The following is a 144,179-nucleotide window of genomic DNA, read 5'->3' on the forward strand; positions in this document are numbered from 1 at the left end:
TGCATTTTCCCTGCCCTCCCAATGCTGACCACACCGCGGTGCTTTTCTCCATCCTACATTGCCACTCACTGCCTATCCTAATTCAGACCCTCCAATTTACACCACCCCGTGATGTTTTTCTCACTCCTACTAGTGAATGTAATGTAACACACACCCATACAATGCGCACCACCCCGCGATGTTTTTCTCACTCCTACTAGTGAATGTAATGTAACACACACCCATACAATGCGCACCATCCCGCGATGTTTTTCAGAAACCTATCCTACATTGCCACTGCATGTTCCGTGACCTCCCCATGTTGACCACCCCGCGGTGCTTTTCTCTATCCTACATTGCAACTCACTGCCTATCCTAATTCAGACCCTCCGATTCACACCACCCCGTGGTGTTTTTCTCACTGCTAATAGTGAATGTAATGTAACACACACCCATACAATGCGCACCACCCCGTGATGTTTTTCTCATTCCTACTAGTGAATGTAATGTAACACACACCCATAAAATGCGCACCACCCTGCGATGATTTTCTCACTCCTACTAGTGAATGTAATGTTACACACCCGTACAATGTGCACCACACTGCGATGTTTTTCAGAAACCCATCCTACATTGCCACTGCATGTTCCCTGACCTCCCCATGCTGACCACCCAGTGGTGCTTTTCTCCATCCTACATTTCCACTCACTGCCTATCCTAATTCAGACCCACCGATTCACACCACCCCGTGATGTTTTTCTCACTCCTACTAGTGAATGTAATGTAACACACACCCATACAATGCGCACCACCCCGCGATGTTTTTCTCACTCCTACTAGTGAATGTAATGTAACACACACCCATACAATGCGCACCAACCAGCGATCTTTTTCACAAACCTATCCTACATTGCCACTGCATGTTCCCTGACCTCCCCATGCTGACCACCCGGCGGTGCTTTTCTCCATCCTACATTGCCACTCACTGCCTATCCTAGTTCAGACCCTCCGATTCACACCACACCGTGATGTTTTTCTCACTCCTACTAGTGAATGTAATGTAACATACACCCATTCAATGCGCACCACCCCGCGACGTTTTTCTCACTCCTACTAGTGAATGTAATGTTACACACCCATATAACGCGCACCACCCCGCGATGTTTTTCAGAAACCTATCCTACATTGCCACTGCATGTTCCCTGACCTCCCCATGCTGACCACCCCGTGGTGCTTTTCTCCATCCTACATTGCCACTCACGGCCTATACTAATTCAGACCCTCCGATTCACACCACCCCGTGATGTTTTTCTCACTCCTACTAGTGAAAGTAATGTAAAACATACCCATACAATGCGCACCACCCCGTGATGTTTTTCTCACTCCTACTATTGAATGTAATGTAACACACACCCATACAATGCGCACCACCCCGTGATGTTTTTCAGAAATCTATCCTACATTGCCACTGCATGTTCCCTGACCTCCCCATGCTGACCACACTGCGGTGCTTTTCTCCATCCTACATTGCCACTCACTGCCTATCCTAATTCAGACCCTCCGATTCACACCACCCCGTGATGTTTTTCTCACTCCTACTAGTGAAAGTAATTTAAAACACACCCATACAATGCGCACCACCCCGCGATGTTTTTCAGAAACCTATCCTACATTACCACCGCATGTTGCCTGCCCTCCACATGCTGACCATCCCGCGGTGCTTTTCTCCATCCTACATTGCCACTCACAGCCTATCCTAATTCAGACCCTCGGATTCACACCACCCCGTGATGTTTTTCTCACTCCTACTAGTGAATGTAATGTAACACACACCCATATAATGCGCACCACCCTGTGATGATTTTCTCACTCCTACTAGTGAATATAATGTAACACACACCCATACAATGCGCACCACCCCGTGATGTTTTTCTCACTCCTACTAGTGAACGTAATGTAACACACACCCATACAATGCGCACCACCCCGTGATGTTTTTCTCACTCCTACTAGTGAATGTAATGTAACACACACCCATACAATGCGCACCACCCCGTGATGTTTTTCTCACTCCTATTAGTGAATGTAATGTAACACACACCCATACAATGTGCACCACCCCGTGATGTTGTTCTCACTCCTACTAGTGAATCTAATGAAACACACACCCATAAAATGCGCACCACCCCGCGATGTTTTTCAGAAACCTCTCCTAAATTGCCACTGCATGTTCCCAGACCTCTCCATGCTGACCATCCGGCGGTGCTTTTCTCCATGCTACATTGCCACTCACTGCCTATCCTAATTCAGACCCTCCGATTCAAACCACCCCGTGATGTTTTCCTCACTCCTACTAGTGAATGTAATGTAACACACACCCATACAATGCGCACCACCCCGTAATATTTTTCTCAATCCTACTAGTGAATGTAATGTAACACACACCCATACAATGCGCACCACCCCGTGATGTTTTTCTCACTCCTACTAGTGAATGTAATGTAACACACACCCATACAATGCGCACCACCCCGTGATGTTTTTCTCACTCCGACTAGTGAATGTAATGTAACACACACCCATACAATGTGCACCACCCCGTGATGTTTTTCTCACTCCTACTAGTGAATGTAATGTAACACACACCCATACAATGCGCACCACCCCGTGATGTTTTTCTCACTCCTACTAGTGAATGTAATGTAACACACACCCATACAATGCACACCACCCCGTTATGTTTTTCTCACTCCTACTAGTGAATGTAATGTAACACACACCCATACAATGCGCACCACCCCGTGATGTTTTTCTCACTCCTACTAGTGAATGTAATGTAACACACACCCATAAAATGCGCACCACCCCGTGATGTTTTTCTCACTCCTACTAGTGAATGTAATGTAACACACACCCATACAATGCGCACCACCCCGTGATGTTTTTCTCACTCCTACTAGTGAATGTAATGTAACACAAACCCATACAACGCGCACCAACCCGTGATGATTTCTCACTCCTACTAGTGAGTGTAATGTAACACACACCAATACAATACGCACCACCCCGTGATGTTTTTCTCACTCCTACTAGTGAATCTAATGTAACACACACCTATACAATGCGCACCACCCCGTGATGTTTTTCTCACTCCTACTAGTGAATGTAATGTAACACACACCCATACAATGCGCACCACCCCGTGATGTTTTTCTCACTCCTACTAGTGAATGTAATGTAACACACACCCATACAATGCGCACCACCCCGTGATGTTTTTCTCACTCCTACTAGTGAATGTAATGTAACACACACCCATACAATGCGCACCACCCCGTGATGTTTTTCTCACTCCTACTAGTGAATCTAATGTAACACAGACCCATACAATGCGCACCACCCCGCGATGTTTTTCAGAAACCTATCCTACATTGCCACTGCATGTTCCCTTACCTCCCCATGCTGACCACCCCGCGGTGCTTTTCTCCATGCTGCATTGCCGCTCACTGCCTATCCTAATTCAGACCCTCCGATTCACACCACCCCGTGATGTTTTTCTCACTCCTACTAGTGAATGTAATGTAACACACACCCATACAATGCGCACCACCCCGTGATATTTTTCTCACTCTTTCTAGTGAATCTAATGTAACACACACCCATACAATGCGCACCACCCCGTGATGTTTTTCTCACTCCTACTAGTGAATGTAATGTAACACACACCGATACAATGCGCACCACCCCGTGATGTTTTTCTCACTCCTACTAGTGAATGTAATGTAACACACACCCATACAATGCGCACCACCCCATGATGTTTTTCAGAAACCTATCCAACATTGCCACTGCATGTTCCCTGACCTCCCCATGCTGACCACCCCGCAGTGCTTTTCTTCATCCTACATTGCCACTCGCTGCCTATCCTAATTCAGACCCTCCGATTCACACCACCCCGTGATGTTTTTCTCACTCCTACTAGTGAATGTAATGTAACACACACCCATACAATGCGCACCACCCCGTGATGTTTTTCTCACTCCTACTAGTGAATGTAATGTAACACACACAGAAACAATGCGCACCACCCCATGATGTTTTTCTCACTGCTACTAGTGAATGTAATGTAACACACACCAATACAATGCGCACCACCACGTGATGTTTTTCTCACTCCTACTAGTGAATGTAATGTAACACACACCCATACAATGCGCACCACCCCGTGATGTTTTTCTCACTCCTACTAGTGAATATAATGTAACACACACCCATAAAATGCGCAACACCCCGTGATGTTTTTCTCACTCCTACTAGTGAATGTAATGTAACACACACACATACAATGCGCACCACCCCGCGTTGTTTTTCAGAAACCTATCCTACATTGCCACTGCATGTTCCCTGACCTCCCCATGCTGACCACCCCGCGGTGCTTTTCTCCATGCTGCATTGCCACTTACTGCGTATCCTAATTGAGACCCTCCGATTCACACCACCCCGTGATGTTTTCCTCACTCCTACTAGTGAATGTAATGTAACACACACCCATACAATGCGCACAACCCCGTAATGTTTTTCTCACTCCTACTAGTGAATCTAATGTAACACACAACCATACAATGCGCACCACCCCGTGATGTTTTTCTCACTCTTACTAGTGAATCTAATGTAACACACACCCATACAATGCGCACCACCCCATGATGTTTTTCTCACTCCTACTAGTGAATGTAATGTAACACACACCCATACAATGCGCACCACCCAGTTATGTTTTTCTCACTCCTACTAGTGAATCTAATGTAACACACACCCATACAATGCGCACCACCCCGTGATGTTTTTCTCACTCCTACTAGTGAATGTAATGTAACACACACCCATACAATGCGCACCACCCCGTGATGTTTTTCTCACTCCTATTAGTGAATGTAATGTAACACACACCCATACAATGTGCACCACCCCGTGATGTTGTTCTCACTCCTACTAGTGAATCTAATGAAACACACACCCATAAAATGCGCACCACCCCGCGATGTTTTTCAGAAACCTCTCCTAAATTGCCACTGCATGTTCCCAGACCTCTCCATGCTGACCATCCGGCGGTGCTTTTCTCCATGCTACATTGCCACTCACTGCCTATCCTAATTCAGACCCTCCGATTCAAACCACCCCGTGATGTTTTCCTCACTCCTACTAGTGAATGTAATGTAACACACACCCATACAATGCGCACCACCCCGTAATATTTTTCTCAATCCTACTAGTGAATGTAATGTAACACACACCCATACAATGCGCACCACCCCGTGATGTTTTTCTCACTCCTACTAGTGAATGTAATGTAACACACACCCATACAATGCGCACCACCCCGTGATGTTTTTCTCACTCCGACTAGTGAATGTAATGTAACACACACCCATACAATGTGCACCACCCCGTGATGTTTTTCTCACTCCTACTAGTGAATGTAATGTAACACACACCCATACAATGCGCACCACCCCGTGATGTTTTTCTCACTCCTACTAGTGAATGTAATGTAACACACACCCATACAATGCACACCACCCCGTTATGTTTTTCTCACTCCTACTAGTGAATGTAATGTAACACACACCCATACAATGCGCACCACCCCGTGATGTTTTTCTCACTCCTACTAGTGAATGTAATGTAACACACACCCATAAAATGCGCACCACCCCGTGATGTTTTTCTCACTCCTACTAGTGAATGTAATGTAACACACACCCATACAATGCGCACCACCCCGTGATGTTTTTCTCACTCCTACTAGTGAATGTAATGTAACACAAACCCATACAACGCGCACCAACCCGTGATGATTTCTCACTCCTACTAGTGAGTGTAATGTAACACACACCAATACAATACGCACCACCCCGTGATGTTTTTCTCACTCCTACTAGTGAATCTAATGTAACACACACCTATACAATGCGCACCACCCCGTGATGTTTTTCTCACTCCTACTAGTGAATGTAATGTAACACACACCCATACAATGCGCACCACCCCGTGATGTTTTTCTCACTCCTACTAGTGAATGTAATGTAACACACACCCATACAATGCGCACCACCCCGTGATGTTTTTCTCACTCCTACTAGTGAATGTAATGTAACACACACCCATACAATGCGCACCACCCCGTGATGTTTTTCTCACTCCTACTAGTGAATCTAATGTAACACAGACCCATACAATGCGCACCACCCCGCGATGTTTTTCAGAAACCTATCCTACATTGCCACTGCATGTTCCCTTACCTCCCCATGCTGACCACCCCGCGGTGCTTTTCTCCATGCTGCATTGCCGCTCACTGCCTATCCTAATTCAGACCCTCCGATTCACACCACCCCGTGATGTTTTTCTCACTCCTACTAGTGAATGTAATGTAACACACACCCATACAATGCGCACCACCCCGTGATATTTTTCTCACTCTTTCTAGTGAATCTAATGTAACACACACCCATACAATGCGCACCACCCCGTGATGTTTTTCTCACTCCTACTAGTGAATGTAATGTAACACACACCGATACAATGCGCACCACCCCGTGATGTTTTTCTCACTCCTACTAGTGAATGTAATGTAACACACACCCATACAATGCGCACCACCCCATGATGTTTTTCAGAAACCTATCCAACATTGCCACTGCATGTTCCCTGACCTCCCCATGCTGACCACCCCGCAGTGCTTTTCTTCATCCTACATTGCCACTCGCTGCCTATCCTAATTCAGACCCTCCGATTCACACCACCCCGTGATGTTTTTCTCACTCCTACTAGTGAATGTAATGTAACACACACCCATACAATGCGCACCACCCCGTGATGTTTTTCTCACTCCTACTAGTGAATGTAATGTAACACACACAGAAACAATGCGCACCACCCCATGATGTTTTTCTCACTGCTACTAGTGAATGTAATGTAACACACACCAATACAATGCGCACCACCACGTGATGTTTTTCTCACTCCTACTAGTGAATGTAATGTAACACACACCCATACAATGCGCACCACCCCGTGATGTTTTTCTCACTCCTACTAGTGAATATAATGTAACACACACCCATAAAATGCGCAACACCCCGTGATGTTTTTCTCACTCCTACTAGTGAATGTAATGTAACACACACACATACAATGCGCACCACCCCGCGTTGTTTTTCAGAAACCTATCCTACATTGCCACTGCATGTTCCCTGACCTCCCCATGCTGACCACCCCGCGGTGCTTTTCTCCATGCTGCATTGCCACTTACTGCGTATCCTAATTGAGACCCTCCGATTCACACCACCCCGTGATGTTTTCCTCACTCCTACTAGTGAATGTAATGTAACACACACCCATACAATGCGCACAACCCCGTAATGTTTTTCTCACTCCTACTAGTGAATCTAATGTAACACACAACCATACAATGCGCACCACCCCGTGATGTTTTTCTCACTCTTACTAGTGAATCTAATGTAACACACACCCATACAATGCGCACCACCCCGTGATGTTTTTCTCACTCCTACTAGTGAATGTAATGTAACACACACCCATACAATGCGCACCACCCAGTTATGTTTTTCTCACTCCTACTAGTGAATCTAATGTAACACACACCCATACAATGCGCACCACCCCGTGATGTTTTTCTCACTCCTACTAGTGAATGTAATGTAACACACACCCATACAATGCGCACCACCCCGTGATGTTTTTCTCACTCCTACTAGTGAATCTAATGTAACACACACCCATACAATGCGCACCACCCCGTGATGTTTTTCTCACTCCTACTAGTGAATGTAATGTAACACACACCCATACAATGCGCACCACCCCGTGATGTTTTTCTCACTCCTACTAGTGAATCTAATGTAACACACACCCATACAATGCGCACCACCCCGTGATGTTTTTCTCACTCCTACTAGTGAATGTAATGTAACACACACCCATACAATGCGCACCACCCCGTGATGTTTTTCTCACTCCTACTAGTGAATCTAATGTAACACACACCCATACAATGCGCACCACCCCGTGATGTTTTTCTCACTCCTACTAGGGAATGTAATGTAACACACACCCATAAAATGCGCACCACCCCGTGATGTTTTTCAGAAACCTATCCTACATTGCCACTGCATGTTCCCTGGCCTCCCCATGCGGACCACCCCGCGGTGCTTTACTCCATCCTACATTGCCACTCACTGCCTATCCTAACTCAGACCCTGGGATTCACACCACCCCGTGATGTTTTTCTCACTCCTACTAGAGAATGTAATGTAACACACCCGTACAATGCGCACCACCTCGCGATGTTTTTCAGAAACCTATACTACATTGCCACTGCATGTTCACTGACCTCCCTAAGTCGACCTCCCCGCGGTGCTTTTCTCCATCCTACATTGCCACTCACTGCCTATCCTAATTCAGACCCTCCGATTCACACCACCCCGTGATGGTTTTCTCACTCCTACTAGTGAATGTAATTTAACACACACCCTTAGAATGCGCACCACCCCGCGATGTTTTTCTCACTCCTACTAGTGAATATAATGTAACAAACACCCACACAATGCGCACCACCCAGCGATGTTTTTCAGAAACCTATCCTACATTGCCACTGCATGTTCCCTGACCTCCCCATGCTGACCACCCTGCGGTGCTTTTCTCCATCCTACATTGCCACTCACTGCCTATCCTAATTCAGACCCTCCAATTCACACATCCCCGTCATGTTTTTGTCACTCCTACTAGTGAATGTAATGTAACACACACCCATACAATGCGCACCACCCCGTGATGTTTTTCTCACTCCTACTAGTGAATGTAATGTAACACACACCCATACAATGCGCACCACCCCGTGATGTTTTTCTCACTCCTACTAGTGAATGTAATGTAACACACACCCATACAATGCGCACCACCCCGTGATGTTTTTCTCACTCCTACTAGTGAATGTAATGTAACACACACCCATACAATTCACACCACACCGTGATGTTTTTCTCACACCTACTAGTGAATGTAATGTAACATACACCCATACAATGCGCACCACCCCGCGACGTTTTTCTCACTCCTACTAGTGAATGTAATGTTACACACCCATATAACGCGCACCACCCCGCGATGTTTTTCAGAAACCTATCCTACATTGCCACTGCATGTTCCCTGACCTCCCCATGCTGACCACCCCGTGGTGCTTTTCTCCATCCTACATTGCCACTCACGGCCTATACTAATTCAGACCCTCCGATTCACACCACCCCGTGATGTTTTTCTCACTCCTACTAGTGAAAGTAATGTAAAACATACCCATACAATGCGCACCACCCCGTGATGTTTTTCTCACTCCTACTATTGAATGTAATGTAACACACACCCATACAATGCGCACCACCCCGTGATGTTTTTCAGAAATCTATCCTACATTGCCACTGCATGTTCCCTGACCTCCCCATGCTGACCACACTGCGGTGCTTTTCTCCATCCTACATTGCCACTCACTGCCTATCCTAATTCAGACCCTCCGATTCACACCATCCCGTGATGTTTTTCTCACTCCTACTAGTGAAAGTAATGTAAAACCCACCCATACAATGCGCACCACCCCGCGATGTTTTTCAGAAACCTATCCTACATTACCACTGCGTGTTGCCTGCCCTCCCCATGCTGACCACCCCGCGGTGCTTTTCTCCATCCTACATTGCCACTCACAGCCTATCCTAAATCAGACCCTCGGATTCACACCACCCCGTGATGTTTTTCTCACTCCTACTAGTGAATGTAATGTAACACACACCCATACAATGCGCACCACCCCGTGATGTTTTTCTCACTCCCACTAGTGAATATAATGTAACACACACCCATACAATGCGCACCTCCCCGTGATGTTTTTCTCACTAATCCTAGTGAATGTAATGTAAGAGACAACCATACAATGTGCACCACCCCGTGATGTTTTTCTCACTCCTACTAGTGAATGTAATGTAACACACACCCATACAATGCGCACCACCCCGCGATATTTTTCTCATTCCTACTCGTGAATGTAATGTTACACACCCATACAATGCGCACCACCCCGCGATGTTTTTCAGAAACCTATCGTACCTTGCCACTGCATGATCCCAGACTTCCCCATGCTGACCACCCCGCGGTGCTTTTCTTTATCCTACATTGCCACTCACTGCCTATCGTAATTCAGACCATCCGATTCACACGACCCCGTGATGTTTTTCTCATTCCTACTAGTGAATGTAATGTAACACACACACATACAATGCGCACCACCCCGCGATGTTTTTCAGAAACCTATCCTGCATTGCCACTGCATCTTCCCGGACCTCCCCATGCTGACCACCCCGCGGTGCTTTTCTCCATCCTACATTGCCACTCACTGCCTATCCTAATTCAGACCCTCCGATTCACACCACCCCATGATATTTTTTTCTCACTCCTACTAGTGAATGTAATTTAACACTCACCCATACAATGCGCACCACCCCGCGATGTATTTCAGAAACCTATCCTACATTGCCATTGCATGTTCCCTACCCTCAGAATGCTGACCACCCCGCAGTGCTTTTCTCCATGCTACATTGCCACTCACTGCCTATCCTAATTCAGAGCCTCCGATTCACACATCCCCGTGATGTGTTTCTCACTCCTACTAGTGAATGTAATGTAACACACACCCATACAATGGGCACCACCCCAATGTGTTTCAGAAATCTACCCTACATTGCCACTGCATGTTCCCTGCCCTCCCAATGCTGACCACCCCGCGGTGCTTTTCTCCATCCTACATTGCCACTCACTGCCTATCCTAATTCAGACCCTCCAATTCACACCACCCCGTGATGTTTTTCTCACTCCTACTAGTGAATGTAATGTAACACACACCCATACAATGCGCACCACCCCGCGATATTTTTCTCACTCCTACTAGTGAATGTAATGTAACACACACCCATACAATGGGCACCATCCCGCGATGTTTTTCAGAAACCTATCCTACATTGCCACTGCATGTTCCCTGACCTCCCCATGCTGACCACTCCGCGGTGCTTTTCTCCATCCTACATTGCCACTCACTGCCTATCCAAGTTCAGACCCTCGGATTCACACCACCCCGTGGTGTTTTTCTCACTGCTGATAGTGAATGTAATGTAACACACACCCATACATTGCGCACCACACCGTGATGTTTTTCTCACTCCTACTAGTGAATGTAATGTAACACACACCCATAAAATGCGCACCACCCTGCGATGATTTTCTCACTCCTACTAGTGAATGTAATGTTACACACCCGTACAATGCGCACCACCCTGCGATGTTTTTCAGAAACCCATCCTACATTGCCACTGCATGTTCCCTGACCTTCCCAAGCTGACCAAACAGTGGTGCTTTTCTCCATCCTACATTTCCACTCACTGCCTATCCTAATTCAGACCCACCGATTCACACCACACCGTGATGTTTTTCTCACTCTTACTAGTGAATGTAGTGTAACTCAAACCCATACAATGCGCACCACACCGTGATGTTTTTCTCACTCCTACTAGTGAATGTAATGTAACACACACCCATAAAATGGGCACCACCCCGCGATGTTTCTCTCAATCCTACTAGTGAATGTAATGTTACACACCCGTACAATGCGCACCACCCCGCGATGTTTTTCAGAAACCTATCCTACATTGCCACTGCATGTTCCCTGACCTCCCCATGCTGACCACCCCGCGGTGCTTTTCTCCATCCTACATTGCCACTCACGGCCTATACTAATTCATACCCTCTGATTCACACCACCCCGTGATGTTTTTCTCACTCCTACTAGTGAATGTAATGTAACACACACCCATACAATGCGCACCACCCCGCGATATTTTTCTCATCCTACTAGTGAATGTAATGTAACACACACCCATACAATGCGCACCACCCAGCGATCTTTTTCAGAAACCTATCCTACATTGCCACTGCATGTTCCCTGACCTCCCCTTGCTGACCACCCCGCGGTGCTTTTCTCCATCCTACATTGCCACTCACTGCCTATCCTAATTCAGACCCTCCGATTCACACCACACCGTGATGTTTTTCTCACTCCTACTAGTGAATGTAATGTAACATACACCCATACAATGCGCACCACCCCGCGATGTTTTTCAGAAACCCATCCTACATTGATACTGCATGTTCCCTGACCTCCGCATGCTGACCACCCTGCGGTGCTTTTCTCCATCCTACATTGCCACTCACTGCCTATCTTAATTCAGACCCTCCGATTCACACCACCCCGTGATGTTTTTCTCACTCCTACTAGTGAATGTAATGTTACACACGCATACAATGCGCACCACCCCGCGATGTTTTTCTCACTCCTACTAGTGAATATAATGTTACACACCCATATAACGCGCATCACCCCGCGATGTTTTTCAGAAACCTATCCTACACAGCCACTGCATGTTCCCTGACCTCCCCATTCTGACCACCCCGCGGTGCTTTTCTCCATCCTACATTGACACTCACTGCGTATCCTAATTCAGACCCTCCGATTCACACCACCCCGTGACGTTTTTCTCACTACTACTAGTGAATGTAATGTAACACACACCCATACAATGCGCACCACCCCTTGATGTTTTGCTCACTCCTACTAGTGAATGTAATGTAACACACACCCATACAATGCGCCCCACCCTGTGATGTTTTTCTCACTCCTACTAGGGAATGTAATGTAACACACACCCATACAATGCGCACCACCCCTCAATGTTTTTCAGAAACCTATCCTACATTGCCACTGCATGTTCCCTGCCCTCCACATGCTGACCACCCTGTGGTGCTTTTCTCTATCTTACATTGCCACACACTGCCTATCCTAATTCAGACGCTCCGATTCACACCACCCCGTGATGTTTTTCTCACTCCTACTAGTGAATGTAATGTAACACACAACCATAAAATGCGCACCACCCCGCGATGTTTTTCAGAAACCTATCCTACATTGCCACTGCATGTTCCCTGGCCTCCTCATGCTGACCATCCTGCGGTGCTTTTCTCCATCCTACATTGCCACTCACTGCCTATCCTAATTCAGACCCTCCGATTCACACCTCCCCGTGATGTTTTTCTCACTCCTACTAGTGAATGTAATGTAACACACACCCATACAATGCGCACCACCCCGCGATGTTTTTCTCACTCCTACTAGTGAATGTAATGAAACACACACCCATACAATGCGCACCACCCCGTGATGTTTTTCAGAAACCTATCCTACATTGTCACTGCATGTTCCCTGACCTCCCCATGCTGACCACCCTGCGGTGCTTTTCTCCATCCTACATTGCCACTCACTGCCTATCCTAATTCAGACCCTCCGATTCACACCACCCCGTGATGTTTTTCTCACTCCTACTAGTGAAAGTAATTTAAAACACACCCATACAATGCGCACCACCCCGCGATGTTTTTCAGAAACCTATCCTACATTACCACCGCATGTTGCCTGCCCTCCACATGCTGACCATCCCGCGGTGCTTTTCTCCATCCTACATTGCCACTCACAGCCTATCCTAATTCAGACCCTCGGATTCACACCACCCCGTGATGTTTTTCTCACTCCTACTAGTGAATGTAATGTAACACACACCCATATAATGCGCACCACCCCGTGATGATTTTCTCACTCCTACTAGTGAATATAATGTAACACACACCCATACCATGCGCACCACCCCGTGATGTTTTTCTCACTCCTACTAGTGAACGTAATGTAACACACACCCATACAATGCGCACCTCCCCGTGATATTTTTCTCACTCCTCCTAGTGAATGTAATGTAACAGACACCCATACAATGCGCACCTCCCCGTGATGTTTTTCTCACTCCTACTAGTGAATGTAATGTAACACACACGTACAATGCGCACCACCCCGCGATGTTTTTCAGAAACCTATCCTGCATTACCACTGCATGTTTCCAGAAATCCCCATGCTGACCACCCCGCGGTGCTTTTCTCCATCCTACATGGCCACTCACTGCCTATCCTAATTCAGACCTTCTGATTCACACCACCCCATGATATTTTTTTCTCACTCCTACTAGTGAATGTAATGTAACACTCACCCGTACAATGCGCACCACCCCGCGATGTTTTTCAGAAACCTATCCTACATTGCTACTGCATGTTCCCTGCGCTCACCATGCTGACCACCCCGCGGTGCTTTTCTCCATCCTAAATTGCCACTCACTGCCTATCCTAATTCCGACCCTCCGATTCACACCTCCCCGTGATGTTTTTCTCACTCCTACTAGTGAATGTAATGTAACACACACCCATACAATGCGCACCACTCCGCGATGTTTTTCTAACTCCTACTAGTGAATGTAATGTAACACACACCCATACAATGCGCACCACCCCGTGATGTTTTTCTCACTCCTACTAGTGAATGTAATGTAACACACACCCATGCAATGCGCACCACCCCAGGATGTTTTTCAGAAACCTATTCCTACATTGCCACTGCATGTTCCCTGACTTCCCTATGCTGACCACCCCGCGGTGCTTTACTCCATCCTACATTGCCACTCACTGCCTATCCTAACTCAGACCCTGGGATTCACACCACCCCGTGATGTTTTTCTCACTCCTACTAGTGAATGTAATGTAACACACACCCATGCAATGCGCACCACCCCAGGATGTTTTTCAGAAACCTATTCCTACATTGCCACTGCATGTTCCCTGACTTCCCTATGCTGACCACCCCGCGGTGCTTTACTCCATCCTACATTGCGACTCACTACCTATCCTAATTCCGACCCTCCGATTCACACCTCCCCGTGATGTTTTTCTCACTCCTACTAGTGAATGTAATGTAACACACACCCATACAATTCGCACCACCCCGCGATGTTTTTCCGAAACCTATCCTACATTGCCATTGCATGTTCCCTGCCCTCCCCATGCTGACAGCCCCGCGGTGCTTTTCTCCATCCTACATGGCCACTCACTGCCTATCCTAATTCAGACCCTCCGATTCACACCACCCCGTGATGTTTTTCTCACTACTACTAGGGAATGTAATGTAACACACACCCATACAATGCGCACCACCCCGTGATGTTTTTCTCACTCCTACTATTGAATTTAATGTAACACACACCCATCCAATGAGCACCACCCCGTGATGTTTTTCTCACTCCTACTAGTGAATGTAACGTAACACACACATACACAATGCGCACCACCCCGTGATGTTTTTCTTACTCCTCCTAGTGAATGTAATGTAACACACACCCATACAATGCGCACCACCCCGTGATGTTTATCTCACTCCTACTAGTGAATGTAATGTAACACACACCCATACAATGCGCACCACCCCGCGATGTTTTTCTCACTCCTACTCGTGAATGTAATGTTACACACCCTTACAATGCGCACCACCCCGCGATGTTTTTCAGAAACCTATCGTACATTGCCACTGCATGTTCCCTGACCTTCCCATGCTGACCACTCCGCGGTGCTTTTTTCGATACTACATTGCCACTCACTGCCTATCCTAATTCAGACCTTCCGAGTCACACAATCCCGTGATGTTTTTCTCACTCCTACTAGTGAATGTAATGTAACACACACACATACAATGCGGACCACCCCGCGATGTTTTTCAGAAACCTATCCTACATTGCCACTGCATTTTCCCTGACCTCCCCATGCTGACCACCCCGCGGTGCTTTTCTCCATCCTACATTGCCACTCACTGCCTATCCTAATTCAGACCCTCCGATTCACACCACCCCGTGTTGTTTTTCTCTCTCCTACTAGTGAATGTAATGCAACACACACCCATACAATGCGCACCACCCCGCGATATTTTTCTCACTCCTACTAGTGAATGTAATGTAACACACACCCATACAATGCGCAACACCCCGCGATGTTTTTCAGAAACCTATCGTACATTGCCACTGCATGTTCCCTGACCTTCCCATGCTGACCACTCCGCGGTGCTTTTCTCGATCCTACATTGCCACTCACTGCCTATCCTAATTCAGACCTTCCGATTCACACAATCCCGTGATGTTTTTCTCACTCCTACTAGTGAATGTAATGTAACACACACCCATACAATGCGCACCACCCCGCGATGTTTTTCTCAGTCCTACTAGTGAATGTAATGTAACACACACCCATACAATGCGCACCACCCCGCGAAGTTTTTCAGAAACCTATCCTACATTGCCACTGCCTATTCCCTGACCTCCTCATGCTGAACACCCCGCGGTGCTTTTCTCCATCCTACATTGCCACTCACGGCCTAGACTAATTCAGATCCTCCGATTCACACCACCCCGTGATGTATTTCTCACTCCTACTAGTGAATGTAATGTATCACACACCCATACAATGCGCACCACCCCGCGATGTTTATCTCACTCCTACTAGTGAATGTAATGTAACACACACCCATACAATGGGGACCACCCAGCGATCTATTTCAGAAACCTATCCTACATTGCCACTGCATGTTCCCTGACCTCCCCATGCTGACCACCCCGCGGTGCTTTTCTCCATCCTACATTGCCACTCACTGCCTATCCTAATTCAGACCCTCCGATTCACACATACCGTGATGGTTTTCTCACTCCTACTAGTGAATGTAATGTAACACACACCCATACAATGCGCACCACCCCGCGATGTTGTTCTCACTCCTACTAGTGAATGTAATGTAACACACACCCATACACTGCGCACCACCCCGTGATGTTTTTCAGAAACCTATCCTACATTGCCACTGCATGTTCCCTGACCTCCCCATGCTGACCACACTGCGGTGCTTTTCTCCATCCTACATTGCCACTCACTGCCTATCCTAATTCAGACCCTCCGATTCACACCAGCCCGTGAAGTTTTTCTCACTCCTACTAGTGAAAGTAATTTAAAACACACCCATACAATGCGCACCACCCCGCGATGTTTTTCAGAAACGTATCCTACATTACCACCGCATGTTGCCTGCCCTCCACATGCTTACCATCCCGCGGTGCTTTTCTCCATCCTACATTGCAACTCACAGCCTATCCTAATTCAGACCCTCGGCTTCACACCACCCCGTGATGTTTTTCTCACTCCTACTAGTGAATGTAATGTAACACACACCCATATAATGCGCACCACCCCGTGATGATTTTCTCACTCCTACTAGTGAATATAATGTAACACACACCCATACCATGCGCACCACCCCGTGATGTTTTTCTCACTCCTACTAGTGAATGTAATGTAACACACAACCATACAATGCGCACCTCCCCGTGATGTTTTTCTCACTCCTCCTAGTGAATGTAATGTAACAGACAACCATACAATGCGCACCTCCCCGTGATGTTTTTCTCACTCCTACTAGTGAATGTAATGTAACACACACACATACAATGCGCACCACCCCGCGATGTTTTTCAGAAACCTATCCTGCATTACCACTGCATGTTTCCAGACCTCCCCATGCTGACCACCCCGCGGTGCTTTTCTCCATCCTACATTGCCACTCACTGCCTATCCTAATTCAGACCCTCCGATTCACACCACCCCATGATATTTTTTTCTCACTCCTACTAGTGAATGTAATGTAACACTCACCCATACAATGCGCACCACCCCGCGATGTTTTTCAGAAACCTATCCTACATTGCCACTGCATGTTCCCTGCGCTCACCATGCTGACCACCCCGCGGTGCTTTTCTCCATCCTAAATTGCCACTCACTGCCTATCCTAATTCCGACCCTCCGATTCACACCTCCCCGTGATGTTTTTCTCACTCCTACTAGTGAATGTAATGTAACACACACCCATACAATGCGCACCACTCCGCGATGTTTTTCTAACTCCTACTAGTGAATGTAATGTAACACACACCCATACAATGCGCACCACCCAGCGATCTTTTTCAGAAACCTATCCTACATTGCCACCGCATGTTCCCTGACCTCCCCATGCTGACCACCCCGCGGTGCTTTTCTCCATCCTACATGGCCACTCACGGCCTATACTAATTCAGACCCTAGGATTCACACCACCCCGTGATGTTTTTCTCACTCCTACTAGTGAATGTAATGTAACACACACCCATACAATGCGCACCACCCCGCGATGTTTTTCCGAAACCTATCCTACATTGCCACTGCATGTTCCCTGCCCTCCCCATGCTGACCACCCCGCGATGCTTTTCTCCATCCTACATGGCCACTCACTGCCTATCCTAATTCAGACCCTCCGATTCACACCACCCCGTGATGTTTTTCTCACTCCTACTAGGGAATGTAATGTAACACACACCCATACAATGCGCACCACCCCGTGATGTTTTTCTCACTCCTACTAGTGAATGTAATGTAACACACACCCATCCAATGAGCACCACCCCGTGATGTTTTTCTCACTCCTACTAGTGAATGTAATGTAACACACACATATACAATGCGCACCACCCCGTGATGTTTTTCTCACTCCTCCTAGTGAATGTAATGTAACACACACCCATACAATGCGCACCACCCCGCGATGTTTTTCTCACTCCTACTCGTGAATGTAATGTTACACACCCTTAAAATGCGCACCACCCCGCGATGTTTTTCAGAAACCTATCGTAAATTGCCACTGCATGATCCCTGACCTCCCCATGCTGACTACCCCGCGGTGCTATTCTCCATCCTACATTGCCAGTCACTGCCTATCCTAATTCAGACCCTCCGATTCACACCACCCCGTGATGTTTTCCTCACTCCTACTAGTGAATGTAATGTAACACACACACATACAATGCGGACCACCCCGCGATGTTTTTCAGAAACCTATCCTACATTGCCTCTGCATTTTCCCTGACCTCCCCATGCTGACCACCCCGCGGTGCTTTTCTCCATCCTACATTGCCACTCACTGCCTATCCTAATTCAGACCCTCCGATTCACACCACCCCGTGATGTTTTTCTCACTCCTACTAGTGAATGTAATGCAACACACACCCATACAATGCGCACTACCCCGCGATGTTTTTCTCACTCCTACTAGTGAATGTAATGTAACACACACCCATACAATGCGCACCACCCCGCGATGTTTTTCAGAAACCTATCGTACATTCCCACTGCATGTTCCTTGACCTTCCCATGCTGACCACTCCGCGGTGCTTTTCTGGATCCTACATTGCCACTCACTGCCTATCCTAATTCAGTCCTTCCGATTCACACAATCCCGTGATGTTTTTCTCACTCCTACTAGTGAATGTAATGTAACACACACCCATACAATGCGCACCACCCCGGGATGTTTTTCTCACTCCTACTAGTGAATGCAATGTAACACACACCTATACAATGCGCACCACCCCGCGAAGTTTTTCAGAAACCTATCCTACATTGCCACTGCATATTCCCTGACCTCCTCATGCTGAACACCCGGCGGTGCTTTTCTCCATCCTACATTGCCACTCACGGCATAGACTAATTCAGATCCTCCGATTCACACCACCCCGTGATGTATTTCTCACTCCTACTAGTGAATGTAATATATCACACACCCATACAATGCGCACCACCCCGCGATGTTTTTCTCACTCCTACTAGTGAATGTAATGTAACACACACCCATACAATGCACACCACCCCGTGATGTTTTGCTCACTCCTACTAGTGAATGTAATGTAACACACACCCAAACAATGCGCCCCACCCCGTGATGTTTTTCAGAAACCTATCCTACATTGCCACTGCATGTTCCCTGACCTCCCCATGCTGACCACCTCCCGGTGCTTTTCTCCATCCTATATTGCCACTCACGGCCTATACTAATTCAGACCCTCCGATTCACACCACCCCGTGATGTATTTCTAACTCCTTCTAGTGAATGTAATGTAACACACACCCATACAATGTGCCCCACCCCGCGATGTTTTTCTCACTGCTACTAGTGAATGTAATGTAACACACACCCATACAATGCGCACCAACCCGTGATGTTTTGCTCACTCCTACTAGTGAATGTAATGTAAAACATACCCATACAATGCGCACCAACCCGCGATGTTTTTCAGAAACCTATCCTGCATTAACTCTGCATGTTGCCTGCCCTCCCCATGCTGACCACCACGCGGTGCTTATCTCCATCCTACATTGCCACTCACAGCCTATCCTAATTCTGACCCTCCGATTCACACCACCCCGTGATGTTTTTCTCACTGCTACTAGTGAATGTAATGTAACACACACCCATACAATGCGCACCACCCTGTGACGTTTTTCTCACTCCTACTAGTGAATATAATGTAATACACACCCATACAATGCGCACCACGCCGTGACGTTTTTCTCACTCCTACTAGTGAATGTAATGTAACACACACCCATACAATGCGCAACAACCCGCGATGTTTTTCTTATTAGTACTAGTGAATGTAATGTAACACAACCCATACAATGCGCACCACCCCGCGATATTTTGCAGAAACCTATCCTACATTGCCACTGCATGTTCCCTGACCTCTCCATGCTGACCAACCGGCGGTGCTTTTCTCCATACTATATTGCCACTCACTGCCTATCCTAATTCAGACCCTCCGATTCACACCACCCCGTGATGACTTTCTCACTCCTAATAGTGAATGTAATGTAACACACACCCATACATTGCGCACCACCCCGCGATGTTTTTCAGAAACCTATCCTACATTGCCACTGCATGTTCCCTGACCTCCCAATGCTGACCAACCGGCGGTGCTTTTCTCCATACTATATTGCCACTCACTGCCTATATTAATTCAGACCCTCCGATTCACACCACCCCGTGATGTTTTTCTCACTCCTACTAGTGAATGTAATGTAACACACACCCATACAATGTGCACCACCCCGCGAAGTTTTTCTCTCTCCTACTAGTGAATGTAATGTAACACACACCCATACAATGCGCACCACCCCGCGATATTTTTCAGAAACCTATCCTACATTGCCACTGCATGTTCCCTGACATCCCCATGCTGACCACCACGCGGTGCTTTTCTCGATCCTACATTGCTACTCACTGCCTATCCTAATTCAGACCCTCCGATTCACACCACCCTGCGATGTTTTTCTCACTCCTACTAGTGAATGTAATGTAACACACACCCATACAATGTGCACCACCCCGCGATGTTTTTCAGAAACCTATCCTACTTTGCCACTGCATGTTCCCTGACCTCCCCATGCTGACCACCCCGCGGTGCTTTTCTCCATCCTACATTGCCACTCACTGCCTATCCTAATTCAGACCCTCTGATTCACACCACCCCTTGATGTTTTTCTCACTCCTACTAGTGAATGTAATGTAACACATACCCATACAATGAGCACCAACCCGCGATGTTTTTCTCACTCCTACTAGTGAATGTAATGTAACACACAACCATACAATGCGCACCACCCCGGATATTTTTCAAAAATTATCCTCCATTGCCACTGCATGTTCCCTGACCTCCCCAGGCTGACCAACCCGCGGTGCTTTTCTCCATCCTATATTGGCACTCACTGCCTATCCTAATTCAGAACCTCCGATTCACACCACCCCGTGATGTCTTTCTCACTCCTACTAGTGAATGTAATGTAACACACACCCATACATTGCGCACCACCCCGCGAAGTTTCTCAGAAACCTATCCTACATTGCCACTGCATGTTCCCTAACCTCCCCATGCTAACCAACCCGCGGGGCTTTTCTCGATCCTACATTGCCACTCACTGCCTATCCTAATTCAGACCCTTTGATTCACACGACCCCGTGATGTTTTTCTCACTCCTACTAGTGAATGTAATGTAACACACACCCATACAATGCGCACCATCCCGCGATGTTTTTCAGAAACCTATCCTACATTGCCACTGCATGTTCCCAGAGCTCCCCATGCTGACCACCCCGCGGTCCTTTTCTCCATCCTACATTGCCACTCACTGCCTATCCTAATTCAGACCCTCTGATTCACACCACCCCGTGATGGTTTACTCACTCCTACTAGTGAATGTAATGTAACACACACCCATACAATGCTCACCACCCCGTGATGTTTTTCTCACTCCTACTAGTGAATGTAATGTAACACACACCCATACAATGCGCACCACCCCGCGATGTTTTTCAGAAACCTATCCTACATTGCCCCTGCATGTTCCCGGACCTCCCCATGCTGACCACCCTGCGGTGCTTTTCTCCATCCTACATTGCCACTCACTGCCTATCCTAATTCAGAACCTCCGATTCACACCACCCAGTGATGTTTTTCTCACTCCTATTAGTGAATGTAATGTAACACACACCCATACAATGCGCACCACCCCCGATGTTTTTCTCACTCCTACTAGTGAATGTAATGTAACACACACCCATACAATGCGCACCACCCCGCGATGTTTTTCTGAAACCTATCCTACATTGCCACCGCGTGTTCCGTGATCTCCCCATGTTGACCAACCCGCGGTGCTTTTCTTCATTCTACATTGCCACTCACTGCGTAACCTAATTCACACCCTCCGATTCACACCACCCCGTGACATTTTTCTCACTAGTACTAGTGAATGTAATGTAAAACACACCCATACAATGCGCACCAGCCCGTGATGTTTTTCTCACTCCTACTAGTGAATGTAATGTAACACACACCCATACAATGCGCACCACCCCGTGATATTTTTCTCACTCCTACTAGTGAATGTAATGTAACACACACCCATACAATGCGCGCCACCCCGTGATGTTTTCCTCACTCCTACTAGGGAATGTAATGTAACACACACCCATACAATGCACACCACCCCTTGATGTTTTTCAGAAACCTATCCTACATTGCCACTGCATGTTCCCTTACCTCGCCATGCTGACTACCCTGCGGTGCTTTTCTCCTTCCTACATTGCCACTCACTGCCTATCCTAATTCAGCCCCTCCGATTCACACCACCCCGTGATGTTTTTCTCACTCCTATTAGTGAATGTAATGTAACACACACCCATACAATGCGCACCACCCCCGATGTTTTTCTCACTCCTACTAGTGAATGTAATGTAACACACACATATACAATGCGCACCACCCCGCGATGTTTTTCAGAAACCTATCCTACATTGCCCCCGCATGTTCCGTGACCTGCCCATGTTGACCAACCCGCGGTGCTTTTCTTCATTCTACATTGCCACTCACTGCGTAACCTAATTCACACCCTCCGATTCACACCACCCCGTGACATTTTTCTCACTAGTACTAGTGAATGCAATGTAACACACACCTATACAATGCGCACCACCCCGTGATGTTTTTCTCACTCCTACTAGTGAATGTAATGTAACACACACCCATACAATGCGCACCACCCCGTGATGTTTTTCTCACTCCTCCTAGTGAATGTAATGTAACAGACACCCATACAATGTGCACCACCCCGCGATGTTTTTCAGAAACCTATCCTACATTGCCACTGCATGTTCCCTGACCTCCCCATGCTGACCAACCCGCGGTGCTTTTCTCGATCCTACATTGCCACTCACTGCCTATCCTAATTCAGACCCTCCGATTCACACCACCCCGTGATGACTTTCTCACTCCTAATAGTGAATGTAATGTAACACACACCCATACATTGCGCACCACCCCGCGATGTTTTTCAGAAACCTATCCTACATTGCCACTGCATGTTCCCTGACCTCCCCATGCTGACCAACCCGCGGTGCTTTTCTAGATTCTACATTGCCACTCACTGCCTATCCTAATTCAGACCCTCCATTCACACCACCCCGTGATGTTTTTCGCACTCCTACTAGTGAATGTAATGTAACACACACCCATACAATGCGCACCACCCCGCGAAGTTTTTCTCTCTCCTACTAGTGAATGTAATGTAACACACAGCCATACAATGCGCACCACCCCGCGATGTTTTTCAGAAACCTATCCTACATTGCCACTGAATGTTCCCTGACCTCCCCATGCTGACCACCACGCGGTGCTTTTCTCGATCCTACATTGCTACTCACTGCCTATCCTAATTCAGACACTCCGATTCACACATCCCCGTGATGTTTTTCTCACTCTTACTAGTGAATGTAATGTAACACACACCCATTCAATGCGCACCACCCCGCGATGTTTTACAGAAACCTATCCTACATTGCCCCTGAAGGTTCCCTGACCTCCCCATGCTGACCACCCTGCGGTGCTTTTCTCCATCTTACATTGCCACTCACTGCCTATCCTAATTCAGACCCTTGGATTCACACCACCCTGCGATGTTTTTCTCACTCCTACTAGTGAATGTAATGTAACAACACCCATACAATGTGCACCACCCCGCGATGTTTTTCAGAAACCTATCCTACTTTGCCACTGCATGTTCCCTGACCTCCCCATGCTGACCACCCCGCGGTGCTTTTCTCCATACTACATTGCCACTCACTGCCTATCCTAATACAGACCCTCCGATTCACACCACCCCTTGATGTTTTTCTCACTCCTACTAGTGAATGTAATGTAACACATACCCATACAATGAGCACCAACCCGCGATGTTTTTCTCACTCCTACTAGTGAATGTAATGTAACACACAACCATACAATGCGCACCACCCCGGATATTTTTCAGAAACCTATCCTATATTGCCACTGCATGTTCCCTGACCTCCCCATGCTGACCAACCCGCGGTGCTTTTCTCCATCCTATATTGGCACTCACTGCCTATCCTAATTCAGACCCTCCGATTCACCCCACCCCGTGATGTCTTTCTCACTCCTACTAGTGAATGTAATGTTACACACACCCATACATTGCGCACCACCCCGCGATGTTTTTCAGAAACCTATCCTACATTGCCACTGTTGTTCCCTAACCTCCCCATGCTAACCAACCCGCGGGGCTTTTCTCGATCCTACATTGGCACTCACTGCCTATACTAATTCAGACCCTCCGATTCACACGACCCCGTGATGTTTTTCTCACTCCTACTAGAGAATGTAATGTAACACACACCCATACAATGCGCACCACCCCGCGATGTTTTTCAGAAACCTATCCTACATTGCCACTGCATGTTCCCAGAGCTCCCCATGCTGACCACCCCGCGGTCCTTTTCTCCATCCTACATTGCCACTCAATGCCTATCCTAATTCAGACCCTCTGATTCACACCACCTCGTGATGTTTTTCTCACTCCTACTAGTGAATGTAATGTAACACACACACATACAATGCTCACCACCCCGTGATGTTTTTCTCACTCCTACTAGTGAATGTAATGTAACACACACCCATACAATGCGCACCACCCCGCGATGTTTTTCTCACTCGTACTAGTGAATATAATGTTACACACCCATACAATGCTCAGCACCCCACGATGTTTTTCAGAAACCTATCCTACATTGCCACTGCATGTTCCCTGACCTCCCCATGCTGACCACCCTGCGGTGGTTTTCTTCATTCTACATTGCCACTCACTGCGTAACCTAATTCACACCCTCCGATTCATACCACCCCGTGACATTTTTCTCACTTGTACTAGTGAATGTAATGTAACACACACCCATACAATGCGCACCACCCCGTGATGTTTTTCTCACTCCTACTAGTGAATGTAATGTAACACACACCCATACAATGCGCCCCACCCCATGATGTTTTCCTCACTCCTACCAGGGAATGTAATGTAACACACACCCATACAATTCACACCACCCCTCGATGTTTTTCAGAAACCTATCCTACATTGCCACTGCATGTTCCCTGACCTCCCCATGCTGACTACACTGCGGTGCTTTTCTCCTTCCTATATTGCCACTCACTGCCTATCCTAATTCGACCCTCCGATTCACACCACCCCGTGATGTTTTTCTCACTCCTACTAGTGAATGTAATATAACACACACCCATACAATGTGCACCACCCCGCGATGTTTTTCAGAAACCTATCCTACATTGCCACTGCATGTTCCCTGACCTCCCCATGCTGACCACCCTGCGGTGCTTTTCTCCATCCTACATTGCCACTCACTGCCTAGCATAATTCAGACCCTCCGATTCACACCTCCCCGTGATGTTTTTCTCACTCCTACTAGTGAATGTAATGTAACACTCACCCATACAATGCGCACCCCTCCGTGATGTTTTTCTCACTCCTAATAGTGAATGTAATGTAACACACACCCATACAATGCGCACCACCCCGCGATGTTTTTCTCACTCCTACTAGTGAATGTAATGTAACACACACCCATACAATGCGCACCACCCCGCGATCTTTTTCAGAAACCTATCCTACATTGCCACTGCATGTTCCCTGACCTCCCCATGCTGACCACCCCGCGGTGCTTTTCTCCATCCTACATTGCCACTCACGGCCGATTCTAATTCATACCCTCCGATTCACACCACCCCGTGATGTTTTTCTCACTCCTACTAGTGAATGTAATGAAACACACACCCATACAATGCGCACCACCCCGTGATGTTTTTCTCACTCCTACTAGTGAATGTAATGTAACACACACCCATACAATGCGCAACACGCAGCGATCTTTTTCAGAAACCTATCCTACATTGCCACTGCATATTCCCTGACCTCCCCATGCTGACCAACCAGCGGTGCTTTTCTCCATCCTACATTCCCACTCACTGCCTATCCTAATTCAGACCCTCCGATTCACACCACACCGTGATGTTTTGCTCACTCCTATTGTGAATGTAATGTAACATACACCTATACAATGCGCACCACCCCGCGATGTTTTTCAGAAACCCATCCTACATTGATACTACATGTTCCCTGACCTCCCCATGCTGACCACCCTGCGGTGCTTTTCTTCATCCTACATTGCCACTCACTGCCTATCCTAATTCAGACCCTCCGATCCACACCACCCGGTGATGTTTTTCTCACTCCTACTAGTGAATGTAATGTGACACACGCATACAATGCGCACCACCCCGCGACGTTTTTCTCACTCCTACTAGTGAATGTAATGTTACACACCCGTATAACGCGCACCACCCCGCGATGTTTTTCAGAAACCTATCCTACACTGCCACTGCATGTTCCCTGAGCTCCCCATGCTGACCACCCCGCGGTGCTTTTCTCCATCCTACATTGCCACTCACTGCGTATCCTAATTCAGACCCTCCGATTCACACCACCCCGTGACGTTTTTCTCACTACTACTAGTGAATGTAATGTAACACACACCCATACAATGCGCACCACCCCGTGATGTTTTGCTCACTCCTACTAGTGAATGTAATGTAACACACACCCATACAATGCGACCCACCCCGTGATGTTTTTCTCACTCCTACTAGGGAATGTAATGAAACACACACCCATACAATGAGCACCACCCAGCGATCTTTTTCAGAAACCTATCCTACATTGCCACTGCATGTTCCCTGACCTCCCCATGCTGACCACCCTGCGGTGCTTTTCTGCATCCTACATTGCCACACACTGCCTATCCTAATTCAGACCCTCCGATTCACACCGCCCCGTGATGTTTTTCTCATTCCTACTAGTGAATGTAATGTAACACACACCCATATAATGCGCACCACCCCGCGATGTTTTTCAGAAACCTATCCTACATTGCCACTGCATGTTCCCTGACCTCCCCATGCTGACCACCCCGCGGTGCTTTTCTCCATCCTATATTGCCACTCACGGCCTATACTAATTCAGACCCTCCGATTCACACCACCCCGTGATGTTTTTCTCACTCCTACTAGTGAATGTAATGTAACACACACCCACACAATGCGCACCACCCGCGATGTTTTTCTCACTCCTACTAGTGAATGTAATGTAACACACACCCATACAATGCGCACCTCCCCGTGATGTTTTTCTCACTCCTCCTAGTGAATGTAATGTAACAGACTCCCATACAATGTGCACCACCCCGTGATGTTTTTCTCACTACTACTAGTGAATGTAATGTAACACACACCCATACAATGCGCATCACCCCGCGATATTTTTCTCATTCCTACTCGTGAATGTAATGTTACACACCCATACAATGCGCACCACCCCGCGATGTTTTTCAGAAACCTATCGTACATTGCCACTGCATGATCCCTGACCTCCACATGCTGACCACCCCGCGGTGCTTATCTCCATCCTACATTGCCACTCACTGCCTATCGTAATTCACACCCTCCAATTCACACCACCCCGTGATGTTTTTCTCACTCCTACTAGTGAATGTAATGTAACACACACACATACATTGCGCACCACCCCGTGGTGTTTTGCTCACTCCTACTAGTGAATGTAATGTAACACACACCCATACAATGCGCACCACCCCGTGATGTTTTTCTCACTCCTACTAGTGAATGTAATGTAACACACACCCATACAATGCGCACCACCCCGCGATGTTTTTCAGAAACCCATCCTACATTGATACTGCATGTTCCCTGACCTCTCCTTGCTGACCACCCTGCCCTGTTTTTCTCCATCCTACATTGCCACTCACTGCCTATCCTAATTCAGACCATCCGATTCACACCACCCCGTGATGTTTTTCTCACTCCTACTAGTGAATGTAATGTTACACACGCATACAATGCGCACCATCCCGCGACATTTTTCTCACTCCTACTAGTGAATGTAATGTTACACACCCATATAACGCGCACCACCCCGCGATGTTTTTCAGAAACCTATCCTACACTGCCACTGCATGTTCCCTGACCTCCCCATGCTGACCACCCTGCGGTGCTTTTCTCCATCCTACATTGCCACACACTTCCTATCCTATTTCAGACCCTCCGATTCACACCACCCCGTGATGTTTTTCTCACTCCTACTAGTGAATGTGATGTAACACACACCCATACAATGCGCACCACCCCGCGATGTTTTTCTCACTCCTACTAGTGAATGTAATGTTACACACCCATATAACGCGCACCACCCCGTGATGTTTTTCAGAAACCTATCCTACATTGCCACTGCATGTTCCCTGACCTCCCCATGCTGACCACCCCGCGGTGCTTTTCTCCATCCTACATTGCCACTCACGGCCTATACTAATTCAGACCCTCCGATTCACACCACACCGTGATGTTTTTCTCACTCCTACTAGTGAATGTAATGTAACACACACCCATACAATGCGCACCATCCCGCGATGTTTTTCTCACTCCTACTAGTGAATGTAATGTAACACACACCCATACAATGCGCACCACCCCGTGATGTTTTTCAGAAACCTATCCTACATTGCCACTGCATGTTCCCTGACCTCCCCATGCTGACCACCCTGCGGTGCTTTTCTCCATCCTACATTGGCACTCACTGCCTATCCTAATTCAGACCCTCCGATTCAAACCACCCCGTGATGTTTTTCTCACTCCTACTAGTGAAAATAATGTAAAACACACCCATACAATGCGCACCACCACGCGATGTTTTTCAGAAACCTATCCTACATTACCACTGCATGTTGCCTGCCCTCCCCATGCTGACCACCCCGCGGATCTTTTCTCCATCCTACATTGCCACTCACAGCTTATCCTAATTCAGACCCTCGGATTCACACCACCTCGTGATGTTTTTCTCACTCCTACTAGTGAATGTAATGTAACACACACCCATACCATGCGCACCACCCCGTGATGTTTTTCTCACTCCTACTAGTGAATGTAATGTAACACACACCCATACAATGCGCATCTCACCGTGATGTTTTTCTCACTCCTACTAGTGAATGTAATGTAACACACACCCATACAATGCCCACCACCCAGCGATCTTTTTCAGAAACCTATCCTACATTGCCACTGCATTTTCCCTGACCTCCCCATGCTGACCAACCCACGGTGCTTTTCTCCATCCTACATTGCCACTCACTGCCTATCCTAATTCAGACCCTCCGATTCACACCACACCGTGATGTTTTGCTCACTCCTACTAGTGAATGTAATGTAACATACACCCATACAATGCGCACAAACCCGTTGTGTTTTGCTCACTCCTACTAGTGAATGTAATGTAACACACACCCATAAAATGCGCACCACCCCGCGATGTTTTTAAGAAACCTATCCTACATTGCCACTGCATGTTCCCTGGCCTCCCCATGCTGACCACCCTGCGGTGCTTTTCTCCATCCGACATTGCCACTCACTGCCTATCCTAATTCAGACCCTCCGATTCACACCTCCCCGTGATGTGTTTCTCACTCCTACTAGTGAATGTAATGTAACACTCACCCATACAATGCGCACCACAATGTGATATTTTTCTCACTCCTACTAGTGAATGTAATGTAACACACACCCATACAATGCGCACCACCCCGCGATATTTTTCTCACTCCTACTAGTGAATGTAATGTAACACACACCCATACAATGCGCACCTCCCCGTGATGTTTTTCTCACTCCTACTAGTGAATGTAATGTAACACACACCCATACAATGTGCACCACCCAGCGATCTTTTTTAGAAACCTATCCTACATTGCCAATGCATGTTCCCTGACCTCCCCATGCTGACCACCCCGCGGTGCTTTTCTCCATCCTACATTGCCACTCACTGCCTATCCTAATTCAGACCCTCCGATTCACACCACACCGTGATGTTTTGCTCACTCCTACTAGTGAATGTAATGTAACATACACCCATACAATGCGCACCACCCCGTGGTGTTTTGCTCACTCCTACTAGTGAATGTAATGTAACACACACCCATACAATGCGCACCACCCCGTGATGATTTTCAGAAACCTATCCTACATTGCCACTGCATGTTCCCTCACCTCCCCATGCTGACCACCCTGCGGTGCTTTTCTCCATCCTACATTGGCACTCACTGCCTATCCTAATTCAGACCCTCCGATTCACACCACCCCGTGATGTTTTTCTCACTCCTACTAGTGAAAATAATGTAAAACACACCCATACAATGCGCACCACCACGCGATGTTTTTCAGAAACCTATCCTACATTACCACTGCATGTTGCCTGCCCTCCCCATGCTGACCACCACGCGGTTCTTTTCTCCATCCTACATTGCCACTCACAGCTTATCCTAATTCAGACCCTCGGATTCACACCACCTCGTGATGTTTTTCTCACTCCTACTAGTGAATGTAATGTAACACACACCTATACCATGCGCACCACCCCGTGATGTTTTTCTCACTCCTACTAGTGAATGTAATGTAACACACACCCATACAATGCGCATCTCACCGTGATGTTTTTCTCACTCCTACTAGTGAATGTAATGTAACACACACCCATACAATGCCCACCACCCAGCGATCTTTTTCAGAAACCTATCCTACATTGCCACTGCATTTTCCCTGACCTCCCCATGCTGACCAACCCACGGTGCTTTTCTCCATCCTACATTGCCACTCACTGCCTATCCTAATTCAGACCCTCCGATTCACACCACACCGTGATGTTTTGCTCACTCCTACTAGTGAATGTAATGTAACATACACCCATACAATGCGCACCAACCCATTGTGTTTTGCTCACTCCTACTAGTGAATGTAATGTAACACACACCCATAAAATGCGCACCACCCCGCAATGTTTTTAAGAAACCTATCCTACATTGCCACTGCATGTTCCCTGGCCTCCCCATGCTGACCACCCTGCGGTGCTTTTCTCCATCCAACCTTGCCACTCACTGCCTATCCTAATTCAGACCCTCCGATTCACACCTCCCCGTGATGTGTTTCTCACTCCTACTAGTGAATGTAATGTAACACTCACCCATACAATGCGCACCACAATGTGATGTTTTTCTCACTCCTACTAGTGAATGTAATGTAACACACCCCCATACAATGCGCACCACCCCGCGATATTTTTCTCACTCCTACTAGTGAATGTAATGTAACACACACCCATACAATGCGCACCTCCCCGTGATGTTTTTCTCACTCCTACTAGTGAATGTAATGTAACACACACCCATACAATGTGCACCACCCAGCGATCTTTTTCAGAAACCTATCCTACATTGCCAATGCATGTGCCCTTACCTCGCCATGCTGACTACCCTGCGGTGCTTTTTTCCTTCCTACATTGCCACTCACTGCCTATCCTAATTCAGACCCTCCGATTCACACCACCCCGTGATGTTTTTCTCACTCCTATTAGTGAATGTAATGTAACACACACCCATACAATGCGCACCACCCCGCGATGTTTTTCTCACTCCTACTAGTGAATGTAATGTAACACACACCCATAAAATGCGCACCACCCCGCGATGTTTTTCAGAAACCTATCCTACATTGCCACTGCATGTTCCCTGGCCTCCCCATGCTGACCACCCTGCGGTGCTTTTCTCCATCCTACATTGCCACTCACTGCCTATCCTAATTCAGACCCTCCGATTCACACCTCCCCGTGATGTGTTTCTCACTCCTACTAGTGAATGTAATGTAACACTCACCCATATAATGCGCACCACACTGATGTTTTTCTCACTCCTACTAGTGAATGTAATGTAACACACACCCATACAATGCGCACCACCCCGCGATGTTTTTCTCACTCCTACTAGTGAATGTAATGTAACACACACCCATACAATGCGCACCACACCGTGATGTTTTTCAGAAACCTATCCTACATTGCCACTTCATGTTCCCTGACCTCCCCATGCTGACCACCCTGCGGTGCTTTTCTCCATCCTACATTGGCACTCACTGCCTATCCTATTTCAGACCCTCTGATTCACACCACCCCGTGATGTTTTTCTCACTCCTACTAGTGAAAATAATGTAAAACACACCCATACAATGCGCACCACCCCGCGATGTTTTTCAGAAAGCTATCCTACATTACCACTGCATGTTGCCTGCCCTCCCCATGCTGACCACCCCGCGGTTCTTTTCTCCATCCTAGATTGCCACTCACAGCTTATCCTAATTCAGACCCTCGGATTCACACCACCTCGTGATGTTTTTCTCACTCCTACTAGTGAATGTAATGTAACACACATCCATACCATGCGCACCACCCTGTGATGTTTTTCTCACTCCTACTAGTGAATGTAATGTAACACACACCCATACAATGCCCACCACCCCGTGATGTTTTTCTCACTCCTACTAGTGAATGTAATGTAACACACACCCATACCATGCGCACCACCCCGCGATGTTTTTCTCACTCCTACTAGTGAATGTAATGTAACACACACCCATACAATGCGCACCACCCCGTGATGTTTTTCAGAAACCTATCCTACATTGCCACTGCATGTTCCCTGACCTCCCCATGCTGACCACCCTGTGGTGCTTTTCTCCATCCTACGTTGCCACTCACGGCCTATACTAATTCAGACCCTCCGATTCACACCACCCCGTGATGTTTTTCTCACTCCTACTAGTGAATGTAATGTAACACACACCCATACAATGCGCACCACCCCGCGATGTTTTTCTCACTCCTACTAGTGAATGTAATGTAACACACACCCATACAATGCGCACCACCCCGTGATGTTTTTCTCACTCCTACTAGTGAATGTAATGTAACACACACCCATACAATGCGCATCTCACCGTGATGTTTTTCTCACTCCTACTAGTGAATGTAATGTAACACACACCCATACAATGCCCACCACCCAGCGATCTTTTTCAGAAACCTATCCTACATTGCCACTGCATTTTCCCTGACCTCCCCATGCTGACCAACCCACGGTGCTTTTCTCCATCCTACATTGCCACTCACTGCCTATCCTAATTCAGACCCTCCGATTCACACCACACCGTGATGTTTTGCTCACTCCTACTAGTGAATGTAATGTAACATACACCCATACAATGCGCACAAACCCGTTGTGTTTTGCTCACTCCTACTAGTGAATGTAATGTAACACACACCCATAAAATGCGCACCACCCCGCGATGTTTTTAAGAAACCTATCCTACATTGCCACTGCATGTTCCCTGGCCTCCCCATGCTGACCACCCTGCGGTGCTTTTCTCCATCCGACATTGCCACTCACTGCCTATCCTAATTCAGACCCTCCGATTCACACCTCCCCGTGATGTGTTTCTCACTCCTACTAGTGAATGTAATGTAACACTCACCCATACAATGCGCACCACAATGTGATATTTTTCTCACTCCTACTAGTGAATGTAATGTAACACACACCCATACAATGCGCACCACCCCGCGATATTTTTCTCACTCCTACTAGTGAATGTAATGTAACACACACCCATACAATGCGCACCTCCCCGTGATGTTTTTCTCACTCCTACTAGTGAATGTAATGTAACACACACCCATACAATGTGCACCACCCAGCGATCTTTTTTAGAAACCTATCCTACATTGCCAATGCATGTTCCCTGACCTCCCCATGCTGACCACCCCGCGGTGCTTTTCTCCATCCTACATTGCCACTCACTGCCTATCCTAATTCAGACCCTCCGATTCACACCACACCGTGATGTTTTGCTCACTCCTACTAGTGAATGTAATGTAACATACACCCATACAATGCGCACCACCCCGTGGTGTTTTGCTCACTCCTACTAGTGAATGTAATGTAACACACACCCATACAATGCGCACCACCCCGTGATGATTTTCAGAAACCTATCCTACATTGCCACTGCATGTTCCCTCACCTCCCCATGCTGACCACCCTGCGGTGCTTTTCTCCATCCTACATTGGCACTCACTGCCTATCCTAATTCAGACCCTCCGATTCACACCACCCCGTGATGTTTTTCTCACTCCTACTAGTGAAAATAATGTAAAACACACCCATACAATGCGCACCACCACGCGATGTTTTTCAGAAACCTATCCTACATTACCACTGCATGTTGCCTGCCCTCCCCATGCTGACCACCACGCGGTTCTTTTCTCCATCCTACATTGCCACTCACAGCTTATCCTAATTCAGACCCTCGGATTCACACCACCTCGTGATGTTTTTCTCACTCCTACTAGTGAATGTAATGTAACACACACCTATACCATGCGCACCACCCCGTGATGTTTTTCTCACTCCTACTAGTGAATGTAATGTAACACACACCCATACAATGCGCATCTCACCGTGATGTTTTTCTCACTCCTACTAGTGAATGTAATGTAACACACACCCATACAATGCCCACCACCCAGCGATCTTTTTCAGAAACCTATCCTACATTGCCACTGCATTTTCCCTGACCTCCCCATGCTGACCAACCCACGGTGCTTTTCTCCATCCTACATTGCCACTCACTGCCTATCCTAATTCAGACCCTCCGATTCACACCACACCGTGATGTTTTGCTCACTCCTACTAGTGAATGTAATGTAACATACACCCATACAATGCGCACCAACCCATTGTGTTTTGCTCACTCCTACTAGTGAATGTAATGTAACACACACCCATAAAATGCGCACCACCCCGCAATGTTTTTAAGAAACCTATCCTACATTGCCACTGCATGTTCCCTGGCCTCCCCATGCTGACCACCCTGCGGTGCTTTTCTCCATCCAACCTTGCCACTCACTGCCTATCCTAATTCAGACCCTCCGATTCACACCTCCCCGTGATGTGTTTCTCACTCCTACTAGTGAATGTAATGTAACACTCACCCATACAATGCGCACCACAATGTGATGTTTTTCTCACTCCTACTAGTGAATGTAATGTAACACACACCCATACAATGCGCACCACCCCGTGATATTTTTCTCACTCCTACTAGTGAATGTAATGTAACACACACCCATACAATGCGCACCTCCCCGTGATGTTTTTCTCACTCCTACTAGTGAATGTAATGTAACACACACCCATACAATGTGCACCACCCAGCGATCTTTTTCAGAAACCTATCCTACATTGCCAATGCATGTGCCCTTACCTCGCCATGCTGACTACCCTGCGGTGCTTTTTTCCTTCCTACATTGCCACTCACTGCCTATCCTAATTCAGACCCTCCGATTCACACCACCCCGTGATGTTTTTCTCACTCCTATTAGTGAATGTAATGTAACACACACCCATACAATGCGCACCACCCCGCGATGTTTTTCTCACTCCTACTAGTGAATGTAATGTAACACACACCCATAAAATGCGCACCACCCCGCGATGTTTTTCAGAAACCTATCCTACATTGCCACTGCATGTTCCCTGGCCTCCCCATGCTGACCACCCTGCGGTGCTTTTCTCCATCCTACATTGCCACTCACTGCCTATCCTAATTCAGACCCTCCGATTCACACCTCCCCGTGATGTGTTTCTCACTCCTACTAGTGAATGTAATGTAACACTCACCCATATAATGCGCACCACACTGATGTTTTTCTCACTCCTACTAGTGAATGTAATGTAACACACACCCATACAATGCGCACCACCCCGCGATGTTTTTCTCACTCCTACTAGTGAATGTAATGTAACACACACCCATACAATGCGCACCACACCGTGATGTTTTTCAGAAACCTATCCTACATTGCCACTTCATGTTCCCTGACCTCCCCATGCTGACCACCCTGCGGTGCTTTTCTCCATCCTACATTGGCACTCACTGCCTATCCTATTTCAGACCCTCTGATTCACACCACCCCGTGATGTTTTTCTCACTCCTACTAGTGAAAATAATGTAAAACACACCCATACAATGCGCACCACCCCGCGATGTTTTTCAGAAAGCTATCCTACATTACCACTGCATGTTGCCTGCCCTCCCCATGCTGACCACCCCGCGGTTCTTTTCTCCATCCTAGATTGCCACTCACAGCTTATCCTAATTCAGACCCTCGGATTCACACCACCTCGTGATGTTTTTCTCACTCCTACTAGTGAATGTAATGTAACACACATCCATACCATGCGCACCACCCTGTGATGTTTTTCTCACTCCTACTAGTGAATGTAATGTAACACACACCCATACAATGCCCACCACCCCGTGATGTTTTTCTCACTCCTACTAGTGAATGTAATGTAACACACACCCATACCATGCGCACCACCCCGCGATGTTTTTCTCACTCCTACTAGTGAATGTAATGTAACACACACCCATACAATGCGCACCACCCCGTGATGTTTTTCAGAAACCTATCCTACATTGCCACTGCATGTTCCCTGACCTCCCCATGCTGACCACCCTGTGGTGCTTTTCTCCATCCTACGTTGCCACTCACGGCCTATACTAATTCAGACCCTCCGATTCACACCACCCCGTGATGTTTTTCTCACTCCTACTAGTGAATGCAATGTAACACACACCCATACAATGCGCACCACCCCGCGAAGTTTTTCTCACTCCTACTAGTGAATGTAATGTAACACACACCCATACAATGCGCACCACCCCGTGATGTTTTTCTCACTCCTACTAGTGAATGTAATGTAACACACACCCATACAATGCGCATCTCACCGTGATGTTTTTCTCACTCCTACTAGTGAATGTAATGTAACACACACCCATACAATGTGCACCACCCAGCGATCTTTTTCAGAAACCTATCCTACATTGCCACTGCATTTTCCCTGACCTCCCCATGTTGACCACCCCGCCGTGCTTTTCTCCATCCTACATTGCCACTCACTGCCTATCCTAATTCAGACCCTCCGATTCACACCACACCGTGATGTTTTGCTCACTCCTACTAGTGAATGTAATGTAACATACACCCATACAATGCGCACCACCCCGTGGTGTTTTGCTCACTCCTACTAGTGAATGTAATGTAACACACACCCATACAATGCGCACCACCCCGTGATGTTTTTCTCACTCCTACTAGTGAATGTAATGTAACACACAACCATACAATGTGCACCACCAAGCGATCTTTTTCAGAAACCTATCCTACATTGCCACTGCATGTTCCCTGACCTCCCCATGCTGACCACCCCGCGGTGCTTTTCTCCATCCTACATTGCCACTCACTGCCTATCCTAATTCAGACCCTGCGATTCACACCACACCGTGATGTTTTGCTCACTCCTACTAGTGAATGTAATGTAACATACACCCATACAATGCGCACCATCCCGCGATGTTTTTCTGAAACCCATCCTACATTGATACTGCATGTTCCCTGACCTCCCCATGCTGACCACCCTGCGGTTCTTTTCTCCATCCTACATTGCCACTCACTGCCTATCCTAATTCAGACCATCCGATTCACACCACCCTGTGATGTTTTTCTCACTCCTACTAGTGAATGTAATGTTACATACGCATACAATGCGCACCACCCCGCGACGTTTTTCTCACTCCTACTAGTGAATGTAATGTTACACACCCATATAACACGCACCACCCCGCGATGTTTTTCAGAAACCTATCCTACATTGCCACTGCATTTTCCCTGACCTCCCCATGCTGACCAACCCACGGTGCTTTTCTCCATCCTACATTGCCACTCACTGCCTATCCTAATTCAGACCCTCCGATTCACACCACACCGTGATGTTTTGCTCACTCCTACTAGTGAATGTAATATAACATACACTCATACAATGCGCACCACCCCGCGATGTTTTTCAGAAACCCATCCTACATTGATACTGCATGTTCCCTGACCTCCCCATTCTGACCACCCTCCGGTGCTTTTCTCCATCCTACATTGCCACTCACTGCCTATCCTAATTCAGACCCTCCGATTCATACCAAATCTTGATGTTTTTCTCACTCCTACTAGTGAATGTAATGTTACACACGCATACAATGCGCACCACCCCGCGACGTTTTTCTCACTCCTACTAGTGAAGGTAATGTTACACACCCATATAACGCGCACCACCCCGCGATGTTTTTCAGAAACCTATCCTACACTGCCACTGCATGTTCCCTGACCTCCCCATGCTGACCACCCCGCGGTGCTTTTCTCCATCCTACATTGCCACTCACTGCCTATCCTAATTCAGACCCTCCGATTCACACCACCCAGTGACGTTTTTCTCACTCCTACTAGTGAATGTAATGTAACACACTCCCATAAAATTCGCACCACCCCGCGATGTTTTTCTGAAACCCATCCTACATTGACACTGCATGTTCCCTGACCTCCCCATGCTGACCACCCTGCGGTGCTTTTCTCCATCCTACATTGCCACTCACTGCGTATCCTAATTCAAACCTCCGATTCACACCACCCCGTGACGGTTTTCTCACTACTACTAGTGAATGTAATGTAACACACACCCATACAATGCGCACCACCCCGTGGTGTTTTGCTCACTGCTACTAGTGAATGTAATGTAACACACACCCATACAATGCGCCCCACCCCGTGATGTTTTTCTCACTCCTACTAGTGAATGTAATGTAACACACACCCATACAATGCGCACCACCCAGCGATCTTTTTCAGAAACCTATCCTACATTGCCACTGCATGTTCCCTGACCTCCCCATGCTGACCACCCCGCGGTGCTTTTCTCCATCCTACATTGCCACTCACTGCCTATCCTAATTCAGACCCTCCGATTCACACCACACCGTGATGTTTTGCTCACTCCTACTAGTGAATGTAATATAACATACACTCATACAATGCGCACCACCCCGCGATGTTTTTCAGAAACCCATCCTACATTGATACTGCATGTTCCCTGACATCCCCATGCTGACCACCCTCCGGTGCTTTTCTCCATCCTACATTGCCACTCACTGCCTATCCTAATTCTGACCCTCCGATTCATACCAAACCTTGATGTTTTTCTCACTCCTACTAGTGAATGTAATGTTACACACGCATACAATGCGCACCACCCCGCGACGTTTTTCTCACTCCTACTAGTGAATGTAATGTTACACACCCATATAACGCGCACCACCCCGCGATGTTTTTCAGAAACCTATCCTACACTGCCACTGCATGTTCCCTGACCTCCCCATGCTGACCACCCCGCGGTGCTTTTCTCCATCCTACATTGCCACTCACTGCCTATCCTAATTCAGACTCTCCGATTCACACCACCCAGTGACGTTTTTGTCACTACTACTAGTGAATGTAATGTAACACACACCCATACAATGCGCACCACCCCGTGATGTTTTGCTCACTCCTACTAGTGAATGTAATGTAACACACACCCATACAATGCGCCCCACCACGTGATGTTTTTCTCACTCCTACTAGGGAATGTAATGAAACACACACCCATACAATGCGCACCACCCCTCGATGTTTTTCAGAAACCTATCCTACATTGCCACTGCATGTTCCCTGACCTCCCCATGCTGACCACCCTGCGGTGATTTTCTTCATCCTACATTGCCACACACTGCCAATCCTAATTCAGACCCTCCGATTCACACCACCCCGTGATGTTTTTCTCACTCCTACTAGTGAATGTAATGTAACACACACCCATAAAATGCGCACCACCCCGCGATGTTTTTCAGAAACCTATCCTACATTGCCACTGCCTGTTCCCTGGCCTCCCCATGCTGACCACCCTGCGGTGCTTTTCTCCATCCTACATTGCCACTCACTGCCTATCCTAATTCAGACCCTCCGATTCACACCTCCCTGTGATGTTTTTCTCACTCCTACTAGTGAATGTAATGTAACACTCACCCATACAATGCGCACCACCCTGTGATGTTTTTCTCACTCCTACTAGTGAATGTAATGTAACACACACCCATACAATGCGCACCAGCCCGCGATGTTTTTCTCACTCCTACTAGTGAATGTAATGTAACACACACCCATACAATGCGCAACACCCCGTGATGTTTTTCAGAAACCTATCCTACATTGCCACTGCATGTTCTCTGACCTCCCCATGCTGACCACCACGCGGTGCTTTTCTCCATCCTACATTGCCACTCACGGCCTATACTAATTCAGACCCTCCGATTCACACCACGCCGTGATGTGTTTCTCACTCCTACTAGTGAATGTAATGTAACACACACCCATACAATGCGCACCACCCCGCGATGTTTTTCTCACTCCTACTAGTGAATGTAATGTAACACACACCCATACAATGCGCACCACCCCGTGATGTTTTTCAGAAACCTATCCTACATTGCCACTGCATGTTCCCTGACCTCCCCATGCTGACCACCCTGCGGTGCTTTTCTCCATCCTACATTGCCACTCACAGCCTATCCTAATTCAGACACTCGGATTCACACCACCTCGTGATGTTTTTCTCACTCCTACTAGTGAATGTAATGTAACACACACCCATACCATGCGTACCACCCCGTGATGTTTTTCTCACTCCTCCTAGTGAATGTAATGTAACAGACACCCATACAATGTGCACCACCCCGCGATGTTTTTCTCACTCCTACTAGTGAATGTAATGTAACACACACCCATACAATGCGCACCACCCTGTGATGTTTTTCTCACTCCTACTAGTGAATGTAATGTAACACTCACCCATACAATGCGCACCACCCTGTGATGTTTTTCTCACTCCTACTAGTGAATGTAATGTATCACACACCCATACAATGCGCACCACCCCGCGATGTTTTTCTCACTCCTACTAGTGAATGTAATGTAACACACACCCATACAATGCGCACCACCCCGTGATGTTTTTCAGAAACCTATCCTACATTGCCACTGCATGTTCCCTGACCTCCCCATGCTGACCACCACGCGGTGCTTTTCTCCATCCTACATTGCCACTCACGGCCTATACTAATTCAGACCCTCCGATTCACACCACGCTGTGATGTTTTTCTCACTCCTACTAGTGAATGTAATGTAACACACACCCATACAATGCGCACCACCCCGCGATGTTTTTCTCACTCCTACTAGTGAATGTAATGTAACACACACCCATACAATGCGCACCACCCCGCGATATTTTTCTCATTCCTACTCGTGAATGTAATGTTACACACCCATACAATGCGCACCACCCCGCGATGTTTTTCAGAAACCTATCGTACATTGCCACTGCATGATCCCTGACCTCCCCATGCTGACCACCCTGCGGTGCTTTTCTCCATCCTACTTTGCCACTCACTGCCTATCGTAATTCAGACCATCCGATTCAGACGACCCCGTGATGTTTTTCTCACTCCTACTAGTGAATGTATTGTAACACACACACATACAATGCGCACCACCCCGCGATGTTTTTCAGAAACCTATCCTGCATGGCCACTGCATGTTCCCGGACCTCCCCATGCTGACCACCCCGCGGTGCTTTTCTCCATCCTACGTTGCCACTCACTGCCTATCCTAATTCAGACCCTCCGATTCACACCACGCCATGATATTTTTTTCTCACTCCTACTAGTGAATGTAATGTAACACTCACCCATACAATGTGCACCACCCCGCGATGTTTTTCAGAAACCTATCCTACATTGCCACAGCATGTTCCCTGACCTCCCCATGCTGACCACCTCGCGGTGCTTTTCTCCATCCTATATTGCCAAGCACTGCCTATCCTAATTCAGACCCTCGGATTCACACCACCCCGTGATGTTTTTCTCACTCCTTTTAGTGAATGTAATGTAACACACAGCCATGCAATGCGCACCACCCCAGGATGTTTTTCAGAAACCTATTCCTACATTGCCACTGCATGTTCCCTGACCTCCCCATGCTGACCACCCCGCGGTCCTTTACTCCATTCTACATTGCCACTCACGGTCTATACTAATTCAGACCCTCCGATTCACACCACCCCGTGATGTTTTTATCACTCCTACTAGTGAATGTAATATAACACACACCCATACAATGCGCACCACCCCGCGATGTTTTTCTCACTCCTACTAGTGAATGTAATGTAACACACACCCATACAATGCGCACAACCCCGTGATGTTTTTCAGAAACCTATCCTACATTGCCACTGCATGTTCCCTCACCTCCCCATGCTGACCACCCTGCGGTGCTTTTCTCCATCCTACATTGCCACGCACTGCCTATCCTAATTCAGACCCTCCGATTCACACCATCCCGTGATGTTTTTCTCACTCCTACTAGTGAAAGTAATGTAAAACACACCCATACAATGCGCACCACCCCGCGATGTTTTTCAGAAACCTATCCAACATTACCACTGCATGTTGCCTGCCCTCCCCATGCTGACCACCCCGCGGTGCTTTTCTCCATCCTACATTGCCACTCACAGCCTATCCTAATTCAGACCCTCGGATTCACACCACCTCGTGATGTTTTTCTCACTCCTACTAGTGAATGTAATGTAACACACACCCATACCATGTGCACCACCCCGTGATGTTTTTCTCACTCCTACTAGTGAATGTAATGTAACACACACCCATACAATGCGCACCTCCCCGTGATGTTTTTCTCACTCCTCCTAGTGAATGTAATGTAACAGACACCCATACAATGTGCACCACCCTGTGATGTTTTTCTCACTCCTACTAGTGAATGTAATGTAACACACACCCATACAATGCCCACCACCCCGCGATATTTTTCTCATTCCTACTCGTGAATGTAATGTTACGCACCCATATAATGCGCACCACCCCGCGATGTTTTTCAGAAACCTATCGTACATTGCCACTGCATGATCCCTGACCTCCCCATGCTGACCACCCCGCGGTGCTTTTCTCCATCCTACATTGCCACTCACTGCCTATCGTAATTCAGACCATCTGATTCACACGACCCCGTGATGTTTTTCTCACTCCTACTAGTGAATGTAATGTAACACACACACATACAATGCGCACAACCCCGCGATGTTTTTTAGAAACCTATCCTGCATTGCCATTGCATGTTCCCGGACCTCCCCATGCTGACCACCCCGCGGTGCTTTTCTCCATCCTACATTGCCACTCACTGCCTATCCTAACTCAGACCCTCCGATTCACACCACCCCGTGATGTTTTTCTCACTCCTACTAGAAAATGTAATGTAACACACACCCGTACAATGTGCACCACCTCGCGATGTTTTTCAGAAACCTATACTACATTGCCACTGCATGTTCTCTTACCTCCCTAATCTGACCACCCTGCGGGGCTTTTCTCCATCCTACATTTCCACTCACTGCCTATCCTAATTCAGACCCTCCGATTCACACCACCCCGTGATGGTTTTCTCACCCCTACTAGTGATGTAATGTAACACACACCCACACAATGCGCACCACCCAGCGATGTTTTTCAGAAACGTATCCTACATTGCCACTGCATGTTCCCTGACCTCCCCATGCTGACCACCCCACAGTGCTTTTCTCCAACCTATATTGCCACTCAATGCCTATCCTAATTAAGACCCTCCGATTCACACCACCCCGTGTTGGTTTCTCACTCCTACTAGTGAATGTAATTTAACACACACCCATACAATGCGCACCACCCCGTGATGTTTTTCTCACTCCTACTAGTGAATATAATGTAACACACACCAATACCATGCGCACCACCCCGTGATGTTTTTCTCACTCCTACTAGTGAATGTAATGTAACACACACCCATACAATGCGCACCTCCCCGTGATGTTTTTCTCACTCCTCTTAGTGAATGTAATGTAACAGACACCCATACAATGTGCACCACCCCGTGATGTTTTTCTCACTCCTACCAGTGAATGTAATGTAACACACACCCATACAATGCACACCACCCCGCGATATTTTTCTCATTCCTACTCGTGAATGTAATGTTACACACCCATACAATGCGCACCACCCCGCGATGTTTTTCCGAAACCTATCGTACATTGCCACTGAATGATCCCTGACCTCCCCATGCTGACCACCCCGCAGTGCTTTTCTCCATCCTACATTGCCACTCACTGCCTATCATAATTCAGACCATCCGATTCACACGACCCCGTGATGTTTTTCTCACTCTTACTAGTGAATGTAATGTAACACACACACATACAATGCGCACCACCCCGCGATGTTTTTCAGAAACCTATCCTGCATTGCCTCTGCATGTTCCTGGACCTCCCCATGCTGACCACCCCACGGTGCTTTTCTCCATCCTACATTGCCACTCACTGCCTATCCTAATTCAGGCCCTCCGATTCACACCACCCCATGATATTTTTTTCTCACTCCTACTAGTGAATGTAATGTAACACTCACCCATACAATGCGCACCACCCCGCGATATTTTTCAGAAACCTAACCTACATTGCCACTGCATGTTCCCTGACCTCCCCATGCTGACCATCCTGCGGTCCTTTTCTCCATCCTACATTGCCACTCACTTCCTATCCTAATTCAGACCCTCCGATTCACACCACCCAGTGATGTTTTTCTCACTCCTACTATTGAAAGTAATGTAAAACACACCCATACAATGTGCACCACCACGCGATGTTTTTCAGAAACCTATCCTACATTACCACTGCATGTTGCCTGCCCTCCCCATGCTGACCACCCCGCGGTGCTTTTCTCCATCCTACATTGCCACTCACAGCCTATCCTAATACAGACCCTCGGATTCACACCACCCCGTGATGTTTTTTTCACTCCTACTAGTGAATGTAATGTAACACACACCCATACAATGCGCACCACCCCGTGATGATTTTCTCACTCCTACTAGTGAATATAATGTAACACACACCCATACCATGCGCACCACCCCGTGATGTTTTTCTCACTCCTACTAGTGAATGTAATGTAACACACACTCATACAATGCGCACCTCACCGTGATGGTTTTCTCACTCCTCCTAGTGAATGTAATGTAACAGACACCCATACAATGTGCACCAGCCCGTGATGTTTTTCTCACTCCTACTAGTGAATGTAATGTAACACACACCCATACAATGCGCACCACCCTGCGATGTTTTTCAGAAACCTATCCTACATTGCCACTGCATGTTCCCGGACCTCCCCATGCTGACCACCCCGCGGTGCTTTTCTCCATCCTACATTGCCCTCACTGCCTATCCTAATTCAGACCCTCCGATTCATACCACCCCATGATATTTTTTTCTCACTCCTACTAGTGAATGTAATGTAACACTCACCCATAAAATGCGCACCACCCCGCAATGTTTTTCAGAAACCTATCCTACATTGCCACTGCATGTTCCCTGACCTCCCCATGCTGACCACCCCGCGGTGCTTTTCTCCATCCTACATTGCCAAGCACTGCCTATCCTAATTTAGACCCTCGGATTCACACCACCCCGTGATGTTTTTCTCACTCCTATTAGTGAATGTAATGCAACACACAGCCATGCAATACGCACCACCCCAGGATGTTTTTCAGAAATCTATTCCTACATTGCCACTGCATGTTCCCTGACCTCCCCATGCTGAACACCCCGCGGTCCTTTACTCCATCCTACATTGCCACTCACTGCCTATCCTAACTCAGACCGTCCGATTCACACCACCCCGTGATGTTTTTCTCACTCCTACTAGAGAATGTAATGTAACACACACCCGTACAATGCGCACCACCTCGCGATGTTTTTCAGAAACCTATACTACATTGCCACTGCATGTTCTCTGACCTCCCTATGCTGACCACCCCGCGGTGCTTTTCTCCATCCTACATTGCCACTCACTGCCTATCCTAATTCAGACCCTCCGATTCACACCACCCTGTGATGGTTTTCTCACTCCTACTAGTGAATGTAATTTAACACACACCCATAGAATGCGCACCAACCCGCGATCTTTTTCTCACTCCTTCTAGTGAATATAATGTAACACACACCCACACAATGCGCACCACCCAGCTATGTTTTTCAGAAACGTATCCTACATTGACACTGCATGTTCCCTTACCTCCCCATGCTGACCACCCCACAGTGCTTTTCTCCAACCTACATTGCCACTCAATGCCTATCCTAATTCAGACCCTCCGATTCACACCACCCCGTGATGTTTTTATCACTCCTACTAGTGAATGTAATGTAACACACACCCATACAATGCACACCACCCCGCGATGTTTTTCAGAAACCTATCCTACATTGCCACTGAATGTTCCCTGACCTCCCCGTGCTGTCAACCCACGGTGCTTTTCTCCATCCTACAATGCCACTCACTGCCTATCCTAATTCAGACCCTCCGATTCACACCAGCCCGTGACGTTTTTCTCACTCCTACTAGTGAATGTAATGTAAAACACACCCATACAATGCGCACCACCCCGCGAAGTTTTTCTCACTCCTACTAGTGAATGTAATGTAACACACACCAATACAATGCGCACCACCCCGCGATGTGTTTCAGAAACGTATCCAGCATTGCCACTGCATGTTCCCTGACCTCCCCATGCTGACCACACTGCGGTGCTTTTCTCCATCCTACAAGCCACTGACTGCCTATCCTAATTCAGACCCTCCGATTCACACCACCCCGTGGTGTTTTTCTCACTGCTAATAGTGAACGTAATGTAACACACACCCATAAAATGCACACCACCCCGTGATGTTTTTCTCACTCCTACTAGTGAATGTAATGTAACACACACCCATAAAATGCGCACCACCCTGCAATGATTTTCTCACTCCTACTAGTGAATGTAATGTTACACACCCGTACAATGCGCACCACCCTGCGATGTTTTTCAGAAACCCATCCTACATTGCCACTGCATATTCCCTGACCTCCCCATCCTGACCACCCAGTGGTGCTTTTCTCCATCCTACATTTCCACTCACTGCCTATCCTAATTCAGACCCACCGATTCACACCACCCCGTGATGTTTTTCTCACTCCTACTAGTGAATGTAGTGTAACACAAACCCATACAATGCGCACCACAACGTGATGTTTTTCTCACTCCTACTAGTGAATGTAATGTAACACACACCCATAAAATGCGCACCACCCCGCGATGTTTTTCTCAATCCTACTAGTGAATGTAATGTTACACACCCGTACAATGCGCACCACCCGGCGATGTTTTTCAGAAACCTATCCTACATTGCCACTGCAGGTTCCCTGACCTCCCCATGCTGACCACCCCGCGGTGCTTTTCTCCATCCTACATTGCCACTCACGGCCTATACTAATTCATACCCTCCGATTCACACCACCCCGTGATGTTTTTCTCACTCCTACTAGTGAATGTAATGTAACACACACCCATACAATGCGCACCACCCCGCGATGTTTTTCTCACTCCTACTAGTGAATGTAATGTAACACACACCCATACAATGCGCACCACCCAGCGATCTTTTTCAGAAACCTATCCTACATTGCCACTGCATGTTCCCTGACCTCCCCATGCTGACCACCCCGCCGTGCTTTTCTCCATCCTACATTGCAACTCACAGCGTATCCTAATTCAGACCCTCCGATTCACACCACCCCGTGACGTTTTTCTCACTACTACTAGTGAATGTAATGTAACACACACCCATACAATGCGCACCACCCCGTGGTGTTTTGCTCACTCCTACTAGTGAATGTAATGTAACACACACCCATACAATGCGCCCCACCCCGTGATGTTTTCCTCACTCCTACTAGGGAATGTAATGTAACACACACCCATACAATGCGCACCACCCCGAGATGTTTTTCAGAAACCTATCGTACATTGCCACTTCATGTTCCCTGACCTCCCCATGCTGACGACCCTGCGGTGCTTTTCTCCATCCTACATTGCCACACACTACCTATCCTAATTCAGACCCTCCGATTCACACCACCCCGTGATGTTTTTCTCACTCCTACTAGTGAATGTACTGTAACACACACCCATAAAATGCACACCACCCCGCTATGTTTTTCAGAAACCTATCCTACATTGCCACTGCATGTTCCCTGGCCTCCCCATGCTGACCACCCTGCGGTGCTTTTCTCCATCCTACATTGCCACTCACTGCCTATCCTAATTCAGACCCTCCGATTCACACCTCCCCGTGATGTTTTTCTCACTCCTACTAGTGAATGTAATGTAACACTCACCCATACAATGCGCACCACCCTGTGATGTTTTTCTCACTCCTACTAGTGAATGTAATGTAACAGACACCCATACAATGTGCATCACCCCGTGATGTTTTTCTCACTCCTACTAGTGAATGTAATGTAACACACACCCATACAATGCGCACCACCCCGCGATATTTTTCTCATTCCTACTCGTGAATGTAATGTTACACACCCATACAGTGCGCACCACCCCGCGATGTTTTTCAGACACCTATCGTACATTGCCACTGCATGATCCCTCACCTCCCCATGCTGACCACCCCGCGGTGCTTTTCTCCATCCTACATTGTCACTCACTGCCTATCCTAATTCAGACCATCCGATTCACACGACCCCGTGATGTCTTTCTCACTCCTACTAGTGAATGTAATGTAACACACACACATACAATGCACACCACCCCGCGATGTTTTTCAGAAACGTATCCTGCATTGCCACTGCATGTTCCCGGACCTCCCCATGCTGACCACCCCGCGGTGCTTTTCTCCATCCTACATTGCCACTCACTGCCTATCCTAATTCAGACCCTCCGATTCACACCACCCCATGATATTTTTTTCTCACTCCTACTAGTGAATGTAATGTAACACTCACCCATACAATACGCACCACCCCGCGATATTTCGCAGAAACCTATCTTACATTGCCACTGCATGTTCCCTGACCTCCTCATGCTGACCACCCCGTGGTGCTTTTCTCCATCCAACATTGCCAAGCACTGCCTATCCTAATTCAGACCCTCGGATTCACACCACCCCGTGATGTTTTTCTCACTCCTATTAGTGAATGAAATGTAACACACACCCATGCAATGCGCAACACCCCAGGATGTTTTTCAGAAACCTATTCCTACATTGCCACTGCATGTTCCCTGATCTCCCCATGCTGACCACCCCGCGGTGCTTTACTCCATCCTACATTGCCACTCACTGCCTATCCTAACTCAGACCCTCCGATTCACACCACCCTGTGATGTTTTTCTCACTCCTACTAGAGAATGTAATGTAACACACACCCGTACAATGCGCACCACTTCGCGATGTTTTTCAGAAACCTATACTACATTGCCACTGCATGTTCACTGACCTCCCTATGCTGACCACCCCGCGGTGCTTTTCTCCATCCTACATTGCCACTCACTGCCTATCCTAATTCAGACCCTCCGATTCACACCACGCCGTGATGGTTTTCTCACTCCTACTATTGAATGTAATTTAACACACACCCATAGAATGCGCACCACCAAGCGAAGTTTTTCTCACTCCTACTAGTGAATGTAATGTAACACTCACCCACACAATGCGCACCACCCAGAGATGTTTTTCAGAAACGTATCCTACATTGCCACAGCATATTCCCTGACCTCCCCATGCTGACCACCCCACAGTGCTTTTCTCCAACCTACATTGCCACTCAATGCCTATCCTAATTCAGACCCTCCGATTCACACCACCCCGTGATGTTTTTCTCACTCCTACTAGTGAATGTAATGTAACACACACCCATACAATGCGCACCACCCCGTGATGTTTTCCTCACTCCTACTAGTGAATGTAATGTAACACACACCCATAAAATGCGCACCACCCTGCGATGATTTTCTCACTCCTACTAGTGAATGTAATGTTACACACCCGTACAATGCGCACCACCCTGCGATGTTTTTCAGAAACGCATCCTACATTGCCACTGCATGTTCCCTGACCTCCCCATGCTGACCACCCAGTGGTGCTTTTCTCCATCCTACATTGCCACTCACTGTCTATCCTAATTCAGACCCACCGATTCACACCACCCCGTGATGTTTTTCTCACTCCTATTAGTGAATGTAGTGTAACACAAACCCATACAATGCGCACCACACCGTGATGTTTTTCTCACTCCTACTAGTGAATGTAATGTAACACACACCCATAAAATGCGCACCACCCCGCGATGTTTTTCTCAATCCTACTAGTGAATGTAATGTTACACACCCGTACAATTCGCACCACCCCGCAATGTTTTTCAGAAACCTATCCTACATTGCCACTGCATGTTCCCTGACATCCCCATGCTGACCACGCCGCGGTGCTTTTCTCCATCCTACATTGCCACTCACTGCCTATCCTAATTCAAACCCTCCGATTCACACCTCCCCGTGATGTTTTTCTCACTCCTACTAGTGAATGTAAAGTAACACACAACCATATAATGCGCACCAACCCGCGATGTTTTTCTCACTCCTACTAGAGAATGTAATGTAGCACACACCCATACCATGCGCACCACCCCGCGATGTTTTTCAGAAACCTATCCTACATTGCCACTGCATGTTCCCTGACCTCCCCATGCTGACCACCCCGCGGTGCTTTTCTCCATCCTACATTGCCAATCACTGCCTATCCTAATTCAGACCCTCTGATTCACACATCCCCGCGATGTTTTTCTCACTCCTACTAGTGAATGTAATGTAACACACACCCATACAATGCGCACCACCCCGTGATGTTTTTCTCACTCCTACTAGTGAATGTAATGTAACACACACCCATACAATGCGCACCACCCGTGATGTTTTTCTCACTCCTACTAGTGAATGTAATGTGGCACACCGGTACAATGCGCACCACCCCGCGATCTTTTTCAGAAACCTATCCTACATTGCCACTGCATGTTCCCTGACATCCCCATGATGACCACCCCGCGGTGCTTTTCTCCATCCTACATTGCCACTCACAGCCTATCCTAATTAAGACAGTCTGATTCACACCACACCGTGATGTTTTTCTCACTCCTACTAGTGAATGTAATGTAACACACACCCATACAATGCCCACCAACACGTGATGTTTTTCTCACTCCTACTAGTGAATGTAATGTAACACACACCCATACAATGCGCACCACCCCGCGATGTTTTTCTCACTCGTACTAGTGAATATAATGTTACACACCCATACAATGCTCAGCACCCCACGATGTTTTTCAGAAACCTATCCTACATTGCCACTGCATGTTCCCTGACCTCACGATGCTGACCACCCCGCTGTGCTTTTCTCCATCCTACATTGCCACTCACTGCCTATCCTAATTCAGACCCTCCAATTCACACCACCCTGCGATGTTTTTCTCACTCCTACTAGTGAATGTAATGTAACACACACCCATACAATGTGCACCACCCCGCGATGTTTTTCAGAATCCTATACCTCATTGCCACTGCATGTTCACTGACCTCCCTATGCTGACCACCCCGCGGTGCTTTTCTCCATCCTACATTGCCACGCACTGCCTATCCTAATTCAGACCCTCCGATTCACACCACCCCGTGATGGTTTTCTCACTCCTACTAGTGAATGTAATTTAACACACACCCATAGAATGCGCACCACCCCGAGATGTTTTTCTCACTCCTACTAGTGAATGTAATGTAACACACACCCACACAATGCGCACTACCCAGCGATCTTTTTCAGAAACGTATCCTACATTGCCACTGCATGTTCCCTGACCTCCCCATGCTGACCACCCCACAGTGCTTTTCTCCAACCTACATTGCCACTCAATGCCTATCCTAATTCAGACCCTCAGATTCACACCACCCCGTGATGTTTTTCTCACTCCTACTAGTGAATGTAATGTTACATACGCATACAATGCGCACCACCCCGCGACGTTTTTCTCACTCCTACTAGTGAATGTAATGTTACACACCCATATAACGCGCACCACCCCGCGATGTTTTTCAGAAACCTATCCTACACTGCCACTGCATGTTCCCTGACATCCCCATGCCGACCACCCCGCGGTGCTTTTCTCCATCCTACATTGCCACTCACTGCGTATCCTAATTCAGACCCTCCGATTCACACCACCCCGTGACGTTTTTCTCACTACTACTAGTGAATGTAATGTAACACACACCCATACAATGCGCACCACCCTGCGATGATTTTCTCACTCCTACTAGTGAATGTAGTGTTACACACCCGTACAATGCGCACCACCCTGCGATGTTTTTCAGAAACGCATCCTACATTGCCACTGCATTTTCCCTGACCTCCCCATGCTGACCACCTAGTGGTGCTTTTCTCCATCCTACATTTCCACTCACTGCCTATCCTAATTCAGACCCACCGATTCACACCACCCCGTGATGTTTTTCTCACTCCTATTAGTGAATGTAGTGTAAAACAAACCCATACAATGCGCATCACACCGTGATGTTTTTCTCACTCCTACTAGTGAATGTAATGTAACACACACCCATAAAATGCGCACCACCCCGCGATGTTTTTCTCAATCCTACTAGTGAATGTAATGTTACACACCCGTACAATGCGCACTACCCCGCGATGTTTTTCAGAAACCTATCCTACATTGCCACTGCATGTTCCCTGACTTCCCCATGCTGACCACCCCGCGGTGCTTTTCTCCATCCTACATTGCCACTCACTGCCTATCCTAATTCAAACCCTCCGATTCACACCACCCCGTGATGTTTTTCTCTCTCCTACTAGTGAATGTAAAGTAACACACACCCATATAATGCGCACCAACCCGCGATGTTTTTCTCACTCCTACTAGAGAATGTAATGTAGCACACACCCATACCATGCGCACCACCCCGCGATGTTTTTCAGAAACCTATCCTACATTGCCACTGCATGTTCCCTGACCTCCCCATGCTGACCACCCCGCGGTGCTTTTCTCCATCCTACATTGCCACTCACTGCCTATCCTAATTCAGACCCTCTGATTCACACATCCCCGCGATGTTTTTCTCACTCCTACTAGTGAATGTAATGTAACACACACCCATACAATGCGCACCACCCCGTGATGTTTTTCTCACTCCTACTAGTGAATGTAATGTAACACACACCCATACAATGCGCACCACAAGTGATGTTTTTCTCACTCCTACTAGTGAATGTAATGTGGCACACCGGTACAATGCGCACCTACCCGCGATCTTTTTCAGAAACCTATCCTACATTGCCACTGCATGTTCCCTGACATCCCCATGATGACCACCCCGCAGTGCTTTTCTCCATCCTACATTGCCACTCACAGCCTATCCTAATTCAGACCCTCTGATTCACACCACACCGTGATGTTTTTCTCACTCCTACTAGTGAATGTAATGTAACACACACCCAAACAATGCCCACCAACACGTGATGTTTTTCTCACTCCTACTAGTGATTGTAATGTAACACACACCCATACAATGCGCACCACCCCGCGATGTTTTTCTCACTCGTACTAGTGAATGTAATGTTACACACCCATACAATGCTCAGCACCCAGCGATGTTTTTCAGAAACCTATCCTACATTGCCACTGCATGTTCCCTGACCTCACGATGCTGACCACCCCGCTGTGCTTTTCTCCATCCTACATTGCCACTCACTGCCTATCCTAATTCAGACCCTCCGATTCACACCACCCCGTGATGGTTTTCTCACTCCTACTAGTGAATGTAATTTAACACACACCCATAGAATGCGCACCACCCCGAGATGTTTTTCTCACCCCTACTAGTGAATGTAATGTAACACACACCCACACAATGTGCACTACCCAGCGATGTTTTTCAGAAACTTATCCTACATTGCCACTGCATGTTCCCTGACCTCCCCATGCTGACCACCCCACAGTGCTTTTCTCCAACCTACATTGCCACTCAATGCCTATCCTAATTCAGACCCTCCGATTCACACCACCCCGTGATGTTTTTCTCACTCTTACTAGTGAATGTAATGTTATACACGCATACAATGCGCACCACCCCGCGACGTTTTTCTCACTCCTACTAGTGAATGTAATGTTACACACCCATATAACGCGCACCACCCCGCGATGTTTTTCAGAAACCTATCCTACACTGCCACTGCATGTTCCCTGACATCCCCATGCCGACCACCCCGCGGTGCTTTTCTCCATCCTACATTGCCACTCACTGCGTATCCTAATTCAACCCCTCCGATTCACACCACCCCGTGACGTTTTTCTCACTACTACTAGTGAATGTAATGTAACACACACCCATACAATGCGCACCACCCCGCGATGTTTTTCAGAAACCTATCCTACATTGCCACTGCATGTTACCTGACCTCCCCATGCTGACCACCCCGCGGTGCTTTTCTCCATCCTACATTGCCACTCACTGCCTATCCTAATTCAGACCCTCCGATTCACACCACCCCGTGGTGTTTTTCTCACTGCTAATAGTGAATGTAATGTAACACACACCCATACAATGCGCACCACCCCGTGATGTTTTTCTCACTCTTACTAGTGAATGTAATGTAACACACACACATAAAATGCGCACCACCCTGCAATGATTTTCTCACTCCTACTAGTGAATGTAAAGTTACACACCCTTACAATGCGCACCACCCTGCGATGTTTTTCAGAAACGCATCCTACATTGCCATTGCATTTTCCCTGACCTCCCCATGCTGACCACCCAGTGGTGCTTTTCTGCATCCTACATTTCCACTCACTGCCTCTCCTAATTCAGACCCACCGATTCACACCACCCCGTGATGTTTTTCTCACTCCTATTAGTGAATGTAGTGTAACACAAACCCATACAATGCGCACCACACCGTGATGTTTTTCTCACTCCTACTAGTGAATGTAATGTAACACACACCCATAAAATGCGCACCACCCCGCGATGTTTTTCTCAATCCTACTAGTGAATGTAATGTTACACACCCGTACAATGCGCACTACCCCGCGATGTTTTTCAGAAACCTATCCTACATTGCCACTGCATGTTCCCTGACTTCCCCATGCTGACCACCCCGCGGTGCTTTTCTCCATCCTACATTGCCACTCACGGCCTATCCTAATTCAAGCCCTCCGATTCACACCACCCCGTGATGTTTTTCTCACTCCTACTAGTGAATGTAAAGTAACACACACCCATATAATGCGCACCAACCCGCGATGTTTTTCTCACTCCTACTAGAGAATGTAATTTAGCACACACCCATACCATGCGCACCACCCCGCGATGTTTTTCAGAAACCTATCCTACATTGCCACTGCATGTTCCCTGACCTCCCCATGCTGACCACCCCGCGATGCTTTTCTCCATCCTACATTGCCACTCACTGCCTATCCTAATTCAGACCCTCTGATTCACACCACACCGTGATATTTTTCTCACTCCTACTAGTGAATGTAATGTAACACACACCCATACAATGCGCACCACCCCGTAATGTTTTTCTCACTCCTACTAGTGAATGTAATGTAACACACACCCATACAATGCGCACCACCCCGTGATGTTTTTCTCACTCCTACTAGTGAATGTAATGTAACACACACCCATACAATGCGCACCACCCGTGATGTTTTTCTCACTCCTACTAGTGAATGTAATGTGGCACACCGGTACAATGCGCACCACCCCGCGATCTTTTTCAGAAACCTATCCTACATTGCCACTGCATGTTCCCTGACATCCCCATGCTGACCACCCCGCGGTGCTTTTCTCCATCCTACATTGCCACTCACAGCCTATCCTAATTCAGACCCTCTGATTCACACCACACCGTGATATTTTTCTCACTCCTACTAGTGAATGTAATGTAACACACACCCATACAATGCCCACCAACACGTGATGTTTTTCTCACTCCTACTAGTGAATGTAATGTAACACACACCCATACAATGCGCACCACCCCGCGATGTTTTTCTCACTCGTACTAGTGAATGTAATGTTACACACCCATACAATGCTCAGCACCCCTCGACGTTTTTCAGAAACCTATCCTACATTGCCACTGCATGTTCCCTGACCTCACGATGCTGACCACCCCGCGGTGCTTTTCTCCATCCTACATTGCCACTCACTGCCTATCCTAATTCAGACCCTCCAATTCACACCACCACGTGATGTTTTTCTCACTCCTACAAGTGAATGTAATGTAACACACACCCATACAATGCGCACCACCCCGCGATGTTTTTCTCACTCCTACTTGTGAAGGTAATGTAACACACACCCATTAAATGTGCACCACCCCGCGATGTTTTTCTCACTCCTACTAGTGAATGCAATGTTACACACCCGTACAATGCGCACCACACCGCGATGTTTTTCAGAAACCTATCCTACATTTCCACTGCATGTTCCCTGACCTCCCGATGCAGACCACCCCGCGGTGCTTTTCTCCATCCTACATTGCCACTCACTGGCTATCCTAATTCAGACCCCCCGATTCACACCACCCCGTGATGTTTTTCTCATCCTACTAGTGAATGTAATGTAACACACACCCATAAAATGCGCACCACCCCGCGATGATTTTCTCACTCCCACTAGTGAATGTAATGTTACACACCCATACAATGCGCATCACCCCGCGATGTTTTTCATATACCTATCCTACATTGCCACTGCATGTTCCCTGACCTCCCCGTGCTGACCACCCCGCGGTGCTTGTTTGCATCCTACATTGCCACTCACTGCCTATCCTAATTCAGACCCTCCGATTCACACCACCCCGTGATGTTTTTCTCACTCCTACTAGTGAATGTAATGTAACACACATCCATACAATGCACACCACCCTGTGATGTTTTTCAGAAACCTATCCTACATTGCCACTGCATGTTCCCTGACCTCCCCATGCTGACCACCCCGCGGTTCTTTTCTCCATCCTAAATTGCCACTCACTGCCTATCCTAATTCAGTCCCTCCGATTCACACTACCCCGTGATGGTTTTCTCACTCCTACTAGTGAATGTAATGTAACACACACTCATAAAATGCGGACCACCCCGCGATGTTTTTCTCACTCCAACTAGTGAATGTAATGTTACACACCTGTACAATGCGCACCACCCCGCGATGTTTTTCAGAAACCTATCCTACATTGCCACTGAATGTTCCCTGACCTCCCCATGCTGACCACATCGCGGTGCTTTTCTCCATCATACATTGCCACTCACTGCCTATCCTAATTCAGACCCTCGGATTCACACCACCCCGTGATGTTTTTCTCACTCCTACTAGTGAATGTAATGTAACACACACCCATACAATGCGCACCACCCCGCGATGCTTTTCTCACTCCTACTAGTGAATGTAATGTATCACACACCCATACAATGCGCACCACCCCGCGATGTTTTTCAGAAACCTATCCTACATTGCCACTTCATGTTCCCTGACCTCCCCATTCTGACCACACCGTGGTGCTTTTCTCCATCCTACATTACCACTCACTGCCTATCCTAATTCAGACCCTCCGATTCACACCACCCCGTGATGTTTTTCTCACTCCTACTAGTGAATGTAATGTAACACACACCCATACAATGCGCACGACCCGTGATGTTTTTCTCACTCCTACTAGTGAATGTAATGTGGCACACCGGTACAATGCGCACCACCCCGCGATCTTTTTCAGAAACCTATCCTACTTTGCCACTGCATGTTCCCTGACATCCCCATGCTGACCACCCCGCGGTGCTTTTCTCCATCCTACATTGCCACTCACAGCCTATCCTAATTCAGACCCTCTGATTCACACCACACCGTGATATTTTTCTCACTCCTACTAGTGAATGTAATGTAACACACACCCATACAATGCCCACCAACACGTGATGTTTTTCTCACTCCTACTAGTGAATGTAATGTAACACACACCCATACAATGCGCACCACCCCGCGATGTTTTTCTCACTCGTACTAGTGAATGTAATGTTACACACCTGTACAATGCGCACCACCCCGCGATGTTTTTCAGAAACCTATCCTACATTGCCACTGAATGTTCCCTGACCTCCCCATGCTGACCACATCGCGGTGCTTTTCTCCATCCTACATTGCCACTCACTGCCTATCCTAATTCAGACCCTCGGATTCACACCACCCCGTGATGTTTTTCTCACTCCTACTAGTGAATGTAATGTAACACACACCCATACAATGCGCACCACCCCGCGATGCTTTTCTCACTCCTACTAGTGAATGTAATGTATCACACACCCATACAATGCGCACCAACCCGCGATGTTTTTCAGAAACCTATCCTACATTGCCACTGCATGTTCCCTGACCTCCACTGCTGACCACCCGGCGGTGCTTTTCTCCATGCTACATTGCCACTCACTGCCTATCATAATTCAGACCCTCCGATTCACAACACCCAGTCATGTTTTTCTCACTCCTACTAGTGAATGTAATGTTACACACCCGTACAATGCGCACCACCCCGCGATGTTTTTCAGAAACCTATCCTACCTTGCCACTGCACGTTCCCAGACCTGCCCATGCTGACCACCCCGCGGTGCTTTTCTCCATCCTACATTGCCACTCACTGCCTATCCTAATTCAGACCTTCCGATTCACACATCCCCGTGATGTTTTTCTCACTCCTACAAGTGAATGTAATGTAACACACCCCCATACAATGCGCACCACCCCGCGATGTTTTTCTCACTCCTACTAGTGAATGTAATGTAACACACACCCATACAATGCACATCACCCCGCGATGTTTTTCAAAAACCTATCCTACATTGCCACTGCATGTTCCCTGACCTCCCCATGCTGACCACACCGCGGTGCTTTTCTCCATTCTACATTGCCACTCACTGTCTATCCTAATTCAGACCCTCTGATTCACACCACCCCGTGCTGTTTTTCTCTCTCCTACTAGTGAATGTAATGTAACTCACACCTATACAATGCGCACCGCCCCGCGATATTTTTCATAAACCTATCCTACATTGCCACTGGATGTTCCCTGACCTCCCCATCTGGACCACCCCGCGGTGCTTTTCTCCATCCTACATTGCCACTCACTGCCTATCCTAATTCAGACCCTCCAATTCACACCACCACGTGATGTTTTTCTCACTCCTACAAGTGAATGTAATGTAACACACACCCATACAATGCGCACCACCCCGCGATGTTTTTCTCACTCCTACTTGTGAAGGTAATGTAACACACATCCATTAAATGTGCACCACCCCGCGATGTTTTTCTCACTCCTACTAGTGAATGCAATGTTACACACCCGTACAATGCGCACCACACCGCGATGTTTTTCAGAAACCTATCCTACATTTCCACTGCATGTTCCCTGACCTCCCGATGCAGACCACCCCGCGGTGCTTTTCTCCATCCTACATTGCCACTCACTGGCTATCCTAATTCAGACCCCCCGATTCACACCACCCCGTGATGTTTTTCTCATCCTACTAGTGAATGTAATGTAACACACACCCATAAAATGCGCACCACCCCGCGATGATTTTCTCACTCCCACTAGTGAATGTAATGTTACACACCCATACAATGCGCATCACCCCGCGATGTTTTTCATATACCTATCCTACATTGCCACTGCATGTTCCCTGACCTCCCCGTGCTGACCACCCCGCGGTGCTTGTTTGCATCCTACATTGCCACTCACTGCCTATCCTAATTCAGACCCTCCGATTCACACCACCCCGTGATGTTTTTCTCACTCCTACTAGTGAATGTAATGTAACACACACCCATACAATGCGCACCACCCTGTGATGTTTTTCAGAAACCTATCCTACATTGCCACTGCATGTTCCCTGACCTCCCCATGCTGACCACCCCGCGGTTCTTTTCTCCATCCTAAATTGCCACTCACTGCCTATCCTAATTCAGTCCCTCCGATTCACACTACCCCGTGATGGTTTTCTCACTCCTACTAGTGAATGTAATGTAACACACACCCATAAAATGCGGACCACCCCGCGATGTTTTTCTCACTCCAGCTAGTGAATGTAATGTTACACACCTGTACAATGCGCACCACCCCGCGATGTTTTTCAGAAACCTATCCTACATTGCCACTGAATGTTCCCTGACCTCCCCATGCTGACCACATCGCGGTGCTTTTCTCCATCATACATTGCCACTCACTGCCTATCCTAATTCAGACCCTCGGATTCACACCACCCCGTGATGTTTTTCTCACTCCTACTAGTGAATGTAATGTAACACACACCCATACAATGCGCACCACCCCGCGATGCTTTTCTCACTCCTACTAGTGAATGTAATGTATCACACACCCATACAATGCGCACCACCCCGCGATGTTTTTCAGAAACCTATCCTACATTGCCACTTCATGTTCCCTGACCTCCCCATTCTGACCACACCGTGGTGCTTTTCTCCATCCTACATTACCACTCACTGCCTATCCTAATTCAGACCCTCCGATTCACACCACCCCGAGATGTTTTTCTCACTCCTACTAGTGAATGTAATGTAACACACACCCATACAATGCGCACCACCCGTGATGTTTTTCTCACTCCTACTAGTGAATGTAATGTGGCACACCGGTACAATGCGCACCACCCCGCGATCTTTTTCAGAAACCTATCCTACATTGCCACTGCATGTTCCCTGACATCCCCATGCTGACCACCCCGCGGTGCTTTTCTCCATCCTACATTGCCACTCACAGCCTATCCTAATTTAGACCCTCTGATTCACACCACACCGTGATATTTTTCTCACTCCTACTAGTGAATGTAATGTAACACACACCCATACAATGCCCACCAACACGTGATGTTTTTCTCACTCCTACTAGTGAATGTAATGTAACACACACCCATACAATGCGCACCACCCCGCGATGTTTTTCTCACTCGTACTAGTGAATGTAATGTTACACACCCATACAATGCTCAGCACCCCGCGACGTTTTTCAGAAACCTATCCTACATTGCCACTGCATGTTCCCTGACCTCACGATGCTGACCACCCCGCTGTGCTTTTCTCCATCCTACATTGCCACTCACTGCCTATCCTAATTCAGACCCTCCAATTCACACCACCCTGCGATGTTTTTCTCACTCCTACTAGTGAATGTAATGTAACACACACCCATACAATGTGCACCACCCCGCGATGTATTTCAGAATCCTATACCTCATTGCCACTGCATGTTCACTGACCTCCCTATGCTGACCACCCCGCGGTGCTTTTCTCCATTCTACATTGCCACGCACTGCCTATCCTAATTCAGACCCTCCGATTCACACCACCCCGTGATGGTTTTCTCACTCCTACTAGTGAATGTAATTGAACACACCCCCATAGAATGCGCACCACCCCGCGATGTTTTTCTCACTCCTACTAGTGAATGTAATGTAACACACACCCACACAATGCGCACCACCCAGCGATGTTTTTCAGAAACGTATCCTACATTGCCACTGCATGTTCCCTGACCTCCCCATGCTGACCACCCCACAGTGCTTTTCTCCAACCTACATTGCCACTCAATGCCTATCCTAATTCAGACCCTCCGATTCACACAACCCCGTGATGTTTTTCTCACTCCTACTAGTGAATGTAATGTAACACACACCCATAAAATGCACTACACCCCGCGATGTTTTTCAGAACCCTATCCTACATTGCCACTGCATGTTCCCTGACCTCCCCGTGCTGTCAACCCACGGTGCTTTTCTCCATCCTACATTGCCACTCACTGTCTATCCTAATTCAGACCCTCCGATTCACACCACCCCGTGACGTTTTTCTCACTCCTACTAGTGAATGTAATGTAACACACACCCATAAAATGCGCACCACCCCGCGAAATTTTTCTCACTCCTACTAGTGAATTTAATGTAACACACACCAATAGCATGCGCACCACCCCGCGATGTTTTTCAGAAACGTATCCTACATTGCCACTGCATGTTCCCTGACCTCCCCATGCTGACCACCCCGCGGTGCTTTTCTCCATCCTACATTGCCACTCACTGCCTATCCTAATTCAGACCCTCCGATTCACACATCCCCGTGATGTTTTTCTCACTCCTACTAGTGAATGTAATGTAACACACACCCATACAATGCGCACCACCCCCGATGTGTTTCAGACACCTACCCTACATTGCCACTGCATGTTCCCTGCCATCCCAATGCTGACCACCCTGCGGTGCTTTTCTCCATCCTACATTGCCACTCACTGCCTATCCTAATTCAGACCCTCCAATTCACACCACCCCGTGATGTTTTTCTCACTCCTACTAGTGAATGTAATGTAACACACACCCATACAATGCGCACCACCCCGCGAAGTTTTTCTCACTCCTACTAGTGAATGTAATGTAACACACACCCATACAATGCGCACCATCCCGCGATGATTTTCAGAAACCTATCGTACATTACCACTGCATGTTCCCTGACCTCCCCATGCTGACCACCCCGCGGTGCTTTTCTCCATCCTACATTGCCACTCACTGCCTATCCTAATTCAGACACTCCGATTCACACCACCCCGTGATGTTTTTCTCACTCCTACTCGTAAATGTAATGTAACACACACCCATACCATGCGCACCACACCGCGATGTTTTTTAGAAACCTATCCTACATTGCCACTGCATGTTCCCTGACCTCTACATGCTGACCACCCGGCGGTGCTTTTCTCCCTCCTACATTGCCACTCACTGCCTATCATAATTCAGACCCTCCGATTCACACAACCCCGTGATGTTTTTCTCACTCCTACTAGTGAATGTAATGTAACACACACCCATACAATGCGCACCACCCTGCGATGTTTTTCAGAAACCTATCCTACATTGCCACTGCATGTTCCCTGACCTCCCCATGCTGACCACCCCGCGGTTCTTTTCTCCATCCTAAATTGCCACTCACTGCCTATCCTAATTCAGTCCCTCCGATTCACACTACCCCGTGATGGTTTTCTCACTCCTACTAGTGAATGTAATGTAACACACACCCATAAAATGTGGACCACCCCGCGATGTTTTTCTCACTCCAACTAGTGAATGTAATGTTACACACCTGTACAATGCGCACCACCCCGCGGTGTTTTTCAGAAACCTATCCTACATTGCCACTGAATGTTCCCTGACCTCCCCATGCTGACCACATCGCGGTGCTTTTCTCCATCCTACATTGCCACTCACTGCCTATCCTAATTCAGACCCTCGGATTCACACCACCCCGTGATGTTTTTCTCACTCCTACTAGTGAATGTAATGTAACACACACCCATACAATGCGCACCACCCCGCGATGCTTTTCTCACTCCTACTAGTGAATGTAATGTATCACACACCCATACAATGCGCACCACCCCGCGATGTTTTTCAGAAACCTATCCTACATTGCCACTGCATGTTCCCTGACCTCCACTGCTGACCACCCGGCGGTGCTTTTCTCCATCCTACATTGCCACTCACTGCCTATCATAATTCAGACCCTCCGATTCACAACACCCAGTGATGTTTTTCTCACTCCTACTAGTGAATGTAATGTTACACACCCGTACAATGCGCACCACCCCGCGATGTTTTTCAGAAACCTATCCTACCTTGCCACTGCACGTTCCCAGACCTGCCCATGCTGACCACCCCGCGGTGCTTTTCTCCGTCCTACATTGCCACTCACTGCCTATCCTAATTCAGACCTTCCGATTCACACATCCCCGTGATGTTTTTCTCACTCCTACAAGTGAATGTAATGTAACACACCCATAATACAATGCGCACCACCCCGCGATGTTTTTCTCACTCCTACTAGTGAAAGTAATGTAACACACACCCATACAATGCGCATCACCCCGCGATGTTTTTCAGAAACCTATCCTACATTGCCACTGCATGTTCCCTGACCTCCCCATGCTGACCACACCGCGGTGCTTTTCTCCATTCTACATTGCCACTCACTGCCTATCCTAATTCAGACCCTCTGATTCACACCACCCCGTGCTGTTTTTCTCTCTTCTACTAGTGAATGTAATGTAACTCACACCTATACAATGCGCACCGCCCCGCGATATTTTTCAGAAACCTATCCTACATTGCCACTGGATGTTCCCTGACCTCCCCATGCTGACCACCCCGCGGTGCTTTTCTCCATCCTACATTGCCACTCACTGCCTATCCTAATTCAGACCCTCCAATTCACACCACCACGTGATGTTTTTCTCACTCCTACAAGTGAATGTAATGTAACACACACCCATACAATGCGCACCACCCCGCGATGTTTTTCTCACTCCTACTTGTGAAGGTAATGTAACACACACCCATTAAATGTGCACCACCCCGCGATGTTTTTCTCACTCCTACTAGTGAATGCAATGTTACACACCCGTACAATGCGCACCACACCGCGATGTTTTTCAGAAACCTATCCTACATTTCCACTGCATGTTCCCTGACCTCCCGATGCAGACCACCCCGCGGTGCTTTTCTCCATCCTACATTGCCACTCACTGGCTATCCTAATTCAGACCCCCCGATTCACACCACCCCGTGATGTTTTTCTCATCCTACTAGTGAATGTAATGTAACACACACCCATAAAATGCGCACCACCCCGCGATGATTTTCTCACTCCCACTAGTGAATGTAATGTTACACACCCATACAATGCGCATCACCCCGCGATGTTTTTCATATACCTATCCTACATTGCCACTGCATGTTCCCTGACCTCCCCGTGCTGACCAACCCGCGGTGCTTGTTTGCATCCTACATTGCCACTCACTGCCTATCCTAATTCAGACCCTCCGATTCACACCACCCCGTGATGTTTTTCTCACTCCTACTAGTGAATGTAATGTAACACACAACCATACAATGCGCACCACCCTGTGATGTTTTTCAGAAACCTATCCTACATTGCCACTGCATGTTCCCTGACCTCCCCATGCTGACCACCCCGCGGTTCTTTTCTCCATCCTAAATTGCCACTCACTGCGTATCCTAATTCAGTCCCTCCGATTCACACTACCCCGTGATGGTTTTCTCACTCCTACTAGTGAATGTAATGTAACACACATCCATAAAATGCGGACCACCCCGCGATGTTTTTCTCACTCCAACTAGTGAATGTAATGTTACACACCTGTACAATGCGCACCACCCCGCGATGTTTTTCAGAAACCTATCCTACATTGCCACTGAATGTTCCCTGACCTCCCCATGCTGACCACATCGCGGTGCTTTTCTCCATCATACATTGCCACTCACTGCCTATCCTAATTCAGACCCTCGGATTCACACCACCCCGTGATGTTTTTCTCACTCCTACTAGTGAATGTAATGTAACACACACCCATACAATGCGCACCACCCCGCGATGCTTTTCTCACTCCTACTAGTGAATGTAATGTATCACACACCCATACAATGCGCACCACCCCGCGATGTTTTTCAGAAACCTATCCTACATTGCCACTTCATGTTCCCTGACCTCCCCATTCTGACCACACCGTGGTGCTTTTCTCCATCCTACGTTACCACTCACTGCCTATCCTAATTCAGACCCTCCGATTCACACCACCCCGTGATGTTTTTCTCACTCCTACTAGTGAATGTAATGTAACACACACCCATACAATGCGCACCACCCCGCGATGTTTTTCAGAAACCTATCCTACATTGCCACTGCATGTTCCCTGACCTCCACTGCTGACCACCCGGCGGTGCTTTTCTCCCTCCTACATTGCCACTCACTGCCTATCATAATTCAGACCCTCCGATTCACAACACCCAGAGATGTTTTTCTCACTCCTACTAGTGAATGTAATGTTACACACCCGTACAATGCGCACCACCCCGCGATGTTTTTCAGAAACCTATCCTACCTTGCCACTGCACGTTCCCAGACCTCCCCATGCTGACCACCCCGCGGTGCTTTTCTCCATCCTACATTGCCACTCACTGCCTATCCTAATTCAGACCTTCCGATTCACACATCCCCGTGATGTTTTTCTCACTCCTACAAGTGAATGTAATGTAACACACCCCCATACAATGCGCACCACCCCGCGATGTTTTTCTCACTCCTACTAGTGAATGTAATGTAACACACACCCATACAATGCGCATCACCCCGCGATGTTTTTCAGAAACCTATCCTACATTGCCACTGCATGTTCCCTGACCTCCCCATGCTGACCACACCGCGGTGCTTTTCTCCATTGTACATTGCCACTCACTGCCTATCCTAATTCAGACCCTCTGATTCACACCACCCCGTGCTGTTTTTCTCTCTCCTACTAGTGAATGTAATGTAACTCACAGCTATACAATGCGCACTGCCCCGCGATATTTTTCAGAAACCTATCCTACATTGCCACAGGATGTTCCCTGACCTCCCCATGCTGACCACCCCGCGGTGCTTTTCTCCATCCTACATTGCCACTCACTGCCTATCCTAATTCAGACCCTCCAATTCACACCACCACGTGATGTTTTTCTCACTCCTACAAGTGAATGTAATGTAACACACACCCATACAATGCGCACCACCCCGCGATGTTTTTCTCACTCCTACTTGTGAAGGTAATGTAACACACACCCATTAAATGCGCACCACCCCGCGATGTTTTTCTCACTCCTACTAGTGAATGTAATGTTACACACCCGTACAATGCGCACCACACCGCGATGTTTTTCACAAACCTATCCTACATTTCCACTGCATGTTCCCTGACCTCCCTATGCTGACCACCCCGTGGGGATATTCTCCATCCTACATTGCCACTCACTGGCTATCCTAATTCAGACCCTCCGATTCACACCACCCCGTGATGTTTTTCTCACTCCTACTAGTGAATGTAATGTAACACACACCCACACAATGCGCACCACCCCGCGATGTTTTTCAGAAACCTATCCTACATTGCCACTGCATGTTCCCTGACCTCCCTATGCTGACCACTCCGCGGGGATTTTCTCCATCCTACATTGCCACTCATTGCCTATCCTAATTCAGACCCGCCGATTCACACCACCCCTTGATGTTTTTCTCACTCCTACTAGTGAATGTAATGTAACACACACCCATACAATGCGCACCACCCCGCGATGTTTTTCATATGCCTATCCTACATTGCCACTGCATGTTCCCTGACCTCCCCGTGCTGACCACCCCGCGGTGCTTGTTTGCATCCTACAATGCCACTCACTGCCTATCCTAATTCAGACCCTCCGATTCACACCACCCCGTGATGTTTTTCTCACTCCTACTAGTGAATGTAATGTAACACACACCCATACAATGCGCACCACCCCGCGAAGTTTTTCTCACTCCTACTAGTGAATGTAATGTAACACACACCCATACAATGCGCACCATCCCGCGATGATTTTCAGAAACCTATCGTACATTACCACTGCATGTTCCCTGACCTCCCCATGCTGACCACCCCGCGGTGCTTTTCTCCATCCTACATTGCCACTCACTGCCTATCCTAATTCAGACACTCCGATTCACACCACCCCGTGATGTTTTTCTCACTCCTACTCGTAAATGTAATGTAACACACACCCATACCATGCGCACCACACCGCGATGTTTTTTAGAAACCTATCCTACATTGCCACTGCATGTTCCCTGACCTCTACATGCTGACCACCCGGCGGTGCTTTTCTCCCTCCTACATTGCCACTCACTGCCTATCATAATTCAGACCCTCCGATTCACACAACCCCGTGATGTTTTTCTCACTCCTACTAGTGAATGTAATGTAACACACACCCATACAATGCGCACCACCCTGCGATGTTTTTCAGAAACCTATCCTACATTGCCACTGCATGTTCCCTGACCTCCCCATGCTGACCACCCCGCGGTTCTTTTCTCCATCCTAAATTGCCACTCACTGCCTATCCTAATTCAGTCCCTCCGATTCACACTACCCCGTGATGGTTTTCTCACTCCTACTAGTGAATGTAATGTAACACACACCCATAAAATGCGGACCACCCCGCGATGTTTTTCTGACTCCAACTAGTGAATGTAATGTTACACACCTGTACAATGCGCACCACCCCGCGGTGTTTTTCAGAAACCTATCCTACATTGCCACTGAATGTTCCCTGACCTCCCCATGCTGACCACATCGCGGTGCTTTTCTCCATCCTACATTGCCACTCACTGCCTATCCTAATTCAGACCCTCGGATTCACACCACCCCGTGATGTTTTTCTCACTCCTACTAGTGAATGTAATGTAACACACACCCATACAATGCGCACCACCCCGCGATGCTTTTCTCACTCCTACTAGTGAATGTAATGTATCACACACCCATACAATGCGCACCACCCCGCGATGTTTTTCAGAAACCTATCCTACATTGCCACTGCATGTTCCCTGACCTCCACTGCTGACCACCCGGCGGTGCTTTTCTCCATCCTACATTGCCACTCACTGCCTATCATAATTCAGACCCTCCGATTCACAACACCCAGTGATGTTTTTCTCACTCCTACTAGTGAATGTAATGTTACACACCCGTACAATGCGCACCACCCCGCGATGTTTTTCAGAAACCTATCCTACCTTGCCACTGCACGTTCCCAGACCTGCCCATGCTGACCACCCCGCGGTGCTTTTCTCCGTCCTACATTGCCACTCACTGCCTATCCTAATTCAGACCTTCCGATTCACACATCCCCGTGATGTTTTTCTCACTCCTACAAGTGAATGTAATGTAACACACCCATAATACATTGCGCACCACCCCGCGATGTTTTTCTCACTCCTACTAGTGAAAGTAATGTAACACACACCCATACAATGCGCATCACCCCGCGATGTTTTTCAGAAACCTATCCTACATTGCCACTGCATGTTCCCTGACCTCCCCATGCTGACCACACCGCGGTGCTTTTCTCCATTCTACATTGCCACTCACTGCCTATCCTAATTCAGACCCTCTGATTCACACCACCCCGTGCTGTTTTTCTCTCTTCTACTAGTGAATGTAATGTAACTCACACCTATACAATGCGCACCGCCCCGCGATATTTTTCAGAAACCTATCCTACATTGCCACTGGATGTTCCCTGACCTCCCCATGCTGACCACCCCGCGGTGCTTTTCTCCATCCTACATTGCCACTCACTGCCTATCCTAATTCAGACCCTCCAATTCACACCACCACGTGATGTTTTTCTCACTCCTACAAGTGAATGTAATGTAACACACACCCATACAATGCGCACCACCCCGCGATGTTTTTCTCACTCCTACTTGTGAAGGTAATGTAACACACACCCATTAAATGTGCACCACCCCGCGATGTTTTTCTCACTCCTACTAGTGAATGCAATGTTACACACCCGTACAATGCGCACCACACCGCGATGTTTTTCAGAAACCTATCCTACATTTCCACTGCATGTTCCCTGACCTCCCGATGCAGACCACCCCGCGGTGCTTTTCTCCATCCTACATTGCCACTCACTGGCTATCCTAATTCAGACCCCCCGATTCACACCACCCCGTGATGTTTTTCTCATCCTACTAGTGAATGTAATGTAACACACACCCATAAAATGCGCACCACCCCGCGATGATTTTCTCACTCCCACTAGTGAATGTAATGTTACACACCCATACAATGCGCATCACCCCGCGATGTTTTTCATATACCTATCCTACATTGGCACTGCATGTTCCCTGACCTCCCCGTGCTGACCACCCCGCGGTGCTTGTTTGCATCCTACATTGCCACTCACTGCCTATCCTAATTCAGACCCTCCGATTCACACCACCCCGTGATGTTTTTCTCACTCCTACTAGTGAATGTAATGTAACACACAACCATACAATGCGCACCACCCTGTGATGTTTTTCAGAAACCTATCCTACATTGCCACTGCATGTTCCCTGACCTCCCCATGCTGACCACCCCGCGGTTCTTTTCTCCATCCTAAATTGCCACTCACTGCGTATCCTAATTCAGTCCCTCCGATTCACACTACCCCGTGATGGTTTTCTCACTCCTACTAGTGAATGTAATGTAACACACACCCATAAAATGCGGACCACCCCGCGATGTTTTTCTCACTCCAACTAGTGAATGTAATGTTACACACCTGTACAATGCGCACCACCCCGCGATGTTTTTCAGAAACCTATCCTACATTGCCACTGAATGTTCACTGACCTCCCCATGCTGACCACATCGCGGTGCTTTTCTCCATCATACATTGCCACTCACTGCCTATCCTAATTCAGACCCTCGGATTCACACCACCCCGTGATGTTTTTCTCACTCCTACTAGTGAATGTAATGTAACACACACCCATACAATGCGCACCACCCCGCGATGCTTTTCTCACTCCTACTAGTGAATGTAATGTATCACACACCCATACAATGCGCACCACCCCGCGATGTTTTTCAGAAACCTATCCTACATTGCCACTTCATGTTCCCTGACCTCCCCATTCTGACCACACCGTGGTGCTTTTCTCCATCCTACGTTACCACTCACTGCCTATCCTAATTCAGACCCTCCGATTCACACCACCCCGTGATGTTTTTCTCACTCCTACTAGTGAATGTAATGTAACACACACCCATACAATGCGCACCACCCCGCGATGTTTTTCAGAAACCTATCCTACATTGCCACTGCATGTTCCCTGACCTCCACTGCTGACCACCCGGCGGTGCTTTTCTCCCTCCTACATTGCCACTCACTGCCTATCATAATTCAGACCCTCCGATTCACAACACCCAGTGATGTTTTTCTCACTCCTACTAGTGAATGTAATGTTACACACCCGTACAATGCGCACCACCCCGCGATGTTTTTCAGAAACCTATCCTACCTTGCCACTGCACGTTCCCAGACCTCCCCATGCTGACCACCCCGCGGTGCTTTTCTCCATCCTACATTGCCACTCACTGCCTATCCTAATTCAGACCTTCCGATTCACACATCCCCGTGATGTTTTTCTCACTCCTACAAGTGAATGTAATGTAACACACCCCCATACAATGCGCACCACCCCGCGATGTTTTTCTCACTCCTACTAGTGAATGTAATGTAACACACACCCATACAATGCGCATCACCCCGCGATGTTTTTCAGAAACCTATCCTACATTGCCACTGCATGTTCCCTGACCTCCCCATGCTGACCACAGCGCGGTGCTTTTCTCCATTGTACATTGCCACTCACTGCCTATCCTAATTCAGACCCTCTGATTCACACCACCCCGTTCTGTTTTTCTCTCTCCTACTAGTGAATGTAATGTAACTCACAGCTATACAATGCGCACTGCCCCGCGATATTTTTCAGAAACCTATCCTACATTGCCACAGGATGTTCCCTGACCTCCCCATGCTGACCACCCCGCGGTGCTTTTCTCCATCCTACATTGCCACTCACTGCCTATCCTAATTCAGACCCTCCAATTCACACCACCACGTGATGTTTTTCTCACTCCTACAAGTGAATGTAATGTAACACACACCCATACAATGCGCACCACCCCGCGATGTTTTTCTCACTCCTACTTGTGAAGGTAATGTAACACACACCCATTAAATGCGCACCACCCCGCGATGTTTTTCTCACTCCTACTAGTGAATGTAATGTTACACACCCGTACAATGCGCACCACACCGCGATGTTTTTCAGAAACCTATCCTACATTTCCACTGCATGTTCCCTGACCTCCCTATGCTGACCACCCCGTGGGGATATTCTCCATCCTACATTGCCACTCACTGGCTATCCTAATTCAGACCCTCCGATTCACACCACCCCGTGATGTTTTTCTCACTCCTACTAGTGAATGTAATGTAACACACACCCACACAATGCGCACCACCCCGCGATGTTTTTCAGAAACCTATCCTACATTGCCACTGCATGTTCCCTGACCTCCCTATGCTGACCACTCCGCGGGGATTTTCTCCATCCTACATTGCCACTCATTGCCTATCCTAATTCAGACCCTCCGATTCACACCACCCCTTGATGTTTTTCTCACTCCTACTAGTGAATGTAATGTAACACACACCCATACAATGCGCACCACCCCGCGATGTTTTTCATATGCCTATCCTACATTGCCACTGCATGTTCCCTGACCTCCCCGTGCTGACCACCCCGCGGTGCTTGTTTGCATCCTACAATGCCACTCACTGCCTATCCTAATTCAGACCCTCCAATTCACACCACCCCGTGATGTTTTTCTCACTCCTACTAGTGAATGTAATGTAACACACACCCATACAATGCGCACCACCCCGCGATGTTTTTCTCACTCCTACTAGTGAATGTAATGTAACACACACCCATGCAATGCGCATCACCCCGCGATGTTTTTCAGAAACCTTTCCTACATTGCCACTGCATGTTCCCTGACCTCCCCATGCTGACCCCCCGCGATGCTTTTCTTGATCCTACATTGCCACTCACTGCCTATCCTAATACAGACCCTCCGATTCACACATCCCCGTGATGTTTTTCTCACTCCTACTAGTGAATGTAATGTAACACACACCCATACAATGCGCACCATCCAGCGATGTTTTTCAGAAACCTATCCTACATTGCCACTGCATGTTCCCTGACCTCCCCATGCTGACCACCCCGCGGTGCTTTTCTCCATCCTACATTGCCACTCACTGTCTATCCTAATTCAGACCCTCCGATTCACACCACCCCGTGATGTTTTTCTCACTCCTACTAGTGAATGTAATGTAACTCACACCCATACAATGCGCACCACGCCGCGATGTTTTTCTGAAACCTATCCTACATTGCCACTGCATGTTCCCTGACCTCCCGATGCTGACCACCCCGCGGTGCTTTTCTCCATCCTACATTGCCACTCACTGTCTATCCTAATTCAGACCCTCCGATTCACACCACCCAGTGATGTTTTTCTCACTCCTACTAGTGAATGTAATGTAAAACACACCCTTACAGTGCGCACCACCCCGCAATGTTTTTCCACTCCTACTAGTGAATGTAATGTAACACACACCCACACAATGCGAACCACCCCGAGATATTTTTCAGAAACCTATCCTACATTGCCAGTGCATGTTCGCTGACCTCCCCATGCTGACCACCCCGCGGTGCTTTTCTCCATCCTACATTGCCACTCACTGCCTATTCTAATTCAGACCCTCGGATTCACACCACCCCGTGATGGTTTTCTCACTCCTACTAGTGAATGTAATGTAACACACACCCATACAATGCGCACCACCCCATGATGATTTTCTCACTCCTACTAGTGAATGTAATGTTACACACCCGTACAATGCGCACCACCCCGCGATATTTTTCAGAAACCCATCCTACATTGACACTACATGTTCCCTGACCTCCCCATGCTGACATCCCAGCGGTGCTTTTCTCCATCCTACATTTCCACTCACTGCCTATCCTAATTCAGACCCTCCGATTCACACCACCCCGTGATGTTTTTCTAACTCCTACTAGTGAATATGGTGTAACACAGACCCATACAATGCGCACCACCCCGCGATGTTTTTCAGAAACCTATCCTACATTGCCACTTCATGTTCCCTGACCTCCCCATTCTGACCACACCGTGGTGCTTTTCTCCATCCTACATTACCACTCACTGCCTATCCTAATTCAGACCCTCCGATTCACACCATCCCGTGATGTTTTTCTCACTCAAACTAGTGAATGTAAAGTAACACACACCCATACAATGCGCACCACCCCGCGATGTTTTTCAGAAACCTATCCTACATTGCCACTGCATGTTCCCTGACCTCCAATGCTGACCACCCGGCGTTGCTTTTCTCCCTCCTACATTGCCACTCACTGCCTATCATAATTCAGACCCTCCGATTCACAACACCCAGTGATGTTTTTCTCACTCCTACTAGTGAATGTAATGTTACACACCCGTACAATGCGCACCACACCGCGATGTTTTTCAGAAACCTATCCTACCTTGCCACTGCACGTTCCCAGACCTCCCCATGCTGACCACCCCGCGGTGCTTTTCTCCATCCTACATTGCCACTCACTGCCTATCCTAATTCAGACCTTCCGATTCACACATCCCCGTGATGTTTTTCTCACTCCTACAAGTGAATGTAATGTAACACACCCCCATACAATGCGCACCACCCCGCGATGTTTTTCTCACTCCTACTAGTGAATGTAATGTAACACACACCCATACAATGCGCATCACCCCGCGATGTTTTTCAGAAACCTATCCTACATTGCCACTGCATGTTCCCTTACCTCCCCATGCTGACCACACCGCGGTGCTTTTGTCCATTCTACATTGCCACTCACTGCCTATCCTAATTCAGACCCTCTGATTCACACCACCCCGTGCTGTGTTTCTCTCTCCTACTAGTGAATGTAATGTAACTCACACCTATACAATGCGCACCGCCCCGCGATATTTTTCAGAAACCTATCCTACATTGCCACTGGATGTTCCCTGACCTCCCCATGCTGACCACCCCGCGGTGCTTTTCTCCATCCTACATTGCCACTCACTGCCTATCCTAATTCAGACCTTCCGATTCACACATCCCCGTGATGTTTTTCTCACTCCTACAAGTGAATGTAATGTAACACACCCCCATACAATGCGCACCACCCCGCGATGTTTTTCTCACTCCTACTAGTGAATGTAATGTAACACACACCCATACAATGCGCACCACCCCGCGATGTTTTTCTCACTCCTACTTGTGAAGGTAATGTAACACACACCCATTAAATGCGCACCACCCCGCGATGTTTTTCTCACTTCTACTAGTGAATGTAATGTTACACACCCTTACAATGCGCACCACACCGCGATGTTTTTCAGAAACCTATCCTACATTTCCACTACATGTTCCCTGACCTCCCGATGCTGACCACCCCGCGGTGCTTTTCTCCATCCTACATTGCCACTCACTGGCTATCCTAATTCAGACCCTCCGATTCACACCACCCCGTGATGTTTTTCTCATCCTACTAGTGAATGTAATGTAACACACACCCATAAAATGCACACCACCCCGCGATGATTTTCTCACTCCCACTAGTGAATGTAATGTTACCCACCCATACAATGCGCATCACCCCGCGATGTTTTTCAGAAACCTATCCTAAATTGCCACTGCATGTTCCCTGACCTCCCTATGCTGACCACCCCGTGGGGATTTTCTCCATCCTACATTGCCACTCACTGGCTATCCTAATTCAGACCCTCCGATTCACACCACCCCGTGATGTTTTTCTCACTCCTACTAGTGAATGTAATGTAACACACACCCACACAATGCGCACCACCCCGCGATGTTTTTCAGAAACCTATCCTACATTGCCACTGCATGTTCCCTGACCTCCCTATGCTGACCACTCCGCGGGGATTTTCTCCATCCTACATTGCCACTCATTGCCTATCCTAATTCAGACCCTCCGATTCACACCACCCCTTGATGGTTTTCTCACTCCTACTAGTGAATGTAATGTAACACACACCCATACAATGCGCACCACCCCGCGATGTTTTTCAGAAACCTATCCTACATTGCCACTGCTTGTTCCCTGACCTCCACTGCGGACCACCCCGGGGTGCTTTTCTCCATCCTACATTGCCACTCACTGCCTATCCTAATTCAGACCTTCGGATTCACACATCCCCGTGATGTTTTTCTCACTCCTACAAGTGAATGTAATGTAACACACCCCCATACAATGCGCACCACCCCGCGATGTTTTTCTCACTCCTACTAGTGAATGTAATGTAACAAACACCCATACAATGCGCACCACCCCGCGATGTTTTTCAGAAACCTATCCTACCTTGCCACTGCACGTTCCCAGACCTCCCCATGCTGACCACCCCGAAGTGCTTTTCTCCATCCTACATTGCCACTCACTGCCTATCCTAATTCAGACCTTCGGATTCACACATCCCCGTGATGTTTTTCTCACTCCTACAAGTGAATGTAATGTAACACACCCCCATACAATGCGCACCACCCCGCGATGTTTTTCTCACTCCTACTAGTGAATGTAATGTAACACACACCCATACAATGCACATCACCCCGCGATGTTTTTCAGAAACCTATCCTACATTGCCACTGCATGTTCCCTGACCTCCCCATGCTGACCACACCGCGGTGCTTTTCTCCATTCTACATTGCCACTCACTGCCTATCCTAATTCAGACCCTCTGATTCACACCACCCCGTGCTGTTTTTCTCTCTCCTACTAGTGTATGTAATGTAACTCACACCTATACAATGCGCACCGCCCCGCGATATTTTTCAGAAACCTATCCTACATTGCCACTGGATGTTCCCTGACCTCCCCATGCTGACCACCCCGCGGTGCTTTTCTCCATCCTACATTGCCACTCACTGCCTATCCTAATTCAGACCCTCCAATTCACACCACCACGTGATGTTTTTCTCACTCCTACAAGTGAATGTAATGTAACACACACCCATACAATGCGCACCACCCCGCGATGTTTTTCTCACTCCTACTTGTGAAGGTAATGTAACACACACCCATTAAATGCGCACCACCCCGCGATGTTTTTCTCACTCCTACTAGTGAATGTAATGTTACACACCCGTACAATGCGCACCACACCGCGATGTTTTTCAGAAACCTATCCTACATTTCCACTGCATGTTCCCTGACCTCCCGATGCTGACCACCCCGCGGTGCTTTTCTCCATCCTACATTGCCACTCACTGGCTATCCTAATTCAGACCCTCCGATTCACACCACCCCGTGATGTTTTTCTCATCCTACTAGTGAATGTAATGTAACACACACCCATAAAATGCGCACCACCCCGCGATGATTTTCTCACTCCCACTACTGAATGTAATGTTACACACCCATACAATGCGCATCACCCCGCGATGTTTTTTAGAAACCTATCCTAAATTGCCACTGCATGTTCCCTGACCTCCCTATGCTGACCACCCCGTGGGGATATTCTCCATCCTACATTGCCACTCAGTGGCTATCCTAATTCAGACCCTCCGATTCACACCACCCCGTGATGTTTTTCTCACTCCTACTAGTGAATGTAATGTAACACACACCCACACAATGCGCACCACCCCGCGATGTTTTTCAGAAACCTATCCTACATTGCCACTGCATGTTCCCTGACCTCCCTATGCTGACCACTCCGCGGGGATTTTCTCCATCCTACATTGCCACTCATTGCCTATCCTAATTCAGACCCTCCGATTCACACCACCCCTTGATGTTTTTCTCACTCCTACTAGTGAATGTAATGTAACACACACCCATACAATGCGCACCACCCCGCGATGTTTTTCATATGCCTATCCTACATTGCCACTGCATGTATCCTGACCTCCCCGTGCTGACCACCCCGCGGTGCTTGTTTGCATCCTACATTGCCACTCACTGCCTATCCTAATTCAGACCCTCCGATTCACACCACCCCGTGATGTTTTTCTCACTCCTACTAGTGAATGTAATGTAACACACACCCATACAATGCGCACCACCCCGCGATGTTTTAATCACTCCTACTAGTGAATGTAATGTAACACACACCCATGCAATGCGCATCACCCCGCGATGTTTTTCAGAAACCTTTCCTACATTGCCACTGCATGTTCCCTGACCTCCCCATGCTGACCCCCCGCGATGCTTTTCTTGATCCTACATTGCCACTCACTGCCTATCCTAATACAGACCCTCCGATTCACACATCCCCGTGATGTTTTTCTCACTCCTACTAGTGAATGTAATGTAACACACACCCATACAATGCGCACCATCCAGCGATGTTTTTCAGAAACCTATCCTACATTGCCACTGCATGTTCCCTGACCTCCCCATGCTGACCACCCCGCGGTGCTTTTCTCCATCCTACATTGCCACTCACTGTCTATCCTAATTCAGACCCTCCGATTCACACCACCCCGTGATGTTTTTCTCACTCCTACTAGTGAATGTAATGTAACTCACACCCATACAATGCGCACCACGCCGCGATGTTTTTCTGAAACCTATCCTACATTGCCACTGCATGTTCCCTGACCTCCCGATGCTGACCACCCCGCGGTGCTTTTCTCCATCCTACGTTGCAACTCACTGCCTTTCCTAATTCAGACCCTCCGATTCACACCACCCCGTGATGTTTTTCTCACTCCTACTAGTGAATGTAATGTAACACACACCCATAAAATGCGGACCACCACGCGCTGTTTTTCTAACTCAAGCAGTCAATGTAATGTTACACACCCATACAATGCGCAACACCCCGTGATGTTTTTCAGAAACCTATCCTACATTGCCACTGAATGTTTCCTGACCTCCCCAAGCTGCCCAGCCCGTGGTGCTTTTCTCCATCCTACATTGCCACTCACTGCCTATCCTAATTTAGACCCTAAGATTCACACCACCCCGTGATGTTTTTCTCACTCCTACTAGTGAATGTAATGTTACACACGCATACATTGCGCACCACCCCGCGATGTTTTTCTCACTCCTACTAGTGAATGTAATGTTACACACCCATACAATGCACACCAACCCGCAATGTGTTTCAGAAACCTATACTACATTGCGACTGCATGTTTCCTGACATCCCCATGCTGACAAACCCGTGGTGCTTTTATCCATCCTACATTGCCACTCACTGCCTATCCTAATTCAGACCCTCCGATTCACACCACAGGGTGATGTTTTTCTCACTCCTACTAATGAATGTAATGTTACACACCCATACAATGCGCACCACCCCGCAATGTTTTTCTCAACCCTACTAGTCAATGTAATGTTACACACCCATACAATGCTCAGCACCCCGGGATGTTTTTCAGAAACCTATCCGACATTGCCACTGCATGTTCCCTGACCTCACCATGCTGAGCACCCCGCGGTGCTTTTCTCCATCCTACATTGCCACTCACTGCCTATTTCCGACCCTCCGATTCACACCACCCTGCGATGTTTTTCTCACTCCTACTAGTGAATGTAATGTAACACACACCCATACAATGTGCACCACCCCGCGATGTTTTTCAGAAACCTATCCTACATTGCCACTGCATGTTCCCTGACCTCCCCATGCTGACCACCCCGCGGTGCTTTTCTCCATCCTACATTGCCACTCACTGCCTATCCTAATTCAGACCCTCCGATTCACACCACTCCGTGATGTTATTCTCACTCCTAATAGTGAATGTAATGTAACACACACCCATACAATGCGCACCACCCCGCGATGTTTTTCTCACTCCTACTATTGAATGTAATGTTACACACCCGTACAATGCGCACCACCCCGCGATGTTTTTCAGAAACCTATCCTACATTGCCACTGCATGTTCCCTGACCTCCACTTGCTGACCACCCGGCGGTGCTTTTCTCCCTCCTACATTGCCACTCACTCCCTATCATAATTCAGACCCTCCGATTCACACCACCCCGTGATGTTTTTCTCACTCCTACTAGTGAATGTAGTGTTACACACCCGTACAATGCGCACCACCCCGCGATGTTTTTCAGAAACCTACCCTACATTGCCACTGCATCTTCCCTGACCTCCCCATGCTGACCACCCCGTGGTGATTTTCTCCATCCTACATTGCCACTCACTGCCTATCCTAATTCAGACCCTCGAATTCAAACCACCCCGTGATGTTTTTCTCACTCCTACTATTGAATGTAATGTAACACACACCCATACAATGCGCACCACCCCGCCATGTTTTTCTCACTCCTACTAGTGAATATAATGTAACACACACCCATACAATGCGCACCACCCCGCGATGTATTTTAGAAACCTATCCTACATTGACACTGCATGTTCCCTGACCTCCCCATTCTGACCACCCCACGGTGCTTTTCTCCATCCTACGTTGCTACTCACTGCGTTTCCTAATTCAGACCCTCCGATTCACAATACTCCGTGATGTTTTTCTCACTCCTACTAGTGAATGTAATGTAACACACACCCATACGATGCGCACCACACCACGATGATTTTCAGAAACCTATCCTACATTGCCACTGCATGTTCCCTGACCTCCACATGCTAACCACCCGGCGGTGCTTTTCTCCCTCCTACATTGCCACTCACTGCCTATCATAATTCAGACCCTCCGATTCACAGCACCCCGTGATGTTTTTCTCACTCCTACTAGTGAATGTAATGTTACACACCCGTACAATGCGCACCACCGCGCGATGTTTTTCAGAAACCTATCCTACATTTTCACTGCATGTTTCCAGACCTCCCCATGCTGACCACCCCGCGGGGCTTTTCTCCCTCCTACATTGCCACTCACTGCCTATCATAATTCAGACCCTCCGATTCACAGCACCCCGTGATGTTTTTCTCACTCCTACTAGTGAATGTAATGTTACACACCCGTACAATGCGCACCACCCCGCGATGTTTTTCAGAAACCTATCCTACATTTCCACTGCATGTTTCCAACCTCCCCATGCTGACCACCCCGCGGGGCTTTTCTCCATCCTACATTGCCACTCACTGCCTATCCTAATTCAGACCCTCCGATTCACACCACCCCGTGATGTTTTTCTCACTCCTACTAGTGAAAGTAATGTAACTCACACCCATACAATGCGCACCACCCCGCGATGTTTTTCAGAAACCTATCCTACATTGCCACTGCATGTTCCCTGACCTGCCCATGCTGACCACCCTGCGGTGCTTTTCTCCATCCTACATTGCCATTCACTGCCTATCCTAATTCAGACCCTCCGATTCACACCACCCCGTGATGTTTTTCTCACTACTACTAGTGAATGTAATGTAACACACTCCCATACAATGCGCACCACCCCGTGATGTTTTTCTCACTCCTAATAGTGAATGTAATGTAACACACACCCATAAAATGCGCACCACCCCGCGATGATTTTCTCACTCCTACTAGTGAATGTAATGTTACACACCCGTACAATGCACACCACCCCGCGATGTTTTTCAGAAACCTATCCTACATTGCTACTGCATGTTCCCTGACCTCCCTATGGTGACCACCCCGCGGGGCTTTTCTCCATCCTACATTGCCACTCACTGCCTATCATAATTCAGACCCTCCGATTCACACCACCCCGTGATGTTTTTCTCACTCCTCCTGGTGAATGTAATGTAACACACACCCATACAATGCGCACCACCCAGCGATGTTTTTCAGAAACCTATCCTACATTGCCACTGCATGTTCTCTGACCTCCACATGCTGACCACCCCGCGGTGCTTTTCTCCATCCTACATTGCCACTCACTGCCTATCCTAATTCAGACCCTCCGATTAACACCACCCCGTGATGTTTTTCTCACTCCTACTAGTGAATGGAATGTAACACACACCCATACAATGCGCACCACCCCGCGATGTTTTTCTCACTCCTACTAGTGAATGTAATGTAACACACACCCATAAAATGCGGACCACCCCGCGATGTTTTTCTCACTCCTACTAGTGAATGTAATGTTACACACCCGTACAATGCGCACCACCCCGCGATGTTTTTCAGAAACCTATCCTACATTGCCTCTGCATGTTCCCTGACCTCCCCATGCTGACCACCACGCGGTGCTTTTCTCCATTCTACATTGCAACTCACTGCCTATCCTAATTCGGACCCTCCGATTCACAGCACCCCGTGATGTTTTTCTCACTCCTCCTAGTGAATGCAATGTAACACACACACCCATACAATGCGCAACACCCCGCGATGTTTTTCAGAAACCTATCCTACATTGCCACTGCATGTTCCCTGACCTCCACATGCTGACCACCCAGCGGTGCTTTTCTCCATCCTACATTGCCACCCACTGCCTATCCTAATTCAGACCCTAAGATTCACACCACCCCGTGATGTTTTTCTCACACCTACTAATGAATGTAATGTAACACACACCCATAAAATGAGCACCACCCCGCGATGTTTTTCTCACTCCTACTAGTGAATGTAATGTAACACAACCCCATACAATGCGCACCACCCCGCGATGTTTTTCAGAAACCTATCGTACATTGCCACTGCATGTTCCCTGACCTCCCCATGCTGACCACACCGCGGTGCTTTTCTCCTTCCTACATTTCCACTCACTGCCTATCCTAATTCAGACCCTCCGATTCACACCACCCCGCGATGTTTTTCTCACTCCTACTAGTGAATGTAATGTAACACACCCCCATACAATGCGCACCACCCCGCGATGTTTTTCAGAAACCTATCCTACATTGCCACTGCATGTTCCCTGACCTCCCTATGGTGACCACCCCGCGGGGCTTTTCTCCATCCTACATTGCCACTCACTGCCTATCCTAATTCAGACCCTCCGATTCACACCACCCCGTGATGTTTTTCTCACTCCTACTGGTGAATGTAATGTAACACACCCCCATACAATGCGCACCACCCCGCGATGTTTTTCAGAAACCTATCGTACATTGCCACTGCATGTTCCCTGACCTCCCCATGCTGACCACCCCGTGGTGCTTTTCTCCATCCTACATTGCCACTCACTGCCTATCGTAATTCAGAGCCTCCGATTCACACCACCCCGTGATGTTTTTCTCACTCCTACTAGTGAATGTAATGTGACTCACACCCATACAATGCGCAACACCCCGTGATGTTTTTCTCACTCCTACTAGTGAATGTAATGTAACACACACCCATAAAATGTGCACCACCAAGCGATGATAATCTCACTCCTACTAGTGAATGTAATGTTACACACCAGTACAATGCGCACCACCCCACGATGTTTTTCAGAAACCTATCCTAAATTGCCACTGCATGTTCCCTGACCTCCCCATGCTGACCACCCCGCGGTGCTTTTCTCGTTCCTACATTTCCTCTCACTGCCTATCCTAATTCAGACCCACCGATTCACACCGCCACGTGATGTTTTTCTCACTCCTACTAGTGAATTTAATGTAACACACACCCAAACAATGCGCACCACACCGTGATGTTTTTCTCACTCCTACTAGTGAATGTAATGTAACACACACCCATAAAATGCGGACCACCCCGCGATGTTTTTCTAACTCAAGCAGTCAATGTAATGTTACACACCCATACAATGCGCAACACCCCGCGATGTTTTTCAGAAACCTATCCTACATTGCCACTGCATGTTTCCTGACCTCCCCAAGCTGCCCAGCCCGTGGTGCTTTTCTCCATCCTACATTGCCACTCAATGCCTATCCTACTTCAGACCCTAAGATTACCACCACCCCGTGATGTTTTTCTCACTCCTACTAGTGAATGTAATGTTACACACGCATACATTGCGCACCACCCCGCGATGTTTTTCTCACTCCTACTAGTGAATGTAATGTTACACACCCATACAATGCACACCACACCGCAATGTGTTTCAGAAACCTATCCTATATTGCCACTGCATGTTTCCTGACATCCCCATGCTGACAACCCCGTGGTGCTTTTATCCATCCTACATTGCCACTCACAGCCTATCCTAATTCAGACCCTCCGATTCACACCACAGCGTGATGTTTTTCTCACTCCTACTAATGAATGTAATGTTACACACACCCATACAATGAGCACCACCCCGCGATGTTTTTCTCACTCCTACTAGTGAATGTAATGTAACACACCCCCATACAATGCGCACCACCCCGCGATATTTTTCAGAAACCTATCGTACATTGCCACTGCATGTTCCCTGACCTCCCCATGCTGACCACACCGCGCTGCTTTTCTCCATCCTACATTGCCACTCACTGCCTATCGTAATTCAGACCCTCCGATTCACACCACCCCGTGATGTTTTTCTCACTCGTACTAGTGAATGTAATGTAACTCACACCATACAATGCGCAACACCCCGTGATGTTTTTCTCACTCCTACTAGTGAATGTAATGTAACACACACCCATAAAATGCGGACCACCCCGCGATGTTTTTCTAACTCAAGCAGTCAATGTAATGTTACACACCCATACAATGCGCAACACCCCGCGATGTTTTTCAGAAACCTATCCTACATTGCCACTGCATGTTTCCTGACCTCCTCAAGCTGCCCAGCCCGTGGTGCTTTTCTCCATCCTACATTGCCACTCACTGCCTATCCTAATTCAGACCCTAAGATTACCACCACCCCGTGATGTTTTTCTGACTCCTACTAGTGAATGTAATGTTACACACCCGTACAATGCGCACCACCCTGCGATGTTTTTCAGAAACCTATCCTACATTGCCACTGCATGTTCCCAGACCTCCCCATGCTGACCACCCCGCAGTGCTTTTCTCCATCCTACATTGCCACTCACTGCCTATCCTAATTCAGACCTTCCGATTCACACATCCCCGTGATGTTTTTCTCACTCCTACTAGTGAATGTAATGTTACACACGCATACATTGCGCACCACCCCGCGATGTTTTTCTCACTCCTACTAGTGAATGTAATGTTACACACCCATACAATGCACACCACCCCGCAATGTGTTTCAGAAACCTATCCTATATTGCCACTGCATGTTTCCTGACATCCCCATGCTGACAACCCCGTGGTGCTTTTATCCATCCTACATTGCCACTCACAGCCTATCCTAATTCAGACCCTCCGATTCACACCACAGCGTGATGTTTTTCTCACTCCTACTAATGAATGTAATGTTACACACACCCATACAATGAGCACCACCCCGCGATGTTTTTCTCACTCCTACTAGTGAATGTAATGAAACACACCCCCATACAATGCGCACCACCCCGCGATATTTTTCAGAAACCTATCGTACATTGCCACTGCATGTTCCCTGACCTCCCCATGCTGACCACACCGCGGTGCTTTACTCCATCCTACATTGCCACTCACTGCCTATCGTAATTCAGACCCTCCGATTCACAACACCCCGTGATGTTTTTCTCACTCGTACTAGTGAATGTAATGTAACTCACACCATACAATGCGCAACACCCTGTGATGTTTTTCTCACTCCTACTAGTGAATGTAATGTAACACACACCCATAAAATGCGGACCACCCCGCGATGTTTTTCTAACTCAAGCAGTCAATGTAATGTTACACACCCATACAATGCGCAACACCCCGCGATGTTTTTCAGAAACCTATCCTACATTGCCACTGCATGTTTCCTGACCTCCCCAAGCTGCCCAGCCCGTGGTGCTTTTCTCCATCCTACATTGCCACTCACTGCCTATCCTAATTCAGACCCTAAGATTACCACCACCCCGTGATGTTTTTCTCACTCCTACTAGTGAATGTAATGTTACACACCCATACAATGCTCAGCACCCCGCGATGTTTTCAGAAACCTATCCTACATTGCCACTGCATGTTCCCTGACCTCACCATGCTGACCACCCCGCGGTGCTTTTCTCCATCCTACAATGCCACTCACTGCCTATTTCAGACCCTCCGATTCACACCACCCTGCGATGTTTTTCTCACTCCTACTAGTGAATGTAATGTAACACACACAAATACAATGTGCCCCACCCCGCGATGTTTTTCAGAAACCTATCCTACATTGCCACTGCATGTTCCCTGACCTCCCCATGCTGACCACGCCGCGGTGCTTTTCTCCATCCTACATTGCCACTCAGTGCCTATCCTAATTCAGACCCTCCGATTCACACCACCACGTGATGTTATTCTCACTCCTAGTAGTGAATGTAATGTAACACACACCTATACAATGCGCACCACCCCGCGATGTTTTTCTCACTCCTACTAGTGAATGTAATGTAACACACACCCATACAATGCGCACCACCCCGCGATGTTTTTCAGAAACCTATCCTACATTGCCACTGCATGTTCCCAGATCTCCCAATGCTGACCACCCCGCGGACCTTTTCTCCATCGTACATTGCAACTCACTGCCTATCCTAATTCAGACCCTCTGATTCACACCACCTCGTGATGTTTTTCTCACTCCTACTAGTGAATGTAATGTAACAGACATGCATACAATGCGCACCACCCCGCGAAGTTTTTCTCACTCCTACTAGTGAATGTAATGTAACACACACCCATACAATGCGCACCACCCGGCGATGTTATTCAGAAACCTATCCTACATTGCCACTGCATGTTCCCTGACCTCCACATGCTGACCATCCCGCGGTGCTTTTCTCCATCCTACATTGCCACTCACTGCCTATCCTAATTCAGACCCTCGGATTCACACCACCCCGTGATGTTTTTCTCACTCCTACTATTGAATGTAATGTAACAGATACCCATACAATGCGCACCACCCCGCCATGTTTTTCTCACTCCTACTAGTGAATGTAATGTAACAAACACCCATAGAATGCACACCACCCCGCGATGTATTTTAGAAACCTATCGTACATTGACACTGCATGTTCCCTGATCTCCCCATTCTGACCACCCCACGGTGCTTTTCTCCATCCTACGTTGCCACTCACTGCCTTTCCTAATTCAGACCCTCCGATTCACACCACCCCTTGATGTTTTTCTCACTCCTACTAGTGAATGTAATGTAACACACACCCATAAAATGCGGACCACCCCGCGATGTTTTTCTAACTCAAGCATTCAATGTAATGCTACACACCCATACAATGCGCAACACCCCGCGATGTTTTTCAGAAACCTATCCTACATTGCCACTGCATGTTTCCTGACCTCCCCAAGCTGCCCAACCCGTGGTGCTTTTCTCCATCCTACATTGCCACTCACTGCCTATCCTAATTTAGACCCTAAGATTCACACCACCCCGTGATGTTTTTCTCACTCCTACTAGTGAATGTAATGTTACACACGCATACATTGCGCACCACCCCGCGATGTTTTTCTCACTCCTACTAGTGAATGTAATGTTACACACCCATACAATGCACACCACCCCGCAATGTGTTTTAGAAACCTATCCTACATTGCCACTGCATGTTTCCTGACATCCCCATGCTGACAACCCCGTGGTGCTTTTATGCATCCTACATTGCCACTCACTGCCTATCCTAATTCAGACCCTCCGATTCACAGCACAGGGTGATGTTTTTCTCACTCCTACTAATGAATGTAATGTTACACACCCATACAATGCGTACCACCCCGCGATGTTTTTCTCAATCCTACTAGTGAATGTAATGTTACACACCCATACAATGCTCAGCACCTCGCGTTGTATTTCAGAAACCTATCCGACATTGCCACTGCATGTTCCCTGACCTCACCATGCTGACCACCCCGCGGTGCTTTTCTCCATCCTACATTGCCACTCACTGCCTATTTCAGACCCTCCGATTCACACCACCCTGCCATGTTTTTCTCACTCCTACTAGTGAATGTAATGTAACACACACCCATACAATGTGCACCACCCCGCGATGTTTTTCAGAAACCTATCCTACATTGCCACTGCATGTTCCCTGACCTCCCCATGCTGACCACACCGCGGTGCTTTTCTCCATCCTACATTGCCACTCACTGCCTATCCTAATTCAGACCCTCCGATTCACACCACCCCGTGATGTTATTCTCACTCCTAATAGTGAATGTAATGTAACACACACCCATACAATGCGCACCACCCCGCGATGTTTTTCTCACTCCTACTAGTGAATGTAATGTAACACACACCCATACAATGTGCACCACCCCGCAATGTTTTTCAGAAACCTATCCTACATTGCCACTGCATGTTCCCAGAGCTCCCAATGCTGACCAACCCGCGGACCTTTTCTCCATCCTACATTGCCACTCACTGCCTATCCTAATTCAGACCCTCCGATTCACACCACCCCGTGATGTTTTTCTCACTCCTACTAGTGAATGTAATGTAACACACACCCATACAATACGCACCACCCTGCGATGTTTTTCTCACTCCTACTAGTGAATGTAATGTTACACACCCGTACAATGAGCACCACCCCGCGATGTTTTTCAGAAAACTATCCTACATTGCCACTGCATGTTCCCTGACCTCCACTTGCTGACCACCCGGCGGTGCTTTTCTCCCTCCTACATTGCCACTCACTGCCTATCATAATTCAGACCCTCCGATTCAAACCACCCCATGATGTTTTTCTCACTCCTACTAGTGAATGTAATGTTACACACCCGTACAATGCGCACCACCCCGCGATTTTTTTCAGAAACCTACCCTACATTGCCACTGCATGTTCCCTGAACTCCCCATGCTGACCACCCCGCGGTGATTTTCTCCATCCTACATTGCCACTCACTCCCTATCCTAATTCAGACCCTCGGATTCACACCACCCCGTGATGTTTTTCTCACTCCTACTATTGAATGTAATGTAACACACACCCATACAATGCGCACCACCCCGCCATGTTTTTCTCACTCCTACTAGTGAATGTAATGTAACACACACCCATACAATGCGCACCACCCCGCGATGTATTTTAGAAACCTATCCTACATTGACACTGCATGTTCCCTGACCTCCCCATTCTGACCACCCCACGGTGCTTTTCTCCATCCTACGGTGCCACTCACTGCCTTTCCTATTTCAGACCCTCCGATTCAAACCACCCCATGATGTTTTTCTCACTCCTACTAGTGAATGTAATGTTACACACCCGTACAATGCGCACCACCCCGCGATGTTTTTCAGAAACCTATCCTACATTTCCATTGCATGTTTCCAGACCTCCCCATGCTGACCACCCCGTGGGGCTTTTCTCCATCCTACATTGCCACTCACTGCCTATCCTAATTCAGACCCTCCGATTCACACCACCCCGTGATGTTTTTCTCACTCCTACTAGTGAATGTAATGTAACTCACACCCATACAATGCGCACCACCCCGCGATGTTTTTCAGAAACCTATCCTACATTGCCACTGCATGTTCCCTGACCTGCCCATGCTGACCACCCCGCGGTGCTTTTCTCCATCCTACAATGCCACTCACTGCCTATCCTAATTCAGACCCTCCGATTCACACCACCCCGTGATGTTTTTCTCACTCCTACTAGTGAATGTAATGTAACACACTCCCATACAATGCGCACCACCCCGTGATGTGTTTCTCACTGCTAATAGTGAATGTAATGTAACACACACCCATAAAATGCGCACCACCCCGCGATGATTTTCTCACTCCTACTAGTGAATGTAATGTTACACACCCGTACAATGCGCACCACCCCGCGATGTTTTTCAGAAACCTATCCTACATTGACACTGCATGTTCCTTGACCTCCCTATGGTGACCACCCCGCGGTGCTTTTCTCCATCCTACATTGCCACTCACTGCCTATCCTAATTCAGACCCTCCGATTCACACCACCCCGCGATTTTTTTCTCACTCCTACTAGTGAATGTAATGTAACACACACCCATACAATGTGCACCACCCCGCGATGTTTTTCAGAAACCTATCGTACATTGCCACTGCATGTTCCCTGACCTCCCCATGCTGACCACACCGCGGTGCTTTTCTCCATCCTACATTGCCACTCACTGCCTATCCTAATTCAGACACTCCGATTAACACAACCCCGTGATGTTTTTCTCACTCCTACTAGTGAATGTAATGTAACACACAACCATACAATGCGCACAACCCTGTGATGTTTTTCTCACTCCTGCTTGTGAATGTATTGTTACACATGCATACATTGCGCACCACCCCGCGATGTTTTTCTCACTCCTACTAGTGAATGTAATGTTACACACCCATACAATGCGCACCACCCCGCAATGTGATTCAGAAACCTATCCTACATTGCGACTGCATGTTTCCTGACATCCCCATGCTGACAACCCCGTGGTGCTTTTATCCATCGTACATTGCCACTCACTGCCTATCCTAATTCAGACCCTCTGATTCACACTACAGCGTGATGTTTTTCTCACTCCTACTAATGAATGTAATGTTACACACCCATACAATGCGCACCACCCCGCGATGTTTTTCTCACTCCTACTAGTGAATGTAATGTAACACACACCCATACAATGAGCACCACCCCGCGAAGTTTTTCTCACTCCTACTAGTGAATGTAATGTAACACACACCCATACAATGCGCACCACCCAGCGATGTTTTTCAGAAACCTATCCTACATTGCCACTGCATGTTCCCTGACCTCACCATGCTGACCACCCCGCGATGCTTTTCTCCATCCTACATTGCCACTCACTGCCTATTTCAGAACCTCCGATTCACACCACCCTGCGATGTTTTTCTCACTCCTACTAGTGAATGTAATGTAACACACACCCATACAATGTGCACCACCCCGCGATGTTTTTCAGAAACCTATCCTACATTGCCACTGCATGTTCCCTGCCCTCCCCATGCTGACCACCGCGCGGTGCTTTTCTCCATCCTACATTGCCACTCACTGCCTAACCTAATTCAGACCCTCTGATTCACACCAACCCGTGATGTTATTGTCACTCCTAATAGTGAATGTAATGTAACACACACCCATACAATGCGCACCACCCCGCGATGTTTTTCTCACTCCTACTAGTGAATGTAATGTAACACACACCCATACAATGCGCACCACCCCGCGATGTTTTTCAGAAACCTATCCTACATTGCCACTACATGTTCCCAGAGCTCCCAATGCTGACCACCCCGCGGTCCTTTTCTCCATCCTACATTTCCACTCAATTCCTATCCTAATTCAGACCCTCTGATTGACACCACCCCGTGATGTTTTTCTCACTCCTACTAGTGAATGTAATGTAACACACACGCATACAATGCGCACCACCCCGCGAAGTTTTTCTCACTCCTACTAGTTAATGTAATGTTACACACCCGTACAATGCGCACCACCCCGCGATGTTTTTCAGAAACCTATCCTACATTGCAACTGCATGTTCCCTGACCTCCCCATGCTGACCACCCCGTGTTGATTTTCTCCATCCTACATTGCCACTCAATGCCTACCCTAATTCAGACCCTCCGATTCACACCACCCCGTGATGTTTTTCTCACTACTACTAGTGAATGTAATGTAACACACACCCATACAATGCGCACCACCCCGCAAAGTTTTTCTCACTCCTACTAGTGAATGTAATGTTACACACCCGTACAATGCGCACCACCCCGCGATGTTTTTCAGAAACCTATCCTACATTGCCACTGCATGTTCCCTGACCTCCCCATGCTGACCACCCGGCAGTGCTTTTCTCCCTCCTACATTGCCACTCACTGCCTATCATAATTCAGACCCTCTGATTCACACCCCCCCTTGATGTTTTTCTCACTCCTACTGGTGAATGTAATGTAACACACACCCATACAATGCGCACCAGCCCGCGATGTTTTTCAGAAACCTATCCTACATTGCCACTGCATGTTCCCTGGCCTCCCCATGCTGACCACCCTGCGGTGCTTTTCTCCATCCTACATTGCCACTCACTGCCTATCCTAATTCAGACCCTCCGATTAAAACAACCCCGTGATGTTTTTCTCACTCCTACTAGTGAATGTAATGTAACACACACCCATACAATGCGCACAACCCCGTGATGTTTTTCTCACTCCTACTAGTGAATGTAATGTAACACACACCCATAAAATGTGCACCACCCCGCGATGATATTCTCACTCCTACTAGTGAATGTAATGTTACACACCAGTACAATGCGCATCACCCCGCGATGTTTTTCAGAAAACTATCCTAAATTGCCACTGCATGTTCCCTGACCTCCCCATGCTGACCACCCCGCGGTGCTTTTCTCCTTCCTACATTTCCACTCACTGCCTATCCTAATTCAGACCCACCGATTCACACCACCCCGTGATGTTTTTCTCACTCCTACTAGTGAATTTAATGTAACACACACCCATACAATGCGCACCACACCGTGATGTTTTTCTCACTCCTACTAGTGAATGTAATGTAACACACACCCATAAAATGCGGACCACCCCGCGATGTTTTTCTAACTCCAGCAGTCAATGTAATGTTACACACCCATACAATGCGCAACACCCCGCGATGTTTTTCAGAAACCTATCCTACATTGCCACTGCATGTTTCCTGACCTCCCCAAGCTGCCCAGCCCGTGGTGCTTTTCTCCATCCTACATTGCCACTCACTGCCTATCCTAATTCAGACCCTAAGATTCACACCATCCCGTGATGTTTTTCTCACTCCTACTAGTGAATGTAATGTTACACACTCATACATTGCGCACCACCCCGCGATGTTTTTCTCACTCCTACTAGTGAATGTAATGTTACACACCCATACAATGCGCACCACCCTGCAATGTGATTCAGAAACCTATCCTACAGTGCCACTGCATGTTTCCTGACATCCCCTTGCTGACAATCCCGTGGTGCTTTTATCCATCCTACATTGCCACTCACTGCCTATCCTAATTCAGACCCTCCGATTCACACCACAGCGTGATGTTTTTCTCACTCCTACTAATGAATGTAAAGTTACACACCCATAAAATGCGCACCACCCCGCGATGTTTTTCTCATTCCTCCTAGTGAATGTAATGTAACACACACCCACACAATGCGCACCACCACGCGAAGTTTTTCTCATTCCTACTAGTGAATGTAATGTAACACACACCCATACAATGCGCACCACCCAGCGATGTTTTTCAGAAACCTATCTTACATTGCCACTGCATGTTCCCTGACCTCCACATGCTGACCACCCCGCGGTGCTTTTCTCCATCCTACATTGCCTCTCACTGCCTATCCTAATTCAGACCCTCGGATTTACACCACCCCGCGATGTTTTTCTCACTCCTAGTATTGAATGTAATGTAACAAACACCCATACAATGCGCACCACCCCGCCATGTTTTTCTCACTCCTACTAGTGAATGTAATGTAACACACACCCATACAATGCGCACCACCCCGCGATGTATTTTAGAAACCTATCCTACATTGACACTGCATGTTCCCTGACCTCCCCATTCTGACCACCCCATGGTGCTTTTCTCCATCCTACGTTGCCACTCGATGCCTTTCCTAATTCAGACCCTCCGATTCACACGACCCCGTGATGTTTTTCTCACTCCTACTAGTGAATGTAATGTAACACACACCCATACAATGCGCACCACCCCGCGATGTATTTTAGAAACCTATCCTACATTGCCACTGCATGTTTCCTGACCTCCCCAAGCTGCCCAGGCCGTGGTGCTTTTCTCCATCCTACATTGCCACTCACTGCCTATCCTAATTCAGACCCTAAGATTCACACCACCCCGTGATGTTTTTCTCACTCCTACTAGTGATTGTAATGTTACACACCCGTGCAATGCACACCACCCCGCGATGTTTTTCAGAAACCTATCCTACAATGCCACTGCATGTTCCCTGACCTCCCCATGCTGACCATCCCGCGGGGCTTTTCTCCATCCTACATTGCCACTCACTGCCTATCCTAATTCAGACCCTCTGATTCACACCACCCCGTGATGTTTTTCTCACTCCTACTCGTGAATGTAATGTTACTCACACCCATACAATGCACACCACCCAACGATGTTTTTCAGAAACCTATCCTACGTTGCCACAGCATGTTCCCTGACCTCCCCATGCTGACCACCCCGCGGTGCTTTTCTCCATCCTACATTGCCATTCCCTGCCTATCCTAATTCAGACCCTCCGATTCACACCACCCCGTGATGTTTTTCTCACTCTTACTAGTGAATGTAATGTAACACACACCCATACAATGCGCACCACCCCGTGATGTTTTTCTCACTCCTACTAGTGAATATAATGTAACACACACCCATACCATGCGCACCACCCCGTGATGTTTTTCTCACTCCTACTAGTGAATGTAATGTAATACACACCCATACATTGCGCACCACCCCGTGATGTTTTTCTCACTCCTACTAGTGAATGTAATGTAACACACACCCATACAATGCGCACCACACCATGATGTTTTTCTCACTCCTACTAGTGAATGTAATGTAACACACACCCATACAATGCGCACCACCCCGTGATGATTTCTCACTCCTACTAGTGAATCTAATGTAACACACACCCATACAATGCGCAACACCCCGTGATGTTTTTCTCACTCCTACTAGTGAATCTAATGTAACACACACCCATACAATGCGCACCTCCCCGTGATGTTTTTCTCACTCCTACTAGTGAATGGAATGTGACACACACCCATACAATGCGCACCACCCCGCGATGTTTTTCTCACTCCTACTAATGAATGTAATGTAACACACCTCCATACAATGCGCACCACCCCGCGATGTTTTTCAGAAACCTATCATACATTGCCACTGCATGTTCCCACACCTCCCCATGCTGACCACACCGCGGTGCTTTTCTCCATCCTACATTGCCACTCACTGCCTATCCTAATTCATACCCTCCGATTAACACAACCCCGTGATGTTTTTCTCACTCCTACTAGTGAATGTAATGTAACACACACCCATACAATGCGCACCACCCCGTGATGTTTTTCTCACTCCTACTAGTGAATGTAATGTAACACACACCCATAAAATGCGCACCACCCCGCGATGATATTCTCACTCTTACTAGTGAATGTAATGTTACACACCAGTACAATGCGCACCACCCCGAGATGTTTTTCAGAACCCTATCCTACATTGCCACTGCATGTTCCCTGACCTCCCCATGCTGACCACCCCGCGGTGCTTTTCTCCTTCCTACATTTCCACTCACTGCCTATCCTAATTCAGACCCACCAATTCACACCACCCCGTGATGTTTTTCTCACTCCTACTAGTGAATTTAATGTAACACACACCCATACAATGCGCACCATACCGTGATGTTTTTCTTACTCCTACTAGTGAATGTAATGTAACACACACACATAAAATGCGGACCACCCCGCGATGTTTTTCTAACTCCAGAAGTCAATGTAATGTTACACACCCATACAATGCGCAACACCCCGCGATGTTTTCCAGAAACCTATCCTACATTGCCCCTGCATGTTTCCTGACCTCCCCAAGCTAACCAGCCCGTGGTGCTTTTCTCCATCCTACATTGCCACTCACTGCCTATCCTAATTCAGACCCTAAGATTCACACCACCCCGTGATGTTTTTCTCACTCCTACTAGTGAATGTAATGTTACACACGCATACATTGCGCACCACCCCGCGATGTTTTTCTCACTCCTACTAGTGAATGTAATGTTACACACCCATACAATGCGCACCACCCCACAATGCATTTCAGAAACCTATCCTACATTGCCACTGCATGTTTCCTGACATCCCCATGCTGACAACCCCGTGGTGCTTTTATCCATCCTACATTGCCACTCACTGCCTATCCTAATTCAGACCCTGCGATTCACACCGCAGCGTGATGTTTTTCTCACTCCTACTAATGAATGTAATGTTACACACCCATACAATGCGCACCACTCCGCGATGTTTTTCTCACTCCTAATAGTGAATGTAATGTTACACACCCATACAATGCTCAGCACCCCGCGATGTTTTTCAGAAACCTATCCTACATTGCCACTGCATGTTCCCTGACCTCCACATGCTGACCACCCCGCGGTGCTTTTCTCCATTCTACATTGCCACTCACTGCCTATCCTAATTCAGACCCTCGGATTCTCACCACCCCGTGATGTTTTTCTCACTGCTACTATTGAATGTAATGTAACACACACCCATACAATGCGCACCACCCCGCCATGTTTTTCTCACTCCTAATGGTGAATGTAATGTAACACACACCCATACAATGCGCACCACCCCGCGATGTATTTTAGAAACCTATCCTACATTGACACTGCATGTTCCCTGACCTCCCCATTCTGACCACCCCACGGTGCTTTTCTCCATCCTACGTTGCGAGTCACTGCCTTTCCTAATTCAGACCCTCCGATTCACACCACCCCGTGATGTTTTTCTCACTCCTACTAGTGAATGTAATGTAACACACACCCATACATTGCGCACCACACCGCGATGTTTTTCAGAAACCTATCCCACATTCCCACTGCATGTTCCCTGACCTCCACATGCTGACCACCCGGCGGTGCTTTTCTCCCTCCTACATTGCCACTCACTACCTATCATAATTCAGACCCTCCGATTCACAGCACCCCGTGATGTATTTCTCACTCCTACTAGTGAATGTAATGTAAAACACACCCATACAATGCGCACCACCCCGCAATGTTTTTCTCACTCCTACTAGTGAATGTAGTGTAACACACACCCATACAATGTGCACCAGCCCGCGATGTTTTTCAGAAACCTATCCTACATTGCCACTGCATGTTCCCTGACCTGCCCATGCTGACCACCCCGCGGTGCTTTTCTCCATCCTACAATGCCACTCACTGCCTATCCTAATTCAGACCCTCCGATTCACACCACCCCGTGATGTTTTTCTCACTCCTACTAGTGAATGTAATGTAACACACTCCCATACAATGCGCACCACCCCGTGATGTGTTTCTCACTGCTAATAGTGAATGTAATGTAACACACACCCATAAAATGCGCACCACCCCGCGATGATTTTCTCACTCCTACTAGTGAATGTAATGTTACACACCCGTACAATGCGCACCACCCCGCGATGTTTTTCAGAAACCTATCCTACATTGACACTGCATGTTCCTTGACCTCCCTATGGTGACCACCCCGCGGTGCTTTTCTCCATCCTACATTGCCACTCACTGCCTATCCTAATTCAGACCCTCCGATTCACACCACCCCGCGATTTTTTTCTCACTCCTACTAGTGAATGTAATGTAACACACACCCATACAATGTGCACCACCCCGCGATGTTTTTCAGAAACCTATCGTACATTGCCACTGCATGTTCCCTGACCTCCCCATGCTGACCACACCGCGGTGCTTTTCTCCATCCTACATTGCCACTCACTGCCTATCCTAATTCAGACACTCCGATTAACACAACCCCGTGATGTTTTTCTCACTCCTACTAGTGAATGTAATGTAACACACAACCATACAATGCGCACAACCCTGTGATGTTTTTCTCACTCCTGCTTGTGAATGTATTGTTACACATGCATACATTGCGCACCACCCCGCGATGTTTTTCTCACTCCTACTAGTGAATGTAATGTTACACACCCATACAATGCGCACCACCCCGCAATGTGATTCAGAAACCTATCCTACATTGCGACTGCATGTTTCCTGACATCCCCATGCTGACAACCCCGTGGTGCTTTTATCCATCGTACATTGCCACTCACTGCCTATCCTAATTCAGACCCTCTGATTCACACTACAGCGTGATGTTTTTCTCACTCCTACTAATGAATGTAATGTTACACACCCATACAATGCGCACCACCCCGCGATGTTTTTCTCACTCCTACTAGTGAATGTAATGTAACACACACCCATACAATGAGCACCACCCCGCGAAGTTTTTCTCACTCCTACTAGTGAATGTAATGTAACACACACCCATACAATGCGCACCACCCAGCGATGTTTTTCAGAAACCTATCCTACATTGCCACTGCATGTTCCCTGACCTCACCATGCTGACCACCCCGCGATGCTTTTCTCCATCCTACATTGCCACTCACTGCCTATTTCAGAACCTCCGATTCACACCACCCTGCGATGTTTTTCTCACTCCTACTAGTGAATGTAATGTAACACACACCCATACAATGTGCACCACCCCGCGATGTTTTTCAGAAACCTATCCTACATTGCCACTGCATGTTCCCTGCCCTCCCCATGCTGACCACCGCGCGGTGCTTTTCTCCATCCTACATTGCCACTCACTGCCTAACCTAATTCAGACCCTCTGATTCACACCAACCCGTGATGTTATTGTCACTCCTAATAGTGAATGTAATGTAACACACACCCATACAATGCGCACCACCCCGCGATGTTTTTCTCACTCCTACTAGTGAATGTAATGTAACACACACCCATACAATGCGCACCACCCCGCGATGTTTTTCAGAAACCTATCCTACATTGCCACTACATGTTCCCAGAGCTCCCAATGCTGACCACCCCGCGGTCCTTTTCTCCATCCTACATTTCCACTCAATTCCTATCCTAATTCAGACCCTCTGATTGACACCACCCCGTGATGTTTTTCTCACTCCTACTAGTGAATGTAATGTAACACACACGCATACAATGCGCACCACCCCGCGAAGTTTTTCTCACTCCTACTAGTTAATGTAATGTTACACACCCATACAATGCGCACCACTCCGCGATGTTTTTCTCACTCCTAATAGTGAATGTAATGTTACACACCCATACAATGCTCAGCACCCCGCGATGTTTTTCAGAAACCTATCCTACATTGCCACTGCATGTTCCCTGACCTCCACATGCTGACCACCCCGCGGTGCTTTTCTCCATTCTACATTGCCACTCACTGCCTATCCTAATTCAGACCCTCGGATTCTCACCACCCCGTGATGTTTTTCTCACTGCTACTATTGAATGTAATGTAACACACACCCATACAATGCGCACCACCCCGCCATGTTTTTCTCACTCCTAATGGTGAATGTAATGTAACACACACCCATACAATGCGCACCACCCCGCGATGTATTTTAGAAACCTATCCTACATTGACACTGCATGTTCCCTGACCTCCCCATTCTGACCACCCCACGGTGCTTTTCTCCATCCTACGTTGCGAGTCACTGCCTTTCCTAATTCAGACCCTCCGATTCACACCACCCCGTGATGTTTTTCTCACTCCTACTAGTGAATGTAATGTAACACACACCCATACATTGCGCACCACACCGCGATGTTTTTCAGAAACCTATCCCACATTCCCACTGCATGTTCCCTGACCTCCACATGCTGACCACCCGGCGGTGCTTTTCTCCCTCCTACATTGCCACTCACTACCTATCATAATTCAGACCCTCCGATTCACAGCACCCCGTGATGTATTTCTCACTCCTACTAGTGAATGTAATGTAAAACACACCCATACAATGCGCACCACCCCGCAATGTTTTTCTCACTCCTACTAGTGAATGTAGTGTAACACACACCCATACAATGTGCACCAGCCCGCGATGTTTTTCAGAAACCTATCCTACATTGCCACTGCATGTTCCCTGACCTGCCCATGCTGACCACCCCGCGGTGCTTTTCTCCATCCTACAATGCCACTCACTGCCTATCCTAATTCAGACCCTCCGATTCACACCACCCCGTGATGTTTTTCTCACTCCTACTAGTGAATGTAATGTAACACACTCCCATACAATGCGCACCACCCCGTGATGTGTTTCTCACTGCTAATAGTGAATGTAATGTAACACACACCCATAAAATGCGCACCACCCCGCGATGATTTTCTCACTCCTACTAGTGAATGTAATGTTACACACCCGTACAATGCGCACCACCCCGCGATGTTTTTCAGAAACCTATCCTACATTGACACTGCATGTTCCTTGACCTCCCTATGGTGACCACCCCGCGGTGCTTTTCTCCATCCTACATTGCCACTCACTGCCTATCCTAATTCAGACCCTCCGATTCACACCACCCCGCGATTTTTTTCTCACTCCTACTAGTGAATGTAATGTAACACACACCCATACAATGTGCACCACCCCGCGATGTTTTTCAGAAACCTATCGTACATTGCCACTGCATGTTCCCTGACCTCCCCATGCTGACCACACCGCGGTGCTTTTCTCCATCCTACATTGCCACTCACTGCCTATCCTAATTCAGACACTCCGATTAACACAACCCCGTGATGTTTTTCTCACTCCTACTAGTGAATGTAATGTAACACACAACCATACAATGCGCACAACCCTGTGATGTTTTTCTCACTCCTGCTTGTGAATGTATTGTTACACATGCATACATTGCGCACCACCCCGCGATGTTTTTCTCACTCCTACTAGTGAATGTAATGTTACACACCCATACAATGCGCACCACCCCGCAATGTGATTCAGAAACCTATCCTACATTGCGACTGCATGTTTCCTGACATCCCCATGCTGACAACCCCGTGGTGCTTTTATCCATCGTACATTGCCACTCACTGCCTATCCTAATTCAGACCCTCTGATTCACACTACAGCGTGATGTTTTTCTCACTCCTACTAATGAATGTAATGTTACACACCCATACAATGCGCACCACCCCGCGATGTTTTTCTCACTCCTACTAGTGAATGTAATGTAACACACACCCATACAATGAGCACCACCCCGCGAAGTTTTTCTCACTCCTACTAGTGAATGTAATGTAACACACACCCATACAATGCGCACCACCCAGCGATGTTTTTCAGAAACCTATCCTACATTGCCACTGCATGTTCCCTGACCTCACCATGCTGACCACCCCGCGATGCTTTTCTCCATCCTACATTGCCACTCACTGCCTATTTCAGAACCTCCGATTCACACCACCCTGCGATGTTTTTCTCACTCCTACTAGTGAATGTAATGTAACACACACCCATACAATGTGCACCACCCCGCGATGTTTTTCAGAAACCTATCCTACATTGCCACTGCATGTTCCCTGCCCTCCCCATGCTGACCACCGCGCGGTGCTTTTCTCCATCCTACATTGCCACTCACTGCCTAACCTAATTCAGACCCTCTGATTCACACCAACCCGTGATGTTATTGTCACTCCTAATAGTGAATGTAATGTAACACACACCCATACAATGCGCACCACCCCGCGATGTTTTTCTCACTCCTACTAGTGAATGTAATGTAACACACACCCATACAATGCGCACCACCCCGCGATGTTTTTCAGAAACCTATCCTACATTGCCACTACATGTTCCCAGAGCTCCCAATGCTGACCACCCCGCGGTCCTTTTCTCCATCCTACATTTCCACTCAATTCCTATCCTAATTCAGACCCTCTGATTGACACCACCCCGTGATGTTTTTCTCACTCCTACTAGTGAATGTAATGTAACACACACGCATACAATGCGCACCACCCCGCGAAGTTTTTCTCACTCCTACTAGTTAATGTAATGTTACACACCCGTACAATGCGCACCACCCCGCGATGTTTTTCAGAAACCTATCCTACATTGCAACTGCATGTTCCCTGACCTCCCCATGCTGACCACCCCGTGTTGATTTTCTCCATCCTACATTGCCACTCAATGCCTACCCTAATTCAGACCCTCCGATTCACACCACCCCGTGATGTTTTTCTCACTACTACTAGTGAATGTAATGTAACACACACCCATACAATGCGCACCACCCCGCAAAGTTTTTCTCACTCCTACTAGTGAATGTAATGTTACACACCCGTACAATGCGCACCACCCCGCGATGTTTTTCAGAAACCTATCCTACATTGCCACTGCATGTTCCCTGACCTCCCCATGCTGACCACCCGGCAGTGCTTTTCTCCCTCCTACATTGCCACTCACTGCCTATCATAATTCAGACCCTCTGATTCACACCCCCCCTTGATGTTTTTCTCACTCCTACTGGTGAATGTAATGTAACACACACCCATACAATGCGCACCACCCCGCGATGTTTTTCAGAAACCTATCCTACATTGCCACTGCATGTTCCCTGGCCTCCCCATGCTGACCACCCTGCGGTGCTTTTCTCCATCCTACATTGCCACTCACTGCCTATCCTAATTCAGACCCTCCGATTAAAACAACCCCGTGATGTTTTTCTCACTCCTACTAGTGAATGTAATGTAACACACACCCATACAATGCGCACAACCCCGTGATGTTTTTCTCACTCCTACTAGTGAATGTAATGTAACACACACCCATAAAATGTGCACCACCCCGCGATGATATTCTCACTCCTACTAGTGAATGTAATGTTACACACCAGTACAATGCGCATCACCCCGCGATGTTTTTCAGAAACCTATCCTAAATTGCCACTGCATGTTCCCTGACCTCCCCATGCTGACCACCCCGCGGTGCTTTTCTCCTTCCTACATTTCCACTCACTGCCTATCCTAATTCAGACCCACCGATTCACACCACCCCGTGATGTTTTTCTCACTCCTACTAGTGAATTTAATGTAACACACACCCATACAATGCGCACCACACCGTGATGTTTTTCTCACTCCTACTAGTGAATGTAATGTAACACACACCCATAAAATGCGGACCACCCCGCGATGTTTTTCTAACTCCAGCAGTCAATGTAATGTTACACACCCATACAATGCGCAACACCCCGCGATGTTTTTCAGAAACCTATCCTACATTGCCACTGCATGTTTCCTGACCTCCCCAAGCTGCCCAGCCCGTGGTGCTTTTCTCCATCCTACATTGCCACTCACTGCCTATCCTAATTCAGACCCTAAGATTCACACCATCCCGTGATGTTTTTCTCACTCCTACTAGTGAATGTAATGTTACACACTCATACATTGCGCACCACCCCGCGATGTTTTTCTCACTCCTACTAGTGAATGTAATGTTACACACCCATACAATGCGCACCACCCTGCAATGTGATTCAGAAACCTATCCTACAGTGCCACTGCATGTTTCCTGACATCCCCTTGCTGACAATCCCGTGGTGCTTTTATCCATCCTACATTGCCACTCACTGCCTATCCTAATTCAGACCCTCCGATTCACACCACAGCGTGATGTTTTTCTCACTCCTACTAATGAATGTAAAGTTACACACCCATAAAATGCGCACCACCCCGCGATGTTTTTCTCATTCCTCCTAGTGAATGTAATGTAACACACACCCACACAATGCGCACCACCACGCGAAGTTTTTCTCATTCCTACTAGTGAATGTAATGTAACACACACCCATACAATGCGCACCACCCAGCGATGTTTTTCAGAAACCTATCTTACATTGCCACTGCATGTTCCCTGACCTCCACATGCTGACCACCCCGCGGTGCTTTTCTCCATCCTACATTGCCTCTCACTGCCTATCCTAATTCAGACCCTCGGATTTACACCACCCCGCGATGTTTTTCTCACTCCTAGTATTGAATGTAATGTAACAAACACCCATACAATGCGCACCACCCCGCCATGTTTTTCTCACTCCTACTAGTGAATGTAATGTAACACACACCCATACAATGCGCACCACCCCGCGATGTATTTTAGAAACCTATCCTACATTGACACTGCATGTTCCCTGACCTCCCCATTCTGACCACCCCATGGTGCTTTTCTCCATCCTACGTTGCCACTCGATGCCTTTCCTAATTCAGACCCTCCGATTCACACGACCCCGTGATGTTTTTCTCACTCCTACTAGTGAATGTAATGTAACACACACCCATACAATGCGCACCACCCCGCGATGTATTTTAGAAACCTATCCTACATTGCCACTGCATGTTTCCTGACCTCCCCAAGCTGCCCAGGCCGTGGTGCTTTTCTCCATCCTACATTGCCACTCACTGCCTATCCTAATTCAGACCCTAAGATTCACACCACCCCGTGATGTTTTTCTCACTCCTACTAGTGATTGTAATGTTACACACCCGTGCAATGCACACCACCCCGCGATGTTTTTCAGAAACCTATCCTACAATGCCACTGCATGTTCCCTGACCTCCCCATGCTGACCATCCCGCGGGGCTTTTCTCCATCCTACATTGCCACTCACTGCCTATCCTAATTCAGACCCTCTGATTCACACCACCCCGTGATGTTTTTCTCACTCCTACTCGTGAATGTAATGTTACTCACACCCATACAATGCACACCACCCAACGATGTTTTTCAGAAACCTATCCTACGTTGCCACAGCATGTTCCCTGACCTCCCCATGCTGACCACCCCGCGGTGCTTTTCTCCATCCTACATTGCCATTCCCTGCCTATCCTAATTCAGACCCTCCGATTCACACCACCCCGTGATGTTTTTCTCACTCTTACTAGTGAATGTAATGTAACACACACCCATACAATGCGCACCACCCCGTGATGTTTTTCTCACTCCTACTAGTGAATATAGTGTAACACACACCCATACCATGCGCACCACCCCGTGATGTTTTTCTCACTCCTACTAGTGAATGTAATGTAATACACACCCATACATTGCGCACCACCCCGTGATGTTTTTCTCACTCCTACTAGTGAATGTAATGTAACACACACCCATACAATGCGCACCACACCATGATGTTTTTCTCACTCCTACTAGTGAATGTAATGTAACACACACCCATACAATGCGCACCACCCCGTGATGATTTCTCACTCCTACTAGTGAATCTAATGTAACACACACCCATACAATGCGCAACACCCCGTGATGTTTTTCTCACTCCTACTAGTGAATCTAATGTAACACACACCCATACAATGCGCACCTCCCCGTGATGTTTTTCTCACTCCTACTAGTGAATGGAATGTGACACACACCCATACAATGCGCACCACCCCGCGATGTTTTTCTCACTCCTACTAATGAATGTAATGTAACACACCTCCATACAATGCGCACCACCCCGCGATGTTTTTCAGAAACCTATCATACATTGCCACTGCATGTTCCCACACCTCCCCATGCTGACCGCACCGTGGTGCTTTTCTCCATCCTACATTGCCACTCACTGCCTATCCTAATTCATACCCTCCGATTAACACAACCCCGTGATGTTTTTCTCACTCCTACTAGTGAATGTAATGTAACACACACCCATACAATGCGCACCACCCCGTGATGTTTTTCTCACTCCTACTAGTGAATGTAATGTAACACACACCCATAAAATGCGCACCACCCCGCGATGATATTCTCACTCTTACTAGTGAATGTAATGTTACACACCAGTACAATGCGCACCACCCCGAGATGTTTTTCAGAACCCTATCCTACATTGCCACTGCATGTTCCCTGACCTCCCCATGCTGACCACCCCGCGGTGCTTTTCTCCTTCCTACATTTCCACTCACTGCCTATCCTAATTCAGACCCACCAATTCACACCACCCCGTGATGTTTTTCTCACTCCTACTAGTGAATTTAATGTAACACACACCCATACAATGCGCACCATACCGTGATGTTTTTCTTACTCCTAATAGTGAATGTAATGTAACACACACACATAAAATGCGGACCACCCCGCGATGTTTTTCTAACTCCAGAAGTCAATGTAATGTTACACACCCATACAATGCGCAACACCCCGCGATGTTTTCCAGAAACCTATCCTACATTGCCCCTGCATGTTTCCTGACCTCCCCAAGCTAACCAGCCCGTGGTGCTTTTCTCCATCCTACATTGCCACTCACTGCCTATCCTAATTCAGACCCTAAGATTCACACCACCCCGTGATGTTTTTCTCACTCCTACTAGTGAATGTAATGTTACACACGCATACATTGCGCACCACCCCGCGATGTTTTTCTCACTCCTACTAGTGAATGTAATGTTACACACCCATACAATGCGCACCACCCCACAATGCATTTCAGAAACCTATCCTACATTGCCACTGCATGTTTCCTGACATCCCCATGCTGACAACCCCGTGGTGCTTTTATCCATCCTACATTGCCACTCACTGCCTATCCTAATTCAGACCCTGCGATTCACACCGCAGCGTGATGTTTTTCTCACTCCTACTAATGAATGTAATGTTACACACCCATACAATGCGCACCACTCCGCGATGTTTTTCTCACTCCTAATAGTGAATGTAATGTTACACACCCATACAATGCTCAGCACCCCGCGATGTTTTTCAGAAACCTATCCTACATTGCCACTGCATGTTCCCTGACCTCCACATGCTGACCACCCCGCGGTGCTTTTCTCCATTCTACATTGCCACTCACTGCCTATCCTAATTCAGACCCTCGGATTCTCACCACCCCGTGATGTTTTTCTCACTGCTACTATTGAATGTAATGTAACACACACCCATACAATGCGCACCACCCCGCCATGTTTTTCTCACTCCTAATGGTGAATGTAATGTAACACACACCCATACAATGCGCACCACCCCGCGATGTATTTTAGAAACCTATCCTACATTGACACTGCATGTTCCCTGACCTCCCCATTCTGACCACCCCACGGTGCTTTTCTCCATCCTACGTTGCGAGTCACTGCCTTTCCTAATTCAGACCCTCCGATTCACACCACCCCGTGATGTTTTTCTCACTCCTACTAGTGAATGTAATGTAACACACACCCATACATTGCGCACCACACCGCGATGTTTTTCAGAAACCTATCCCACATTCCCACTGCATGTTCCCTGACCTCCACATGCTGACCACCCGGCGGTGCTTTTCTCCCTCCTACATTGCCACTCACTACCTATCATAATTCAGACCCTCCGATTCACAGCACCCCGTGATGTATTTCTCACTCCTACTAGTGAATGTAATGTAAAACACACCCATACAATGCGCACCACCCCGCAATGTTTTTCTCACTCCTACTAGTGAATGTAGTGTAACACACACCCATACAATGTGCACCAGCCCGCGATGTTTTTCAGAAACCTATCCTACATTGCCACTGCATGTTCCCTGACCTCCCCAGGCTGACCACCCCGCGGTGCTTTTCTCCATCCTACATTGCCACTCACTGCCTATCCTAATTCAGACCCTCCGATTCACACCACCCCGTGATGTTTTTATCACTCCTACTAGTGAATGTAATGTAACACACACCCATACAATGCGCACCACCACATGATGTATTTCTCACTCCTACTAGTGAATGTAATGTAACACACACCCATACAATGCGCACCACCACATGTTGTTTTTCTCACTCCTACTAGTGAATGTAATGTAACACACACCCATAAAATGCGGACCGCCCGCGATATTTTTCTCACTCCTACTAGTGAATGTAATATTACACACCCGTACAATGCGCAACACCCCGCGATGTTTTTCAGAAACCTATCCTACATTGTCACTGCATGTTCCCTGACCTCCCCATGCTGACCACCCCGCGGTGCTTTTCTCCTTCCTACATTTCCACTCACTGCCTATCCTAATTCAGACCCATTGATTCACACCACCCCGTGATGTTTTTCTCACTCCTACTAGTGAATTTAATGTAACACACACCCATACAATGCGCACCACCCCGTGATGTTTTTCTCACTCCTACTAGTGAATGTAATGTAACACACACACATAAAATGCGGACCACCCCGCGATGTTTTTCTATCTCCAGAAGTCAATGTAATGTTACACACCCATACAATGCGCAACACCCCGCGATGTTTTCAGAAACCTGTAATACATTGCCACTGCATGTTTCCTGACCTCCCCACGCTACCCAGTCCGTGGTGCTTTTCTCCATCCTACATTGCCACTCACTGCCTATCCTAATTCAGACCCTAAGATTCACACCACCCCGTGATGTTTTTCTCACTCCTACTAGTGAATGTAATGTTACACACGCATACATTGCGCACCACCCCGCGATGTTTTTCTCACTCCTACTAGTGAATGTAATGTTACACACCCATACAATGCGCACAACCCCGCAATGTGTTTAAGAAACCTATCCTACATTGCCACTGCATGTTTTCTGACATCCCCATGCTGACAACCCCGTGGTGCTTTTATCCATCCTACATTGCCACTCACTGCCTATCCTAATTCAGACCCTCCGATTCACACCACAGCATGATGTGTTTCTCACTCCTACTAATGAATGTAATGTTACACACCCATACAATGCGCACCACCCGGTGATGTTTTTCTCACTCCTACTATTGAATGTAATGTAACAAACACCCATACAATGCGCACCACCCCCCATGTTTTTCTCAATCCTACTAGTGAATGTAATGTAACACACACCCATACAAAGCGCACCACCCCGAGATGTATTTTAGAAACCTATCCTACATTGACACTGCATGTTCCCTGACCTCCCCATTCTGACAACCCCACGGTGCTTTTCTCCATCCTACGTTGACACTCACTGCCTTTCCTAATTCAGACCCTCCGATTCACACGACCCCATGATGTTTTTCTCACTCCTACTAGTGAATGTAATGTAACACACACCCATACGATGCGCACCACACCGCGATGTTTTTCAGAAACCTATCCTACATTGCCACAGCATGTTCCCTGACCTCCCCATGCTGACCACCCCGCGGTGCTTTTCTCCTTCCTACATTGCCATTCCCTGCCTATCCTAATTCAGACCCTCCGATTCACACCACCCCGTGATGTTTTTCTCACTCCTACTAGTGAATGTAATGTAACACACTCCCATACAATGCGCACCACCCCATGATGTTTTTCTCACTCCTAATAGTGAATGTAATGTAACACACACCCATAAAATGCGAACCACCCCGCGATGATTTTCTCACTCCTACTAGTGAATGTAATGTTACACACCCGTACAATGCGCACCACCCCGCGATGTTTTTCAGAAACCTATCCTACATTGCCACTGCATGTTCCCTGACCTCCCTATGGTGACCACCCCGCGGGGCTTTTCTCCATCCTACATTGCCACTCACTGCCTATCCTAATTCAGACCCTCCGATTCACACCACTCCGTGATGTTTTTCTCACTCCTACTGGTGAATGTAATGTAACACACACCCATACAATGCGCACCACCCCGCAATGTTTTTCAGAAACCTATCCTACATTGCCACTGCATGTTCCCTGACCTCCACATGCTGACCACCCCGCGGTGCTTTTCTCCATCCTACATTGCCACTCACTGCCTATCCTAATTCAGACCCTGCGATTCACACCACCCTGTGATGTTTTTCTCACTCCTATTAGTGAATGTAATGTAACACACACCCATACAATGCGCACCACCCCGTGATGTTTTTCTCACACCTACTAGTGAATGTAATGTAACACACACCCATAAAATGCGCACCAACCCGCGATGATATTCTCACTCCTACTAGTGAATGTAATGTTACACACCAGTACAATGCGCACCACCCCGAGATGTTTTTCAGAAACCTATCCTACATTGCCATTGCATGTTCCCTGACCTCCCCATGCTGACCACCCCGCGGTGCTTTTCTCCTTCCTACATTTCCACTCACTGCCTATCCTAATTCAGACCCACCGATTCACACCACCCCGTGATGTTTTTCTCACTCCTACTAGTGAATTTAATGTAACACACACCCATACAATGCGCACCACACCGTGATGTTTTTCTCACTCCTACTAGTGAATGTAATGTAACACACACACATAAAATGCGGACCACCCCGCGATGATTTTCTAACTCAAGAAGTCAATGTAATGTTACACACCCATACAATGCGCAACACCCCGCGATGTTTTTCAGAAACCTATCCTACATTGCCCCTGCATGTTTCCTGACCTCCCCAAGCTACCCAGCCCGTGGTGCTTTTCTCCATCCTACATTGCCACTCACTGCCTATCCTAATTCAGACCCTAAGATTCACACCAGCCCGTGATGTTTTTCTCACTCCTACTAGTGAATGTAATGTTACACACGCATACATTGCGCACCACCCCGCGATGTTTTTCTCACTCCTACTAGTGAATGTAATGTTACACACCCATACAATGCGCACCACCCCGCAATGTGTTTCAGAAACCTATCCTACATTGCCACTGCATGTTTCCTGACATCCCCATGCTGACAACCCCTTGGTGCTTTTATCCATCCTACATTGCCACTCACTGCCTATCCTAATTCAGACCCTCCGATTCACACCACAGCGTGATGTTTTTCTCACTCCTACTAATGAATGTAATGTTACACACCCATGCAATGCGCACCACCCCGCGATGTTTTTCTCACTCCTAATAGTGCATGTAATGTTACACACCCATACAATGCTCAGCACCCCGCGATGTTTTTCAGAAACCTATCCTACATTGCCACTGAATGTTCCCTGACCTCCACATGCTGACCACCCCGCAGTGCTTTTCTCCATTCTACATTGCCACTCACTGCCTATCCTAATTCAGACCCTCGGATTCACACCACCCCGTGATGTTTTTCTCACTCCTACTATTGAATGTAGTGTAACACACACCCATACAATGCGCACCACCCCGCCATGTTTTTCTCACTCCTAATAGTGAATGTAATGTAACACACACCCATACAATGCGCACCACCCCGCGATGTATTTTAGAAACCTATCCTACATTGACACTGCATGTTCCCTGACCTCCCCATTCTGACCACCCCACGGTGCTTTTCTCCATCCTACGTTGCGAGTCACTGCCTTTCCTAATTCAGACCCTCCGATTCACACCACCCCGTGATGTTTTTCTCACTCCTACTAGTGAATGTAATGTAACACACACCCATACAATGCGCACCACCCCGCAATGTTTTTCTCACTCCTACTAGTGAATGTAATGTAACACACACCCATACAATGTGCACCACCCCGCGATGTTTTTCAGAAACCTATCCTACATTGCCACTGCATGTTCCCTGACCTCCCCAGGCTGACCACCCTGCGGTGCTTTTCTCCATCCTACATTGCCACTCACTGCCTATCCTAATTCAGACCCTCCGATTCACACCACCCCGTGATGTTTTTATCACTCCTACTAGTGAATGTAATGTAACACACACCCATACAATGCGCACCACCACATGATGTATTTCTCACTCCTACTAGTGAATGTAATGTAACACACACCCATACAATGCGCACCACCACATGTTGTTTTTCTCACTCCTACTAGTGAATGTAATGTAACACACACCCATAAAATGCGGACCGCCCGCGATATTTTTCTCACTCCTACTAGTGAATGTAATGTTACACACCCGTACAATGCGCAACACCCCGCGATGTTTTTCAGAAACCTATCCTACATTGTCACTGCATGTTCCCTGACCTCCCCATGCTGACCACCCCGCGGTGCTTTTCTCCTTCCTACATTTCCACTCACTGCCTATCCTAATTCAGACCCATTGATTCACACCACCCCGTGATGTTTTTCTCACTCCTACTAGTGAATTTAATGTAACACACACCCATACAATGCGCACCACCCCGTGATGTTTTTCTCACTCCTACTAGTGAATGTAATGTAACACACACACATAAAATGCGGACCACCCCGCGATGTTTTTCTATCTCCAGAAGTCAATGTAATGTTACACACCCATACAATGCGCAACACCCCGCAATGTTTTCAGAAACCTGTCCTACATTGCCACTGCATGTTTCCTGACCTCCCCACGCTACCCAGTCCGTGGTGCTTTTCTCCATCCTACATTGCCACTCACTGCCTATCCTAATTCAGACCCTAAGATTCACACCACCCCGTGATGTTTTTCTCACTCCTACTAGTGAATGTAATGTTACACACGCATACATTGCGCACCACCCCGCGATGTTTTTCTCACTCCTACTAGTGAATGTAATGTTACACACCCATACAATGCGCACAACCCCGCAATGTGTTTAAGAAACCTATCCTACATTGCCACTGCATGTTTTCTGACATCCCCATGCTGACAACCCCGTGGTGCTTTTATCCATCCTACATTGCCACTCACTGCCTATCCTAATTCAGACCCTCCGATTCACACCACAGCATGATGTGTTTCTCACTCCTACTAATGAATGTAATGTTACACACCCATACAATGCGCACCACCCGGTGATGTTTTTCTCACTCCTACTATTGAATGTAATGTAACAAACACCCATACAATGCGCACCACCCCGCCATGTTTTTCTCAATCCTACTAGTGAATGTAATGTAACACACACCCATACAATGCGCAGCACCCCGCGATATATTTTAGAAACCTATCCTACATTGACACTGCATGTTCCCTGACCTCCCCATTCTGACAACCCCACGGTGCTTTTCTCCATCCTACGTTGACACTCACTGCCTTTCCTAATTCAGACCCTCCGATTCACACGACCCCATGATGTTTTTCTCACTCCTAATAGTGAATGTAATGTAACACACACCCATACGATGCGCACCACACCGCGATGTTTTTCAGAAACCTATCCTACATTGCCACAGCATGTTCCCTGACCTCCCCATGCTGACCACCCCGCGGTGCTTTTCTCCTTCTTACATTGCCATTCCCTGCCTATCCTAATTCAGACCCTCCGATTCACACCACCCCGTGATGTTTTTCTCACTCCTACTAGTGAATGTAATGTAACACACTCCCATACAATGCGCACAACCCCATGGTGTTTTTCTCACTCCTAATAGTGAATGTAATGTAACACACACCCATAAAATGCGCACCACCCCGCGATGATTTTCTCACTCCTACTAGTGAATGTAATGTTACCCACCCGTACAATGCGCACCACCCCGCGATGTTTTTCAGAAACCTATCCTACATTGCCACTGCATGTTCCCTGACCTCCCTATGGTGACCACCCCGGGGGCTTTTCTCCATCCTACATTGCCACTCACTGCCTTTCCTAATTCAGACCCTCCGATTCACACCACTCCGTGATGTTTTTCTCACTCCTACTGGTGAATGTAATGTAACACACACCCATACAATGCGCACCACCCCGCAATGTTTTTCAGAAACCTATCCTACATTGCCACTGCATGTTCCCTGACCTCCACATGCTGACCACCCCGCGGTGCTTTTCTCCATCCTACATTGCCACTCACTGCCTATCCTAATTCAGACCCTGCGATTCACACCACCCCGTGATGTTTTTCTCACTCCTATTAGTGAATGTAATGTAACACACACCCATACAATGCGCACCACCCCGTGATGTTTTTCTCACACCTACTAGTGAATGTAATGTAACACACACCCATAAAATGCGCACCACCCCGCGATGATATTCTCACTCCTACTAGTGAATGTAATGTTACACACCAGTACAATGCGCACCACCCCGAGATGTTTTTCAGAAACCTATCCTACATTGCCATTGCATGTTCCCTGACCTCCCCATGCTGACCACCCCGCGGTGCTTTTCTCCTTCCTACATTTCCACTCACTGCCTATCCTAATTCAGACCCACCGATTCACACCACCCCGTGATGTTTTTCTCACTCCTACTAGTGAATTTAATGTAACACACACCCATACAATGCGTACCACACCGTGATGTTTTTCTCACTCCTACTAGTGAATGTAATGTAACACACACACATAAAATGCGGACCACCCCGCGATGTTTTTCTAACTCAAGAAGTCAATGTAATGTTACACACCCATACAATGCGCAACACCCCGCGATGTTTTTCAGAAACCTATCCTACATTGCCCCTGCATGTTTCCTGACCTCCCCAAGCTACCCAGCCCGTGGTGCTTTTCTCCATCCTACATTGCCACTCACTGCCTATCCTAATTCAGACCCTAAGATTCACACCAGCCCGTGATGTTTTTCTCACTCCTACTAGTGAATGTAATGTTACACACGCATACATTGCGCACCACCCCGCGATGTTTTTCTCACTCCTACTAGTGAATGTAATGTTACACACCCATACAATGCGCACCACCCCGCAATGTGTTTCAGAAACCTATCCTACATTGCCACTGCATGTTTCCTGACATCCCCATGCTGACAACCCCGTGGTGCTTTTATCCATCCTACATTGCCACTCACTGCCTATCCTAATTCAGACCCTCCGATTCACACCACAGCGTGATGTTTTTCTCACTCCTACTAATGAATGTAATGTTACACACCCATGCAATGCGCACCACCCCGCGATGTTTTTCTCACTCCTAATAGTGAATGTAATGTTACACACCCATACAATGCTCAGCACCCCGCGACGTTTTTCAGAAACCTATCCTACATTGCCACTGAATGTTCCCTGACCTCCACATGCTGACCACCCCGCCGTGCTTTTCTCCATTCTACATTGCCACTCACTGCCTATCCTAATTCAGACTCTCGGATTCACACCACCCCGTGATGTTTTTCTCACTCCTACTATTGAATGTAGTGTAACACACACCCATACAATGCGCACCACCCCGCCATGTTTTTCTCACTCCTAATAGTGAATGTAATGTAACACACACCCATACAATGCGCACCACCCCGCGATGTATTTTAGAAACCTATCCTACATTGACACTGCATGTTCCCTGACCTCCCCATTCTGACCACCCCACGGTGCTTTTCTCCATCCTACGTTGCGAGTCACTGCCTTTCCTAATTCAGACCCTCCGATTCACACCACCCCGTGATGTTTTTCTCACTCCTACTAGTGAATGTAATGTAACACACACCCATACGATGCGCACCACACCGCGATGTTTTTCAGAAACCTATCCTACATTGCCACAGCATGTTCCCTGACCTCCCCATGCTGACCACCCCGCGGTGCTTTTCTCCTTCCTACATTGCCATTCCCTGTCTATCCTAATTCAGACCCTCCGATTCACACCACCCCGTGATGTTTTTCTCACTCCTACTAGTGAATGTAATGTAACACACTCCCATACAATGCGAACCACCCCATGATGTTTTTCTCACTCCTAATAGTGAATGTAATGTAACCCACACCCATAAAATGCGCACCACCCCGCGATGATTTTCTCACTCCTACTAGTGAATGTAATGTTACACACCCGTACAATGCGCACCACCCCGCGATGTTTTTCAGAAACCTATCCTACATTGCCACTGCATGTTCCCTGACCTTCCTATGGTGACCACCCCGCGGGGCTTTTCTCCATCCTACATTGCCACTCACTGCCTATCCTAATTCAGACCCTCCGATTCACACCACTCCGTGATGTTTTTCTCACTCCTACTGGTGAATGTAATGTAACACACACCCATACAATGCGCACCACCCCGCAATGTTTTTCAGAAACCTATCCTACATTGCCACTGCATGTTCCCTGACCTCCACATGCTGACCACCCCGCGGTGCTTTTCTCCATCCTACATTGCCACTCACTGCCTATCCTAATTCAGACCCTGCGATTCACACCACCCCGTGATGTTTTTCTCACTCCTATTAGTGAATGTAATGTAACACACACCCATACAATGCGCACCACCCCGTGATGTTTTTCTCACACCTACTAGTGAATGTAATGTAACACACACCCATAAAATGCGCACCACCCCGCGATGATATTCTCACTCCTACTAGTGAATGTAATGTTACACACCAGTACAATGCGCACCACCCCGAGATGTTTTTCAGAAACCTATCCTACATTGCCATTGCATGTTCCCTGACCTCCCCATGCTGACCACCCCGCGGTGCTTTTCTCCTTCCTACATTTCCACTCACTGCCTATCCTAATTCAGACCCACCGATTCACACCACCCCGTGATGTTTTTCTCACTCCTACTAGTGAATTTAATATAACACACACCCATACAATGCGCACCACACCGTGATGTTTTTCTCACTCCTACTAGTGAATGTAATGTAACACACACACATAAAATGCGGACCACCCCGCGATGTTTTTCTAACTCAAGAAGTCAATGTAATGTTACACACCCATACAATGCGCAACACCCCGCGATGTTTTTCAGAAACCTATCCTACATTGCCCCTGCATGTTTCCTGACCTCCCCAAGCTACCCAGCCCGTGGTGCTTTTCTCCATCCTACATTGCCACTCACTGCCTATCCTAATTCAGACCCTAAGATTCACACCAGCCCGTGATGTTTTTCTCACTCCTACTAGTGAATGTAATGTTACACACGCATACATTGCGCACCACCCCGCGATGTTTTTCTCACTCCTACTAGTGAATGTAATGTTACACACCCATACAATGCGCACCACTCCGCAATGTGTTTCAGAAACCTAGCCTACATTGCCACTGCATGTTTCCTGACATCCCCATGCTGACAACCCCGTGGTGCTTTTATCCATCCTACATTGCCACTCACTGCCTATCCTAATTCAGACCCTCCGATTCACACCACAGCGTGATGTTTTTCTCACTCCTACTAATGAATGTAATGTTACACACCCATGCAATGCGCACCACCCCGCGATGTTTTTCTCACTCCTAATAGTGAATGTAATGTTACACACCCATACAATGCTCAGCACCCCGCGATGTTTTTCAGAAACCTATCCTACATTGCCACTGAATGTTCCCTGACCTCCACATGCTGACCACCCCGCAGTGCTTTTCTCCAGTCTACATTGCCACTCACTGCCTATCCTAATTCAGACCCTCGGATTCACACCACCCCGTGATGTTTTTCTCACTCCTACTATTGAATGTAGTGTAACACACACCCATACAATGCGCACCACCCCGCCATGTTTTTCTCACTCCTAATAGTGAATGTAATGTAACACACACCCATACAATGCGCACCACCCCGCGATGTATTTTAGAAACCTATCCTACATTGACACTGCATGTTCCCTGACCTCCCCATTCTGACCACCCCACGGTGCTTTTCTCCATCCTACGTTGCGAGTCACTGCCTTTCCTAATTCAGACCCTCCGATTCACACCACCCCGTGATGTTTTTCTCACTCCTACTAGTGAATGTAATGTAACACACACCCATACGATGCGCACCACACCGCGATGTTTTTCAGAAACCTATCCTACATTGCCACAGCATGTTCCCTGACCTCCCCATGCTGACCACCCCGCGGTGCTTTTCTCCTTCCTACATTGCCATTCCCTGTCTATCCTAATTCAGACCCTCCGATTCACACCACCCCGTGATGTTTTTCTCACTCCTACTAGTGAATGTAATGTAACACACTCCCATACAATGCGAACCACCCCATGATGTTTTTCTCACTCCTAATAGTGAATGTAATGTAACCCACACCCATAAAATGCGCACCACCCCGCGATGATTTTCTCACTCCTACTAGTGAATGTAATGTTACACACCCGTACAATGCGCACCACCCCGCAATGTTTTTCAGAAACCTATCCTACATTGCCACTGCATGTTCCCTGACCTCCCTATGGTGACCACCCCGCGGGGCTTTTCTCCATCCTACATTGCCACTCACTGCCTATCCTAATTCAGACCCTCCGATTCACACCACTCCGTGATGTTTTTCTCACTCCTACTGGTGAATGTAATGTAACACACACCCATACAATGCGCACCACCCCGCAATGTTTTTCAGAAACCTATCCTACATTGCCACTGCATGTTCCCTGACCTCCACATGCTGACCACCCCGCGGTGCTTTTCTCCATCCTACATTGCCACTCACTGCCTATCCTAATTCAGACCCTGCGATTCACACCACCCCGTGATGTTTTTCTCACTCCTATTAGTGAATGTAATGTAACACACACCCATACAATGCGCACCACCCCGTGATGTTTTTCTCACACCTACTAGTGAATGTAATGTAACACACACCCATAAAATGCGCACCACCCCGCGATGATATTCTCACTCCTACTAGTGAATGTAATGTTACACACCAGTACAATGCGCACCACCCCGAGATGTTTTTCAGAAACCTATCCTACATTGCCATTGCATGTTCCCTGACCTCCCCATGCTGACCACCCCGCGGTGCTTTTCTCCTTCCTACATTTCCACTCACTGCCTATCCTAATTCAGACCCACCGATTCACACCAACCCGTGATGTTTTTCTCACTCCTACTAGTGAATTTAATGTAACACACACCCATACAATGCGCACCACACCGTGATGTTTTTCTCACTCCTACTAGTGAATGTAATGTAACACACACACATAAAATGCGGACCACCCCGCGATGTTTTTCTAACTCAAGAAGTCAATGTAATGTTACACACCCATACAATGCGCAACACCCCGCGATGTTTTTCAGAAACCTATCCTACATTGCCCCTGCATGTTTCCTGACCTCCCCAAGCTACCCAGCCCGTGGTGCTTTTCTCCATCCTACATTGCCACTCACTGCCTATCCTAATTCAGACCCTAAGATTCACACCAGCCCGAGATGTTTTTCTCACTCCTACTAGTGAATGTAATGTTACACACGCATACATTGCGCACCACCCCGCGATGTTTTTCTCACTCCTACTAGTGAATGTAATGTTACACACCCATACAATGCGCACCACCCCGCAATGTGTTTCAGAAACCTATCCTACATTGCCACTGCATGTTTCCTGACATCCCCATGCTGACAACCCCGTGGTGCTTTTATCCATCCTACATTGCCACTCACTGCCTATCCTAATTCAGACCCTCCGATTCACACCACAGCGTGATGTTTTTCTCACTCCTACTAATGAATGTAATGTTACACACCCATGCAATGCGCACCGCCCCGCGATGTTTTTCTCACTCCTAATAGTGAATGTAATGTTACACACCCATACAATGCTCAGCACCCCGCGATGTTTTTCAGAAACCTATCCTACATTGCCACTGAATGTTCCCTGACCTCCACATGCTGACCACCCCGCAGTGCTTTTCTCCATTCTACATTGCCACTCACTGCCTATCCTAATTCAGACCCTCTGATTCACACCACCCCGTGATGTTTTTCTCACTCCTACTATTGAATGTAGTGTAACACACACCCATACAATGCGCACCACCCCGTGATGTTTTTCTCACTCCTAATAGTGAATGTAATGTAACACACACCCATACAATGCGCACCACCCCGCGATGTATTTTAGAAACCTATCCTACATTGACACTGCATGTTCCCTGACCTCCCCATTCTGACCACCCCACGGTGCTTTTCTCCATCCTACGTTGCAAGTCACTGCCTTTCCTAATTCAGACCCTCCGATTCACACCACCCCGTGATGTTTTTCTCACTCCTACTAGTGAATGTAATGTAACACACACCCATACGATTCGCACCACACCGCGATGTTTTTCAGAAACCTATCCTACATTGCCACTGCATGTTCCCTGACCTCCACATGCTGACCACCTGGCGGTGCTTTTCTCCCTCCTACATTGCCACTCACTACCTATCATAATTCAGACCCTCCGATTCACAGCACCCCGTGATATTTTTCTCACTCCTACTAGTGAATGTAATGTAACACACACCCATACAATGCGCACCACCACATGATGTTTTTCTCACTCCTACTAGTGAATGTAATGTAACACACACCCATAAAATGCGGACCACCCCGCGATGTTTTTCTCACTCCTAATAGTGAATGTAATGTTACACACCCGTACAATGCGCACCACCCCGCGATGTTTTTCAGAAACCTATCCTACATTGCCACTGCATGTTCCCTGACCTCCCCATGCTGACCACCCCGCAGGGCTTTTCTCCATCCTACATTGCCACTCACTCCCTATCCTAATTCAGACCCTGCGATTCACACCACCCCATGATGTTTTTCTCACTCCTACTAGTGAATGTAATGTAACTCACACCCATACAATGCACACCACCCCGCGATGTTTTTCAGAAACCTATCCTACATTGCCACAGCATGTTCCCTGACCTCCCCATGCTGACCACCCCGCGGTGCTTTTCTCCTTCCTACATTGCCATTCCCTGCCTATCCTAATTCAGACCCTCCGATTCACACCACCCCGTGATGTTTTTCTCACTCCTACTAGTGAATGTAATGTAACACACTCCCATACAATGCGCACCACCCCATGATGTTTTTCTCACTCCTAATAGTGAATGTAATGTAACACACACCCATAAAATGCGCACCAACCCGCGATGATTTTCTCACTCCTACTAGTGAATGTAATGTTACACACCCGTACAATGCGCACGACCCCGCGATGTTTTTCAGAAACCTATCCTACATTGCCACTGCATGTTCCCTGACCTCCCTATGGTGACCACCCCGCGGGGCTTTTCTCCATCCTACTTTGCCACTCACTGCCTATCCTAATTCAGACCCTCCGATTCACACCACTCCGTGATGTTTTTCTCACTCCTACTGGTGAATGTAATGTAACACACACCCATACAATGCGCACCACCCCGCAATGTTTTTTAGAAACCTATCCTACATTGCCACTGCATGTTCCCTGACCTCCCATGCTGACCACCCCGCGGGGCTTTTCTCCATCCTACATTGCCACTCACTGCCTATCCTAATTCAGACACATCCGATTCACACCACCCCGTGATGTTTTTCTCACTCCTACTAGTGAATGTAATGTAACTCACACCCATACAGTGCGCACCAACCCGCGATGTTTTTCTCACTCCTACTAGTGATTGTAATGTAACACACACCCATACAATGCGCACGACCACGCGATGTTTTTCAGAAACCTATCCTACATTGCCACTGCATGTTCCCTGACATCCCCATGCTGACCACCCCGCGGTGCTTTTCTCGATCCTACATTGCCACTCACTGCCTATCCTAATTCAGACCTTCGGATTCACACCACCCCGTGATGTTTTTCTCACTCCTACTATTGAATGTAATGTAACACACACCCATACAATGCGCACCACCCCGCCATGTTTTTCTCACTCCTACTAGTGAATGTAATGTAACACACACCCATACAATGCCCACCACCCCGCGATGTATTTTAGAAACCTATCCTACATTGACATTGCATGTTCCCTGACCTCCCCATTCTGACCACCCCACGGTGCTTTTCTCCATCCTACGTTGCGAGTAACTGCCTTTCCTAATTCAGACCCTCCGATTCACACCACCCCGTGATGTTTTTCTCACTCCTACTAGTGAATGTAATATAACACACACCCATACGATGCGCACCACACCGCGATGTTTTTCAGAAACCTATCCTACATTGCCACTGCATGTTCCCTGACCTCCACATGCTGACCACCCGGCGGTGCTTTTCTCCCTCCTACATTGCCACTCACTACCTATCATAATTCAGACCCTCCGATTCACATCACCCCGTGATGTTTTTCTCACTCCTACTAGTGAATTTAATGTAAAACACACCCATACAATGCGCACCACCCCACAATGTTTTTCTCACTCCTACTAGTGAATGTAATGTAACACACACCCATACAATGTGCACCACCCCGCGATGTTTTTCAGAAACCTATCCTACATTGCCACTGCATGTTCCCTGACCTCCCCATGCTGACCACCCCGCGGTGCTTTTCTCCATCCTACATTGCCACTCGATGCCTATCCTAATTCAGACCCTCCGATTCACACCACCCCGTGATGTTTTTATCACTCCAACTAGTGAATGTAATGTAACACACACCCATACAATGCGCACCACCACATGATGTTTTTCTCACTCCTACTAGTGAATGTAATGTAACACAAACCCATAAAATGCGGACCACCCCGCGATGCTTTTCTCACTCCTACTAGTGAATGTAATGTTACACACCCGTGCAATGTGCACCACCCCGCGATGTTTTTCAGAAACCTATCCTACATTGCCACTGCATGTTCCCTGACCTCCCCATGCTGACCACCCCGCGGTGCTTTTCTCCATCCTACATTGCCACTCACTGCCTATCCTAATTCAGACCCTCCGATTCACACTACCCCGTGATGTTTTTCTCACTCCTAATAGTGAATGTAATGTAACACACACCCATACAATGCGCACCACCACATGATGTTTTTCTCACTCCTACTAGTGAATGTAATGTAACACACACCCATAAAATGCGGACCACCCCGCGATGTTTTTCTCACTCCTACTAGTGAATGTAATGTTACACACCCTTACAATGCGCACCACCCCGCGATGTTTTTCAGAAACCTATCCTACATTGCCACTGCATGTTCCCTGACCTCCCCATGCTGTCCACACCGCGGTGCTTTTCTCCATCCTACATTGCCACTCACTGCCTATCCTAATTCAGACCCTCCGATTCACACCACCCCGTGATGTTTTTCTCACTCCTACTAGTGAATGTAATGTAACACACACCAATACAATGCGCCCCACCCCGTGATGTTTTTCTCACTCCTACTAGTGAATGTAATGTAACACACACCCATAAAATGCGCACCACCCCGCGATGTTTTTCTCACTCCTACCAGTGAATGTAATGTTACACACCCGTACAATGCGCACAACCCCGCGATGTTTTTCAGAAACCTATCCTACATTGCCACTGCATGTTCCCTGACCTCAGCATGCTGACCACCCCGCGATGCTTTTCTCCATCCTACATTGCCATTCACTGCCTATCCTATTTCAGACGCTCCGATTCATACCACTCCGTGATGTTTTTCTCACTCCTACTAGTGAATGTAATGCAACACACACCCATACAATGCGCACCACCCCGCGATGTTTTTCTCACTCCTACTAGTGAATGTAATGTAACACACACCTATACAATGCGCCTCACCCCGCGATGTTTTTCAGAAACCTATCCTACATTGCCACTGCATGTTCCCTGACCTCCACATGCTGACCACACCGCGGTGCTTTTCTCCATCCTACATTGCCACTCACTGCCTATCCTAATTCAGACCCTCCGATTCACACCACCCCCGTGATGTTTTTCTCATTCCTACTAGAGAATGTAATGTAACACACACCCATACAATGCGCACCACCCCGTGATGTTTTTCTCACTCCTACTAGTGAATGTAAAATAACACACACCCATACAATGCGCACCATCCCGTGATGTTTTTCTCACTCCTTCTAGTGAATGTAATGTAACACACACACCCAAACAATGCGCACCACCCCGCGATGTTTTTCAGAAACCTATCCTACATTGCCACTGCATGTTCCCAGACCTCCACATGCTGACCACCCCACGGTGCTTTTCTCCATCCTACATTGCCACTCACTACCTATCCTAATTAAGACCCTCCGATTAACACAACCCCGTGATGTTTTTCTCACTCCTACTAGTGAATGTAATGTTACACACCCGTACAATGCGCACCACCCCGCGATGTTTTTCAGAAACCTATCCTACATTGCCACTGCATGCTCCCTGACCTCCCCATGCTGACCACACCGCGGTGGTTTTCTCCATCCTACATTGCCACTCACAGCCTATCCTAATTCAGACCCTCCGATTCACACCACCCCGTGATGTTTTTCTCACTCCTACTAGTGAATGTAATGTAACACACACCCATACAATGCGCCCCACCCCGTGATGTTTTTCTCACTCCTACTAGTGAATGTAATGTAACACACACCCATAAAATGCGCTCCACCACGCGATGTTTTTCTCACTCCTACCAGTGAATGTAATGTTACACACCCGTACAATGCGCACCACCCCGCGATGTTTTTCAGAAACCTATCCTACATTGCCACTGCATGTTCCCTGACCTCAGCATGCTGACCACCCCGCGATGCTTTTCTCCATCCTACATTGCCATTCACTGCCTATCCTATTTCAGACGCTCCGATTCATACCACTCCGTGATGTTTTTCTCACTCCTACTAGTGAATGTAATGCAACACACACCCATACAATGCGCACCACCCCGCGATGTTTTTCTCACTCCTACTAGTGAATGTAATGTAACACACACCTATACAATGCGCCTCACCCCGCGATGTTTTTCAGAAACCTATCCTACATTGCCACTGCATGTTCCCTGACCTCCACATGCTGACCACACCGCGGTTCTTTTCTCCATCCTACATTGCCACTCACTGCCTATCCTAATTCAGACCCTCCGATTCACACCACCACCGTGATGTTTTTCTCATTCCTACTAGTGAATGTAAGGTAACACACACCCATACAATGCGCACCACCCCGTGATGTTTTTCTCACTCCTACTAGTGAATGTAATATATCACACACCCATACAATGCGCACCATCCCGTGATGTTTTTCTCACTCCTATTAGTGAATGTAATGTAACACACACACCCAAACTATGCGCACCACCCCGCGATGTTTTTCAGAAACCTATCCTACATTGCCACTGCATGTTCCCAGACCTCCACATGCTGACCACCCCACGGTGCTTTTCTCCATCCTACATTGCCACTCACTACCTATCCTAATTAAGACCCTCCGGTTAACACAACCCCGTTATGTTTTTCTCACTCCTACTAGTGAATGTAATGTAACACACACCCATACAATGCGCACCACCCCGTGATGTATTTCTCACTCCTACTAGTGAATGTAATGTAACATACACCCATAAAATGCGCACCACCCCGCGATGATATTCTCACTCTTACTAGTGAATGTAATGTTACACACCAGTACAATGCACACCACCCCGCGATGTTTTTCAGAAACCTATCCTACATTGCCACTGCATGTTCCCTGACCTCCCCATGATGACCACCCCGCGGTGCTTTTCTCCTTCCTACATTTCCACTCACTGCCTATCCTAATTCAGACCCACCGATTCACACCACCCCGTGATGTTTTTCTGACTCCTACTAGTGTATTTAATGTAACACACACCCATACAATGCGCACAACCCCATGATGTTTTTCTCACTCCTACTAGTGAATGTAATGTAACACACAGCCATAAAATGCGGACCACCCCGCGATGTTTTTCTAACTCCAGCAGTCAATGTAATGTTACACACCCATACAATGCGCAACACCCCGCGATGTTTTTCAGAAACCTATCCTACATTGCCACTGCATGTTTCCTGACCTCCCCAAGCTGCCCAGCCCGTGGTGCTTTTCTCCATCCTACATTGCCACTCACTGCCTATCCTAATTCAGACCCTAAGATTCACACCACCCCGTGATGTTTTTCTCACTCCTACTAGTGAATGTAATGTTACACACGCATACATTGCGCACCACCCCGCGATGTTTTTCTCACTCCTACTAGTGAATGTAATGTTACACACCCATACAATGCGCACCACCCCGCAATGTGTTTCGGAAACCTATCCTAAATTGCCACTGCATGTTTCCTGACATCCCCATGCTGACAACCCCGTGGTGCTTTTATCCATCCTACATTGCCACTCACTGCCTATCCTAATTCAGAACCTCCGATTCACACCAGAGCGTGATGTTTTTCTCACTCCTACTAATGAATGTAATGTTACACACCCATACAATGCGCACCACCCCGCGAAGTTTTTCTCACTCCTACTAGTGAATGTAATGTTACACACCCATACAATGCTCAGCACCCCGCGATGTTTTTCAGAAACCTATCCTACATTGCCACTGCATGTTCCCAGACCTCCACATGCTGACCACCCCACGGTGCTTTTCTCCATCCTACATTGCCACTCACTACCTATCCTAATTAAGACCCTCCGATTAACACAACCCCGTGATGTTTTTCTCACTCCTACTAGTGAATGTAATGTAACACACACCCATACAATGCGCACCACCCCGTGATGTATTTCTCACTCCTACTAGTGAATGTAATGTAACATACACCCATAAAATGCGCACCACCCCGCGATGATATTCTCACTCTTACTAGTGAATGTAATGTTACACACCAGTACAATGCACACCACCCCGCGATGTTTTTCAGAAACCTATCCTACATTGCCACTGCATGTTCCCTGACCTCCCCATGATGACCACCCCGCGGTGTTTTTCTCCTTCCTACATTTCCACTCACTGCCTATCCTAATTCAGACCCACCGTTTCACACCACCCCGTGATGTTTTTCTCACTCCTACTAGTGTATTTAATGTAACACACACCCATACAATGCGCACAACCCCGTGATGTTTTTCTCACTCCTACTAGTGAATGTAATGTAACACACAGCCATAAAATGCGGACCACCCCGCGATGTTTTTCTAACTCCAGCAGTCAATGTAATGTTACACACCCATACAATGCGCAACACCCCGCGATGTTTTTCAGAAACCTATCCTACATTGCCACTGCATGTTTCCTGACCTCCCCAAGCTGCCCAGCCCGTGGTGCTTTTCTCCATCCTACATTGCCACTCACTGCCTATCCTAATTCAGACCCTAAGATTCACACCACCCCGTGATGTTTTTCTCACTCCTACTAGTGAATGTAATGTTACACACGCATACATTGCGCACCACCCCGCGATGTTTTTCTCACTCCTACTAGTGAATGTAATGTTACACACCCATACAATGCGCACCACCCCGCAATGTGTTTCGGAAACCTATCCTACATTGCCACTGCATGTTTCCTGACATCCCCATGCTGACAACCCCATGGTGCTTTTATCCATCCTACATTGCCACTCACTGCCTATCCTAATTCAGAACCTCCGATTAACACCAGAGCGTGATGTTTTTCTCACTCCTACTAATGAATGTAATGTTACACACCCATACAATGCGCACCACCCCGCGAAGTTTTTCTCACTCCTACTAGTGAATGTAATGTTACACACCCATACAATGCTCAGCACCCCGCGATGTTTTTCAGAAACCTATCCTACATTGCCACTGCATGTTCCCTGACCTCACCATGCTGACCACCCTGCGGTGCTTTTATCCATCCTGCATTGCCACTCACTGCCTATTTCAGACCCTCCGATTCACACTACCCTGCGATGTTTTTCTCACTCCTACTAGTGAATGTAATGTAACACACACCCATACAATGTGCACCACCCCGCGATGTTTTTCAGAAACCTATCCTACATTGCCACTGCATGTTCCCTGACCTCCCCATGCTGACCACCCTGCGGTGCTTTTCTCCATCCTACATTGCCACTCAGTGCCTATCCTAATTCAGACCCTCCGATTCACACCACCCCGTGATGTTTTTCTCACTCCTACTAGTGAATGTAATGTAACACACACCCATACAATGCGCACCACCCCGCGATGTTTTTCTCACTCCTACTAGTGAATGTAATGTAACACACACCCATACAAAGCGCACCACCCCGCGATGTTTTTCAGAAACCTATCCTACATTGCCACTGTATGTTGCCAGAGGTCCCAATGCTGACCACCCCGCGGTCCTTTTCTCCATCCTACATTGCCACTGCTGCCTATCCTAATTCAGACCCTGCGATTCACACCACCCTGTGATGTTTTTCTCACTCCTAATAGTGAATGTAATGTAACACACACCCATACAATGCGCACCACCCCGCGATATTTCTCTCAATCCTACTAGTGAATGTAATGTAACACACACCCATACAATGCCCACCACCCCGTGATGTTTTTCAGAAACCTATCCTACATTGCCACTGCATGTTCCCTGACCTCAACATGCTGACCACCCCGCGGTGCTTTTCTCCATCCTACATTGCCACTCACTGCCTATCCTAATTCAGACCCAACGATTCACACCACCCCGTGATGTTTTTCTCACTCCTACTATTGAATGTAATGTAACACACACCCATACAATGCGCACCACCCCGCGATGTTTTTCTCACTCCTACTAGTGAATGTAATGTAACACACACCCATACAAAGGGCACCACCCCGCGATGTTTTTCAGAAACCTATCCTACATTGCCACTGCATGTTGCCAGAGGTCCCAATGCTGACCACCCCGCGGTCATTTTCTCCATCCACAATTGCCACTCACTGCCTATCCTAATTCAGACCCTCCGATTCACACCACCCTGTGATGTTTTTCTCACTCCTACTAGTGAATGTAATGTAACACACACCCATACAATGCGGACCACCCCGCGATGTTTCTCTCACTCCTACTAGTGAATGTAATGTAACACACACCCATACAATGCCCATCACCCCGCGATGTTTTTCAGAAACCTATCCTACATTGCCACTGCATGTTCCCTGACCTCCACATGCTGACCACCCCGCGGTGCTTTTCTCCATCCTACATTGCCACTCACTGCCTATCCTAATTCAGACCCACCGATTCACACCACCCCGTGATGTTTTTCTCACTCCTACTATTGAATGTAATGTAACACACACCCATACAATGCGCACCACCCCGCCATATTTTTCTCACTCCTACTAGTAAATTTAATGTAACACACACCCATACAATGCGCACCACCCCGCGATGTATTTTAGAAACCTATCCTACATTGACACTGCATGTTCCCTGACCTCCACATGCTGACCACCCGGCGGTGCTTTTCTCCCTCCTGCATTGCCACTCACTGCCTATCATAATTCAGACCCTCCGATTCACAGCACCCCGTGATGTTTTTCTCACTCCTACTAGTGAATGTAATGTTACACACCCGTACAATGCGCACCACCCCGCGATGTTTTTCAGAAACCTATCCTACATTGCCACTGCATGTTCCCTGACCTCCCATGCTGACCACCCCGCGGGGCTTTTCTCCATCCTACGTTGCCACTCACTGCCTATCCTAATTCAGACCCACTTGATTCACAGCAACCCGTGATGTTTTTCTCACTCCTACTAGTGAATGTAATGTAACTCACACCCATACAATGCGCACCACCCCGCGATGTTTTTCAGAAACCTATCCTACATTGCCACTGCATGTTCCCTGACCTCCCCATGCTGACCACCCCGCGGTGCTTTTCTCCATCCTACATTGCCACTCACTGCCTATCCTAATTCAGACCCTCCGATTCACACCACTCCGTGATGTTTTTCTCACTCCTACTAGTGAATGTAATGTAACACACACCCATACAATGCGCACCACCCCGCAATGTTTTTCTCACTCCAACTAGTGAATGTAATGTAACACACACCCAAACAATGTGCACCACCACGCGATGTTTTTCAGAAACCTATCGTACATTGCCACTGCATGTTCCCTGACCTCCCCATGCTGACCACCCGTGGTGCTTTTCTCCATTCTACATTGCCACTCACTACCTATCCTAAATCAGACAATCTGATTCTCAACACCCCCTGATGTTTTTCTCACTCCTACTAGTTTTGGCCCTTTAGAAACCCTTACAATGCGCACCACCACGCGATGTTTTTCAGAAACCTATCCAACATTGACCTGCATGTTTCCTGACCTCCCCATGCTGACAAACCCGTGGTGCTTTTCCTCCATCCTACATTACCACTCACTGCCTATGCTAATTCAGACCTTCCGATTTACAGCACCCTGTGATGTTTTTCTCACTCCTTCTTTGGTACAACCTGTTAGAAAACCTTACATTGCGCACCACCCCGCCATGTTTTTCAGAAAACTATCCTACATTGCAGCTGCCTGTGTCCTGACTTCCCAATGCTGACCACCCCGTGGTGCTTTTCTCCATCCTACATTGCCACTCACTACATATCATAATTCCGACCATCTTTTTCTCACAATCCCGTGATGTTTTTCTCACTCCTACTAGTGAATGTAATGTTACACACCCATACAATGTGCACCACCTCGCGATGCTTTTCAGAAACCTCTCCGACATTGCCACTGCATGTTTCCTGACCTCCCCATGCTGACCACCCCGTGGTGCTTTTCTCCATCCTACATTGCCACTCACTGCCTATCCTAATTCAGATCCTCCGATTCACACCACCCCGTGATGTTTTTCTCACTCCTACTAGTGAATGTAACGTTACACACCCATACAATATGCAAGAAACCGCGATATTTTTCAGAAACCTATCCTACATTGCCAGTGCATGTTTCCTGCCCTCCCCATGCGGACCACCCCGTGGTGCTGTTCTGCATCCTACAAGGCCACTCACTGCCTATCCTAATTCATAACCCTCCGATTCACACCACCCCGTGATGTTTTTCTCACTCCTACTAGTGAATGTAATGTTAAACACGCATACAATGCGCACCACCCCGTGAGGTTTCTCTCACTCCATCTAGTGAATGTAATGTTACACACCAATACAATTCGCACCACCACGCGATGATTTTCAGAAACCTATAGAACATTGACACTGCATGTTTCCTGACCTCCCCATGCTGATCACGCCGTGGTGCTTTTCTCCATCCTACATTGCCACTCACTGCCTATCCTAATTCAGACCCTCCGATTCACACCACCCCGTGTTGTTTTTCTCACGCCTACTAGTGAATGCAATGTTACACACCCATACAATGTGCACCACCCTGCGATGTTTTTCAGAAAACTATCCTACATTGCCACTGCATGTTTCCTGACCTCCCCATGCTGACCACACCGTGGTGCTTTTCTCCATCCTACATTGCCACTCACTGCCTATCCTAATTCATAACCCTCCGATTCACACCAACCCGTGATGTTTTTTTTCACTCCTACTAGTGAATGTAATGTTACACAACCACACAATGCGCACCACCCCGCGATGTTTTTCAGAAACCTATCCTACATTGCCACTGCATGTTTCCTGACCTCCCCATGCTAACCACACCGAGGTGCTTTTCTCCATTGTACATTGCCACTCACTGCCTATCCTAATTCATAACCCTCCAATTCACACCACCCCGTGATGTTTTTCTCACTCCTACTAGTGAATGTAATGGTACACACCCACACAAGGCGCACCACCCCGCGATGTTTTTCAGAAACATATCCTATATTGCCACTGCATGTTTCCTGACCTCCCCATGCTAACCACCCCGTAGTGCTTTTCTCCATCCTACATTGCCACTCACTGCCTATCCTAATTCAGAACCTCTGATTCACAGAACCCCGTGATGTTTTTCTCACTCCTACCAGTGAATGTAATGTTACACACCCATACAATGCGCACCACACCGCCATGATTTTCAGAAACCTATCCTACATTGCCACTGCATGTTTCTTGACTTCCCCATGCTGACCACCCCGTGGTGCTTTTCTCCATCCTACATTGCTACTCACTGCCTATCATAATTTAGACCCTCCGATTCACACCACGCCGTGATGTTTTTCTCACTCCTACTAGTGAATGTAATGTTAAACACGCATACAATGCGCACCACCCCGTGAAGTTTCTCTCACTCCATCTAGTGAATGTAATGTTACACACCAATACAATTCGCACCACCACGCGATGATTTTCAGAAACCTATAGAACATGCCACTGCATGTTTCCTGACCTCCCCATGCTGATCACGCCGTGGTGCTTTTCTCCATCCTACATTGCCACTCACTGCCTATCCTAATTCAGACCCTCCGATTCACACCACCCCGTGTTGTTTTTCTCACGCCTACTAGTGAATGCAATGTTACACACCCATACAATGTGCACCACCCTGCGATGTTTTTCAGAAAACTATCCTACATTGCCACTGCATGTTTCCTGACCTCCCCATGCTGACCAAACCGTGGTGCTTTTCTCCATCCTACATTGCCACTCACTGCCTATCCTAATTCATAACCCTCCGATTCACACCAACCCGTGATGTTTTTTTTCACTCCTACTAGTGAATGTAATGTTACACAACCACACAATGCGCACCACCCCGCGATGTTTTTCAGAAACCTATCCTACATTGCCACTGCATGTTTCCTGACCTCCCCATGCTAACCACACCGAGGTGCTTTTCTCCATTGTACATTGCCACTCACTGCCTATCCTAATTCATAACCCTCCAATTCACACCACCCCGTGATGTTTTTCTCACTCCTACTAGTGAATGTAATGGTACACACCCACACAAGGCGCACCACCCCGCGATGTTTTTCAGAAACATATCCTATATTGCCACTGCATGTTTCCTGACCTCCCCATGCTAACCACCCCGTAGTGCTTTTCTCCATCCTACATTGCCACTGACTGCCTATCCTAATTCAGAACCTCTGATTCACAGAACCCCGTGATGTTTTTCTCACTCCTACCAGTGAATGTAATGTTACACACCCATACAATGCGCACCACACCGCCATGATTTTCAGAAACCTATCCTACATTGCCACTGCATGTTTCTTGACTTCCCCATGCTGACCACCCCGTGGTGCTTTTCTCCATCCTACATTGCTACTCACTGCCTATCATAATTTAGACCCTCCGATTCACACCACGCCGTGATGTTTTTCTCACTCCTACTAGTGAATGTAATTTTACACACCCATACAACGCGCACCACCCCGCGATGTTTTTCTAACTCCTTCTAATGAATGTAATGTTACACACCCATACAATGCGCACCACACCGCCATGTTTTTCAGAAACCTATCCTACATTGCCACTGCATGTTTCCGGACCTCCACATGCTGAAAACCCCGTGGTGCTTTTCTCCATCCTACATGGCCACTCACTTCCTATCCTATTTCAGACCCTCTGATTCACACCACCCCGCAATGTTTTTCTCACTCCTACTAGTGAATGAAATGTTACACACCCATATAATGCGCACCACCCCGCGATGTTTTTCAGATACCCATCATATATTTCCACTGCATGTTTCCTGACCTCCCCATGCTGACCACCCCGTGGTGCTTTTCTCCATCCTACATTGCCACTCACTGCCTATCCTAATTCAGACCCTCCGATTCACAGCAACCCGTGATGTTTTTCTCACTGCTACTAGTGAATATAATGTTACACACCCATACAATCGGGACCACCCTGCGATATTTTTCTCACTCCTTCAGTCAATGTAATGTTACACACCCATACAATGCGCAACACTCCGCGATGTTTTTCAGAAACGTATCCTACATTGCCACTGCATGGTTCTTGACGTCCCCATGCTGACCACCCCGTGGTGCTTTTCTCCATCCTACATTGCTACTCACTGCCTATCATAATTTAGACCCTCCGATTTACACCACCCCATGATGTTTTTCTCACTCCTACTAGTGAATGTAGTTTTACACATGCATACAATGCGCACCACCCCGCGATGTTTTTCTAACTCCTACTAGTGAATGTAATGTTACACACATATACAATGCGCACCACCCCACGATGTTTTTCAGAAACCTATCCTACATTGCCACTGCATGTTTCCTGACCTTCCCATGCTGACCATCCCGTGGTGCTTTTCTCCATCCTACATTGCCACTCACTGCCTATCCTAATTCAGACCCTAAGATTCACACCACCCCGTGATGTTTTTCTCACTCGTACTAGTGAATGTAATGTTACACACCCATACAATGCACACCACCCCGCGATGTTTTTCTCACTCCTACTAGTGAATGTAATGTTACACACCGATACAATGCGCACCACCCCACGATGATTTTCAGAAACCTATACTACATTGCCACTGCAGGTTGCCTGACCTCCCCTTTCTGACGACCCCGTGGTGCTTTTCTCCATTCTACATTGCCACTCACTGCCTATCCTAATTCAGACCCTCCGATTCACAGCACCCCGTGATGTTTTTCTCACTGCTACTAGTGAATATAATGTTACACACCCATACAATGCGCACCACCCCGCGATTTTTTTCTCACCCCAGCAGTCAATGTAATGTTACACACCCATACAATGCGCACCACCCCGCGATGTTTTTCAGAAACCTATCCTACATTGCCACTGCATGTTTCTTGACCTCCCCATGCTGACCACCCCGTGGAGCTTTTCTCCATCCTACATTGCTACTCAATGCCTATCATAATTTAAACCCTCCGATTTAAACCACCCAAAGATGTTTTTCTCACTCCTACTAGTGAATGTAATTTTACACACCCATACAATGCGCACCACCGCGCGATGTTTTTCTAACTCCTACTAGTGAATGTAATGTTACCCACATATACAATGCGCACCACCCCATGATGTTTTTCAGAAACCTATCCTACAATGCCACTGCATGTTTCCTGACCTCCCCATGCTGACCACCCCGTGGTGCTTTTCTCCATCCTACATTGCCACTCACTGCCTATCCTAATTCAGACCCTAAGATTCACACCACCCCGTGATGTTTTTCTCACTCCTACTAGTGAATGTAATGTTACACACCCATACAATGCACACCACCCCGCGATGTTTTTCTCATTCCTACTAGTGAATGTAATGTTACACACCGATACAATGCGCACCACCCCACGATGTTTTTCAGAAACCTATACTACATTGCCACTGCAGGTTTCCTGACCTCCCCATTCTGACGATCCCGTGGTGCTTTTCTCCATCCTACATTGCCAGTCACTGCCTATCCTAATTCAGACCCTCCGATTCACAACACCCCGTGATGTTTTTCTCACTCCTACTAGTGAATGTAATGTTACATACGCATACATTGCGCACCACCCCGCGATGTTTTTCTCACTCCTACTAGTGAATGTAATGTTACACACCCATACAATGCGCACCACCCCGCGATATTTTTCTCACTCCTACTAGTGAATGTAATGTTACACACCAATACAATGTGCACCACCCCGCGATTTTTTTCAGAAACCTATCCTACATTGCCACTGCATGTTTCCTGACCTCTCCATGCTGACCACCCCGTGGTGCTTTTCACCATGCTACATTGCCACGCACTGCCTATCCTAACTCAGACCCTCCGATTAACACCACCCCCTGATGTTTTTCTCACTCCTACTAGTGAATGTAATGTTACACACCCATACAATGCGCACCAGCCCGTGATGTTTTTCTCACTCCTACTAGTGAATTTAATGTTACACACCCATACAATGCGCACCACCCCGCGAAGTTTTTCCACTCCTACTACTGAATGTAATGTTACACGCCCACACAATGCCACCACCCCGCCATGTTTTTCAGAAGCCAAATCTACTTTGCCACTGCATGTTTCCAATCCTCCAAATGAGGTCCACCCCATGGTGCTTTTCTCCATCCTACATTGGCACTCACTGCATATGCTAATTCAGACACTCCGATTCACACCACCCCATGATGTGTTTCTCACTCCTACTAGTGAATGGCCTGGTAGAAACCCTTACATTGCGCACCACCACGCGATGTTTTTCATAAACATATCCTACATTGCCACTGCATGTTTCCTGACCTCACAATGCTAACCAACCCGTGGTGCTTTTTTCCAACCTACATTGCCACACACTACCTATCCTAATTCTCACCCTCCGATTCACACCACCCCGTGATGTTTTTCTAACTCCTACTAGTGAATATAATGTTACACACGCATACAATGCGCAACACCCCGTGAAGTTTCTCTCACTCCGTCTAGTGAATGTAATGTTACACACCAATACAATTCGCACCACCACGCGATGTTTTTCAGAAACCTATAGAACATTGCCACTGCAGGTTCCCTGACCTCAACATGCTGACCACCCCGCGGTGCTTTTCTCCATCCTACATTGCCACTCACTGCCTATCCTAATTCAGACCCAACGATTCACACCACCCCGTGATGTTTTTCTCACTCCTACTATTGAATGTAATGTAACACACACCCATACAATGCGCACCACCCCGCGATGTTTTTCTCACTCCTACTAGTGAATGTAATGTAACACACACCCATACAAAGGGCACCACCCCGCGATGTTTTTCAGAAACCTATCCTACATTGCCACTGCATGTTGCCAGAGGTCCCAATGCTGACCACCCCGCGGTCATTTTCTCCATCCTACATTGCCACTCACTGCCTATCCTAATTCAGACCCTCCGATTCACACCACCCTGTGATGTTTTTCTCACTCCTACTAGTGAATGTAATGTAACACACACCAATACAATGCGCACCACCCCGCGATGTTTCTCTCACTCCTACTAGTGAATGTAATGTAACACACACCCATACAATGCCCACCACCCCGCGATGTTTTTCAGAAACCTATCCTACATTGCCACTGCATGTTCCCTGACCTCCACATGCTGACCACCCCGCGGTGCTTTTCTCCATCCTACATTGCCACTCACTGCCTATCCTAATTCAGACCCACCGATTCACACCACCCCGTGATGTTTTTCTCACTCCTACTATTGAATGTAATGTAACACACACCCATACAATGCGCACCACCCCGCCATATTTTTCTCACTCCTACTAGTAAATTTAATGTAACACACACCCATACAATGCGCACCACCCCGCGATGTATTTTAGAAACCTATCCTACATTGACACTGCATGTTCCCTGACCTCCACATGCTGACCACCCGGCGGTGCTTTTCTCCCTCCTGCATTGCCACTCACTGCCTATCATAATTCAGACCCTCCGATTCACAGCACCCCGTGATGTTTTTCTCACTCCTACTAGTGAATGTAATGTTACACACCCGTACAATGCGCACCACCCCGCGATGTTTTTCAGAAACCTATCCTACATTGCCACTGCATGTTCCCTGACCTCCCATGCTGACCACCCCGCGGGGCTTTTCTCCATCCTACATTGCCACTCACTGCCTATCCTAATTCAGACCCACTTGATTCACACCACCCCGTGATGTTTTTCTCACTCCTACTAGTGAATGTAATGTAACTCACACCCATACAATGCGCACCACCCCGCGATGTTTTTCAGAAACCTATCCTACATTGCCACTGCATGTTCCCTGACCTCCCCATGCTGACCACCCCGCGGTGCTTTTCTCCATCCTACATTGCCACTCACTGCCTATCCTAATTCAGACCCTCCGATTCACACCACTCCGTGATGTTTTTCTCACTCCTACTAGTGAATGTAATGTAACACACACCCATACAATGCGCACCACCCCGCAATGTTTTTCTCACTCCAACTAGTGAATGTAATGTAACACACACCCAAACAATGTGCACCACCACGCGATGTTTTTCAGAAACCTATCGTACATTGCCACTGCATGTTCCCTGACCTCCCCATGCTGACCACCCGTGGTGCTTTTCTCCATTCTACATTGCCACTCACTACCTATCCTAAATCAGACAATCTGATTCTCAACACCCCCTGATGTTTTTCTCACTCCTACTAGTTTTGGCCCTTTAGAAACCCTTACAATGCGCACCACCACGCGATGTTTTTCAGAAACCTATCCAACACTGACCTGCATGTTTCCTGACCTCCCCATGCTGACAAACCCGTGGTGCTTTTCCTCCATCCTACATTACCACTCACTGCCTATGCTAATTCAGACCTTCCGATTTACAGCACCCTGTGATGTTTTTCTCACTCCTTCTTTGGTACAACCTGTTAGAAAACCTTACATTGCGCACCACCCCGCCATGTTTTTCAGAAAACTATCCTACATTGCAGCTGCCTGTGTCCTGACTTCCCAATGCTGACCACCCCGTGGTGCTTTTCTCCATCCTACATTGCCACTCACTACATATCATAATTCCGACCATCTTTTTCTCACAATCCCGTGATGTTTTTCTCACTCCTACTAGTGAATGTAATGTTACACACCCATACAATGTGCACCACCTCGCGATGCTTTTCAGAAACCTCTCCGACATTGCCACTGCATGTTTCCTGACCTCCCCATGCTAACCACACCGAGGTGCTTTTCTCCATTGTACATTGCCACTCACTGCCTATCCTAATTCATAACCCTCCAATTCACACCACCCCGTGATGTTTTTCTCACTCCTACTAGTGAATGTAATGGTACACACCCACAAAAGGCGCACCAACCCGCGATGTTTTTCAGAAACCTATCCTATATTGCCACTGCATGTTTCCTGACCTCCCCATGCTAACCACCCCGTAGTGCTTTTCTCCATCCTACATTGCCACTCACTGCCTATCCTAATTCAGAACCTCTGATTCACAGAACCCCGTGATGTTTTTCTCACTCCTACCAGTGAATGTAATGTTACACACCCATACAATGCGCACCACACCGCCATGATTTTCTGAAACCTATCCTACATTGCCACTGCATGTTTGTTGACTTCCCCATGCTGACCACCCCGTGGTGCTTTTCTCCATCCTACATTGCTACTCACTGCCTATCATAATTTAGACCCTCCGATTCACACCACGCCGTGATGTTTTTCTCACTCCTACTAGTGAATGTAATTTTACACACCCATACAACGCGCACCACCCCGCGATGTTTTTCTAACTCCTTCTAATGAATGTAATGTTACACACCCATACAATGCGCACCACACCGCCATGTTTTTCAGAAACCTATCCTACATTGCCACTGCATGTTTCCGGACCTCCACATGCTGAAAACCCCGTGGTGCTTTTCTCCATCCTACATGGCCACTCACTTCCTATCCTATTTCAGACCCTCTGATTCACACCACCCCGCAATGTTTTTCTCACTCCTACTGGTGAATGAAATGTTACACACCCATATAATGCGCACCACCCCGCGATGTTTTTCAGATACCTATCATACATTGCCACTGCATGTTTCCTGACCTCCCCATGCTGACCACCCCGTGGTGCTTTTCTCCATCCTACATTGCCACTCACTGCCTATCCTAATTCAGACCCTCCGATTCACAGCACCCCGTGATGTTTTTCTCACTGCTACTAGTGAATATAATGTTACACACCCATACAATCCGGACCACCCTGCGATATTTTTCTCACTCCTTCAGTCAATGTAATGTTACACACCCATACAATGCGCAACACCCCGCGATGTTTTTCAGAAACGTATCCTACATTGCCACTGTATGGTTCTTGATGTCCCCATGCTGACCACCCCGTGGTGCTTTTCTCCATCCTACATTGCTACTCACTGCCTATCATACTTTAGACCCTCCGATTTACACCACCCCATGATGTTTTTCTCACTCCTACTAGTGAATGTAGTTTTACACATGCATACAATGCGCACCACCCCGCGATGTTTTTCTAACTCCTACTAGTGAATGTAATGTTACAAACATATACAATGCGCACCACCCCACGATGTTTTTCAGAAACCTATCCTACATTGCCACTGCATGTTTCCTGACCTTCCCATGCTGACCATCCCGTGGTGCTTTTCTCCATCCTACATTGCCACTCACTGCCTATCCTAATTCAGACCCTAAGATTCACACCACCCCGTGATGTTTTTCTCACTCGTACTAGTGAATGTAATGTTACACACCCATACAATGCACACCACCCCGCGATGTTTTTCTCACTCCTACTAGTGAATGTAATGTTACACACCGATACAATGCGCACCACCCCACGATGTTTTTCATAAACCTGTACTACATTGCCACTGCAGGTTGCCTGACCTCCCCTTTCTGACGACCCCGTGGTGCTTTTCTCCATTCTACATTGCCACTCACTGCCTATCCTAATTCAGACCCTCCGATTCACACCACCCCGTGATGTTTTTCTGACTCCTACTAGGGAATGGCCGTTTAGAAACCCTTACAATGCGCAACATCCTGCGATGGTTTTCAGAAACCTATCCTCCATTGCCACTGCATGTTTCCTGACCTCCCCATGCTGACCACCCCATGGTGCTTTTCTCCATCCTACATTGCCACTCACTACCTATCCTAATTCAGACCCCCTGATTCATACCACCCCGTGATGTTTTTCTCACTCCTACTAGAGAATGGCCTGTTAGATACCCTTAAAATGCGCACCACTCCGCCATGTTTTTCAGAAACTATCCTACATTGCCACTGCCTGTGTCCTGACCTCACAATGCTAACCACCCTTGGTGCTTTTCTCCATCCTACATTGCTGCACACTGCCTATCCTAATTCAAACCCTCTGATTCACACCCTGTGATGTTTTTCTCACTCCTACTTGTGAATGGCCTGTTAGAAACCCTTACAATGCGTACCACGCCACGATGTTTTTCAGGAACCTATCCTTCATTGCCACTGTATGTTGCCTGACTTCCCCGTGCTCAACACCCCATTGAGCTTTTCTCCACCCTCATTGCCACTCACTGCGTATCCTAATTCAGACCCTCCGATTCACACCACCCCGTGATGTTTTTGTCACTCTTACTAGTGAATGGACATTACGAAGCCCTTACAATGCGCAACATCCTGAGATGTTTTCCAGAAACCTATTCTCCATTGCCACTGCATGTTTCCTGACCTCCCCATGCTGACAACCCCGTGGTGATTTTGTCCATCCTACATTGCCACTCACTGCCTATCCTAATTCAGACCTTCTGCTTCACACCACACCGTGATGTTTTTCTCACTCCTAGTGGTGAATGGCCCTTTAGAAACCCTTACAATACGCACCACTCCGCCATGTTTTTCAGAAACTATCCTACATTACCACTGCCTGTGTCATGACCTCACAATGCTGACCACCCTTTCTGCTTTTCTCCATCCTTCATTGCCACTCACTGCCGATCCATTTCAGACCCTCCGATGCACAAAACCCGGTGAGGTTTTTCTCACTCCTACTAGTGAATATTAAGTTACATACCCATACATTGCGCACCACCCTGCGATGTTTTTCTCACTCCTACTAGTGAATGTAATGTTACACACCCATACAATGCGTACCACACCATGATGTTTTTCAGAAACCTCTCCTACATTGCCACTGCATGTTTCCTGACCGCCCAATGCTTACTACCCCATGGTGCTTTTCTCCATCCTACATTGCCACTCACTGCGTATTCTAATTCAGTCCCTCCGATTCAAACCACCCCGTGATGTTTTTCTCACTCCTACAGGTGAATGTAATGTTACACACCCATACAATGTGCACCACCCCGCGATGCTTTTCAGAAACCTCTCCGACATTGCCACTGCATGTTTCCTGACCTCCCCATGCTGACCACCCCGTGGTGCTTTTCTCCATCCTACATTGCCACTCACTGCCTATCCTAATTCAGATCCTCCGATTCACACCACCCCGTGATGTTTGTCTCACTCCTACTAGTGAATGTAACGTTACACACCCATACAATATGCAAGACCCCGCGATATTTTTCAGAAACCTATCCTACATTGCCAGTGCATGTTTCCTGCCCTCCCCATGCGGACCACCCCGTGGTGCTGTTCTCCATCCTACAAGGCCACTCACTGCCTATCCTAATTCATAAACCTCCGATTCACACCACCCCGTGATGTTTTTCTCACTCCTACTAGTGAATGTAATGTTACACACGCATACAATGCGCAACACCCCGTGAAGTTTCTCTCACTCCATCTAGTGAATGTAATGTTACACACCAATACAATTCGCACCACCACGCGATGTTTTTCAGAAACCTATAGAACATTGCCACTGCATGTTTCCTGACCTCCCCATGCTGATCACCCCGTGGTGCTTTTCTCCATCCTACATTGCCACTCACTGCCTATCCTAATTCAGACCCTCCGATTCACACCACCCCGTGTTGTTTTTCTCACTCCTACTAGTGAATGTAATGTTACACACCCATACAATGTGCACCACCCTGCGATGTTTTTCAGAAAACTATCCTACATTGCCACTGCATGTTTCCTGACCTCCCCATGCTGACCACACCGTGGTGCTTTTCTCCATCCTACATTGCCACTCACTGCCTATCCTAATTCATAACGCTCCGATTCACACCAACCCGTGATGTTTTTTTCACTCCTACTAGTGAATGTAATGTAACACAACCACACAATGCGCACCACCCCGCGATGTTTTTCAGAAACCTATCCTACATTGCCACTGCATGTTTCCTGACCTCCCCATGCTAACCACACCGAGGTGCTTTTCTCCATTGTACATTGCCACACACTGCCTATCCTAATTCATAACCCTCCAATTCACACCACCCCGTGATGTTTTTCTCACTCCTACTAGTGAATGTAATGGTACACACCCACACAAGGCGCACCACCCCGCGATGTTTTTCAGAAACCTATCCTATATTGCCACTGCATGTTTCCTGACCTCCCCATGCTAACCACCCCGTAGTGCTTTTCTCCATCCTACATTGCCACTCACTGCCTATCCTAATTCAGAGCCTCTGATTCGCAGAACCCCGTGATGTTTTTCTCACTCCTACCAGTGAATGTAATGTTACACACCCATACAATGCGCACCACACCGCCATGATTTTCAGAAACCTATCCTACATTGCCACTGCATGTTTGTTGACTTCCCCATGCTGACCACCCCGTGGTGCTTTTCTCCATCCTTCATTGCTACTCACTGCCTATCATAATTTAGACCCTCCGATTCACACCACCCCGTGATGTTTTTCTCACTCCTACTAGTGAATGTAATTTTACACACCCATACAACGCGCACCACCCTGCGATGTTTTTCTAACTCCTTCTAATGAATGTAATGTTACACACCCATACAATGCGCACCACACCGCCATGTTTTTCAGAAACCTATCCTACATTGCCACTGCATGTTTCCGGACCTCCACATGCTGAAAACCCAGTGGTGCTTTTCTCCATCCTACATGGCCACTCACTTCCTATCCTATTTCAGACCCTCTGATTCACACCACCCCGCAATGTTTTTCTCACTCCTACTAGTAAATGAAATGTTACACACCCATATAATGCGCACCACCCCGCGATGTTTTTCAGATACCTATCATACATTGCCACTGCATGTATCCTGACCTCCCCATGCTGACCACCCCGTTGTGCTTTTCTCCATCCTACATTGCCACTCACTGCCTATCCTAATTCAGACCCTCCGCTTCACAGCACCCCGTGATGTTTTTCTCACTGCTACTAGTGAATATAATGTTACACACCCATACAATCGGGACCACCCCGCGATATTTTTCTCACTCCTTCAGTCAATGTAATGTTACACACCCATACAATGTGCAACACCCCGCGATGTTTTTCAGAAACGTATCCTACATTGCCACTGCATGGTTCTTGACCTCCCCATGCTGACCACCCCGTGGTGCTTTTCTCCATCCTACATTGCTACTCACTGCCTATCATAATTTAGACCCTCCGATTTACACCACCCCATGATGTTTTTCTCACTCCTACTAGTGAATGTAATTTTACACACGCATACAATGCACACCACCCCGCGATGTTTTTCTAACTCCTACTAGTGAATGTAATGTTACACACATATACAATGCGCACCACCCCACGATGTTTTTCAGAAACCTATCCTACATTGCCACTGCCTGTGTCCTGACTTCACAATGCTGACCACCCTTGGTGCTTTTCTCCATCCTAAATTGCCACACACTGCCTATCCTAATTCAGACCCTCTGATTCACACCCTGTGATGTTTTTCTCACTCCTACTTGTGAATGGCCTGTTAGAAACCCTTACAATGCGTACCACGCCACGATGTTTTTCAGAAACCTATCCTTCATTGCCACTGTATATTTCCTGACTTCCCCATGCTCAACACCCCACTGTGCTTTTCTCCACTCTCATTGCCAATCACTGCCTATCCTAATTCAGACCCTCCGATTCACACCACCCCGTGATGTTTTTCTCACTCTTACTAGTGAATGGATATTTCGAAACCCTTACAATGCGCAACATCCTGAGATGTTTTCCAGAAACCTATTCTCCATTGCCACTGCATGTTTCCTGACCTCCCCATGCTGACCACCCCGTGGTGATTTTGTCCATCCTACATTGCCACTCACTGCCTATCCTAATTCAGACCTCCTGCTTCACACCACCCCATGATGTTTTTCTCACTCCTACTGGTGAATGGCCCTTTAGAAACCCTTACAATGCGCACCACTCCGCCATGTTTTTCAGAAACTATCCTACATTACCACTGCCTGTGTCATGACCTCACAATGCTGACCACCCTTTGTGCTTTTCTCCATCCTACATTGCCACTCACTGCCTATCCATTTCAGACCCTCCGATGCACAAAACACCGTGAGGTTTTTCTCACTCCTACTAGTGAATGTTAAGTTACATACCCATACATTGCGCACCACCCTGCGATG

Source organism: Cavia porcellus, unplaced genomic scaffold, assembly GCF_034190915.1.
Source record: "Cavia porcellus strain 051 isolate PalLab524CR breed Dunkin Hartley unplaced genomic scaffold, mCavPor4.1 scaffold_84, whole genome shotgun sequence".
Taxonomy (NCBI): Eukaryota; Metazoa; Chordata; class Mammalia; order Rodentia; family Caviidae; genus Cavia; species Cavia porcellus.